This window comes from Dromiciops gliroides, chromosome 3 (assembly GCF_019393635.1).
Source record: "Dromiciops gliroides isolate mDroGli1 chromosome 3, mDroGli1.pri, whole genome shotgun sequence".
In the NCBI taxonomy this organism is placed as follows: Eukaryota; Metazoa; Chordata; class Mammalia; order Microbiotheria; family Microbiotheriidae; genus Dromiciops; species Dromiciops gliroides.
In genome coordinates this window covers 613727538-613871716 of record NC_057863.1, presented here as the reverse complement: position 1 = coordinate 613871716, position 144179 = coordinate 613727538, and the positions used below count along the sequence as shown (strand labels likewise).

Here is a 144179-nt window from a genome sequence, read left to right as displayed (position 1 = left end):
GATAAACAGTCACATTCTGCCTCTCCACTCTGACTTCTTCAGTTATCTAAAAGGACCACGTGGACCTCAGGAGAGCTGGGGTGGGGTGGGGCAGGGGCTGGGACCTAAGGGATCATCTACTCCAACTTTCTCATTTTACAGATAAGGAAACTGAGGACCTAAGAGGTTGAATGACTTCCTCAAGGTCATACAGACACTGGTCTTCTGGTTCTGAATCTAGTACCTTTAGAGGCAGTTGGTGGGACAGTTGATAGAGCACTGGCCTTGGTGTGGGCATTAAAACTGTCCAACCTACAATAAAAGAGACTAAGGCAGAGCTCTGAGCCAATGGTACCTTAGTAAAGGGTCTGTAGTCCCCTTTGATGAAGTGGACCTCGGATCTTCCTCATGATCTGAGATGCCTCCTTCTTCCAGGACCTTGTTTTTATAGGGGTTAATACCCCAATATGCAAAAGATCATGGTGAAATACAGAATCTCATTGGTTCATAGACTGTGCTCTTGAGGGCCAAGAATGACCTATCAGTAGGTGGGTCACAGTTGGTGGAAGCATGGGTCATCTCCAATGACTAAGAGGTAATAAGATGGTCACCTGCTCATCTTGGACAAGAGAGAATGGTCTGGAAGTACAGAAATAAGTTGGAGGACTGTCCATGTAATTGAGTCACCTCTGCCACACTGGGCTTGGTCACCATAAGGGCAGAGGGCCTTTGGTTAGTTTCCTATGATTAAGCAAGTGAACTCACAATTGGCAGTTCACAGCTCCGGGGCCTAATATACAGAACTTATAATCACTATTCCTATGGAAGCATATCAAACCGATTAATACAGATTGGAATGGAGTAGGGGTCCAGATGAATTATTTTTCACACTGGAGTCAGAATAGACCTTAGTACAAATCCAATCTCAGACACGTAATAGCTATGTGACCCTGGGTAAATCAAGTAACCTCTGCTGCCTCAGTTTCCTCAAATGCAGGATAGGAATCATAACATCACCTACCTCCTATGGCTGTTGTGAAGATCAAATGAAATAATATTTGTAAAGTGTTTAGCACAGTGCCTGGCACATAGTAAGCATTATATAAATGGTAGCTTCTATTATTAGCCTCTCCAGCTTGTATTGAATCCTCTCCTTGCCCTAGACTTTAAGATCACCAGTTACAATGTGGTCTTTTCTTGCCTCGGGAATTAAGCAGTCCTATTAGCCCAGTGTGAGGCAGACTCATACCATTTAATTCCATATTGGTTCTCAGTGTGCCTCACCCATTCACCCACTTTCTCCTTATACTCTTAACACAGCAGTTATTCCAACAGCCACAAGCATTTGTGAAGGACTTACTATATTCCAGACACTGTGCTAAATACAAAGAAAGCCCAAAATGTGTCTTATGCTCTCGCATACAGTCATATGGAGGAAGCAACATGCAAACAAATCGATTCATATATGCATGTTTATTTGTGTATGTTTGTGTATGTGCATGTAAATAGGCATGCACAGTGACATCTATATATCCAATGATACCAAAAAAAGCCCAAAACATGTTTTCTACCCTCAAGAAATTCTAATTTAAATTTAATTTAATTCAGCATTCCAATAGGGAAGATAATATGCAAACAACCATGTGTGTATACACACATATGTTTACATATGTATATTACACATTTAGCTATAGACCTATGTGGTGTAGTATAGATACTTGTATTTACACATGAGCATGGGTGTATGTATTGTATCTGTATCTATGAGGGGTTTATATATACATGTATTTGCATTTCCCTTTGGTACTAATCTCACAGGGAAGGTTCCAGGTGGGGAAAGATGACATTTTGCAGCACATGGAATTTGAGCTGACTCTTGGAGGCATCCAGGGATACCAAGAAGTGGTGGTGGGCAGGCAGGGCGTTCCAGACACGGCGAACAGTCAGAGAAGGGGCACAGAGTCCAGAGATGGAGTTATGGCGTGTGTGAGAGACAACAAAAAAAGCCAATGTTACTGCATCTTAGAATACATGGAAGGGAGTAAAATGAGAGAACACCAGTGTAACATATCTGGCTTGCTCTCTCAGAGCTAGGAAGGCTGGATCTGCCTCAGGGTTCCTTCCCCAGGGTTCCAGGGGGGTAAACCTGAGGTTCTGGGAGTGTTTTTCCTCTATGGCCATCAGCTTGAGCCCCCACTGGATGTGTTTCTCTCATTATCAGGGACCCTATTCATTTATCCATTTAACATGAAGTCTCTTTCACAAAGGGATCTTTACTTCAAAGATACATCAAGAACAAGAATATAAGTATTTCCCCCCAGTGCCTCCAGGATATGTTCTCCTTTTGGTCTCTGGGGAAGGATGCTGAGAACTTAGCTCACTTCCCACATGGCAATTGGTCTCACCAAGTTCGTGTCCCAGATTTGGCACAATTGCCACATAAATTCACAGATTGTTCTCTCAGTGTCTGCTGGCTTGGGATCAGAAGTTGCTTCTCACTCCTTGGAGATTTCATGGTGGCTTAGCTGCAAAAATACCTGATGCTGATGTCCCCTCCAGACCCCTGGAGGGAAGGGAGGGAGGAAAGAAGAGAGGGGGAAGGAGGGAGGGAGGGAAGGAAGGAAGGAAGGAAGGAAGGAAGGAAGGAAGGAAGGAAGGAAGGAAAGAAAGAAAGAAAGAAAGAAAGAAAGAAAGAAAGAAAGAAAGAAAGAAAGAAAGAAAGAAAGAAAGAAAGAAAGAAAGAAAGAAAGAAAGAAGGAAGGAAGGAAGGAAGGAAGGGGAGAGAGGGAGGAAGGACAGAATTTTATAAAGGAAGGAAGGAAGAAAGAAAGGAAGGGAGGGAGGGAAGGGAGGAAAGGAAGGAAGGAAGGAAGGAAGGGAGGAAGGAAGAGAATATGTATTAAGTATTTATTATGTCCCAGACCCTGTGCTAAATGCTAGGGATATAAATACAAGGAAAAAGACAATACCTGACCTCCAGGACCTTATATTCTGCAAGGAGAAGATAATACCCAAAAGGGAAATGAAAAGTAGAGGGTGGGGAGGTGAGGTCCAGATAAAGACACTGGGCATAAGCACTGTTCTGAAATCTAACAAGTTAGGAACCAGATTGGGAGGGAAGTGAAGGCAGCCCAGGATCAGAATCTCCATAAAATAGAGGCTCCATGAGGAATTCACCAATGAGAGAAGGGCGGTGGGAGTTGCCCAGGGATATTCCAGGTGGGGAAGGCCCCAGGGATGGTAAGCTATTCTAGGGAGAGAGGCTCCAGACTCCAAGAGAAGTACCAGCATGAGCCTGCAGTAGAACGGGCATGGTTTTGAAAATCAGGAACAAGGATAAGAGGGAACTCCAAGGGTTAAGAAAGCTTATTCCTTTCACAAACAAACTCAGAGGCCAAGGATCAAGGCTCTCCTTAGGCCATAGGGCCTCAGAGTGGTCAATGACCTCAAGGTCTTCCTTCCTACAGGATGGACTCTTGTTGTATACTATGAATGAAGGAGTCACTGAATGAGGAATGACAGATCTCTCTCTCACTCTCTCTCTCTCTCTCTCTCTCTCTCGACTAGGTTGCTCCATCTCTCCCAAATTGGAAGTACAGAAGCCACTCATGGGGCTGATTTGCACAAAAGACCTGACCAGCTCCATTCCTGACCTGGGCTGGTTAGCCCCTCCTTAGGCCACCTGGTGGTGCTCCTCCTGAGATCTCTTACTGAAGCTCAGAGCTCCCTAGCTCAAGGGATCCAGCAGCCCCAGCCTCGCCTACTTGGAAGCAGGGACTTCAGACATGTGCTGCCTTGCCCAGCTCCACAGGCTTTTGTGAATGCCTTTAAAGCCAGTCAAAGAGCTTCTTTCACCAACTGGTTAGCCAGCCAGATCGAGTTACAGCATGTTCTACAGGTTCTATGATCTCTCCAAGGCATTTCCCTTTCGTGTCGACTCGATTCTCTCAGAAGCAAACTCCCCAGCATCCTCCATGTAGAAAGGTTGAATCAGTGGAACAAACTGATGGGATCTGGCAATTGCGCGGAATGCCAACACACTAGAAATGTACGAAGGGACAGGTTATGAAAGGGTTCAAAAGCCAAATGGAACATTTTCCGTTTAATCCCAAGGCAGCCACTGGAGCTGATTGAGAAGGGGGAGGGGGGCATGATGTGGTCCAGCCTGCATCTTAGGAAGATCACTTTGGCAGCTGAATGGAGGCTGGACTAGAGTGGAGGGACCGGAGGCAAGGGAGGCCAATAGAGCAGGGGGTTCTAATAATCTAGATGTGAAGTGACAAGGGCATGCATCAGGCTGAGTGATTGCATGAGTGGAGAGAAGGAAGAAATATTGTAAAGACAGAAGTGACTAAATATTTCTTTTTTCCTTAAATCAAACCTCTACTTTTTCACAGTTCTCAGTGGATAACCTCACCTTCTGTTCTATGGAGAAGACTGAAACCCTCTGTTCAGCCTCATGACTCTCCTCCCCGCTTGGCCTCAAGACCATTCCTATTCCTGCCCCTACTGATAGGGGATGGTCATTTTTAATGTTAACACTTGTTTTAATATGTAATTGGGAAAAAAATAAAATATTATTCAAAAAAAGTTCATATAAGACACTCTTCCTGCTCTCATTGAGTTTCCTGTCTCACCTTGGAAACCACTTGTATAGCAAGAAGAAAGTAAGCCTTAGAATCACAGATGAACAGGACAGTTTTGAAAGTTGCAAATTGAATTTAGCAAATTTTACATAATAGAGTTTTTTCAGTTGCATATACAATCTTTTTTTGTTCTATGCATATGAAAATTCTTTTATTTAGTGTTTGTTAAGTTCAAAATAAAAACATTTTTAAGCTTTAAAAAAATAGGAATTTGGGGGAGAATCTAAGCATCACTCATTCCATCTTATTGTTTGTCAGCCACAATTCCTGGGTGACCATATCTTCTTCATTAGAACACACCTTGCTTCACTATTCATATACAAATAATCTGGCAAACGAATTCATTCTTCCACAGGTAGCAATCTAGAAAATCACAAAAAACAATCTAGGAACTTTCTTTAAGAAAACAATGAGAAGAGAAAAAGATCTCTACAATCCAGTCACTCATTGATACATTATTTATCTAGTCCACTGAGGATGCCTTAAATGATAACTTTTTAAAAATGAAAGGCCACGCATAATTTAAAATGGGGACGGTCATTTTTAAGTGCCTACTATGAACTATGTGTTGTGCTGAGTTCTTTACAAGTATTATCTACTTTGAGCTTCACAACAATGCTGGGAGGCAGGTGTTATTATCTCCATTTTACAATTGAGGAAATTGAGGCAGAGTGAAGTGACTTGCCCAGGGTCACACAGCTAGTATGTGTCTGAGGCCAGATTTGAACTCAGGTCTTCCTGACTCTGGGCCCAAGGCTCTATTCACTGTGCTACCTAGCTACCACTGGTTCTCCTTGTGAGGTTGGGAGAAAGGGGGGAAGGAACCAAAGAACCCGAGGTTCCAAGCAAGCCCCTTAGGTCCAGTCCCTAACATTCATTAGGGGAACAAAGATTCCCCTATTGGGATATGGGCTCACATTTTAAGCCCTTGCTCTCTAGGCATGCTAAGAGGAATCTTGGAAGCCAGCTCCTTAAGAGTTTTAGACCCCTCTTGTCCAGGATTTATCATTTCAGTGCCAAGACCCATTGTTCAAAGGCTGGGCATGAGGAATTCTCATGAGGACCTTAGGAAACTGCATGGGCTACAAATGTAAGAAGCGGGTAAAAAGCAAGCAGATTGAATCGGCAGATACTCATGACCAGAGATAGCTCTGGCAGGGGAAGTAACACCAGTGGCATGGGTCATCTTCAGGCAAAGACTGGCGCCAGAGATTTGGGGGTTTTGTATAAAGACTAAAACAGGCTCAGGGTTAGGGTCTTTTCCCCACCCTAGTGAAGGAAGGTTAGACCTGCTACCAAATCAACTCCATGGAGGCAGAGGTAGCGAGGGGCTCTGGGCATGGGTCCTGATGTGATAATTAGGCAACCCTTGGGTATTGGGGCTAAGCCCTTATGACCACCAGACTGGCCACCCAGAGTAGTGGGTGGGCCAAAGGTCACTTCAGTCTATATCTAGTTTCTCATTCTTCCCTTTAGGCTCAATGGGACTGGGCTTTTTTAAACCACTTGGCAGTTCTATTCTTCCAGCCTTCTCACCCTGGGAGATATCTCCCTCCCCCACCCCCAGGGTTCCTTGTCCCATTAGTGAGTTTCTCCCAGAACCTCCATTCTGATGCAATGTTCAGACCAGACATGTTCACTCTTATACTTTTTTTTCCCAGCTCTGCTCCTTATTCTTTACCCTCTCCACTGTGCCCTCTTGTGGTACACCCACAGCCACCCTCCTTGGCTTTTCAGCTCCATCTTGGGTGTTATCTCCCCCCATTAGAATGTTAGATCCTTGAGGGCAGGGTCTTTTTGTTTGTGTTTCCATCCCTAGAACTTTTACAGTGACTGACACATAGTAAGTGATTAATAAATGAATGCTTGTTGACTTGATTATTTGAATTAAATAGGACACAATTGTAGTATATGGGCAGCTAGGTGGCACAGTGAATAGAGTGTTGGGCCTGAAGTCAGGAAGACATTTTTCTCAGTTCAAATCTGGGCCCAGACACTTACTAGCTGTGTGACCCTGGGCAAGTCACTTTACCCTGTTTGCCTCAGTTTCCTCATCTGTAAAATGAGCTTCAGAAGGAAATGACAAATCAGTCCAGTATCATTGTCAATAAAACCACAAATGGGGTCATTAAGAGTTGGATAGGGCTGAAACGTTTCAACAAGGCATTTTGCTAAGAACTAGGGATACAAAAAGAGGCAAAAGATAGTTCCTGCCCTTTAGAAGTTTATCATTTAGTGGGGGAAGGGAAGATGCAAACAAAGATATACAATGCAAGCTATATACGGGATAAATGGAAAATAATTAATAGATGGAAGGCACTAGAATTGGGAGAAATTGTTGAATTGAATTGGTTCCTAATTTTTAATACAGTAGCAAACTATATTTGTCGACATGGATTTGACATTGAAAGTTCTCAATTTCAAACTGACATGGGAGCTCGTCATAAGAGATAATTACATTTACCCCAAATATCCCTGCATTGACTGACGTTAACTCTAGTGAAATCTAGAGTTAATCAGTCCATGATCTCCACATGGATGAAAGAGTAACATCTCCTCTAGAGCCACTTGCCAAGATTCCTAGAATTTTGTCTCTCACAACAAGCCCCCACTGGGGTATCTTCCAATCAGCTAGCCACTCTTGATTAGCTTTTATCAAAGGTTTTCACTAAGATGGCATAGTAAATTGGCATAAACTGCCAAAAGCCTGGAGCCCACTTACAGTTACACAGAGGTCCACAAGAAGAGTAGGCTAAAACTTAGGGGTACAGTAGTAGTGAGACATTCATTATGGTAAAAAGGTAACTTAAGGGGGCAGCTAGATGGCGCAGTGGATAGAGCACCGGCCCTGGAGTCAGGAGTACCTGAGTTCAAATCCAACCTCAGACACTTAACACTTACTAGCTGTGTGACCCTGGGCAAATCACTTAACCCCAATTGCCTCACTAAAAAAAAAAAAAAAAAAAGCTAACTTAAAACCCAGTCTTTTCTTTAGTCCACAACCAGCATTTTTCTCTGTTGCAAGAGGTCATGCTCTTTGAAGATTCCTCTCTTGTTGAGTGATTCTTCTGCCCTTTTTTTACCTCGGTGTAACACACTGCTCCTGGCTGAAGATGATGTCTCCTACTGGTGCTGGCCAATGCTGGCAAGGGGAGGAGGCATTGGAGAGGTGTGTGGCAGACATGGAGAAGAGAGATGAAGAGAACATTTCTCCACCCCTCAAAGGTAATTGCCTTTGAGAAGCCCGACTTCAGCTCTCACCTGGTGAATTTGGAGTTCTCCACCACTAGACTGGCCTATGATTTGAATGACTAGAGACCCAGAATCGTGTTGGATTCTTTATGTCAGACACAAGATATTTCCTATGTAGCATCATCTGCCTTTATCCAATGGTCCAAAGCCCTCCAATACTTTTCAGTTGACCATTGGTTTGTTTATGCATTGTGATGAGGTGGTAGCAAAATCCTTTTAATACCCAATAGATTCTATTGATTGACTCATCAATTCATTTGAGGTGTTTGAGTCTTCTGTGATTATATTAATTGGATGAGAACCCTCCCCCTCAACCCTTTCAAGAACACACATGACATATTTGAAGATGACACAAAGCTAGGAGAAATAGTTCACAGGTTGGGTGACAAAGATAGGATCTGAAAAAAATCTTTGGACTGATTCTAATAAGATAACATGTATAGTGTATAGTGTTGTTCATATATACAAAATACAGGAGGTATAGATAGACAAGAATTCTGAAAAATATCTGGAGGTTTTAGTGAATCTCCATTGGGCTCTGATCCCTCACTTATTGGGGCTCTAACAGATATAGCAAGTGTTTATCTAATGGATCAGCCATCCAGCCTCTGCAATAATTGGGTAGACTTGACTCAAGAGTCCTTTCATCAGTATCCAGCTCACAAAACTGGGGACTGTAATGATTGGAATGATGCCACCTACTGGAGACTTGCTGTGGGAAAGCTCCGCCATGAGGAAAATGCCTCAGAGGCATTGTGGCTTTTCCTTGGCGACAGGAAATGACGTTTACTCATGGGTGCTGTCTATCAAGGCTACCAGCCAACCAACTTGAGGAGCCTCCTATTTTGTGGGAGGAGACAGGAAGGAGGAAAGGGAGCCTGCGCAGAGAGCGGTGGCCTTTTGGCTTCCGGACTTGATGGTGGTGGCGGCGGCAGAGGACTTCACAGGAAATTTGAGGAAAGATAGGAATGCCAGGCTGTTGGAATTCTGTTCTCAATCTTTTTCTTTCTATTTTTCAATAAACCCTTAAAAACCTAAACTCATTTTATCAGTGATTTTAGTCAGTTTCCCCCAAAACTGGGGGAACAGATTAGAATCCACATTTAGAATCTTAAATTACACAGGGCTCTGGTTTATTTGGCCATTATATTGACTATGGCCAATTCACATAAGACCCCAACACCTTGGAGGTCTTGTTGGTATGCTTTTCCTTATATCATGCTGAAATCAACCATATCACAGCTTCCATCCATGGCTCCCAGTTCTGCCATCTGGGGATAAGAACAACAAACCTAATCCCACTGTTGTATGCCACTCCTTTAAACATGGGAGAGCAGTGATCATACTCTCCCTTCACATATATCCAGTATCTTTTGCTCATGGATCTCAAAGTACTTGCCTTATAATAAATTGTATCTATCCCCATCAAGTCACAGATCCTCTGAAGACTTTCAAACCTAAAACCAGCCCAGTCTAAAGTCTGCACTAAAGGAAACAAGAACAGAGTTGGGAAAATGACTAGTTCTGGAGTCCCATCTCTAGTGCTTCTTCCCTGTGTGACTTTGGGCAAGTCCCTTCCTTGGCCTCAGTTTCCTCAACTATAAAATGGGTTCAATCAATAGATTGAACTAGATTGTTTCTGGAGTCTCTTCTAGCTCTATATCTAAGATCCCATTATCTGTTCTTCTACCCTTAGACAGCAGCCCCTGCCTTTAGAGGTCAGTTGCTGCTTGGTTATAGCAGGTACAAACAATGTGCTGGCTATAGCTACCTGCCTGTCAGGATGAAGTAAATGCAGAGAAATGCCAAGGATCCTTCCCTCTATCCCCTTAATAAGGAAGGAACTGAGAATGACCACCATTCACTCTCTGTCTCCCAAGTCTGTAACCTTGGGGTGCCCTTTGACTCCTCCCTTCCCTTCATCTAACAATCAGTTACAATCCTATGGAGTCCAATAGGGTTTAAGCTCCTTGAGGGCAGGAACTATGAGATTTGGGTAGCACTTAGCACAGTACCTTGGACATAGTAAGAATTTAATATATGCTTTTTAGTTGACTGACTTCCACACCTCTTCCATCCATTTCCTAATCCTTATTCCCATGGCTACTACCCTGATATATTCAAGTCAACAAATATGTATTAAGTGTCTACTATGCGCAAGGTGGTATGCGTGGCACCGTGATTCAAAGGACAAAAATGAAATAATCCCTACCTTCAAGGAGTTTCCAGTCATTACTCCCTGGAGGTTCTGTTGTAATATATCAATAAAAAAGCATTTATTATATGCCTATTATGTTCCAGGTTGGGGCAGCTAGGTGGCCCAGTGGATAAAGCACTGGCCCTGGATTCAGGAGGACCTGAGTTCAAATCCAGCCTCAGACACTTGACATTTACTAGCTGTGTGACCCTGGGCAAGTCACTTAACCCCAATTGCCTCACCAAAAAAAAAAAAAAATGGTATTCAGGAGCTCATTATTGCCAGTCTTATTTCTTTATTCCCCTTTTCACTATGTCCAAACTGATTTACTTTCTGTCCCGCCCCCCAAACCTCCATGTCTTTTGCTCATGTCATCCCCTCTTTCTGGACTCTATTCTCTCTCCCTTTGCCTGTTGAATGTCTACAGTCGAATTCATCTCAAATACCTCCTACTGTAGGAAGGCTCCCATGATTCCTAGTCAGTAACAATCATCACTTTCAGATCTCACACATCTCCATGCAGTTTTGGGACCTCTAGCTACTTCTCAGGTTTGGTATATTGTTTGGAATAATCAGCTAATTCAAAAACCTTGTCCTGAGCTCCCACTGGTGCCATTTCTTTGACATATCATACAAAAGAGACATTAAGCCAAAAAGCAAAAGACATTGAGACAGAAGAGTAAGGTGAACAAAAAGGAATTGGATCAGGCAGCAAATGTTCTCTACATCCATACCCAAAATGGATGCCATTTCCCATCACTCCATGGAAGTGACATTAATATTTCTTTTTATCCCCTCTGCTTCCCTTACCATAGAAGAAGGATGCCATTAGTTCAGCTTCAGTTGCACCATGGTAAAACACAGGGTCTAATGTTGCACCATGGTAAAACACAGGGTCTTAAAATTCTTTCCTTCCAGGTTTAGGGAATTAGACCACAGCAACAATGATGCCCTAGAGTCAGTTTCCTTCTCAATGTGGCTCTGGAATCATAATCCCACAGCCAAGCTACCACACTATGATGCTCCTCCTGTGACTTTCCCTGCCCTCTAAATCTCCTGTCAGCTTCTCCTGTCCCCAACTGCCCACAGTTCTCATACTGTTCCACTCTGGGTCTCTCCTCTCTCTCAACATGCCTTCTCTCATCCAAGTTTGAATTAAGGGCAGGGGCCATCTCTGCCAATGTTATGTAATATTGGCTATTTCTACATTTTCTCTATTTGTATCTCACCACCCTCCCAGGTGATTAACTCTCTGAAAGCATTTGTAGCACAGCAGAGAGAGCACAGGATTCCAAGTCAGAATATTTGGTCAAGACTCTGTCATCAGGGTAACTTGGGGCAAGTCACCTGACTTTGGGGGCCTCTATTTCTTCTTCTGTAAAATGGGGGTGAATGGAATTGAGTGTTGAAGTCCCTTTAGGTCTAGAGCTATGAAGTAGGAAGAGCAGGGACCCTTAGAAATATGGGATTCTTCCTCTACCAGCACACAGTGCTCTGTACACATCTGTTCAATGGATGAATGCATGCATGCATGCATGATGGAGCTGCTTTATTGGCACAAAGGTGAGAGCAATAGAGAGGTGAACTGAGAATTACAAGTGGGCAAACCCACGATATACACTAGTGTGATGCCTGATTTCTTCCAACTCTAGCTTGGCAGCACAGCTCATTTAGGGGTCTTCTAACTGGATTGCTCTTGAGTGACATCACAGCTGGTACCATGGCAACACCCAGCTATGCCTTTGGGCAAGCCAGAAGTTCCCTCCCCCCTTCTTCCTCCCTCTCTTCCATCCCTCCCCACTAGCTAAAAGGTCAAAGAGACAGACAGGAAGGAAGGAAGCTCAGAAAGGAGAAGAGCACTTGTTCTGAATTTGTGGTCAAGAGAGAGCCAGGTGAGGTTGCTGCTATTACTGTGGGTATGATGGGGAGATTTGTCCTCATCTGCGGAGTACATGGCTTCTCTCTCCTGTCCGTCATCCCAGAATAATTCCCTGGGAGCAAGAAATGAAATAGGTAAAGGTCACTTTCAATGAATATAACTGGTCATATGGCTATAAACAGGAAAAGTAATTAGGAGTCCAGCCTCGGGACCCCAGATTCAGAGCATCTAAAGGAAAAGTGATTAGCTTGGAGGGGTATCTTATGTAAATTTATGCATGGAACCTCTTGAAGCTGTTAGCTCTAGAGAAGACCTCGGAAATCATTTACTTCAGGTATAGTGAAAGGAGATGTGGCTAAAGTCTAAAGGATCTGGGTTCATACCTTGCCTCTGAAGTTTACTACCTGCGTGACCAACAATGAGTCAGTCAGTTAGTCTCCATGGGCCTCCATTTCTTCATCTGTAAGGTGATGGTTCAGACGGCTTCTGAAGTTCCTTCCTACATGCAGACCCAGAGACAGTGACTCACCTCTTAGCACACACAGCAAGGTCAGGACAGGCCAAGACTTGGTTCTCCTGGCTCCCAAAGCCAGTTTTCTAACTTCTTTGCTTTGGTGCCTCTTATGAAACTAAAAAGAGAAGTCTTCTTTTATGCAAATGTAGAGAGAGTTGCCTTCTCTGATTCAGGTGTGGGAAGTGATTTCTCTTATGCAAATGCAGGCAGGTGTCTTTTCTTATGCAAATGTAGACAGGTTTCTTCCCTTATGCAAATGTAGGGAGGAGTCTTGGATAATCAGGTCTCTGACTTTCCTCACAACAACCCCGTGGGGTAGATAATCATAGTAATAATAGCTGACATTTATATAGCGATTTAAAGTTGGCAAAGCACTGTATATATTATCTCATTTGATCTTGGCAGCAACCATATGATGGAGGTGCTATTAATATCCCCACCTTAGAGATTAGAAGACTACAGGGAGAGGAAGCTACTTGCCCAAGGTCAAAGGGCTAATGGATGTCAAGGGTGGAATTTGAACCCACACTCTTGCCAGTACAACACTAAATGCAAATATAGACGCAATGCAACGCAATGCTACGAATGCAAAAGGCTCATCTCAAGCCCAATTAACTGCTCCATTAGCAACCTTTATTAAGGTCTAAGTACAAGAGCTAAAGAAGTGCTGTCACATAGTGGGGTGAAGAGTTGGCTTCAGAACTCAGGCAGATCTGGGTTCAAATCCCCCCCCCCCCTTCCAAATACTGGCTGTGACCCTGGGGAAGTCACTCAGACCCTCAGTGCTCCAGATTACTCTCAGACTATAAATGCTGACAGAGCAGATACTGATCTGTATTACTAAAGTGGGTTTTCTTACCCTATAGAAATGAAATCATAGGTATGACTTAAAAATATGCTGGGAGCTAAGAATGAACAGACAAAAATGAAACATCCCTTTGCAAGTTTCAAGGAGCTGGCATTCTATTCTGAGACAAATGTAAGGATATAATTTCTTAGGTAAATGTATGGAAATGAAAATAAAGTACTAATAAAGCATTGGCACTACTTGGGGGTAGTTGTTGTTCAGTCATGTCTGACTCTTCATGATCCCATGGTCCACAACATGGAGTTTTCTTGGCAAAGATACTAGAATGGTTTTCCATTTCCATATCCAGTGGATTTTAAGCAGAGGTTAAATGACTTGACCAGGGTCACACAGCTAGTAAGTATCTGAGGGACAGATTGAAACTCAGGTCTTCCTGACTCCAGGCCCAGTAGTCTATTGTGTAATTTAAGATTCTAAATGTGGATTCTAATGTGTTCCCCCAGTTTGGGGGAAACTGACTAAAAATCACTGATAAAACGAGTTTAGGTTTTTAAGGGTTTATTGGAAAATAGAAAGAAAAAGATTGAGAACAGAATTCTAACAGCCTGGCATTCCTATCTTTCCTCAAATTTCCTGTGAAGTCCTCTGCCGCCACCACCATCAAGTCCGGAAGCCAAAAGGCCACCGCTCTCTGAGCAGGCTCCCTTTCCTTCTTCCTGTCTCCTCCCAGACCATAGGAGGCTCCTCCAGTTGATTGGCTGGTAGACTTGATAGACAGCACCCATGAGCAAACGTCATTTCCTGACGCCAAGGAAAAACCACAATGCCTCTGAGGCATTTTCCTCATGGTGGAGCTCTCCACAGCAAGTCTCCAGTAGGTGGCGTCATTCCAATCATTACACTATCCACTGAGTCACCTAGCTGCCACCAACTAGGTCTCAATTATTCAAGTCAACAGGCATTTATTAAACACCTACTATTTGTATCTCTGGGAATACAAAGAAAGGCAAAAATCTTTCCCTGCTCTCAAGGAGCTCACAGTATAATGGTGGAGTCAACTTGCAAACAGCTATGTACAAACAAGATATCTTTTTATTAGGATAATTTGGAAAGAATCTTAGAGAGGAGGCATGAAAGGAAACCAGGAAAGACTTCTTGCAGGTGAAATTTTATCTGGGACCTGGAAGAAATCAGAGAAGTCAGGAAATAGATATGGAGATTCTCCAGGCAAGGGGAAATAGGGAAAACTGGAGTTGAATGGAGTTGGGGGGGGGGCAGGGGTTACATCATCAGAAAATGCAGAGTCAAAGTGTAGCTGAATGGGGGATGGGCTGAAGTTGGGAATGACTTGAGGCAAGGAGGCCAAACCATAGCCTATTGCAATAGTCCAGAAGTGAGGTGATGACAGTCTTCACTGGGGTAGGGGCAATGCCAAAGGAGGGAAAAGGGCTGAAGGAAGTTTATGAAGATAGAAACAAAGGGGCTTGATATCTGATAAGATATAGTGGGTGAGAGGTAGTGAGAATTACTATTGACATTGTATTTCTGGCACATCGTATTTGTTTGTATGAGTTTTGGTGGTCTAGTCTGAGAACCAAATAGATGAAAGTTATCTATCTAGGCTATGATAGACATTTAGGTAGACAGTCTTGGACTGGCACTCCAAATGGATGATGACTTGGGTCCAAAACTGAACAGGAGGAGGAGAGTAGGCTGGATTGCTTTCAAGAAATTGCAAAGTTTTTTTAAAGACCCCAAGTTTCTCCCTGAAAAGAAGGGCCATTTAAAAAATACCAATATCTTATTCATTTTGTTGTCTGGGCTGTGCCTTGTGGAAGATTCCAATCTCTGAAGAATTATCTCCTATTTAATTAGTTACCTTTTCAGTTCTCATGAACACTAATCCCACTACCACCTAACATACTCCCTTGTTTCTCAGAGTTGTCCCTTTAATCCAAGAGTTCTAAACATTCTTGTGTTTGCAGACCCTTCTGGTAAATTCTATGGCTCCATTGTCAGAATAATGTTTTCAAATGCATAAAATAAAATTTAAAAGCTTACACAGGAAACCAATTACATTGAAATAAAGATGTAATTTTTCCCCCAAGTTCATAAACAGTCTGAAATCAATCCAAGGTTAAGAACCACTGCTTTAGCCTTTTCAGATGTTTAGAAAATTAAATTCTAGTCTCACACTTCCCTCTCTTATTTCTCTGGCTATCCCATTAGCCCTTTGTAATTATCTTGAAAGTTCAGCCCTGGATCACTCAGTTCCTTTCCTTGATTCTCAGAGCTATGGTCCCTCAATTAAAGCCTTGGCTACTTGGAACTTTTATGTGCCCTGAAAACTGACCAATAATTAAAAATGAGATGAGGATCATGCAACAGGTAATAGAGAGGTACATTGTGGGAGAAAACAGACTGCCATGCAAAATAAATAAGGAACTGAGAAGAATGCCATTAATATAAAAATGTGTGAGGGAAAGAGATGATGGGTTGATCACATGGCAAGAGTGATGGTGGAAATGAATGACAGCCCATGGGACTTCTTCTTCTTCTTCTTTTTTTTTTAGTGAGGCAATTGGGGTTAAGTGACTTGCCCAGGGTCACACAGCTAGTAAATGTTAAGTGTCTGAGGCCCCATTCGAACTCAGGTACTCCTGACTCCAGGGCCAGTGCTCTATCCACTGCGCCACCTAGCTGCCCCACCATGGAACTTCTTGATAGAAAGAGAAATAAAGACAGAACCTCAATATATTGGGTACCACTTCCATTCCTCCCACCCTTAGATGAACAAGAATTACACAGGATGGAGAGGGAAGGATAAGTCACCATCTACATCACTTCACAGCTGTAAGAAAATCCTCCAGGCACTATTACCCCCATTTCCTTGATGAGGTTCAGAGAGAGTCAGCCTCTTCCATAACATAGCTAGTAAGCATCTGTTATGGGGTTGGGACATATCAAGGAATTTGGGACTATTAAAGTTTAAACTGAACAGCTAAACTAAAGGACAGACATACCTTGAGAAGTAAGGGAGATAAGCCTATTAGTCGTGGCTGCTGCCTGAATGGCACCAAGGAGACAGAGATAACTCCAGAAATCAGAACAACCCCTGCTTCACCTGACTTCTCCCAACCCACCCCCAATAAGGGACATTCCACTCTCAGGTGATCACCCCATTTACCAAGGATAAAAGCTTTTGCCTTTCTCCTGTTTGAGGAAATTGGTATCTCAGAGAATCATATCTCTATGCCATCTCCCCTTGAGAGAAATTTTTGACTTCTCTCTTGGTTCCTCTTCTCTGGTGCCTAAATAGAAGATTATTTTATTCTAATTGGATTTCGGTGGGAGAGGGTGTAATTCTTTAAAGAGGAATACCTAAGGACTCCACATCACCAATTTCCCCCATAATACATCAAAGGCAAGATTTCCCTTACCACAACTCTAGAACTCTCTCTACCATATTGTCTTTCAGATCCCTGAATGTGCAACCTATTGCTCTCAGGGAATGTTTGTCTTTTTTTTTTTTTGGTGGGGCAATGAGGGTTAAGTGACTTGCCCAAGGTCACACAGCTAGTGTGAATGTATGTCTTAACCATCCTTTCCCCCCACCCAATATCCTGCTGACAGCTAAGGGGACCAATCTATCCTGGCTACACTTAAGACCAAATGCATCAGAAACTCAGGGCCAAGGGGGAACCTCCATTCTCTTGGCAACATCTGTTTCTATTATCCAGGCATGAGCTGATGCTTGTCCAGCCAGTCTCTGAAAGGCCCAGGCTGTGGTAAAAAGGAATGATGACTACCATGGCAACAAGCCTTTCTCAGGAGGATTCATCCAATCTGGCATTTCTGGTGATGCCTGAACGATGGCCTTTCATTGGCTGTTGGGATGGAGCTCAGAGTCCAATCTCAGAAAGGCAAAAGTACCTGACAACCAATAGCCATGGTCGGCTTTCCCAAGCCACCACTGGAGGCTCTTCCTTCTGATCAATGGCTTCCCTCCACTCTGTGCTACCCATAGACCTGCTGATCCATGGCCATGCCACCAACAGCCATCACAGCACAGGAGGAACTGAGCACAAATACAGGATTGGGAGAATCTCACATCTGTCCCATTCTTTCCACTAATGAAGCCACCACTCTGATTCAGGCCTCTGGCCTGGACTATTGCAGTAGCCGCCTAATTGATCTCTCTGCTTCTAGTCTCTCACGTGACTAATTCATTCTCTCCACAGCTACCAGATTGATATCCCTAAAGCACAGGTCTGACGCTGTCACTTCTCCTTCCCCCTGCAAATCATTCAGTGTCTCTACCAACTTTAAGGTAAAAGTCAGAAGACCTAGGTTCAAATCCTGCCTCTGATGATCCATTTTGTACCCTTGGGAAAATAATTTTCCCTTCCTGGGCCCCAGTTCCTCATCAAATGATGGGGTTGGACTAGATGACCTCTAAGTCCCTTTCAAGTTTAAATCTATGATTCCACAACCCATTTTCCAGACCATTTTCACATTATTCCTTCTCACCTTTTTTTTTGTTCAATGGCTTACTTGCTGTTCTTTGTACTCAGCTATCTTTTTTTTTTTTTTTTGGTGAGGCAATTGGGGTTAAGTGACTTGCCCAGGGTCACACAGCTAGTAAGTGTTAAGTGTCTGAGGCCGGATTTGAACTCAGGTCCTCCTGAATCTAGGGCCAGTGCTCCTTCTACTGCGCCACCTAGCTGCCCCCTCAGCTATCTTTTATCTCCCACTGTTATGCTCAAGCTTGTGCAAATGCATGGAGGTAGGAACATGAAGCCATTTGGGAACATTGACTATGTGAAGGAGAAAAGTGGGAAATTGGTCTGGAAAGAAAAGTTGGAGCCAGGTTATAAAGATTTTGAAATGCCAACTTGTAGAGTTTTCATTTTCTCTTAGAGGCAATAGGGAGCCACTGAAAATTCTTGAGCAGGAGAGAGAGACACGGTCAGATTTGTACCATAAGACTCTTTGCCAAAATAAAATTATTTTGGCAGTTGTGTAGAGAATAGATTGGAGAGAACAGATACTGGGATCAGGGAAACCAATCAGAAGGCAGCTATTTCAGTAATATAGCTATGCAAGAGGTGATGGATGAAGGCCTGAATTAGAGAGGTGACTTTGTGAGGGAAGATGAGGAGCAGATGCAAAAGCTATTGTGGAGGGAGAGATGAGCAGCAAGACTTGGCAATGGGTTGACTAGGGAGTGGGAGAGAGGGGGAAGGGAAAGGGAAGGGTTGAGAACAACTCCAAAATTTCTAACTTTGTAGACTAGAGGGATGGTGATACCCTAAAAAATAGGGAAGTGTGTAGGAGGGATAGATTTAGATGGGGGGAGCTGAGGGGGATGAGTTTTATTAGGGAGATGCTGAATTGGAGATGCCCAAAGGGCATCAAGGTGGTATTAACTTGCCTGTATTTCTACTCTGTTCCTTCTTGCCAAGCTCACTTGAGATCAGTCCCCAGATCACCTCAGCACAGTGGTCTAGGCTGGAATCCCCATTAGGCTAAGATAAGGAAGTGCTCACCACTAGTCCAGGGGAGCAGGCATGGAGATTCATCTCCCATGGGTATAGTAGAGAAAGAGGAGACTCTGAATCATTCTATTCAGGGCAGAGCCATTCTGAACAATGGACAGGAACCTTTGCTAGCCTTACTGTTGGACTGAGCCTGAGCTTCAAGGAGCAGAGAGACCCCTGTACTTAGCCCTTCTCCATTTCTGAACAAATTAAATTATGGAAGTTTACTCAGTCACCTTGGGCAAGTCACTCCCCTTCTGGGGACTCCAGTTCCCAGATAATAGGGGTTTGACTACATGATTTCCAAGGCCCCTTCCAGCTCTGGCAATCTGTATTCTAAGGGCCCTCCCAGCTCCAACATTCTCTGTTCTAAGAGCCCTTCCAGCTCTGATATTCTGTGTTCTAAGGGGTCTCCCAGGTCTAACATTCTCTGTTCTAAGAGCCCTTCTGGCTCTGATATTCTGTGTTCTAAGGGGTCTCCCAGGTCTAACATTCTGGAACTGTGTAGAGTAGTTGGGGCATGGAACTTGAATCAGAAAAACCTGATTTCAAATGCTGACATATCTGTGTGATCCTGAGTGAATCATTTAACCTCTCTGTGCCTCAGTTTCCTCACCTGTAAGATGAGAAAGTAAGCTCAATGGTCTCTAACATCCCTTCCGGCTCTAAATCTATGATCCTCTGTTTTAAGTTCTCTCCCAGCTCTGAAGTTCTAGGTTCTCAGATCCTATCCATAGCTAACATTCTGTGTTCTAATATCATTTTAGTGTTGATATTCTATGTTCTAAGATCCCTTCCAGTTCAAACCATCTGCGTTCTAGTGTTCCTTCCAGTTTTGACATCAGACACTCTAGGATCTTTCCCATCTCTGATGTTCTACGCTTTAAGGTTCCTCCCAGCTCTGACATTCTGTGTTCTAATGTAATATTCCATACACTAATAAGCATCATATGAGTCTGTTACCTACAGGGGGGAGAGACACAAAAGGAATTGCCTTCAAAAGGATTTGAATAGTTACTTTCATTCTTCTTTTTTTCTTTTTCTTTTTGATGTATCTATTTTTAAAGCTTTGAAGGAGAGTCAGGTGCAAGATGGATGCCTCCAGTGCCTGGGACTTTCTTTGTCCCTGGAACAACCCCCTCCCTTTCCTTCTTCAAGTTGCTCCTGAAAAGCCACCTGTTTCTGGCACCAGCACCTGCCCTGAGACCCCTCCCCCTCCTGGCTGGGCTGGGGGCTTGGCAGGTCCTGGGCTGAGGGTTCCAAAAGATGTACTTCTGAGCTCAGGAGAGAGTCCTGAAGCTGAGATGCTGCCCTTGCCTATTGATTTGTATGGAAGGTGTGAGCTTGGCAGATCCAGCATGAGAAACAGGGAAGTGTCCACACCAAAGGGCCTCTTCTTATCTGCCTCAGTCCCTGCCAAGGGCTTGCTATTCAAATGAGGTGAGATCATCAGATTTAGATCTGGAAGAGACCTTAAGGATGACCTAGTATAACCCTCCCCGCCCCCTTCATTTTACAGAGAAGGAAACTAGGGGCAGTGGGGTGTCACAGAAAAGGATTTTCAGGGATCAAAAGACCCCCCCCCAGCTTCCAGGTCCAGCTCTGATATTCTGGAACTCATTCTTAGATGCATGTGTATGTGTTTACACACATACATGTATGCATATATGTATACACACAAATGCCTATACATATATGTACATATCTACTTTGATACTTTGAATAGAGTGCCAGGCCTGGAGACAGGAGGAACTGAGTTTAAATGCAGCCTCAGACACTTACTTGCTGGGTGACCCTGGGCAAGTCACTTAACCCTGTTTGCCTCAGTTTCCTCAACTGTAAAATGACCTGGAGAAGGAAATGGAAAACCACTCCAGTATCTTTACCAAGAAAGCCCCATATGGGGTCATGGAGAGTCAAACACTGCTGAGATGACTCAACAACAAAGCATATGTACTATATGTATATGAATATACATACATGTGTGTGCATTTGTGGACTGGTTTGATCCTCATAGAAGTCTCCTTCCCCACAATTGGTTTTTTAAGTAACCCCTCCCCCTCTCCTCCTTCATACAATTATGCCATGTTCACAGAATCCTGAAGGCCAAAGAAACTAGCAATCATTTGGTTCAATTCAATGCAAATCAATTTTTTTTAAATGCAGAAAGCCTAAATAATCAATTGCCACTTGATTTACCCATTTGATTCAGCAAATATTTATTAAGACTATACTATGAACCAGGCACCAGGAATACAAAGCCAAAAATGGAATAAACCCTCAAAGGCCTTATGTTTATAAAATGGGGGAGCGTGAAGAGAAGGGGTTGCAGGGGATCAGAGACATTCCCCTAATCAATCTGGTGAGCTGACAGAGCATGAGCCTTTGTGTGGAAGAGTGGGCAGGGCAGTGGACTTGCAGTCTAGAAGACCTTGGTTCCAATCCTGCTGTGTGACCCTGGGCAAGTCACCCAACCTCCCTAAACCTCAGTTTCCTTGTCTATAAAAAGGGTCAATGGCCTTTAAGTTTCTTTCCATTGCTCTAGAGCAATGATCCTATGAGTATCCATACCCCTCCTAAAGAGGCAGGGCCATGGCCATCACCATTGACACTTTGACAAAGGGATGAAAGAAACCTGATTAAGTCTCAAGGCAGCTCAGGTGAACTGATGGGTTTGGAGCTACTCCTTGGTATTTCCTAGGGAAGAGGTTTCCATGTTAGAGGTTGTCTACAAGATGGTTTGTTTGGCCGGGACTCCTAAAAGAAAGAACTCTTGGGAGAGGTATCCCCTATTTGCCTTTGGTTGTTCTATGAAAGAGAGATTCAACAGACTTGTCTGGCCCTTTTGGATTCTTTCTCCATTTTTGTCCCTCCTTAAAGCAGATCAGAGCTAAGAGAACCCATAGGTCCTTGGGGATGGGGGGGGGGCGGGATTCTTTCCAGGAGCTACTAATAGCTGCCTTGGGAAAGAAGCCCCTAGGAGCTTTGTGTGCTCAATCATGAAACCAGAGAGGAGGGTTTGTGTCTGACTTTTGACTTTCTGCTTTTCTGAGCATAGTTCAGAGACCCAGTGACTTCAGAGTTGACTACCTGGCCCAAGAGATGACAGTGGTTGGGTCGATGGTAGAATATCCTGGAGAAGTACAAAAGAATACCATGTGCCCACCCACATGGCCCCATAGAGGAGTCCACAGACCATAACTACCCAGTTAAAGGAATGGGATTTCTAGGCAGATGTGCTAGTTTTCTAGCAGAAGGAAGATTTCTTGCACAGGACCAGCCTTCAAGATCATCTTGAGAATGAGCCCTAGTTCACGAATTTGACCTGGTCTCCTATGTAGCATTCCTCTTGGACAGAGAAAAGACTCACATTGCCCTGACACTGGAGGTGCTAAAAGGGACTAAAGACATGATATGGGGAAGTACAGCACCTGTATATTATCCTCTATTACCATGAGTTATTTGGACAACATAAGGAAGAGAGTTGCTTGCACATCAGCCCCAAAGAGCGTTTACTTTTTGGAGGAGTCCAAACCAAGGAGTAGTAATGCAAGTCTTGGAGACCAGGCATGAGCTAGGGATGTTAGCCCATTGGCAAACCAAGTTCAGCTCCCTTCCGAGGAAAATGTCGACCATGGGGGTGGTGCTCAAACAGTAGGACTTTAGGACCATGGAAGAGAAATGGGATTTGCTGGAGTTCTAGAGCCAGAGAATCGTGTTGATTGTTTATGGGAAATTGTGAATCCTTTATGGGTTATCTGCATTTCTTTATGGGCTCCTTGTGTCTTCTGCTTTTGCTGAGTGTGAAATAAAAACAGCCTTGTATTTAGTATGCATTTTTAAACTTTGTATGGCAACTGGGGACCTTGTTATATCTGTGGCAATCTAGACACAAACTATGCAAAACTTACACTTGGGGGCAATACATTGGACTGATTCTAAGTGAGCCAAGAGCTTGGCAAGCCCTGGGTTGCAGGTTACACATTTTAATGGTAGGCATATTTGATATGCACATAAGTACATAGGAGGTAATAGGAGGAGAAAGAATGTGGGAACAAATCTGGGGACCAGGGAGGCTTCACAGAGGAAGTACCATCTAAACTAAGTCACTGAAGGATGATGAGAATTCTGAGAAGATGAGACTGGATAACATTTCAGGAATGGGGGAATGGTTTATGACACTCCATCCCCTGCACTTCCACTAATCATGATGTCCTGTTTTATCCTATACTATTTACCATACCAATATTTGAGATCCCATTTTTGCCAGGGTGGGGGGAGGAGCCGTAGGTTATCAATAAACAACCAGCATTTATTAAGTACCTACTATGTGCTAAGCACCGTACAAAGATAAAGACAACTTCTCTATTTCATTATATTTAAGCAAACATTTAAATGCAACAACTAGTCTCCCCAGTCCCTGTCCACCTTGCCCTGGTGAGAAGGTAGTAGCCTCAGAAGAAATTACCTTATAGTCAGTATAGTTTGCTGACTGTGAGACACAAAATCATCACCAACTGACTTCTTAATGGTGCTATATGTGTCTGGGCCTCAGAACATCTGGACAAGCACAGCAAAATTGGCTTGGAAGCCACATATGGGACATACCTTGCTAGCTGCCTTCTCAAAGAATTCCTGACACATGCAGGAGGCCCTAAGCCAGAACTATGTTGCTTTCCTACAGTGATGGTTATGCCTGATTCTTCTATCCATTCAGACTCAATGACCATGTCCACAGAACCCTGAGGACTGATTTAAGAGTACTGGCAGTTGTTGAATTTAATTCAAATTGATGCAACATTTATTAAGCACTTGCTGTATGCGGAGCACTATGCAAGGCTCTGAAGGGTACACAGAATTTAGAACAGCCCAAATGTAAAACCTCCAACCCTCTTCTAGCAGAATGACTTCACAGATTATTTTCTTTCTCCTGTGAGTCAGCTCCATAGTTGCCCCTGTTGTGTTAATAACTGCTATGTGAAAAAAACGTCAGAATAAAAAGGTAAAATAGGTATGGTGCTTACCTTTCTTATATTTCCCTCCAATGTGTCTCCCCTTCCTAATTTCCCTATTTCTGTCAAGGACACCACTAGTTCCAGATACCTAGGTTTACAACCTCAGAGTCATCCCTGACTCCTTCACTCCCCTGTATCTAATCAGTTGTAAATCTTGTCATTTTTACCTCTGCAACATCCCTCCAATCAGTCCCCCCTTTTCCACTCACAGTCACCAGTCTAGCTCAGCTCCTCCTCACTTCTCTCCTGGATAAATTCAATAGTTTCCTAATGACTCTCCCTGATTCCAGTCTCACTCATCTCCAAGTCATCTTCCACAGATGTTCCAAAATCATCGTCCTAAGACATAGGTCTAACCATGTCACTACCCTACTCAAGAATCTTCAGTGGTTTCCTATCATCAGGAGGAAATTTATATATGAAGAAACTGAGTCTCAGAGAAGTGAAGTGCCTTTTATACTATTTATATTTTTCATTTACTTATCTGTGTCCACGTTGCAACTTCTTAACAAAATGTTATCTCTTTGAGCTAAAGGGTAGAAGTTCTTTATTTGATGGTCTTTTTGTTCCAGCACCCAACATGATTCCTCACACAAAAATGACACTTAATAGCTAGGTGGTGCAGTAGATACAGTTCAAGCTCTGGACTCAGGAAGACTCATCTTCCTGAGTTCAAATCTGACCTCAGACACTTACTAGCTTTGTGGTCTTGGGCAAGAAACTAAGTCACTTAAGCCTGTTTTCTCAATTTCTTCAGCTGTTTTTTTTTTTTAAACTAGGGGCAGCTAGGTGGCGCAGTGGACAGAGCACCGGCCCTGGAGTCAGGAGTACCTGAGTTCAAATCCGACCTCAGACACTTAACACTTACTAGCTGTGTGACCCTGGGCAAGTCACTTAACCCCAATTGCCTCGCTAAAAAAAAAAAAAAAGCTAGAGAAGGAAATGGCAAATCATTCGAGTATCTTTACCAAACAAATAAACAAACAAACAAAAACCAACCCAATTGGGGTGACAAAGAATTGGACACAACTGAAACAATTGAACAACGAATGTGTGAGATCAGTGAGTTAAGAAAATAAATCTTTTGTTCTGTTTCTGAGGACAGAAGTCTCTAATTGCTCTCTGATTCCGCACACCCCCCCCCCCAACCCGTAACAGGAAAAAGAATCCTCAAAAAAATCCCCCTAAAAGCTCTCAAGGTTTACAATGTGCTTTCCTCAGAACAAGTCCATGAAGCTGGGTCATGTAAATGTTTATTTTACTGAAGAGGAGACTTGCTGTTTAGGTTAAGTGACTTGCCCATTATTCCCCACAACTCCTGAGTATATTTTACAGATCCCAACTTAGCTTTCCTGGGCCATTTGCTACCCAGCACTCCAGTCCCTACTACATGCTAGTTCCTCTTAAACCCAACCTCAAGTCTTAAGTCTCACTCAAGGCAGCCACTCTTGATTGGGAGACTTCACACCAGGAATTTCCTCATAGGGATGAAATCACAGATCTAAATCAAAGGAAGAGGAAGGGAGTGGGGGAAGACAAGCCTTAAAGGCAATGTCTGATGCATTCATTCTATAGATACAGGATCTTGGGACCCCAATAGAGGGTGTGACTTACCTACAGTCACATAGGTACTAATGTGGCAAAAATGGCCCTAGTTTCTTGGTATCCTGACTCCAAATTCAGGGTTCTTTGATATGGGATATAACTGTTAGAGGTTTCTTTCCTTCCTCCTCCTAGTGTCCTAACCACCTGTAACTTTGGACTATGCCTTTGAAGCATAACTATTCCCCCCTCCGCTATCCCCCCTCTGTACCCCCTCAATGGAGAGTTTGCATGTAAGCCATAATAAGGGGTTACTGGGAAGCAGCATGTGATTGCTCCCCTACCCACCCTGAGATGATTTCTCTGGAGGAAGCAAAAAGGTAGAAGACATCATCTGCCACCTGGTGAGGACCAAGGGGGTTATAGCTCCCTACTGTCACTTTTTTTTGTGGCCAGAAGGAGACTGAGTTGGGAGTCCTTGTATGATCGGATATAAAGCTCAGAAGGAACCAGAGAAACCGGCTTGTCTAACCCCCTTATTTTACAAATGAAGACACTCAGGTCTAGGGCAGGGGTGTTGAAGTGACTTGTCCAACATAACACACATACTAAGTGTCTGAGCTGGGATTTGAGGCCAGATCCTCTGACTTTGGAGTCAGGTTCTTTCAGAGAATCTGCATTTCATTACTTTCTCTTTTGGAGAACTTGCATCTATTACTCCATGTGCCATCTTGGGCAAGACACCGTATGCTCTTAGCCTCAGTTTCCTTATCTGCAAAATGAAAGTGATGGAGTAGTTGATCTCCCAAATTTAGCTTTCCATCTTTTGCTCCTCTCCTCTCTTTTGTTCTCCTGGGCCGTGCTCACTTTGCCATCTGGGAATTCATGACTACCACCACTATCCCACTACTCCCTCTTCTCTCCTCTCTGTCTCCACCAAGTTCCTAGATTCTAGGCCTTCATCAAATCTTTGAACGTGATAACGTACTGGTTTGGCTCCCAGACCTTCACCAGGTATCAAGCTTGCCCTTGGGCTGGTTTACTCTTTTCCCACTCCATCCACAGGCTCCCTAGCTGCCCGTGTGACAGGAATCTTGTCACTCCAAGCCAGTCTAGCTTGAGACTGAGGACGGCAAGACAAGGCTTGTGAAACTCTCCAATCAGGCAGATGTCCTCCCCTGCAGCGGCCCACCAATGACTTCAGCAGAGGACCCTCCAATGACATAGCAATTGCCACAGCATCTTGGGTTCTACAGGGAGATGGCCAGGCAGCTTTGTGATACTTTAGAATCACAGGAGGAAAAGATCATGAGGGGAGAAGGGAGAAACCCAGAGGATAAGGAGGAGGGAGCTAGTGGGAGCTAGTGGGAGCTAGCATGGACCCTGGGAGACAGACCCAACCAGGGCTGGGCCAGGGGCCCGGGGCAGAGGGAGCTAGACTGCCTGATGGCTATGTCCACTCATGTGAACAGCTGACATGTATGTGTGCCAAGCTCCTTGTGGGTACCCAGAGGAAGGGTTACAGGTGAAGGACCCCCTTGGGGCCTGTGTGACAAGCCCCAGTGTCCTCTCCTCTCCCACACTGATCCAGCCTGAAGGCTTTCCATCAGAGCCAGGGGGAAATAGTGGTGTGGGAATCCCTGATTCAAGTGGCTAATGGAAGGAGAGGGGAAAGGCAGTAGGTTAGGGAAGGGAAGCAGGGTGGGGGTTGGGGAAGAGGGAGGGGGAGGGTGATTGCTATGGTTACATCTCTGACAAAACAAATGGCCCTGCTCCACATCGGTCACCCAAACAGCTCCCGAAATGTGTGCATTCATCGGCAGGTTGGATGCCAGTGGGGCAAGGGATGGGCAGAGACCTTGCAGCAGGCGGGGCTCACTCACAGCTGCAGGGAGCTAGGGGGAGGGGGGAGGGACAGAGGCACAGCCGCCACCAAGAACACTCTAGCAGGGACACATGTTGCTGCTGCTCGGGCCAAGGTAAGGCAAACTCCCTCCTGGCGCCACCAGCCCCCGGCAGTGGCAGTGGCTGCGAGAGGGGGTCCAGCCTTGCTGCTGGGCATGCTAAGAGTCGGGGCTGTATGCGGCTGAGTCTCTGCCCCTTTGCCCTTCCCCACCTTTCTCTCTCTCTCTCTCTCTCTCTCTCTCTCTCTCTCTCTCTCTCTCTCTCTCTCTCTCTCTCTCTCTCTCTCTCCTTCTCTCTGCCTATTTATCCTCTCTTTTTTCTCATTCCCCCCTCCCTGTGCCTTTCTCTCTCTTCCTGAGTCTCTTCTTCTTTCTATTTTGTTTTTTCTTTCTCTACCTCTGATTCTCCCTGTATCTCATTCTGTCTGTTTTTTGATTGTCTCTCTTTCTGTACCTTCTCTATCCCTTTGTTTCTCTATCTGAGTTTCTTTCCTTTTCTGAATCACTGTCTTTATCTCTTTGTTTCTGTCTCTCTCCCCTCTGTCTTGCTGTTTCTAATTCCCTGTACCACCCTGGGTTATCTGTTTCTCTGTAGCTGTCTCTTTATCTCTTTGTGTCTCTGTCTCAATCTCCCTATCTCTTCTATCTCTCTCCCTTTTCATCACTTTCTCTCTCTCTCTCTCTCTCTCTCTCTCTCTCTCTCTCTCTCTCTCTCTCTCTCTCTCTCTCTCTCTTCTCTCTCCCCCTTTTTCTCTCTCCCTTTCTCTTTCCTACTTCATCTCTCTCTCCATTCTTTCTTTCTTTTTCCCTCATCCCTCTTTCCCATCTGTCCCCCCTCCCCTCTCTATCTGCCCCTTCAGGGCCCAAGGCAATTGGCAGTTTGGAAAACTCCCCTCCCCTGGATTGACAGCTCGTTCTGTCCTACTCGGCCAGCCTCCGTGGACAGATTTTGACGCTTTCAGAAGCTAGCCAGCTGGGTGCCATTGACAAGATCCTGTCTGACCCCTCCTATCCAAGGTAAGCTAAGAGGCTCTTGAACAGCAAGGTATGGGGGGAGGAGGGAGGGAGGAATGAGTGTGAGTGTGTGTGTGTGTGTGTGTGTGTGTGTGTGTGTGTGTGTGTGTGTGTGAGAGAGAGAGAGAGAGATGGGGGGAGGGGGTGCACACACTGGGACTTGTCTTCTCAGTCTGTATGCAGTGTGTCTAGTTGCCACACAAAACCCCACCAAGTGTTACAATCCCGTCATAATATTTTTGAATCTCCCAGCCCCAACTGTTCAGTACAGCTAAGTCTCCTCGTCGACGCTAAAGCAGACAAGTGGTTTTTCGAGGCAGGGAAATCATAGAAGAGAGAATGTCAGAGCTGGGAGGAAAGGCTTAGACTATACAATGTCAGAGCTGGGAGGGATTTTAGAACGCAGAATGTCAGAATTCAAAGGACTTTAGGGCATAGGCTGAACAAAAAGAGAGAGAATTTAGGACATCAGATGTTAGACCTGGAAACCACCTTAGAAAACAATGTTGTTAGACCAGTGTCAAAGCTAGAAGGGATCTTAGATGATAGAATGTTACAATCCAAAATGCCAGAGCTAGGAGCAATTGTAGACATCATTTAGTGTAATCTTGTCATTTGACAGATAAGGAAACTGAGGTACAAAAAAGCTGTGACTCATCCAAGGTTACAAGGCTAATAAGTAAGGATCAGTCAGTCTCTCCTAATTCTCCTCTCTTTCCACCACCAACAAAGGGGTTATTCTTGCAGTCTCTGAAAATAAAATGGAAAAAAAAATGAGATAAATAATGCCATTAACTTACTGGATGATTTTTAATGAAGTCCACCTCTCTTCTTTGAACCTTAGTTTCCTCCTCTGAATTAGGGCAAATGGATCACTGAGGTTTCTTCTGGGTGTCAATAGGCTGTGATCCTATGATGCCATGTATGGTCATAGCATGAGACTTCACTGCTAAGACTTTGGAGTTCCTTCTCCCCCTCCCCACTCTACCTCCCACCCTCACCCCCACTCCCACCCCATCCCAGGTCTGGCTCTCCATTCTGGAAATCTTGAAACACTAAAAGATTGTGGTGAACTCCTTGGGGAGGATAAACATTGGAAGTAACTTCTTTGCCTTTATTTTTTTTTGGATTTTACGCTAGGCTATATCGCTAGCTGGCCCCACTCCCTGACTCCCCCAAACACACACGCATACCTGCTGGACATAAGAGTGAGCAAGGTGTTATGGAAGTAGTCTTGGAGTTAGAAGGACTGGCTCTGACACTTAGACTACTAGCCCTGTGATTCTGGTCAAATAACTTAACCTCTGAATCAGTTTCCTCATCTGCAAAATGGGACTACTTCATTTTGTGCTACCTATCTCATCAGGTGATTGTGAAAAAAGCACTTTTCAGACCTCAAAGTGTTAAAGAAATGTGAGATGTTATAATTGTTCCACTTGCCAGCTCTCTATTTAGTGTCTTGCTGACAAACCCTGTTTATAACCCCTCCCCCCCAACTGCTATGGCTAATAAATAATGATAATAAGAGCTAGAATTTTGGTAGGCACCTACTATGTGCCAGATACTACTAAGCACTCACAACTATTATCTCATTTGATCCTCACAACAATTCTAAGAAGTAGATACTATTATTGTCCTCAATTTACAGTTGAGAAAATGAAAGCAAACAGAGGTTAGGAGATTTGTCTAATGTCCTACAACCTATAAGTGACAAAGAATGAATTTGAATTCAGGTCTTCATGACTCCAGGCTTAGCACTGAGCCACCTAGCTGCCTCAATGCCTCCTCCTTTTAGCTAACCTTCATTTTCTTTTGCATGTACCTAGATATTTGCATGTCATCTTCACCTTTAGAATGTAAGTTCCTTGAGGACAGGTGCTATATTTGTTTGTTTTCCCCCGCCCCCCCCCTTCATTGTGTCCACAGTGTTAAGCAGAGTTCCTGGCACATAATAATCATTTAAGAAATGCTATCTGGGGGACAGCTAGGTGAGTTCAAATCCAGCCTCAGACACTTGACACTAGTTGTGTGATCCTGGGCAAGTCACTTAACCCTCATTGCCCTCCAAAAAAAAAAAAAGTCCTATCTGACTGACTGACTGACTCTGGGCCCTAGGATTGTGGCTAGGTTGGAGATGAGGCTAATTGCATTTCATCACCTTGGCAAAGGTGCTGTCAGGGCAACTGGATCAACAGAGATGATAATTTGACACCCCATGACTAGCTCTAAGAGCAAATAGTCTCATGAGGGTCTCAACTGAGGAGGACAGTGGCAGAGAATGTAGGAAAGGGTTTTTCTCTGTACGTGCCATATCACCCAGTTAGACTCCATGAGGTCAGGGACCAGCTTTTACACTTTGTGTGTGTGTGTGTGTGTGTGAGTGTGAGTGTGTGTGTGTGTGTGTGTGTGTGTGTGTGTGTGGCAATGAATCCAGGGTTGGTACTTTATTCACTGCGCCACCTAGCTGCCCCTATTAATTCATTCTTACATAAAGTAGTTCATTAAGTTGAAATGTAATCTTGGACATTACTATAGAAAGGGAAATGACTGTCCCACTGTCTTTTGTCCTAGTCAGATCACATCTGGAATATTATATTCAGTTCTGGGTCCCATATTTTAGGAAAGGTGTTGATAAAATTAATCATACCCCCAAAATGGTGAGGGGGACTGGAGAGGAGTCCATAAAGAAACAACTGGCTAAAGGAACCAAGGATATTTAGCTTGGAAAGAAGAGAAGGCTTAGAGGGGACAGGACGGCAGTCTTCAAGTCTTTGAAGGGATGCCTTGGGGAAGACTGATTGCATAGCTCTGCTTGGCACTCAGTGTAGAGGTGGATTTCGATGATGAGAAAATGTCCTGACAATTGTAGGTATCCCAAAGTGGAATGAGCTGACTCAGGAGGTTCCCTACCCCTACCCTCCACCAAATGGAGTCCTTCAAGCAAAGACCAAATGACTATTTATGGTCCTTTGGGCATACTGATTAAGAACTAGAGGGTCTAGAAGATGTCTTCCAACTTTGATTTTATGTGATTCTTCTCCAGACCTCAGTTTCCTCTTCTGTAAAATGAAGAGGGTGGAATCAATGGGCCTCAGTACAAAGCCTGCCTCTGAAGTGAACAATTTGGGTGACTTTTGGCAAGGCAGTTAATGTCCCCGGATCTCAGTTTCCTCATCTGTTAAATGAGAAAGTTGGACTAGCTGACTTTCCTTCCCACTTCCAGTGAGGAAAATGGACTTAATGGCCGCCATGTCCCTCGATCTTTTGATTCTACATGATTTCCAATGTCTGTTCCACCTCTAGGTCCTGCGATCCCCTGGAGTCAATCACTTTGGGGTAGTAAAATCCATCCAAAGGGGAGGAAATCTGATCTCCACCTCTCTCAATTTCTTGGGGATAGGAGTGTTGTGGTAGCCTTGGGGTCAGAACTTCATCTCACTTCTCTCTCCAGCTGCCCTCTGGGATTACTGCTGGTGGCCTATTCACTTTCTTACTGCTCAGGAATTGGGTTCTGACCTTCTGCTGCTCTATCAGCAGACGTCTTTATTGCTCAGTTGGCCTTTCATTAGAGACAGCTGAGCTAATTGCATATACAGAGGAGGAAACGGAGAAATGGAGAGCCTGGTCTGTAGTTGGGGGAAGGAAGAGGTTTGCTGGGAATTGGGGGGATGGTGGTCTCCGCAGATCTGCCTCTTTAGGGAAGGTGGTTGAGGTAAGGGGTTTAGCTGCTGGGAAATTGCCAGGTTCTTGATCACCGGTCTTGCCAGGTGACTCATCCTCTCTTTGGAAATGGAGTTTCCCTACAGGATTCAGTCTCCTAAAAGGTGTAACATAGGGTTGGGAGAGCCAGTTTTGTATATAGTGGACCATGTATTGTTGTATCAAAAAACATTAGATTTGGGGGCAGCTGGATGGCGCAGTGGTTAAAGCACCGGCCCTGGATTCAGGAGGACCTGAGTTCAAATCCGGCCTCAGACACTTGACACTTGCTAGTTGTGTGACTCTGGGCAAGTCACTTAACCCCCATTGCCTGAAAACAACAACAACAACAACAACAATAAGAAAAACATTAGATTTTGAGCCAGGACTCTCCAACAGAGTTAAAATCCTAGCTCTGTCACTTGCTTGCTATGTGACTTTGGACCAGTCATCTAATCCCTTTGCGCCTCAGCCAAGGCATTTGGACCAGACGATCTCTGAAATATATTCTCAGTCCAAATCCAAAAATCACGGGAATCGGGAGACCTGGGTTTTAGTAGTGATTACCACTGAATAGCAGTATGTGCTTGGACAGGTCCAAGGACAGGTCAGTTTCATCTTGGGCTGGATGAGTGACCTTCCTGATGATAGTTCTTTAGGATGGCCCAAGTTGGTTCCAATCCTTGAATTCTAAGAGTAGGTGCCCAAATGGAGTCCAATCGCTATGAATGAATGAATTTAAAATGAACTATGGTAGGCACTTAATGTGCAGTGTCAGGATAAGCTAAAAATAGAAAACGGAGTCAATTCCTGCTTTCAGTGAGCTCACCTTCTAAAATGGAGACACAACAGCAGTGTGAGGACTCAGCTACAAGCTGGATGGCAATGCCCAGGGGCCTGGAGGCATATCAATGGGCACGCCTCTTTTCTTTTTTCTTTTCTTCTCTTTTCTTTTTTTCGAGAGGCAATGGGGGTTAAGTGACTTGCACAGGGTCACACAGCTAGTAAGTGTCTGAGGCCGGATTTGAACTCAGGTCCTCCTGAATCCAGGGCCGGTGCTTAGCCACTGCGCCATCTAGCTGCCTCACGCCTCTTTTCTAAGTCGACATCAAATCATTAATGACTAATTTGTTTACATCGTGTTTTCTCTTTTCCTTCTTCCAGTAGAACAAAGCCACCTTCAGGGAAGAATTGTTTTTCTCTGTCTTAATGTCCTCATCACAGAACACAGAGTTTTAGCATTAGCAGGTTTTAAACCAGTGTTTGTTGGACTAGATTGAATTGGCTTGAGTCTGGATATTCAATTAGTTCTGAATTGGGGCCCTATTCTCATAGAGCTCAGGTTTTCTCCTCTTCTCAACATGAAAAACAAGAGACACTTTGTCATATGTTTGGTGGAAATGGATGTAAACTATACCTACAGCTATGTCCTGTTAGATGGGTCTAGTAATCTGGTCAAAAAGGGAACTCTATTTAATCTGGAATAACCTGTTCTTGCTGAAGCTATCCTAAGCTTTTTGTGATCACTGCCTCTTTTTCCAGATTCACAAAGCATCCATTTAATAATATACTCAAGGATTTTCCCTGGAATTCAATTCAGTTCGACAAACCTCTATTAAGATTCTACTCTGGCGGTGGCTAGGTGGTGCAGTGGATAAAGCACCGGCCCTGGAGTCAGGAGGACCTGAGTTCAAATCCGGCCTCAGACACTAGACACTTACTAGCTGTGTGACCCTGGGCAAGTCACTTAACCCCCATTGCCCTGCAAACAAACAAACAAACAAACAAAACAAAACAAAACAAAAAAAGATTCTACTCCTTGGGAGCAGCTAGGTGGAGCAGTGGATAAAGCACCAACCCTGGATTCAGGAGGACCTGAGTTCAAATCCAGCCTCAGACACTTAACACTTACTAGCTGTGTGACCCTGGGCAAGTCACTTAACCCCCATTGCTCCGGAAAAAAAAAAAAAAAGATTCTACTCCTTGAAAGAGGTTGTGCTGGATTCTGAAAACCCAAAGATAAAAAAGGAAATAGCCACTGCCCTCAGGGAGCTTACAATCTACCGGGAGACACAGCATGTATACAGATGAGCAAATGCAAGGTTATTTGAGGACAAAAGGGATGAGGAAAGATTTCAAGGAGGAAGTGGCAACTGGGCTGAATCCTGAAAGAGAAGCTTAATGTTCTTTTTTTTTATTATTATTTTTGCAGGCAACGGGGGTAAAGTGACTTGCCCACGGTCACACAGCCAGTAAGAGTCAAGTGTCTGAGGCCGGATTTGAACTCAGGTCCTCCTGAATCCAGGGCCGGTGCTTAACCACTGCGCCATCTAGCTGCCCCCTGAAGCTTAATGTTCTAAGAGGCAAAGGGGATGAGGGAGTGAGTTCTAAATATGAAGCCTGTTCCATGAAAAGGCACAAAGGTGAGACACAGAATGTTGAATTCAGGGAACACCAGAATAGGCCATTTTGACTGGAATGTAGAGTTTATAAAAGATTTATTATTTATAATTAATGGAATAAATTTAAAAAACAACAACTTGGAGTCAGACTATGAGGGGCTTGAAACTCGTTGGTGAAGAGTTTGAGTTTTATCCTAGAAGTAACAATGAGTCAAGCCCAAAGGCCCACTCTCTTTCCTTTTTTGTAAACTGGGGTATTTGTCCTGCTCCAATCTCATGGCATTTCTCCCATGTTCCATGAGCTCTGAATGATGACAACAATTCAGTTATATCCCATTCACCAATATGTTTAGTTTATCCAGGCATGGTCACTTGAACTCATCAAGGGCAGTCGGGTGCTCTCTTACCACCTCCCTACTTAATTAGCCACTACACTTCCTAGTTGTGGCCCGGTGGATAGAGTACTGGGCCTGGAATCAGGAAGACCTGAGGTTCAAATCCAGCCTCAGACATTTACTAGCTATCTGACCTTATGCAAATAATTTCTGTCTACCTCAGTTTCCTCAACTGTAAAATGGGAGATAATAACAGAACCTACCTCACAGAGTTCTTGTCAGGATCAAATGAGATATTTGTAAAACACTTAGCACAGTACTTGGCACATAGTAGGTAATATAGAAATTATTATTCCCTTGCCCTTTTCTCCCCCAATTCTTCAGAATTAAATTTCTGAGAGCTTCCCATCTCTCCCAGTCTGAATTACCTTCAAAATTTGAGTTTGTGGAATTCTCCCTATCCTTCCAAAGCTAGGGTGAATGACAGACCATGGCCAATTGTCCTCTTCTCCACCACAGATTTTAAGATGGAATATTCAGCACAGAAGTGATTGGAGAATCAAGTCCAGAATAGACGTTTTCTTCATCACTTCCTCTATTTTGAAGGATGAAGTTATTCCCGAGACAAATACAAAATATTTTAGCAGCTCCAGGCATGTCTGGACAATTGAATCCCTGCCCCTCCCATCATTAGTATATCATGGCTGTTTGAGTGTGTGTTCTATTTCCTGAACTTTTTATCTAGTTCTTTCTGTCCAAATGCTCTGTAAATACCTCAGTGACAAGATGGCTTCTGTTTCTGCTTCCACTGATCTTCACCCAAATGCTCTCCACCAAGCTTATCTCTCTGGTTTCTAGAGTTCCTCGTTTTTCTCACATGATAGTGTGACATTTAAAATCTAATGTGTGGTTGCCTTATTCCTGTCCCAAGTGTAGGGAAACCTAGCTAGGGTTTACTTATAAATTAGAAACTCTAGCACCAGTTTTGGGCATTAAGCATTTATTAGTGAAAAAGAGAACACCTGGGTCATAAAGCCAAGAAAAAGCCTATCTAGCCTAGTGTCCTCAATTCCTCTACCACCTGCCTGTTCTAGCCACGAACTGACAGAAGAAGCTCCCTTTCCATCCCAAGGAGAGGTGGTCCTTCCACCTTGCTTCAAGATAATTGGCTAATATCACCCAAATCCATTGGTTCACTGGACTTGAGGGTGGTCCCATGTTGAGGTCTGAGTCCACAGCTTCTGAGAACAATACCCTCTTGAGGGCCAGGCTGGTGTGGGTTCAACTGAATTAACTTTAAGTAAGTTAATCAGTGAAATCAGTCAATCTCAGTCAATCCAATCAATTTGGGGCCTTTGGGCATTGGCAAAGCCCATTATTTTCTTACAGTAGTATACTTTCTTAATATACAACAACACTCTGCTCTTCACCCCCTTTTTAGTTGACTTCCCTTTTAAACAAAGTAAATCCATGCGGAGCCAATATTTCTATCATGGGTTTCATCTTGCCACGTATCAGTAATACCTACAAGGTCAATTTTACCCTCTTTCATGAGGAGCTATCTTTTACTTGAATTTTCACCTGTGCTTTGTGCATTTGTATACAGGGTGCTCTCAAAGTCTTAGTTCAATTGATCAAAGATTAAAACTGCTCAAAGATTTTTGGGATATCCTATATAGCCATCAGAAACTATGAGTTTTATTCCTTTCTTAGATTTTGTTTCCCATGAATTTCTGGGCATCTTGACTGCAATTCCACCTATATTATAACTCTTACTTAACATGGTGAACACATGTTATTACATGACAATACCCCCTTCATTTAAAAAAAAAAGTCCTATTGTTTAGATTTTCAGGCAAATACTTTTAAAAAGCCCAGCCCTTGTTAGGTAATATTTTGTTGTTGTTGTTGTTTTGTGGGGTTTTTTTTGGGGGGGGGCAATTGGGGTTAAGTGACTTTCCCAGGGTTACACAGCTAGTAAGTGTCAAGTGTCTGAGGCCGGATTTGAACTCAGTTCCTCCTGACTCCAAAGCTGCTGCTCTTTCCATTGCGCCACCTAGCTGCCCTGTTAGGTAATATTTTGATGCACTCCATCCCTGTCCAGGGTCTTGGCATTCCTAGCTTTTGAACTGTAGTTCAGAAATGCAAAACCCTTTTAAAGAGATTTTTAAACCAGATTATTTGGTCTAACCCTCTGGTTTTTTGCAGGGCAATGAGGGTTAAGTGACTTGCCCAGGGTTACACAGCTAGTGTCAAGGGTCTGAGGCTGGATTTGAATGCAGGTCCAGTGCTTTATCCACTGCACCATCTAGTTGCCCCTTAACCCTCTTATTTTAAAGATGAGACTGAAAACCATCGAGACTCATTGCCTCAATGCCCTGTCCTTTTTATTCTTTCTCAACTCCTGGCAATTTGGTTTCTAACTATATTATCATTGAACTGAAACTGCTCTCCCCAAGGTTACCAAAGTCCCATTGGAAATTGGCAATCCAGTGATTTTTTTTGGTCCTTCTTCTTAACCTAATCTGTAACATTTGATACTACCTATCCTCATTAATGCCCTCTTCTGGAGTTTTCAGGAATCTGCTTTTTCAATTCCACCAATTGGGTGGTGTAGAGCATTTGAGTGCTATACTAGAGTCAGGAAGACCTGAATTCAAATTCAGCCTGAGATGCTTGCTGGCTATTTGACCCTGGGCAAGTCACTTTCTGTTTCCATTTTCCTCATTAGTAAAATGAAGACAATAATAGCTCCTACCTCCCAATATTGTTGTCAGAATCAGATGAAATAATATCTGTAAATTTACTTTGCAAATGTTAAACTCCTATAAATACTAGCTAGTAGCGTTATTATTACCTGTCTGACTGCTACTCTCAGTTCCTTTGCTGGATCACCATCCATGTTCAATTCTCTAACTGTGTGTGTTCCCCTAAGCCCTTCTGGGTCCTTTTTTCATCTTTCTATGCTCTTTCTAGGTGATTTAATCAGCTCCTGTTCAACTATTATCTCTAAGCAGATGAGTCCCAAACCTATATATCTATCTCTAATCTCTTTCCTGAGCTCCAGTCCCTGAAGTCTCTACTGACTGCTTACTGGGTATTTCCAACTAAATATTTGGCATCTAGAATTCAACTTCTCCAAAACTGAACTCTTTACCTTTTATTCAAAACCCACCCTTTTCCCAAATTCCCTATTTCTGTTGAGGCCACTACTGTACTTATGATCACCCTGATTCACAACCTCAAGAGTCAACGTTCCTCTCCCATATCCAATTACTTGTCAAATCTTTTTTTTTTTTCAAGTGAGGCAATTGGGGTTGTGACTTGCCCAGGGTCACACAGCTAGTAAGTGTTAAGTGTCTGAGGTCAGATTTGAACTCCGGTACTCCTGACTCCAGGGCTGGTGCTCTATCCACTGAGCCACCTAGATGCCCCTTACTTGTCAAATCTTAATTGAGGCACCCCATTCCACTCGAAGCCTGTTTTCCTTGTTAGGAAATTTTCCCTGACCTTAACACACTTTGGATGTCCACTCACTGTGTTCGGTTCTGCCCTCGAAACAGAATTCATCTAAATTCTAAACAGAATAAATGCACTCCTTCTTTCCTATGACAGCCCTTCAGATACTTACAAAGAGCTGTTCTGCTCCTCCTGATACTTGTCCAGAATTGTATTAGCAATCACCTCTCTTTTAAAGTTTCTCTTCTCAAAGCTAAACACCCCTGGTTCTTTCCACCAACTCTCTTAAGATGCTAACTGAAGGCCCTTATGATTCTTCTCCAGTCGCTCTCCTATTTCTCAATATCATTCCTAAACAGTGGTACCAGAACTGAGCAGTTAGTCAACAAGAGTTTTTTAAGCCCTTACTATGGGCCCATCACTGAGCTAAGTACTAAGGATGGAAAAAAGGGCAAAAACATGGCCCGGGAAGATAAGCATGTACACACAAGATGTGATAGTATGTAAAGGGGAGGTAAGCTCCGAAAGAAGGTGCTGGTCATGGGGGAGATGATGGGAAAGGCTTCTTTCATAGAGAAGTTGGGATTTGGGCTAAGACTTGAAAGAGGCCAGGGAAGGGAAGAGGCAGAGAGGGGAGGAGGGAGAACATTCCAGACTTGGGGGATGGCCAGGAAAAAAGACTGCAATGGAATCCTGAGATGGAGTGTTGTGTTCAAGGCACAGCATGAAGGCCAGTAATGATGGATTATGGGAACAGAGTGTGAGAGGGCTGGAAGGTGGGAAGACGCCCTGGCTGGGAAGGGTTTTAAAAGGCAAATACAGGGGCAGCTAGGTGGCACAGTGGACATAGCACCGGCCCTGGATTCAGGAGTACCTGAGTTCAAATCCAGCCTCAGACACTTAACACTTACTAGCTGTGTGACCCTGGGCAAGTCACTTAACCCCAATTGCCTCACTTAAAAAAAAAGCCAAATTCAGGATTTTATATTTGATCCTAGAAGTCATGGGGATCCCCTGGACCTAAGCAAGTTGGGAGGTGACGTGGTCAGGCCTGCTTTTTAGGAAAATTGCCTTGGCAGCTAGCTGAGTGAAGGACGGATTAGAGTGGGGAGAGATTTGAGGGCCCACATCAGGCCGATGGCTGTGTGAGGGGAGAGGGGAAGATATATACAAGAGATGTTGGAAGGAAAGAGACAAAATGACAACGGCATTTTGGATGTGTGGGGTGTGAGTGAGGGGTCAAGGATGACACCTAGGTTACAAGCTTGGGTGACTGGGAGAATGAAAGTGCCCTCAACACTAATGATAAAGAAGCATGGAAGAAAGAAGGGTCTGGGGGTGAGGAAGACAGAAAAGGGAAGAAAATGAGTCTTTTTTTGGATATGTTGAGTTTGAAATGCCTACAAGGCAATCGGGGTATGCAAGACAAGGGTGCAGAAGAGAGAAACTATGGTGCGATACACAGATTTGGGGATTCTTTTGCCTAAAGAGTATAAGTGAAAGAATGAGGGCTGAGGAGATTGCCAGCCAAGAGTATGGAGGGGGGCAGCTAGGTGGAGCAGTGGATAGAGCACTAGTCCTGGAGTCAAGAGTTCAAATCTCACTTCAGACACTTACTAGCTGTGTGATCCTGGACAAGTCACTTAACTCCAATTGCCTCACTTCAAAAAAAAAAAGAGTATGGAGGAAGAAGAGTCCAGGATAGACCCTTGGAGAGATATTTATGGTTAATGGGTGGGACCTAGAGGATGATCCAGCAAAGGAGACTAAGAGCACCTAGATAGGTAAGGAAGAGAACCAGGAGAGAGCAGTGTCACAAAAACCTAGGAGAGAGGGTTTCCAGAAGGAGGAAAGTGCTACAGGGTGTCAAAAGCTTCAGAGAGGTCAAGAAGGATGAGGATTGAGAAAAGGTCATTGGATCTGCTGGTTGAAAGATCACTGGCAACTTTGGAGGGAGGAGTTTCAGGTGAAGGATAAGTTGCAAGAGGGTTTAGAAGCAAGAGAGAGGGGAGGAGTTTGAGGCACCTAGAATAGAAAGCTTTGTCAAAGAAGTTTAGCAGAAAAGAGGAGAGTTATAGGAAAAGTAACTAGAAGGATTGGTAGGATCCAGTGAATTTTTAAAAGATGGGAGAAGGGGCAGCTAGGTAGCGCAGTGGATAGAGCACTGGCCCTGGATTCAGGAGGACCTGAGTTCAAATCCGGCCTCAGACACTTAATACTTACTAGCTGTGTGACCCTGGGCAAGTCACTTAACCCCAATTGCCTCACTAAAAAAAAAAAAAGATGGGAGAAGCATGATTATAGAACACATTATTCTTGATATTCAACTACAGAGGGACTGTGTTATATTAGCTCCTCCTATATATATCAACTCCTAATTCCTGAAATCTATGCCTTTCTTAATGTACTTCAAAACCATATCAGTTTCCTTGGTTGCCACATCACATTGCTGACTCCTGTTAAGCATGTAGTCCCCTGAGACCTGCAGATAGTTTTTAGACACAATGCTATCTAGCCATGTTTCTACCATCTTTACTTATGAAGATGATGTTTTGAACCCAATTGGGGGATTATACTTGAAAGCATTTTCTGTGTATATGGTTGTTTTGGGGTTTTCTCAACAGACAGTTGTTAAACATTTACAAGCAGACCACTGCTTTCACATTTTACTTACGATGGCTCTGTAGTCATACCTGCCAGTTCTTTTCAGACCCAAACATGTAATTTCCCTGAGCCAGGTGTACTCAGTAAAAGCACTCTTATGTGACATCCCAAGATATTTTTGAGTAGGGGACTGACAAAGTCAGGCTTGGGCTTTAGGAATATCAGTTTGGCAGCTACATAGGGAAAGATTGGAGAGGGGAGACACATGGGGCAGGGAGACCAATTTGGAAGCTATTGTAAAAGGTAGTCCAAGTGAGAAATGATGATAGCCTGACATAGGGTAGAAGCTGTGTGAGTGGAGAGAAGTGGGTAAAGCTGAGCAATATGGTTGAAGAAATAACCACCAGATTTTGCAGCTACTTGGATATGGAAATATAAGGGAGAAGGAAGAATAGAGGCTGAATTCAAGGTTGCAAACTTAGGGGATTGGGAGAGAGTATGGATCATAAATTTGAACTATAAGGAACCTTAGAGACCACCAAAAAGTCCAGTGACTTTCCTCATTTTACAGATAAGGAAACCGAGGCACAGAAAGACTCACTGACTTGCCAAGGATCACATAGCTATTGAGTAACTGAAGTAGGATTTGAACCCAGGTCTTTCTGACTCAAAGTCCATTGCCTATAACACATGTCCTCTAAGGAGAAGGGTAGATTGGGGAGGAAATAGAGTGAGATCTTTTTTTTTTTTGTATGTGTTTATCTTGAGATGCTTATGAGTCATCCAGATGGTGATGATATATAGCCAGACAACTGATAATTCAAGACTGGAACTCGTGAAACACATTAGGAATGGACACAGGGATTTTTATGTTATCTTCACAGAGATAACAATTGAGCTTGTGGTTGCTGATGAGGTCACCAAAGCAGCGAGAGAGATGGGCTCAGCACAGAACCTTGAAAGGAGGACTGGAGAAGCATGGTTGGTGATCTAGCAGAGGAGATTGGGAAAGGGCAGCCAGAGACATAGGTAAGAGTGCTAAGAGAGAACAGTGTCATGGAAGCCAAGGGAGGATAAGCAGAACACGTAGCAGAGGGTGGCCTGTAGCATCAAAAGTTGTGGAGAGGGGCAGCTAGGTGGTGCAGTGGATAGAGCACCGGCCCTGGATTCTGGAGGACCTGAGTTTAAATCCGGCCTCAGACACTTGATACTTACTAGCTGTGTGACCCTGGGCAAGTCACTTAACTCCCATTGCCCCACAAAACAAACAAACAAACAAACAAAAGTTGTGGAGAAGGCAGATAGAACAAAAACTGAAAAAAGGCCATTGAGTTCTCAACAAATCATTGGCAATCTTGGAAGGAAACACATTAATTAAACACCTCCTAAGTACCAGATACTGTGCCAAGCACTTTACACAGAATATCTTTTTTTTTTTTAAGTGAGGTAATTGGGGTTAAGTGACTTGCCCAGGGTGACACAGCTAATAAGTGTTAAGTGTCTGAGGCCAGATTTGAACTCAGGTCCTCCTGAATCCAAGGCCAGTGCTCTATCCGCTGCGCCACCTAGCTGCCCCTACACATAATATCTTATTTGATCTTCACAACTACCCTAGGAGGTAGGTGCTATTATCATCCTCATTCTATAGCTAAGGAAACTGAGGCAGACAAAGGTTAAGTGACTTGCCCAGGAATCTGAGGTTGACTCCAGGCCCAGTGGTCCATCCCCTGGTCCACCAAACTACTTCAACTTTAATGAGGCAAGGAAGCTCTTTCTGAGAGCAATCATGGCAATATGCATAGAGAGCCTACCTGAGAGTTAGGAAGACCTGGTTTTGGGTCCTGCCTCTGCCAGGATATGCAATCCTGGGCAAATGACTTAACCCTTCAGTGCCCCCTTCAGTGCTCTCTAAGACTATAAATTGTATATAGCAGGTACTGATCTGCTTTGATAGTGGGAATTTCCTCAATATGAATAATATCACAAGCAGAGTAAAAATGAAATAACATTTTGGAGAGAGCCATTTCATTCCAGTGGTAGAGTCAGACTCCACATTGCAAGAGATGGAAAAGTGAGTGGAGGTAAGGCAATAATGGAGGCAACAAATGTAGACTGCCCTTTCTGGACAGGCAGTAAAGGAAGAAGAAATAGAGGGTAAGGTTGAGAATGATGGCAAAGCCAACCAGGTTTGTCTGGTGTGGTTTTTTGTTTGTTGTGCAGGGCAATGAGGGTTAAGTGACTTGCCCAGGGTCACACAGCTAGTAAGTGTCAAGTATCTGAGGACATATTTGAACTCAGGTCCTCCTGAATCCAGGGCCAGTGCTTTATCCACTGTGCTATCTAGCTGCCTCTGGTCTATTTGTTTTTTGGCTAATATGGGAATGTTTTGCATGAGTCTACATGTATAATTATCTGTTTGATTGCCTTCTCAAGGGATACGGAAGGAGCAGGAAGAAAGGAAAGAATTTGGAACTCAATTTTTAAAAATAAATGTTAATTTTTTAAAAATGTTATTGAAAAATATTTAATAAAATAAATAATATTTTAAAGCCTAAATATAACCACTAATCAATATCCCCTAATCAATAAATCCCCCTAATCAATAAATTTCAGCAACTCCCAATTATTTCCAAGGTCTTTATTTGGCTTTTAAAGCTTTTCATATCTCTTCATAAAGCTTTGAAAGCTCCTTTATGTCACCTTCCTATCTTTCCAGTCTTCTTACACTATAATCTTTGGGTACACTGAGACCCAGTGATAATAGCCTCCTTATTGTTCTTCTCACAAGAAACTATCTCCAGTCGTAGGAGTTTGCACTGGCTGTCCCCATACCTTTTCCTCTTAGCATCTCTGGCTTGCATCAAGCCTCAGCTCAAATGCTACTGTAGGAGGTTTTCCTGATCTTTCTCCCACTACCTCCACCACTGTTGGTAACTTTCCCTTTGAGATTACCCTGCATCTTCTCTGTAGATATCTTGTATGTACCTCATTACTTACATGCTTGCCTCTCCTATTAGAATGAGCTTCTAGGGTCTGTTTTTGCTTCTCTTTGAGTCACCAGCACTTAGCACAGTGTCTGGTACAAAGTAAGGCTTGATAAATGCTCATTAACTTGCTGATTCTCCTCATGCCTTGCAGGAATCTTTCCTCTCAATTCTTCCTTTCTCTCATTTTCCATCACTCTTGAACAATTGATTTCCTCCCCACCAGCTACAAGCATAACTATGTCTTCTGCCTCCTTTAGTATTGCGTACCTGATCTATTCCACTGATCCACCACTGTATTTCTTAGCCAGTACTAGATGGTTTTGATGAATACTGCTTTGTAATATAGTTTGAAATGTGGCCTTTACATTTTTTCCTATTTATTCCCTTGATATTCTTACCTTTTGTTCTTCCAGATAAATTGTTACTATTTTTTCTAGCTCTATAAAGTAATTCTTTGGTAGTTTGATTGGTATGGCACTGAATAAGTCATTTAACTTAGGTAGAATTGTCATTTTATTATATTTGTTCTGCCTACTCATGTATAATTAATATTTCTCCTATTGTTTAAATTTGTCTGTCTCCGTGTGAACAGTTTTTGTGATAGTGTTCATATAGTTCCTAGGTTTGTCTTGGCAGGTAATCTCCCAAATATTTTATGTTGTCTGCAGTTATTTTAAATGGAGTTTCTATTTCTATCTCTTCCTGCTGGATTTTGTTGGTAGTATTTAGAAATGCTGATGATTTATATGAGTTTATTTTATATCCGACAACTTTGCTAAAATTGTTAATTGTTTCAACCAGTTTTTAGTTTACTCTCTACGGTTCTCCAAGTATACCATCATATCATCTGTAAAAAGTGATAGTTTTGTTTCTTCATTGCCGATTTTTATTTAATTTCTTTTTTCTTGTCTCATTGCTAAACCTAGAATTTCTAATACAACATTGAATAATAGTGGTGATAATAGACATCCATGATTCACACCTGATCTTATTGGGAAGAAAGTTTATTCCTATTACAGATAATTCTTGTTCCTGGTTTTAGATAGACTATTGCTACGCTTTCCAGTATTTTAATAGGAATGAATATTGTATTTTGTCAAAAAGCTTTTTCTGCATCTATTGATACAATCATATGACTTTTGCTGTTTTTGTTATTGATATAGTCAATTATGCTTATAGTTTTCTTTTTATTTTATTTTTTTTTTGCGGGGCAATGGGGGTTAAGTGACTTGCCCAGGGTCACACAGCTAGTAAGTGTTAAGTGTCTGAGGCCAGATTTGAACTCAGGTACTCCTGAATCCAGGGCCGGTGCTTTAACCACTGTGCCATCTAGCTGCCCCTATAGTTTTCTAATATTGAACAAGCTCTGCATTTCTGGTATAAATTTCACCTAGTTGTAGTGTATGATTTTTGTTGTATATTGCTATAATCTCTTTGCTAGTATCTTAAAAAAATGTATTGAAATTCATTAAGGATATTGGTCTCTGGTTTTCTTTCTCTATTTTTGCTCTCCCTGATTCTTCAGTCAGATTTTGTACCTCTTTTTCCATTTGGCCAGTTCTGCTTTTTAAGGAGTTATTTTCATCACTGAAACTTCATACCTCTTTTGCCATTTGGCCAAATGCATTTTTAAGGTGTTATTTGGTTTTGTTTTTGTTTTTTTAGTTCCCTATATATTTTTTTATTGAATAGAATTTTATTTTCCCAAATATATGTAAAAACAAATTTTAACATCAATTTTTTTTAAATTTGTGTTCCAACTTCTCTTCCTCCTCCATTCCCACCCCCCACCCAGAACGCAAGCATTTCAAAATAAGTTATACATGAGTAGTCATGGAAAACATTCCCACATTAGCTAGGTTGTGAGAGAAAACAGTAAAAAAAAAAAAAAACCCAAAACTTCAGATTGAGGAATTGTCAGAGAAAAAAAATTTTTTTAAATGTGTTTCCAGGGGCAGCTAGGTGGTGCAGTGGACAGAGCACCAGCCCTGGAACCAGGAGTGCCCGATCTCAAATCCAGCCTCAGATACTCAACACCCACCAGCTGTGTGACCCTGGGCAAGCCACTCAACCCCAACTGCCTCAATAAAAAGTAAAAATTAAAATTAAAAAAAATGTGTTTCCATCAATTTTCAGATACTATCAGTTCTTTCTCTGTAGATGGGTTGCCATTTTCATAAGTCCTTCAGGGTTATATTGGATCATTGCCTTGCTGAAAATAACCACATGCTTCCCAGCAGATCATCTTACACTATTGCTATTATTTTGTATACAGTACATTTCACTCTGCTTCAGTTCATGTAGATCTTTCCAGGTTTTTCTGATAGTATCTTGTTCATCATAACCTAAATAAAGTACCTTAAACTTGACAAAGAATTTTCTTCATATTAGCCCAGCAAAGTAGGTACCATACGTTTTGCCATTATATTCAATTATCATAACTATTTCCCTCCATCCTATTCCCTTCCCATGGTATTTACTCTATTTTCTATCTTCTTTTAATCTATTCCTCCTCAAAAGTGTTTTACTTCTGACTGTCCCCTCCCCTATTCTGCACTCCCTTTTTTTTTCACCCTTCCTTCCTCATACTTTCCTGTAGGGTTAAATAGATTACTCCTTCCAACTGGGTGTGAATGTTATTCCCTCCATGAGCCAACTCTGATGAGTTTAAGGTCTTTGAGCTAATTCTGTGTTCCAAATTTTCTTCCTCCTTCTCTTCTCAACCCTCCCTATGAAATCAAGCAATTTGATATGTCATACTTGTGCAGTTATGCAGAACATCTTTACCTTCCTCAAAAGTATTTTCCTTTTTATTGCTCTCTCCCCCAATCTTCCCTTCCCTCCTTCCCCTCTCCCTCCCCCCCCCCATTTCCCTCCCGTCCCTCAGGGCAAAAATATATTACTATACCCACTTGAGTATGTATGTTAGTCCTTCTTTAAGTCATTTCTGATGATGTTAAGGTTCACTTACTCCCCAATTCCTTCCCCCTCTTCCCCTCCCCTCCATAAGCTTTTTTCTTGTTTCCTTCATATGAACAACCTCTCCCCAGACCATCTCTCCCCTTCCCCCTCCCCCAGTCTATTTCTCCTACACCTCAACCCTATTTTAAAGATGTCATTGTGGGTTAGTTAAGTGGCACAGTGGACAATGCACCAGCCCTAGACCCAGGAAGTCCCAAGCCCAAATACGGCCCCAGACATAAGACACCCTACAAAGAACAAAACATAAATGCTTTACAGATATCATCCCTTCATATTCAGTTCAGATCTGTGTCCTCTGTTAATTCCTTACTGAGATAGTTCTTATGAGTTCGGAGTATTATCTTCCCATGCAGGAATATAAACAGTTTGATCTTTTAATAACCCTCATGAAATCTTTTTCCTGTTTATCTTTTTATGCTTCTCCAGGGTCTTGTATTTGAAAGTCAAATTTTCTATTCAATTCAGGTCTTTTCATAACAAATGCCTGAAAGTCTTCTTTCTCATTGAAATTCCATGTTTTCCTCTGAAAGATGATGCTTAGTTTTGCTGGGTACGTGATTTTTGGCTGTAGTCCCAGTTCCTTTGTCCTCTGGAATATCATATTCCATGCCCTCTGGTCCTTTAATGTAGAAGCTGCTAGATCTTGCTTTATCCTTATTGGAGCACCACAGTATTTAAATTCCTTTTTTCTAGCTGCTTGCAATATTTTCTCCTTGACCTGGGAGTTCTGGAATTTGGCTACAATATTCCTGGAGGTTTTCCTTTTGGGATCTCTTTCAGGAGGTGATTAGTGGATTCTTTCAATTTCTATTTTAACTTCTGCTTCTAGAATATCAGGGCAATTTTCCCTCACAGTCTCTTGGAGGATGGTGTCTAAGCTCTTGTTTTGGTCATGGTTTTCAGGTAGTCCAATGATTTTCAAATTATCTCTCCTAGATTTATTTTCCAGGTCAACTGTTTGTCCAAGGAGATATTTCACATTGCCCTCTATTTTTTCATTCAATTGGATTTGCTTTACTGTGTCTTGGTTTCTCATAAGGTCACTAGCTTCCATTTGTTCAATCCTAATTCTTAGGCAATTATTTTCAGCAGACAGTTTTTTAATGTCCTTTTCCATTTGGCTTTTCAAACTGTTGACTTTTTTTCTCATGATTCTCCTGCATTGCTCTCAATGCTCTTTCCATTCCTTCCTCTCTTTCTGTACATTGTCATTCTATCTCTCCTACTTTCTCTTCAAAGTCCCTTTTGAGAGCTTCCATGGCCTGAGACCAGTTCATATTTTTCTTGGAAGCTTTGGATGTTGGAGCTTTGACCCTGTTATTATCTTCTTCTTCTGAGGATGTATTGTGGTCTACCTTTCCCCCAAAGAAGTTTTTGATGGTCTTCTGCTTTCTCTCATCCTGGCTTACTATTTCTTGGCTTTTTACTCCTTAAAGTGTAGCACTGCTTCCAGGACACATTGTTCATGCTACAGTGTGGCTCAGGGGGTGATTGGGCTTCTTCTCAGCCTGCCTGGCTTGTGAGTAATCAAAGCTGCTTTCTCTTTGACCCAGAAACAGAAGTCTGATTGAACTCTCATTCTCTATGGTCGGAAGCTTGGCGTGCTTTTGCCCCTCCCCCCCCCACTGGGCCACCACCACTTGATTCAGCCCACTGGTTCAGACCCAGGGCGCTTTGCCCCAACTCCAGTAGATACTGCCTCCACTTCACCCCGGCCTACCGCCGAACCCCCTCACCAGTCCGTGGTCAGAGCCTCAGAAGCTGCTGGTGCTGAAGACTCTGACATACACTGGAAGCAGTGTCCCTGGCTGGGTCTGGACTGTGCACTGAGCTGTTCAGTCTGATCAGTAGGTGATCAGAATTGCCCTCTTTTGTGGAGAAATAGTCTCACTCTGTTTTTATGTGCATTAGGCTGTTCTGGGTTTTGATTTGTTACCGCATTATTTGGGCATGAATGGACCGGTTTATCTGGAGCTTGTGGGAGTCACAGCCTCTCCTCTGCCATCTTGGCTCCGCCCCCACCAAGGTGTTATTTGTAACCCCTTTTACCATGCTGTTAATTGTCTTTTTTTTTTTTTTTTGTGAAGCAATTGGGGTTAATTGACTTGCCTGGGGTCACACAGCTAGTAAGTGTTAAATGTCTGAAGCCGGATTTGAACTCAGCTACTCCTGACTCCAGGGCTGGTGCTCTATGCACTGTGCCACCTAGCTGCCCCTCTGTTAATTGTCTTTTCATAATTTTCTTTCACTCTCATTTCCTTAGCCATTTTTCCCTCTACCACTCTTATTTGATTTTTTTCTCTTTTTTTTCTTATTTAATTTTAATAATAATTTTAGTCTTCCTAGGAATTCTTGTTGGGCTCATGCCCAAGTCACATTTTTCCCCCTTTGAGGCTTTCCTTATTGCTATTTTGACATCATGTTGCCTGAATCTGTCCTGATCTTCCCTGTCATCAGATAGCTTTTTATGACCAGCTTCTTTTTAAATTTTCTCACTTTTCCAACCTATTTCTTGAATTTGAATTTTATGTTAAAGTTGAACTATTTTAGAAAAACCTAGAAAGACCTAAGTAAACTGATGCTAAGTGCAGTGAGCAGAATTTGTCCAGGAAGGGCTCCTGATCCCTTGCAGTCTCAAGCAACACCGCTTATCAGGGTCCCTCTCCCTCATGATCAAAAGTTCTCTTCTCTGCCCTTGAACTGTGACCAAAAAGTTGGTAAAGACAATGGAGTTACCAAACAGCATCCAGTTCTGTACCCATTGCCAGCATGGGGATCACCTGTAATTTCTTTCTTACAAGTTTCCCAATATCTCCTTCCTGTCTCTGGTTTACGAGCTCCCAAAGCTGCTGCTGCTGCTGGTATCAATTAGAAAGCTCATTATAGGGGTAGCTAGGTGGCTCAGTGGATAAAGTACTGGCCCTGGATTCAGGAGGACCTGAGTTCAAATCCGGACTCAGACACTTGACCCTTACTAGTTGTGTGACCCTGGGCAAGTCACTTAGCCCCCAATGCCCCACAAAAAAAAGAAAGCTCATTATAATAGTATACCTCATAGCTGTACAAAATCCTTTCCCCTTCCTCTTCAGTAGTGGACCATACCTTCTATTTTAGAGAATAAGCTTACACTTCTCTTTTCCTCTGTGCCTCAAAAGTCATCTTCATCATCCCCTGTTCTCTCTCCTCCTTGGCTTCAAGTCTCTTATGAAGAGATGACCCTTTTACTTGCTAAAGCCAAACTGTGCTCATATCCCTCCTGAGCTGCAGTCACACATCACCAATTGCCTTTTAGACATTTAAAACTGTATTCTTGTAGGTATCTCAAGTTCAACATGTCCAAAACAGAGCCCATAATCTCTCCCCTCAAACTTTCCTCTCTCTCTGTTTCCCTGTGTCTGTCTAGGGTACCACCATCCTCCTAGGCTTGAAACTTCAGCGTCATCCTTGACTCCTTCCTTTCTCCCCAGATTTCCAGTCCATTACCAAATCTTGTGATTTCTACTTTTTACAACATTGTGTTTCAGTCCCAATCCCTCCACTCACACAGTCTGCATCCTAGTTCAGATCAACTATGACAGACTTAGCTCTTCTTAGCAATACAATGATACAAGACAATTCCAAAAGACCCATTATAGAAAATGCTCTCCACATCTAGAGAAAGAACTATGGAGTCTAGATGCACATCAAAGCACACTATTTCCCCTTTTCTGTTCGTTCTTTCTTATGTTTTTCTCTTTTGTTCTGATTCTTTCACAACATGACTAATGCAAAAATATTTTTAGTATTATTGTACATATATAACCTATATTAGATTGCTTTCTGTCTTGGGGAGGGGGGAGAGAGGGGAAGAAGGGAGAAAAATTTGGAACTCAAGATCTTACAAAAATGGATGTTGAAAATCAGTTTTACATGTAATTGGAAAAATACTATTAAATGAAAAAAAATTTGAGTTCTAAATTTTATCCTTCCTTTCCCCCTCCCTTGAATGGCAAGCAATTTGATACAGGTTGTACATGTGCAATCATGTAAAACACTTCCATATTCATCATTTTGTGCAAGAAAACTTGAACAAAAAAGAAAGAAAGTGAAAATGGTATCCTTTGGTATGTATTCAGATGACATGAATTCTTTCTCTTGAGATAGCATTTTTTATCATGAGTATTTGGAATTGTCATGGTTCATTGTACAGTATTTCTGTTACTATATACCATGTTCTCCTGTTTCTGCTCACTTCACTTTCTATTAGTTCAGGGTAAGTCTTTCCAGGTTTTTCTGAATCACCCTGCATTTCTTATAGCACAATAATATTCCATTACAAGCATATTCCACAACTTTTTCATTCATTCCCCAATTGCTGGGCATCCCCTCAATTTCCAGTGCTTATCTGCCACAAAAAGAGCTGTTATAAATATTTTTTACAAATAGTTCCTTTTTTCTTTTCTTTGATCTGTTTAGGATACAGACCTAACAGTGGTATTGCTGGATCAAAGTATATGCACAATTTTATAGCCCTTTGGTCATCATTCCAAATTGCTCTCCAGAATGGTTAGATCAGTTCACAATTCCACCAAAAATGCATTAGTGTACCTGTTTTCCCACATCCCCTATGATATTGTCATTTTCCTTTTCTGTCACATTAGCCAATCTGGTGGGAGTGAGGTGGTACCTCAGAGTTGTTTTAATTTGCATTTCTCTAATAAATAGTGTTTTAGAACATCTGTTCATATGACTATAGATAGAAACTTTCAGTAACATATGAATAGGATTGAATATGATGGACAGTCGGGATTGGAAGTCTGAAAAAGTACAAATGGTGATATGACAAGGGGACAAGAGATTCCCAGATGGTTTAACACACTTTTAAATTGAATCTGGATTATTAAGATTTTCTCTATCACTTTCTTAAGTCTAGATTTTTAAAATGCAAAAGTGATTCTTAGCTCCCAGGCTCGATGAAAAAAGGTAGCAGGCTAGATTTGGCTCATAGGACCAAGAACAATATATGTAGTCTGACCAAAGCAAAATACAGAAGGACTATCCCCTCCTTATTCCCGAAGTCTATGCCTCTCAATCCATCCCAAAACTAAATTAGCATTTTTGGCTGCTACATAACACTGCTCATTCATATTGAGCTTGTGACCCACTAAATCTCCTAGATCTTTTTTTTTTTCAGATAAACCGCTGTCCAACCTCTCTGCCTGACACCATCTTGTACTTGTGAAACTGATTGTTTGAACCCAAGTGGAAAACTTTACATTTGTTTTTATTGAATGTCATCTTATTAGATTCAGTCCAATATAATAACCTGTCAAGAAATTTTTGGATGCTAATGGTTGATCGATATTGTATTTATTCTCCCACCTCCAGCTTTGTGTCATCTACCAGTTTGATGATTTTGCCATCTATGTCTTTATCCAAGTCATTGATAAAAATGTTAAAAAGCCCAGAGCCAAGCACGGATCCGTGGAATTTTCCACTAGATATTTCCTGCAAATTTGCCACCAAATCACTAATGACTAGTCTCTGAGTCTAGTATTCAAACCAGCTCTAAATCCATTTTGTGGCTTCAAGAAGCTTTAGCATGTGCAGCAGTCACACCCTAATAAAACCATCTCTACAGACAGTATAAACCAAGCTGAGGATAACCAACAGGCCTCAAAGATATCCATGAGTTAGGAGAATGTATACTACAAGCATATGAAAACTTCCTCTGGTAGAATGGGCAGATGAGAACAGTCTGTTCCAGTGGCCATGTAGGAATCTAAAGCAGACAATACGGAGTGCTTTGAGCTTGGTTAGACCTTGAAGACACCAAGGAGATCCACTGTGCCCCAAGTCATCATCAGCTGTCTTGATTTTTGTTTTGCCACTTGGATTTTGATGACTCTGAAAAAGAGAGCAAGGCTGATGACTTTGTGCAACTCTGCCTCAATTCAATCCACTTCAATTGCAAGTCAAGACATCACCCCATGATGTCATTAGTCCTCTAAGAAAACCAAGGATAAACAACTATAAATCCATTTAATTTTATGATCAGCTAGTCTTCATTTGCTCCATCTTTCCCATAAGAATCATAGGAGATACTTTATCAAAGGTTTGCTAAGTAAATTTTATGTACAACATTCTCTTGACAGGCTAAGTTTAGTTAGCTTATCAAAAAAGGAAATAAAATCACCTTGTCAGTGACCTGGTCTGGAAGTCATGTTGGCTTTTTGCAGTCACCACTTCTTTCTACACTCCCTCCATTTCTTCTTCAAGTAGCTAGACATTCAATAACTGTCTCTTCAATGATTCATCCTATAATTTCCCCTAAGAATCAAAATCATACTCATTGGCTTGTGAATTTCAGACTATTTCTCTCTCATCATCACTATGTCATCACTATGTGCCAAATTTTTAAAAATTTGTTCTAATAATGGATTTACCAGAGCAACTAGGTGGTGCAGTGAATAAAGCACTGGTCCTGGATTCAGGAGGACCTGAGTTCAAATCCAGCCTCAGACACTTGACACTTACTAGCTGTGTGACCCTGGGCAAATTACTTAACCCTCATTGCCCTGGGAAAAAAAACCCACACACAAAACAAACAAAAATAGATTTACCACTATCTATATCCTCTTTCTCTCCAGGTGGTTTATTGTATACTCTGGTGAAAAAAAAATTGTTTCTGTTTTTCCCTTCTCTGATCTTTACCTAAATGATCCCTGACCATGAATTAACTAGCTACCTTCTTCCTGTGCCTTATACCCCTGTGTTCCAATTTCTCCCTATGGTGAGATTTTCCTGAAAGATCCATTTTGAGGAAGAGCTCAGGACAGCCATCCTTCATTTCCCTGATTCCACCACCTACTCAGCTGCCTTCTATCTCTTCCTGTAGTCCCTTCTCCCACTGGTGAGTTCTTTCCAGAACCTTCATTTTTTGAGGAAGGACTCAGGACGTTCACCCTTCACTTTCTAGATTTCATCATTATTCTCATCCCTCTCACTCTCTCCAGCTTTTTAGCTCTGTTTTGTTTTGTTTTGTTTTGTTTTTGGTGGGGCGATGAGGGTTAAGTGACTTTCCAAGGGTCACACAACTAGTAAGTGTCAAATGTCTGAGGCCAGATTTGAACTCAGGTCCTCCTGAATCCAGCGCTGGTGCTCTGCCCCCATTTAGTTCTCTTTTAATGTGCTGTCTTCCCCCATTATATTTACATATATATGATGCCATATATGTATGTGTACACTTACATGTGTGTATGCCATCTCTCCAGATAGAATGTAACCTCCTAGAAGGCAGGAGCTGTCTTTCTTTTTGTTTGTTTTTGTATTGCCAAAGCTTAGCACAGGAATTGGCATGCAGCAGGTGCCTTATAAATGTTTGTTGATTTTATTTGATAGTGCTCTGCCCCTATCCCTGGATATTCTCACATGAATGTACCTTAATAATACCTCAGATTTCTATAGTGCCTTGAGTACTTGAAAAATACTTTACCTATGTGATCTTATTTGGTCCTCTTGATAGTCCTGGGAGGTAGGTGATATTATTATCGCCATTTTACAGGTGAGGCTTGAAGGAGATTAAGTGATATGCCCAGGAGTCACATAGCTAGTAGGTATTCGAGACAGATTTTGAACCCAGATCTTTGTAATTCCCAGTCCCTTAATGCATTCACTATACCAACTAGTTACCTTTGTGGTGTACAGGGCTCACTCCCCTACCTCACTTCACTTACTTGCTGCTCTCTCAGGCAAATCTAGTTCATCTTGCACTGTGTCTCAGCCCATAAGCTGCTAATTGTTCTTGTTAGCACCTTGTAGTTGGGCCTTAATTAATCCAATTAAGGAGAAGGGCCCATCTCTCTAGTAAACAGTCACTTGGTTGGTCACTAATGAAAGGTTTTTCTCCTAGAATAACTACAGGAGAAGATTGCAGGATTTTGCCATTTATCAATAACAACTGATATTTATATGGTGTTTTCTATATATTATCTCTTTGATGTCTCACAAAGACAACTTTCATTATCCCATTGCCCCTGCAAGATATACATCGGGATGACTAAAAATGTCCCCAGATGTTTAAGGCAATTGGAAATTGGAAACAAAAGAAGAGTGGGCTAGTGGCTCACAGACCCTAGGTTCAAGTCCCATCTATGAGGGTCATATCTTAACAATTTGGGGCTCAGTTTCTTCATTTGTAAAATGAGGAGATTGGATGAGCACTTCTGAAGTCTCTTCTGCTCTTTGGTCCGATGAGCCTATAGATCAGGAAAGGAAATCAGGAAAGGCTTTATGGAGGAGGCAGTACCAGAGCTGAGCCTTGAAGAAAGATAAGGATCATGACAGGCAGAGATGAGGAGTCTCCCTTTCAAAGATACTAGAGTGGTTTGCCATTTCCTTCATCAGCTCAGATGAGGAAACTGAGGCAAACAGGATAAAGTGACTTGCCCAGGGTCACTCAGCTAGTAAGTATATGAGACCAGATTTGAACTCAGGAGGACTTGTCTTCCCGACTCCAGGCATGGTGCTTTATGCACTTTCTAGAAGCCCAAGGAGCTTATATACTTCCCCAGAAATAATAATAATGATAATAAACTTTAAGGTTTGTGAAATGTTTTATGTACATTGTTTCATTTGAACTTCACAACAGCCCTGTTGGGATATTACCATTTTATAGATAAGGAAACTGAGGCTGCATTAAAATACAGAGTTTAAAGGAGGTGAAAGACCCACTATTTGTGCTCTGCTCTGTTCAGGCATCTGTAATATTAGATTTATTTTTGTGTACCACATTTGAGAAAAGATGGGGGTTGAGAAAAGGCCATTAGATTTGGCAGTTAACTTTAGAGAAGGTGGTTTCAGTTGAATGATAAGGTCAGAAGTTAGACTGCAGAGGGTTTAGAATTGAGTGAGAAGAAAGTGAAGACCCTTAGTATACATGGCTTTCTCCTTCAGCTACAAAAGGGAGAAGAGATATAGATAGGATGACAGCTCCCAGGGACGGGCAGATCAAGTTAAGAATTTTTAGAGATGGGGAAGACATGGGTTTGTCTGGAGGCAGTAGGGAAGAAATCAGTAGATAGATATTGAATATTGGTAGAAAACTGGAGATGATAGAGAGGGCAATATATTGGAGAATGCAAGAAAGAATGGGGTACAGGGTGAATGTAGAATAGGTTTGGCAGAAAAGGGCCACCACGGTGGTAGAAAGCATGTGGGTGATGTGAGATGAAGAGGGAGTTTTTAGCAAATGGTCTCCATTTTTTTCAATGAATTGAGGCAGGATTCTCAGTAAAGAGGGTGGGGATAAGAGAAAGCATAGGAGGTTTGAGAAGGAATTAAAAGGGGGCAGCTAGGTGGCGCAGTGGATAGAGCACCAGCCCTGGAATCAGGAGGACCTGAGTTAAAATCCAGCCTCAGACACTTAACAGTTACTAGCTGTGTGACCCTGGGCAAGTCACTTAACCCCAATTGCCTCACTTAAAAAAAAAAAAGAGAGAGAGAAGGAATTAAAAGGTTTGTAAAGGCTGCTGTAGTGAGTGGGATTGTGAATTCATTAAACATTATATATAATATAATGCTTATATAAAAGCATTTCCTTGTTGTAGTGAGAGCCCATTCAAGATTAAATGACTTAAATTTGTACTACCTTCAGCGAGTGTGGTTTTTGTGATTCTCTTTAGCTCCATTCAACAGCATGTAAATAGGTGCAATGGAAGGAGATGGTGGGAGTAATCCAAGGCAAGGTATGATCAGGATTAAGACAGTGAGGAACTCGAGAGAAGTTGAACTGTTTCACTAAGGGATCAAGATAGGGAGGACAGTGTAGATGGTGTCTGAGGTGATGGTCAGGGAAAGAATTGAGGGATGGAGGGATTGGGGGTCACATAACAAAGAACAGGGTTATGGGGGTCATAAAGAAGAAGGAAAGATGAGTTACTGAAAGGTCATGATCAGATACAAGAATTTCAGGTATGTTATAGGGGAGATTCATGGGAGGGGGAGGGGCAAAGATTTGACTAGATGACCTCTGAGGTCCTTTCCAGCTCTAAGATTCTGTGATTATATGATTCCTCCACACTTACTGCCTTTTTCAAACTCGGTCTCTATTGCTGCTCCACTCTTTAGCCTCGATCTTTACCTCTGAATACCTGGACTCTGCCAGAGATGCCCGCCCTTTCATTTCCTGCTTTCCTGAGTTGAGTTCCTAATCCCTGCCTCAGCTATTATTCCTGGACTTTACCCTTTTCTTGCTAACAAGTATGGTCTTTACTAATCCCTCTACACTCCCCACCCATCTCTCCACCCTCCCTCCCTGTATAGCTGAGGTTATTGGTTCTGATCTCACCATGGTCTGTTTAATCCTGTTGCCATCCCAGTCCTGGTTTGCCTTGGTTCCCTTTCCATCTTCAAGTTCTCTTTCTGCTACTTACTGTTCATGTGGCCTTGGGCCACACTTCTCCCTCGATGGGCCTCGGTTTCTTTTTCTGTAAAATGAAGAGGTAGACCTAGATGGTATCTGAGATCTCTGGGATATAGGATTTAGAGCCAAAAGGGACCCTAGCAGCCATCAACTACAACCACCTTCTTCATCAACAAGGCCCAGGGATAGGGGCAGCTAGATGGCGCAGTGGATAGAGCACCAGCCCTGGATTCAGGAGTACCTGAGTTCAAATCCGGCCTCAGACACTTGACACTTATTAGCTGTGTGACCCTGGGCAAGTCACTTAACCCCCATTGCCCTGCCCCCCCCCCAAAAAAGTAAAATTAACACCAAAAAACAAAAAACAAAAACAAGGCCCAGGGAACCCAAGGGACTTACTTAGAGTCACACTGCTATTAAGTATCTGATACAGAATCTGACTCAGTCCTTTTTTTACCCTAAAGCTCTATCTGCTGGGACATCTGGCTTAATCCCTTTAGTCTTTCCATCCATAAACTTTTCTTACGACCGACCGCAAAATGATCTTAAGTCCCATTTCTTCCACTTACTCACTGTGTGGGATTGGGACAAGTCTCTCTCTACATGTGCCTCCTCACCTAGTTTTGAGAGGTGTGGATGTTCTGAGCTCTTAGGATCCTTCCAACTCTAGCTACCTATAGTGCTGTGAGTTGGCCTTTGAGGCTCTCACCCCCTCTTTTTTGTGCCTCTTTCCCCATCCCTCTCTCACTGCCCTATTTCCATTTACTCACAGAATCATAGAATTTTAGAACTGGGAGAGACCTCAGTAGCTGCTGTCTACTCCAACCCATACCTGAAAAAGAAACCACTCTACAAGACACCAAAGTAGCCATCCTGCCTTTGCTTGAAAACTTCTGGTGAGGGCGAACCCACTAGCTTCCAAGGTATCTCACTCTACTGCTTGGTAAGAAACTTAACCTTACTTTAAGCTGAACTTCACCTCTTTGCAGATGGGTATAAAACACTGTATATACTGTCAGACATTGCTGCGGGGTTGATTGATTTGGTTAGACTGGTTTTCCCTCTCTTTTATTCTTTGTTAAAAGGGTTCATTTGATGCATAGTAGAAGAGGGAAGGACATATTTGGAAATTAAGGTAATATGAAAACAAGAGGTCAAAATAACTTTAAAAGAAAAACAAACTAAAAAGAATATGCACACAAGGAAATATGCCCTTTTTGCAACATCCACCTCATTGCTCCAAGTTCTGCTCTCTGTGGTCAAGCAGAATAAGTCTAATCTCTTTTCTTTCTTTCTTTCTTTCTTTCTTTCTTTCTTTCTTTCTTTCTTTCTTTCTTTCTTTCTTTCTTTCTTTCTTTCTTCCTTAGAGGCAATCAGGGTTAAGTGACTTGTCCAGGGTCACCCAGCTAGTAAGTGTCTGAGGCCAGATCTGAATTCATGAAAATGAGTCTTCCTGATTCCAAGCCCAGTGCTCTATCCACTGCACCTCCTAGCTTGCCCCTTCTAATCTCTTCTAAGTGAAATCTTTCTAGTCTTGTGTCAAAAACAGCCAATGGCACATTTGGAACTAGCTGTCTCAGGGGCTTCTCAAACTCAGCATAAACAAAACATTATCTTTTCCCTCAAGTCTACTCCGCTTTCAAAACTCTAGGGCATCACCATCCTTCTAGTCAGAGTGTAGAGATGAATTTGTTTACCAAGAAGCTAAGATGGAAAGAAGAGGAGAAATGGCAAGTGCAGGGGAGATGGTCTGGAGAGAATTGAGGGGTCAAGGGATTAGAGGTCACATTGCAAATGAAGAGTAGGGTTGTGGTTGGATACGGGGATTTCAGAATTCTAGAACAAGGAGGTGGTACATTTGTGGGTGATGGTAAGATCCAAGGGATGAACATCTTTGTGAGTGGCTGAGGTAGGGTAGAGAAATAGCTCATGGGAAGTGAAATTACTTAAGGAATTAAGTTTGGATATTTGAGGGAAAGTCGATATGTATGTTGAGATCCTCTAATATGAGGGTAGTAATCCCTTAGGTATTTAATTCATTGAAGAAGGAAAGAGTGACCTGGGGGGTAGGGGGAATGTCTGTAGACAACAGCTATCAGGATTTTGATTGGGTGATAGATAAGAACAGCATGAACCTCAAAGTAAGAAGGGTTACAGAATGATGAAGGAAGGGGGAGAACCTGGAAGTGGCAATGGGGAGCAAAGAGTATTCCTATTCCCCAACCACTACATTACTCCCTTTTACACACATTACAATCCAGCCATATTTTCTTAGGGTTCCTCAGAATTGAAACCCAATTTCCCACCTCCGTACCTTTGTGTTGTCTGTCCCTTATGTCTAGAAAGCACTCTCTCCTCATTCCTGACTCTGATAATCCCTGGCTTCAAGGCTCAGTTCATTTTTGTCCTCGTATCCCCAACAATCTAGCACAATGCCTAGAACATAGTAGGTGTTTTAAAAATGCTTTCTATATGAAGCCCTTCCTGATTTTCTCAAGAACTAATGTCTCTCCCTACCCCAATTAGACTTCATATGTTCATCCATCCATCCATCCATCTATCTATCTATCTATCTATCTATCTATCTATCTATCTATCTATCTATCTATCTATCTAATCTATCTTTCTACCTACCTACTATCGATTTACTCTCTCTATATATCTATATCTATACCTATAACTATACCTATATCTATATCTATATCCATATCCATATCCATATCTGTCTCCATCTCCATCTCTATCTCTATCTCTATATCCATATCCATATTCATATCCATATCTATCAACATCAAGGTACATATTAAGTTAGACAGCCTCAGCATCCTTCCCATTTTTTTTCTTTTTTTTTTCATTCTTCCCAATTTAGATTACATTAAAATGTCCTCTTTGAGTCACAACTGAAACTTAGTTGCCAGTGTGGCCAGTGTGGCCAGCGTGGACTGATTTCTCCAACTGAAAGATGAGAGCAGAACCCTGTTTTACATTCCAGGCAAGAATGAGCCAGGTTGGTGGGGGATGAGGAAGACTTGGGGAACAAAGCGAAGGTGTGCCAGGAAATTAATGGCTCCTTCTTGTTCTGTCTAGGATGACCAGCCTGTGGGCCACAGCGGGGAAAACTATAGTGGGGAAGGCAGCTGTGAATGCAGCCAGTCTCCTTATCTGCCTCCCCACTGTCCATCAGCCTGACAGGAGATAAGGCAGAGAGAATTGCTGCAAAGAAAAACATAATTAAAGAGTCTCCAATGACAGGGCACCAAGGTGGAGGTGGCAGGAGAGGGTCTTGGCCAAGCTGGTAAAGGACACCTGGCTTGGAGACTTACTGAGTGGCTAAATAGGGGGTGGATTCCCACTCCCCACTCCCATTCCCACCCTTAAGACAGCCCTGAAAATAAAATCCAGCAGGCTACAAGCCCACAAAGCATTTGTCTAATTCACCTAAGCCATAGGGTGGAACTCAGATGACAATGTTCAGTCAAGGGCTCAACTGGATTAAGTTTCTATCTGCCCATAAAATGTCTCTTGGTTAGGTTATGCCTGGCACATAGTAAGTGCTGAATAAATGTCTATTGATTAATCAATTGTAATAAAAGAGAGGCTTGTCCTTTGTGAGCTTTGCAATTCAACTGCTATTGAGTTCATCAGCTTTTTGAGGGAACAAGAATCCTATCCCAGGGGCAGCTAGGTGGCATAGTGGATAAGCACTGGCCTTGGATTCAGGAGGACCTGAGTTCAAATCCAGTCTCAGATACTTGACACTTACGAGCTGTGTGACCTTGGGCAAGTCACTTAACCCTCATTGCCCCCCCCCACAAAAAAACCCATTAAAAAACCCTCAAGAATCCTATCTTTTCTGGATGCAGCCCCTTGATCAAAAGGAGGGAAATATAGCTAGTCAGCCCAAGCATCATTAGATCATAGGTCTAGAAATGAGATCTTGGAAGTCATCTGGTCCAACACCCTCAATTTACAGAAAATGAAATTGAGTCCCAGAGAGATTAAGTTACTTACCCAAGGTCAATGCATAGGTGACACAGTGCATAGAGTGCTGGGCCTGGAGTCAAGAAGACTCATCTTTCTGAGTTCAAAACTGGCCTCAGAAACTTGCTAGCTATGTGACCCTGGGAAAGTCACTTCACCCTGTTTGCTTCAGTTTCCTCATCTGTAAATTGAGCTGGAGAAGGAAATGGCAAACCACTCTAGTATCTTTTCTAAGAAAACCTCCAAAAGGGATCACAAACAGTCATACATGACTGAAAACGACTGAACAACAACAAAGTAATATTGAGAGCCCATTCACAATGTAGCATTCAATCATGAGGTTCCCTGATTGGCTAAGAATTCTCTTGAGATGGTAGAATGTTCACATCAAGGAGGATGAGTCTCCAAATTGGAAGACATAAGTGCCATTCTCCTCTGGGATCACAAGAACACTGGGTAATCAAGGATTGGGGCTCATGGTACGTGCTAGGTCTGTGGAACTTAAGGAAAAGATTAAGATCTAAGCTGGGCAGATGTCTAACTATGGAAACCCTGTTTTTTCTTCTAAATAAGCCCCAGTCAAATGTATTTTTATGGTCTGAAGTATATGGAGACAAGGGAATGAGAAGAGAGCTGGTGCGGCTGCTGCACTTCCAAGGCAGTTATAATGGCAGTAATGAAAGAAGGGGGTAAAGGAAATTTAGAAATTGGAAGCAGTAGCTGTCTGAGGCCAAGGAGCCAATCAGACTCAGACAATTTACACATTTTTGAGTGCTATACAAATACTAACTATTAATATTCTGTACTAGTATTCTCTGCTATTATGTATTCTCCTACTAGCCTATAAGGCCCAAGAAGGTGAGGGCTAAATCTTACCTAATTTTGTCTATTCCCCAGAGTCAAGAGTAGTGCTCTGTATGTGGTAGATACTTAATCACAAGGTATATTGAATGAATAAATAAGTAAATAAATTTCCCTTTTAAGTACTTCCACCTTTCATTACAGGTGAGCACCAGAGAGTAGGTGACAATCCCACCCCATGATAGCACTGTCCAAAAGGAAGACTTGATTTGCCAGTGGGATATAGAATCCTAGAATGTTGGAACTCAAAGAGACCATAGCTCATAGAATGTTTGGGGTGAATGGGATCTTAGAAACCAGTTGAGGTTCATTACAGCAAAGACTGGATGACCATTTGCTAGGAATGTTGTAGAGAAGATTCATACTTCAGGTAAGGAAGTGACCTTGAATGTCTCTTTTAATTTTTCCATTCATTCATTTCACTCATTCAACTCTAAGATTTGTGTAATCCTATAATTGAATGGTTTTTGTTCAACTTCCTCATTTTACAGATGAGGCAATTTAGAAACAGTAGGTAAGTAACTCATCCATATGGCCTCTCATGGAGAAAATAAAGCCCAAAGAGACTGAATGACTTACCTTCCAAGGAAGGAGACAGAAGTAGGACTAGAATAGCTTAACTTGGCCAAGAGTCAGGAGATATGGGTTCTAGTCCCAACTCTGATCCTTGGGTTGCTGGGTGACATTGGGCAAGTCACTTAACTTTTCTTCATCTGTGACAATGAGAAGAAAATTGGTGCCCTCCATTTTTGGCTTAGATTGAGTGCCAACAGAATGGGCTAGGTGATGTGATAGTATTTTTGACAACTGTGCCTGCCATCCTGCTAAGTTACTCAGGTTTGGGACCTCAGTATTATTTTTGGCTCTTTTTTTCCTCTCTCATTCCCTAAATCTAAATCTAATCACTTGCCAAGTCTTGTCAATTCTGCCTCCATAAATTTCTTTCTTTCTTTCTTTCTTTCTTTCTTTCTTTCTTTCTTTCTTTTTTTTTGTGAGGCAATTGGGGTTAAGTGACTTGCCCAGGGTCACACAGCCAGCAAGTGTCAAGTGTCTGAGGCTGGATCTGAACCCAAATACTTCTGACTCCAGGGCTGGTGCTCCATCCACTGCGCCATCTAGCTGCCCCCATAAATATCTTACAAAAAATTATTTACTAAATACTTATTTTGCTCAGTATTGAGGATGCAGATATAATGAAGGAAAAAATCTCTACTCTTAAGGAGTTTGAATGAGACAGACAACAGAATGTATGTGATATGTGTAATGTACATATAAACACATGTATGTATATATACATATATGTACATACTGAATAAGTAGTATAATAATACATTCAAAGGAGTTTGACACAATTACAAAACACTTCACACAAAGACAGATCTAAACAATATAATAAAAATAACAATTCTATCTAAATTAATTTTCTTAGTGCCACAGCAATCAAACTACCAAAGGATTATTTTATAGAGGTAGAAAAAAAATAACAAAATTCATCTGGAAGAACAAAAGGTCAAGAAGTTCAAGGGAATCAATGAAAAAATGTGAAGGAATATGACCTAGCAGTACAAGATTTCAAACTATATTACAAAATGGCAATCATCAAAACAATCTGGTACTGGCTAAGTAATAGAGAGGTTTATCAGTGGAATAGATTAAGTATACAATATACAGAGGTAAATGACCATGGTGATCTAGTGTTTGATAAACCCAAATATCCAAGCTTTGGAGGCAAAAAAATCACTATTTGACAAAAATTGCTGGGAAAACTGGAAAGCAGTTTGGCAGAAACTAGGTAAGGACCCATATCTCATGCCATATACTGAGATAAAATCAAAATGGGGACATAATTTTAGATATAAAGGGTGATACCATAAGCAAATTAGGGGAGCATAGAATATTTTACCTGTCTAATTTATGGATAAAGAAAGAATATTTGACAAGAAATAGAGAACATTATGGGATTTAAAATGGATAGTTTTGATTACATCAAGTTAAAAAGTATTTGCACAAATAAAGCCAATGCAGCCAAGATTAGAAGGAAAGTAGGAAACTGGGGGGAAGGGATTTATAACTTCATTTCTCAAATATATAGAATATATAGAAAATCAAATCAAATTTCTAAAAATATGAATCATTTCCCAATTGATAAATGATCAATGGAGATGAATAGGCAGGTTTCAAACAAAGAAATCAAAGCTATCTGTAGTCATATGAAAAAATGCTCTAAATCACTATTGATTAGAGAAATGTACAGTAAAACTACTCTGAAGTACCACTTAATACCTATCCAATTGGCTAATATGACAAAAAAGAAAATGACAAATGTTGGAGAGGATGTGGAAAAATAGAGGCAATAACGTATCATTGGTGTAATTGTGAACTGACTCAACCATTCTGGAGGGCAATCTGGAACTATACCCAAAGGGTTATAAAATTGGGCATACCCTTTGAACCCAGCAATGCTACTACTGGGTTTGTATCACCTAAAATTGAAAAAAAGGGGGGGGGAAGTAAGGATTTATTTGTACAGAAATATTTATAGCAACTCTTTTTTTTTGTGGTGGCAAAGAATTAGAAATTGAGGGGATGTCTACCAGTTGGGGAATGGCTGAATAAGTGATATTTGATTGTGATGTAATACTATCGTTCTATAAGAAATGACAAGCAAGATGCTTTCAGAAAACCCTAGAAAGACATATGAACTGATGCAAAGTGAAATGAACAGAACCAAGATAACATTGTACACACTAACAGCAATATTGTGTGATGATCAACTGTGAATGACAGCTTTTTTCAGCAATACAACATTCCAGAAAAATCTCAAAAGACTTATGATGAAGCATACTATCTGCCTCCAGAGAAATAACTGATGAAGTCCAAATACAAATCAAAGCATAGTTGTTTGTTTGTTTTTTCCTTTTTAATTCTTGGTTCTTTTTGGCCTGTGTTTTCTTTCTCAACATGGCTAACATAGAAATATGTTTCACATGAATACACAGTATAATCTATATCAAATTGCTTGCCTTTTTGAGAAGGAGGGAGGGAATCGGATGGAAAAAAAGAATAAGGAACTCAAACTTTTAGAAAATGAATGTTAAATTGTTTTCATGTCGTTGAAAAAAGATTAAAAAACTTCAAAATGAGTACGTTATTTAGACATAAAGAGTGATATAAGCAAATTAGAGGAGAATGGGAAAATATACCTGTCAGGTGTATGGGTAAAGGAAGAGTTCGTGACCAAATAAGAAATATAGAAGATCACAGGAAATAAAATGGATATTTTTGATTATATGAAATTTAAAAGGTTTGTACAAACAAAACAAATGTAACAAAAATTAGAAGAAAAAAGGAAACTAGGGGAAAATTTTACAGCGTTTCTCCAATAAAGGTCTTATTTCTCAACTGTATAGGGAAATGAGCCAAATTTATAAAAATAAGAGTCGTTCTCCAGTTGATAAATGGTCAAGGGATAGATGAATAAACAGTTTTCAGAAGAAATCAAAGCTACCAATAGTCACATGAAAAAATACTCTAAACCATTAATAATTAGAGAAATGCAAATTAAAATAACTCTGAGGTACCACCTCAGATTGGCTAACATGATAGAAAAGGGAAATGGTTAATGCTGGAGGAGGTGTAAAAAATTAATATACTAATTCACTGTCAGTGGGGTTGTGAACTGGTTCAATCATTCTGAAGAATAATTTGGTATTATGCCCAAAGAGCTACAAAGCTGGGCATACCCTTGGACCCAGCAATACCACTACTAGGTCTGTTTCTCAAAGAGATAAAAAAGGCTGAAAAGAACCTATTTGTACAAAATATTTATAGCAGATCTTTCTGTGGTGGCAAAGAATTGGAAATTGAAGGATTCCCATCAACTGGGGAGTGGCTGAACAACTTGTGGTACATAATTATGATGGGATGTGATTGTGCTATAAGAAATGACTATGAGGGGGCAGCTAGGTGGCACAGTGGATAAAGCACCGGCCCTGGATTCAGGAGGACCTGAGTTCAAATCCGGCCTCAGACACTTGACGCTTACTAGCTGTGTGACCCTGGCAAGTCACTTAACCCTCATTACCCTGCAAAAAAAAAGGAACTGTGAGGATGGGTTCAAAAAAGCTGGAAAGACTTAAATGAACTAATGCAAAATGAAGTGAGCAGAACCAGGAGAACATTATACACAGTAACTGCAATATTATAAAGACAATCAACCATGAAAGACTTAGCTACTCTGATCAATACAATAAACTATGACAATTCCAAAGGCCTCATGATGAAAAATGCTATCCATTTCCAGAGAGAAAACTAATGAACTTTGTGTGCAGATTGAAGCTTTTTTTTCTCAAAAAAAATTCAAAGGAATTTGTGGAGAGAATTATTGGGAGTAGATGGGAAAGGCTTCATGGAGACAGGGTACTTGAGTTGCATCCTAAAGGAAGAGAGGGATTCCATGGTGTGGCATTGGGGAGGAAATGCATTCGATGCATTGGAGATAGTACAGAAACACAAAGATGGGAAATTGGGCATCTCAACAGAGAGAAAGTCAGTGTAGCTGGACCATTACTATAAGATGTCGGAGGAAAATGGGAATGGGAAAAGGACTGAGCATTTATAAAGTACCTGCAGTGAGTTAGGCACTCTGCTAAGTACTACACATATCTCATTTGATGGAAGGGGGAATGATGTCCAAGGAAGCTGGAAAGATACTTTGGGGTCGGGCTGTGAAAAGTTTTCAAAGCACAACAGGAGTTTATATTTGTTTCTAGAGGAAATAGAAAGCCTTTGCTGCTTATTAATTATGGGAGTCACATTGTTAGATCTATACTTTGGCAACCATGTGGAAAATAGACTCGATTGGGCAAAGACTTGAGGCAAGAAGACCCATTAGGAAAATGTTCCAATAATCTAGTAAAGAGGGAATGGGGTTCTGCACCATTGGGTAAGTAGAGAGAAGGGTTCAGATGCAATTTTGGAGGAAGAAAGCAGGATTTGGGGCTATTGATTGGCTATGTGTGATGAAGGGGAGACGGTAGATTTGAGATTAATGTCAAGGTTTCAAACTGGGAGACGAGAAGAATGATGGTGCCTTCCACAGCTTGGAAGTTTGGAAGAGGGGTGAATTTGGAGGGGAAAGACAATGAGTTCTGCTTTCAACATGTTGAATTTGAGATGTCTTTGCAATGTCCAGTTTGAAATATCCAAAAGGCAATTGGTGATGTGAGATCAAAGCTCAGGGGAGAGAATGGGACTGGATATATAAGTATGAGTCATTAGAATAGAGATGATAATTAAACCCATGACCTCTGATGAAGACACTAAGAGAAATCAATCAGCAAGCATCTATTATGCACTTTCACCTCCTATCTGTCTAAAGGTTCCTTCTCTGTCTCTCTTGCAGGATCTTCCAAATCATACACACTAACTGTGGGTATCCCCCAAAGGCTCTGTCCTGGGTCCCCTTTGTTTCTTCCTCTATACTATTTTACTTGGTGATCTCATCTCAGATCTATTTATCAAGCCCTAACCTCTCTCCTGACCTCCAGTCCTTCATGACCAACTGCCTTTGAGACACTTTGAACTAGATTTCCCATAGGCACCTCCTATTCAGCATGTCCAAAAGAGAACTCATTATCTTTCCCTCCAAAAGCCTCTTTTCCCAACTTCCCTCTTAGTGTCAAGGGCATCACTATCCTTCCAGCCACCCAAGTTACCAATTTAGGTGTCATCCTTGACTCCTCAACTCTCACTCATCCCATATGTTCAACTCATTACCAAACCTTGTCACTTCTGCCTTCACAACATTGATCCTCTTCTCTCCATCCACAAAACCTCAACCCTAGTTGAGGCAAACAACCTGGCTCTTTCCCATCCTTCCAACCCCTCCTTTCCATGCCTTCACACAAGCTGTCCCTCAAGGCTAGAAACCCTTTGTGCCCTCCCCTCTGCCTTATAGTTTTCTGACTTCTTTCAGTACTCAGCTCACAACCATATCTGTGAGGCCTTTCTCCACAATCCCCCAGGCTGCTATTACCTTCCCCTCTTAGAGTGACCTGTACTCACTCTGTAGATATTGTATTATCTGTGTTCATAGTTGTTTGCATATTGTCTCCCTCCTTAGAATGTGAACTCCCTGAAGGCATGGGCTGTGCTTTTTGCCTCTTGAATTCCCAACGTTTAGCACTGGGGCATAGTAAGTGCCTAATAAATGCTTGTTGACATGACATGACTGAACCTACTGTGTACCAGGTGCTGTGCTAGGTCCCATAGGGGTACAGTCAGTAATGAAATAGTCCTTCCCTCGGGGACCTTATATTGTGTTGAAGAATAAGGCACATTCAGATACCTTCTGTATCCCCAATAGTGGATTATAAGTACCTTGAGGGTGGAGCCTATCACTTTTGGTCTTTATTTCCCCAAACAGTAGGAGCATAATAAATGTGTACTCAATCATATTGAATTAAACTGGAGAATCCTATGGTACTAAAGGTTTTAGCACTTGTTTGCTGTGTGATCTTGAACTTTCCCTTTCTGAACCTCAGTTTCCTCATCTTCCAAATGGGGATAATCAGATCTGCGCTCTCCCCTTGCAGGGTTTCTATGAGAAAAGCCCCACAGAAATGAGTGGGGGGGGGGATGGAACTCGGGATGGCAATGAGGGGGGATGGTGAAGAGACAGGAACCAAGAAAGCCTTCCCTACTTCCATGTCTCCTGCAGATCAAAGAGGCCCAAGCCAGTAACAGTGGCATCAAAGGCGGCGGTGGCAGCAGCAGGAGCAGGATGCCTGGGCTGCTCAATTCGACCACCTGGGAACCACTTCCTCTCACCTCCTCTGAGATCACCTCCTGTGTCCAGGGCTATGCCTTTGGCCTCATGGCCTCTCTCACCTATGGCAATGTGGAAGTTCAGCCTTTCCAAGGTAAAGATTCCCCCACCCCCCACTATACACACTTTGCCCCTCCTCTCTCTGCATGGTCCCCCCACCCAGCCCAGCCTAGCTTGGACTCTGGATGTCCAGGGCAGGTGAACAGTCTTGGTCTCGGTTTCAGCCCTGGGATGTCACCACTAAACAGTTGGTTGGGTCAGGATAAGGAGGTAGGAGGGTGAATCCATTCAGATAGGATGAATCCCAACCAGAAAGTCTCATGTCCCCTTTGTAGCACAGGCCCATCTCAGGGACCTTTTATTTCATGGGATGCATCCTCAACTGTTCTGTGATGGACAGAACCCTGTACTTGAAGTCAGAGGACCTGGGTTTGAAACCCCAGCACTGCTGCCAATCATTGCTTCCTTTCTCCTTTTGTTTTGTTTGGACCTGGCCAGAGTAACTTAAGTTTTCATCTCTGGAGTTTCCTCATGTGGAAAAATGGTGTTGATGACACCAGTGGACTGTTGTGTGGGTCAAAAGAGATACCGTCTGGGTGTAAAAAGTGCTTTGCAAATTTGAAGGGGCTTATTATATAGCACCAGATGCTTAAATGTCAGGTGTTCTAAGGAAGAAATTCATATGATCATAGCACTAGAAGGAACATTTAGCCCTTTTGTTACAGATAAGGCCTAGAGATAGGAAGCCCAAAATCATAGAGCTGGTACATAGAATTCTGATCCCCTGACTCCAAATATAGCATTCTAGGGGCTTTATTCTGGTGGTTTCCTTATACCACAATGGTGACCTTCATTTTGGGGAACCTATGGGATGTAAGGGTGAGGGGAAGCTCAGGTGGATGTCATTCAATCATTCAATGTCCATGGTGGGGTGGGGTGCCTTTCCCTGGCAGGACTCTTCGTGTACCCCCTGGATGAGTACACCACAGTGGTGGGGTTCGAAGCCATCATCTCTGAGAGAGCCGTGACAGTACAGATAAAGGACAAAGCCAAACTGAACAGTGGCTATTCTGACATGCACCGACCTCATAATGGTATGGGTAAGAAGACTAGAATAGGGAAGGAGGAAGTTTCATCTGGGGTCTGGACTGGGTCTAGGGCTGGGATATAGACTGGGGCTGGGGGTATAATTGGGACTTTTACTGGACCTGAGGTTGGGACTGGGACTAAGAACCTTAACCATAATTAGGGTAGAATGACTAGGACTTTATCCCAGGGAGCCAAGTTTAGAAGGTACTAACCATACTTGCAATCTTTAAATAACTAGAAATTGCAGTGCTTTGGACCTACTTTATAAGAATAATTAGTTAGAATAGGTAAGTTGGGATGGGTTCTGCAATGCCCTGCCTTGCCCAGCCCTGCTATCTCCACCTTCTTGGGTCTCTGAGTCTCTTCCATCTTCCCCTCAACCTAGGGTTTGTTTTGAGCTGCTTTCCAAAGGAGCAGTCTGGTATTACTTGCCCCAGACACATAAATTTCTACTTATGACTCTGCCAGGAACCTCATAAGTGAGTTTCATTTTTTAAAAATTATTATTTAACCTTTTTTTTTCAATGTTGACTTCCAAATTCTCTCCTTTCCTCCTACTGCCTCCCTCACCAACTGAGAAGCAAGAAATCTATCAATTATATATATGAAACCATATAGAACACATTTCCATATTAGCCATATTGCTAAAATAAATAAATAAAGCAAAAAATAACAAAATGAGAAAATTGTACTTCATTTTGTACTCTCTCTATGGAGGTGGACAACATTTTTTTCATCATGAGTCTTTTGGATCAGAGTAGCTGAGTCTTTCATAGTTGATCATTGCTACAACATGGCTATTACTATGCGTGATGATCTCTGGGTTCTGCTCACTTCATTTTGTATCAGTTCATATATGTCTTGCCATATTTTTCTGAAACCACTCCCTCATCATTTCTTATAGCATAATACTCAATCACATTGGGGTGGCTAGGTGGCACAGTGGATAAAGCACACCGGCCCTGGATTCAGGAGTACCTGAGTTCAAATCTGACCTCAGACACTTGACACTTACCAGATGTGTGACCCTGGGCAAGTCACTTAACCCCCATTGCCCCGCAAAAAAAAAAAAAAACCACCAAAACAAAATAATACGCAATCACAATCATATGCTGCAATTTATTCAACCATTCCCCACTTGAGGAGCATCCTCTCAGTTTCCAATCTTTGCCACCACAAAAGAGCTGCTATAAATATTATAGAGGTGTATATACAGGTCCTTGTGCTTTTTCTTTGATCTCTTTGGGATATAGACATAGTGATGGTATTTCTGGGTCAAAGGGTATGCCTAATTTTATAGCCCTTTGGGCATTGTTCCAAGTTGTTCTCCAGAAGGGTTGGATCAACTTGCTACTCCACCAATAGTTCATTAGCATACCTGTTTCCCCTTATCCCTTCCAGCACCTGTCATTTCTGATAGGTGTGAGGTGGTACCTCAGAGTTGTTTTAATTTGTATTTCTCTAAAAAAATAGTCATTTAGAGCACTTTTGTATGACTATAGATAGCTTTGATTTCTTTTTCTGAACACTGCCTCTTCATATCCATTGACCATTTATCAATTAAGGCATAGCTCTAATTTTTATAAATTTGACTCAATTCTCTCTATATGTTTGAGAAATGAGGGCTTTATCAGAGAAACTTGATATAATTTTTTATATTACTTCATTGTCTATGGTACCCATTAGGAAAATGTAGTTTCCCTGATTATCTCTTTTAATTGTGTCTATTTTTGCTTTTGCTTTTGCTTTTTCTGGAATCATGATTATTACCCCTTCCTTTTTCTACTTCAGCTAGAGCATGTTAGATTCTGCTCTACCCCATTATGTTCACTCCCTGTGTGTCTATTTCAAGTGTGTCTCTTGTAAACAACATAGCAAGAGATTCTTGTTTCTAATCCATTCTGCTATCTGCCTCCATTTTATAAGTGAACTCATTCCATTCACATTCACAGTTATGACTACTGTGTTTTCCAATTCCTTCTGTTTATTCTTTGCTCTCTTTTTATCCAATCCCTCCTCAAAAATCTATTTTTCTTCTAACCACTACCTCCCTTAATCTGCCTTCTCTTTTTATCATTTCCCCCTTTCTCTTCTCTCCTTCCCCCCTCCTATTTCCCTAATGGGTAAAATAGATTTTTTTATACACAATCAAATGTGTGTATATATTCTTCCCTCTGTGAACCAATTTTAATGAGAGCGAGGTTAAAGCATTGCCCACTACTCCACCCCACCCACCCAATTTTCCCCTCCACTATAAAAACTCTTCCTTGAATACTTATAAAAGAGACACTTGTCTCTTTTATAAGAGAAAACTTTCTCCTTTCTTTTTTTTTTTTTTTTTTTTTTTAGTGAGGCAATTGGGATTAAGTGACTTGCCTAGGGTCACACAGCTACTAAGTGTTAAGTGTCTGAGGCCGGATTTGAACTCAGGTACTCCTGACTCCAGGGCCGGTGCTCTATCCACTGCACCATCTAGCTGCCCCAAAGTTTCTCCTTTCTACCCCTTCTTTCCCCTTCTCCCAGTTCATCCTTCTTTCTCACCTCATCATTTTTTTGCAGATAATTCCAACATAATTGATACATATACATGCCTTCTGTGCATATAGAATCCTTCTAATTGCAAAAGAATGATAAAGTTCTTAGGAGTTAAATTAATCATCTTCCCATATAGGAATGTAAACTGTTTAACCATATTAATTCTCTTATGGTTTCTCTTGCATGTTTAACTTTTTATGCTTTCTTTGAGTCTTGAATGTTAAATTTTCTATTCGGCTCTGACCTTTTTTTCAGAAATGTTTTAAAGTCCTCTATTTCATTAAATATCCATTCTCTCCCCCCCCCCCCACCCCCGATCCCGGATTATACTCAGTTTTGTTAGGTAGGTTGTAATCCTAATTTCTTTGTCATATTCCAAGCCCTCTGTTCCTTTAATGCAGAAGCCACTAAATCTTGTGTGATCCTGACTGTGGCTCCATGATATTTGAAATATCATGGCTGCTTGAAATATTTTCTCCTTGACATGGGAGCTCTGAAATTTGGCTATAATATTCTTGGGGAATTTTCTTTTGGGGGATTTCTTTCAGGAAGTGATTGGTAGATTTTTTTTCAATGTCTATTTTACCTGCTGGTTCTAGAATATCTGGGAAGTTCTCTTTGACAATTTCTTGAAAGATGATGTCTAAGCTCTTTTTTTGATCATGGATTTCTGGTAGTTTAAAAATCCTTAAATTATCTCTCCTCAACCTATTTTCTAGGTCAGTTTGTTTCTTCCAGTAAAATATTTTCTATTTTTTTCCATTCTTTTGACTTTGTTTTATTACTTCTTGATGTCTGATGGAGTTATTAGCTTTTACTTGCCCAATTCTAATTTTTAAGGAATTCTAAATGCATGATCTGGTGATGCCTGGGTTCTAGTCCCAGCCTTCTTGCTACTTAGCTGTGTGACCTTGGGCGAATCCCTTTACTTTTCTGTTTCCTCATCTGTCAAAACTAAAATACTTGGATGGATCTTGGATGTCCTTGATACAAGTCCTCTTTCCACAGGTGCAGAATTCAACCCATCCACACTTTGCTATCCTTGTCAATGTCTTTCAAAAAATCTTAAACAAGTTATTTCTCCCCCACATACACACCCTTAATGAATTCTCTGTGTTTCACTTTCTTCATCTGTAAAATGAAGCCTAGGTGATCTATACCAGTCTACACCAGCTACCTGCTGTTCATCTCTGTATACAATGTCTCACCCATAGGAAGTACTTAAAATGCCTTTTCATTCATTAATTTATTCACAATGAGTCATTCCTCTGCTCTTGGATAATCTTTCAGCATCTCAAACTCAACACATCTAAATGGAGCCAATGGGTTTCCTCCAAATGCCACCACTTCCCAGTTTCCCTATTACTGCCAAGAATACTAACAACTTCCAGTCACCTCAGCCATGTCTCATCTTCAACTCTTCCCTCTCCTTCACTCCACCATCACCCCATGATCAATCAGTTACCAAGTCTTATTGATTCTACCTACACATCTCTGGTCTCTGTCTCCCTCTCTCTACTTACATAGCCAAACATCCCAATTCTGGCTCTTATCACCTCTCCTCTGGGCTAGTGAAATAGCCTCTTAACTTGTCTCTCTGCCTCTGTCCTCTCCAATCCTTCCTCCATGTAATGATCAAATTGTTCTTCCTAAAATACAAGACTGACCATGTCACTCCACTCCTTAAACAACTTCAGTATCTCTCTTTTGCCTCAAGGATAAAATCAAAACTCCTCCACCTGGCATTTAAATCACTGTAGAGTCTGTCTCCAACCTATCTTTCTGGGTTGTTTTCACATTACTCTAGCAAAATTAGTCAACTTGCTGCTTCCTTTATTTGACAGTTCATATTCCACCTCCATGCCTTTGTACAGATTCTTCCCCATGACTGAAATTCTCAGTCCTCAGCTCCAATGGCTTCATAGAAGAAGGTAGTACCTGAATTGGGTCTTCAAAGATGGACGGAATGTTCACAAATGGTGAGGGAGGTGGCATCTAAGGCACAGGGAAACAGCTAGAGCACAAACACAAGGAAAGATCTGGGTTTCCAGTTTGGTTGGAATGTAGCAAACATGAAGTAGTGTGAGATAAAGCTAGACAGGTAAGTTGGAACAAGACTGTGGAGGGCCTTGAATGATAGGAGATTTGTTTATTTTTATTTAGTGAACAGTGGTAGTCACTGAAGACATTACAATCTAGGATTCTCTCCTTTTCCTCTTCCTCTTTTCTATTTACTCTCTTACTCTTTCCCTTTGTCTCTGTTCTGTCTCTCTCCCTTCTTTCCTTCCTTTCTTCCTTCCTCCTTTCCTTCCTTCCTCCCTCCTTTCTTTCTCCTTCAAAAAGCTTTTATTGATTTTTTTTTGTTTTTATATCACCTTTAATTCCCAAAAGAGAACCTCCCTTAAACCAAAGGAAAAAAGACAAGAAAAAGAAGCCAGTTTAGCAAAACTAGCCAACATCCTGACCAAGTCCAACATTATAGGCAGGAAATACTTTTCTTATAATCTTCCTTCCAACCATTCTAGAATCATAGGAGGCACTCAGTAGAAACTAATGAATTGAAATGGACTAGACTGAATTGAATTCAATTAAATTGCTTTGAATAAATTAAATAATTGCCCTGAATTGAATTGAATTTTACAACTTGGCCTGAAATTAATGGAATTCAATTCACTTCACTTCAATTCAGTCGAACTCATCTGAGTCCCATCTCCAGGAAAGTTGTTGTTTCCTGGGTTACTCTTTCCATCCTCTATGCTCCTCCTCAGGCAAGATCACTCTGGATGAAGACCTGGAACGCATCGTGTTTGTGGCCAATGTGGGCATTATTGGTCCCCTGGAAAGCGTGTCCATCTTCATCAGCACCTCCTCGGAGTTACAGACTCTACCCAGTGGAGCCATGAGGGTTCTTCTGCCAGCCGTGTGTGTCCCACCTGTCCCTCACTCAGATAACAGCATCTCTGTCCAACAACCCCGAGGGTGAGAGCCCCTTGTCCTAATGCTAGGGGGAGGCCTTTTCACAGTTTGGAGGAACAATAGTAGGATCTGCCTCATTGCTTTCATAGTGTGTATGTTTGGGGGATGGAGTAGGTAGTCCCTCCAGACCCTCTTCTGAAAGAGAGAAGGTCCCTGAAAGCAGCTAATGCCCTGTGGAGGCCAGGTGAAGGCAGGCTACTTGAGAAAGGGAAGTGATCCCTCTGGACCAACTCTGGGGCTTGCATACCTGAGGGCTTATGCTCATGGGACTTCTGGGTCCAAACAAGCTGTAAGTAGGGAGCAGGGGGGCCCTTTTTATCCTGTGCTGAAGTTCTGTCCCATTTGTATGTGCCTTGCCTGCCAAAGACTTTGTGGGGTAAAGAATAGGGATAAAGGGGATGCCCATGAGGCTGCTGCTAACTGCTCTATTGGGGCTGGAGGTGCTAGTGGACTCTGACTGCCAGGGCAGATAGACTTTCAAAGGAGGGTGTGAGGGTGTCTGCTTTAATATCAGTAAGCATCAGCCTTCTCTGATACCTGGTGTGGAGCACCGATGGGGCTGGGCACTAGAGCACCTCGGGGCACGATCTGCCCCTAGCAGACTAGCCAAGGCAGTTACTCTTCAAGCCTTTTGCCTTCCACTCCCATCTCAATTACTGATGCATAGAGCTGGATTTTCAGAAACAATGATCTTGACTTACCAAAAGGGTGGAGCAGGAGGTTCATTACCAGAAGTGGAGAATAGATCATTTAGGGTGTTGTGGGAGATATAATCTCCTCTCTGACTTTAAGTGGTGGGTAACTGCTGCCAAATATAGATTTACCACAATGTAGAAATCGTGGAGACAAAACCCTGGGTTTTATTACTATGCTCAAGCATCGGTTCAGGCCTCAGAGAAAACTGATACATTATGAGGATACCGACATAGCTTCTTCTAGCAAAATTACATCAGAGTGACAGAGAAGTCTTTCATTTACATATTGCAAACTTTTGTACAGTCCTCTGAGGCCATAAAAGTTAAAAAGATAGATCTACAATCCCAATTTCCTTCAATGTCATAAAAGATGAAAAAGACTCATAATCTCATACAGCCCCTAAGGAAACAAACTTCATCAAACAAACTCTATATGTAAACTGAGGCAGGTTACAGATTAATCTACATTTAAAGTATTTGCAAATGGGCTGATTGAGGAGGAAGATTCACATGATGCCTCAGAGTCTGGGACATCTGAGATTCTTCCTCTGGCTTACTATCTAAAGAACGTTTAAAGCTCTAAGCAAATTTTCATATCCCATAGGACAGGTTATGGTCAAAGGAGGTTAATATTAACCGGAATTTGTGGGAGCAACGGCACTGTGTCCTGAATAATAAAAGGAAAATTTAAATTCCCATGTAAGGCAACAAAGAATCAAAGATTTTTTAGTTGGAAGGAACCTCAGAGGTTGATTAATTTCAACCCCATCGTTTTACAAATGAAGAAAATGTGACCTAGAAAGATGGAGATTACGTGAATTGCCTACAATCATAGGGGATAGAGACCAGACACTGTGATTTCATTCATCGAGGGAAGTCCCAGATGAGGAAATGCTTTTTGCCAATGCAGTGCAACAACTTCTCTGCAATGTATAGTCTCAGAGACTTACCTAGGTACTCACCGAGAGGTGAAGTGACTTGCCCTGGGTCACACAGTCAGTATATGGAACATGAGTCTAGGTTTCCCAAGCCCCAAGGACAGCTCCCTATTATTCGCAACTCCTCAGCTGTCTCTGTGCCTACAATCACAGAAATAGTAATTGGTAGACTTGAACCTGGGTCTCCTGGCACCAAATTCAGCATTCTTCCAGGCAGACTAGGATGCCTCCCTGATCCTTGATATAGACAGTGCATCAATCAATGGCATCATCGGCAAATCTCAAAGCCCAATACCTTGGAAACTATTATGGATATTAAATGTGGAAGGGCCCTTAGAACACAGGATATCAGCACTGGGAGGCCCTTAGAACACAGGATGTCAGAGTTGAGAGAGGCCTTAGAACACAGGATGTCAGAGCTGGTAGGAGCCTTAGAACACAGAATATCAGAGCTGGGAGGCCCTTAGAACAAAGGATATCAGAGTTGAGAAAGGCCTTAGAACACAGTGTCAGAGTTGAGAGAGGCCCTAGAACACAGGATATCAGCACTGGGAGGGCCTTTAAAACACAGAATGTCAGATCTGGGAGAACACAGAATGTTAGAACTAGGAGGCCCTTAGAACATAGGATGTCAGAGTTGAGAGAGGCCTTAGAACACGGGATATCAGAGCTGGGAGAGACCTTAGAACAGAGGATATCAGGGCTGGAAGGGTCCTTAGAGACTTTCTGGTCCCACTCCTTGCTTTGCAGAGAAGTTCCCTGAGGCCTGGAGAGAGGGGAAGTGCCCTGCCCGAGATGACACTGTTAGCCACTGGAGCTCAGTACAGGACTTTTCCTGCTTCATCCCAGTGGTCATGAACCACCCCATGTCCCTCTCCTCTGAGCTTCTCTACCTTTGAATGAAACCCAGCAGGGACCATCGAACCATCTCCCTAGCTTTCTTCCCAATCCTATTCTCTCCTGCCTCAAGTCTGGTCTCTGGCTTTTTAGTTCTACTCCAAAGCTGGGCCTCTTTTTGTTCAGAATTTCTCTAATCCATTCTTGGTAACCAACCCTTTTGAAGAACAACGAGCCAAATCTCCCCCTATCCCAGAGCTGCACCAGAGCTGCAGCTTGGAGTGGGAAGCAAGAAGCAGCACAGAGAACCCCTGCTAGCCCTTTGGCTGGTTCCCTATGCCTCTAACCCACTGGCCCAGTCCCCCTGCCAACTACAAATGTCTCCCCTGCGGACAATTGCCCTGTTGCTACTGTCTCCCTCCCTGCCCCCGACCAAGCCTCTGGATTACGTTCAAACTGCTTGCTCTTTATTTACAGAAACAGGCATATTTGTATGCCCAAGAACTTTGAACAATCCAGCAAGCCCCTGTGTATAGCCCAGCTGTTGGACAATGAAATCGCCAACCCCATGGAGTATGAGTTTAGCTTCCAACTAGAGATTCGTGGACCTTGTCTCCTTGCAGGTGAGTGGCCACCATGGCTTTTCTTGTCTTCCACTGCCCTTCTCCAATGATCTCCATCTGCTGGAGGGAAGGGTTAAGGGAGGAGGGGATTTGAACTCATGCACAAGACTATGAGAAGGAAAGAAAGAAGGAAGGATTTATTAAGTGCCATGCCCACTCTGTGCCAGGCACTGTGCCAAGTGCTTTACAAATATTATCTCATTTAATTCTTACAACAACTTTGGGAAGTAGGTATTATTATTATCCTCCTTTTACAGTTGAGGAAACTGAGGGATATAGAGGTTAAGTGACTTGCCCAGGGTCACACAGCTAGTATGAGTCTGAGGCTGGATTTGAACTCAAATCATCCCAACTCTAAGCCTAGCACTTTGCCACCTAGCACATTGTTCCTTGTCCTCAAAACTTAAAAGCATGGCTACCAGCCCTGCAGGCTCCCAAGTGGGCACTCAGTGAAGGGGCACATTAGTCAGTTGCCTCCACTGGAAAGTCTCATGTCTCCCTACCATGGTCACACAACAGGTTAATGTCAAAGCAAAGACTTGAACTCAGGTCACTAGGTTCCCAGCCCAGACCTCTTTCCACTCCATCATGTAGTCTCTCCTCTGGTTGTGGATTGCTCTGTGTCCTTATCTCTCTGCTTTCCTCCCTCAATCCCTCCTGAACCCATCATATGCCACCATATGTATCTCACTGTCTGTCTTCCTTTCTGTCTCATTCAGGAGTTGAAAGTCCCACCCATGAGATCCGAGCTGATGCCGCCCCGTCTGCCTGCTCTGCCAAGAGCATCATCATCACATTGGCCAACAAGCATACCTTTGACAGGCCTGTGGAGATTCTTATCCATCCCACTGGTAGGGCAGCCTTGAATTTCCCAAGTCTTCTCCCATAGCCTTGGCGTAGCCCTGAAATGGGCCATTTGCCAAAATTGAGTTGAGTGATGTTGAGTGGCCATTGACAGCACCCACACTGGGGCAGTATAAAAACAGCCAAACTTAGTGCCATATTAGTGAGAATCAGTAATTGAATAAGAAGCTATGAAGTGGCACATACTTTCCTCCAAGCTCTTACACCCCAAGTGAACTTCTCCTTGACCTATCTTTAGACATTTTAAGAAATGTAGCACCATAGATTTTGAGCTAGGAGAATTACAGCCATTTAGTCCAATCTTCTCATTTTATATATAGGAAAACTGAGGCAGACAAAGATTAAGTGACTTGCCCAAGATCACACAGCCACTTAAGTGTCTGAGGCTGGGTTTGAACCCAGGTCTTCCTGAATCCATGCCAAGCACTCTATCCACTGTGCAACCTCTCTGTTGCTTTGATCATTGGCTCTAGGGTGGAAAGACCCCTCAGATCAGAATAGTTCTCCCTTCACACTCTTAAAAATTATTGAGGACCCCAAAGAGCTTCTATTTATGTAGGTTATACCTAGCAATATTTATTATACTAGAAATTAAAATGGATAAATTAAATTAAAACATTTATTAACTCATTTTAAAATGACAATGCTAAAACTGTTCATCTTAACATAAATAATATATTTTAATGAAAATGATATCTCTGGAAACAAAAATTTGAAAATTGTGGTATTGTTTTGCATATTCTTGCAAACCTTCTTTAATGTCTGACTTAATAGAAGCCAGATATATTCTCCTGTCTGCTCCTGCATTTAATCTCTTGTGATATGTTTTTTTTTTTTCAGTTGAAGTGTATGAAGAAAATTCGGCCTCCCACAGATATGTAGTTGGAAAAGGGAGGAGCATTTTAGTAGGCAAATAACATCATTGTATGATTGTGAAAATAGTTTTGCTCTCACAGACCCCCTGAAGGGGTCTCAGGGACCCCTAAGGGTCTTCAGACCATACTAAAAGAACCTCTGATCTAGACCAACCCCCTTGTTTTCAGAAGGGGAAACTGAGGCCCTGAGTGACTTACTCATGGTAACATAATTCAGAAGGGCAAAATCTGGATTTGAACCTCAGGTCCTCTAACTCCCGGTCATTGGGCCATAATGCTCTTGTCTGTGAGTGGCTCATCAGCAGGCCCTCCAGGCCAGAGTGAGCAAAAAATGATCTCCATATTTTCAGAAATATTTATCCCCCTCCCCTAATTTCTGCTCCCTGAGCTTCCTCCCAGTCTCCTTCAGCTCCAGGATTCAGCTTAGCTATGTTTGTGCTCCTGACGCTTTTCTTCCTCCTTCCCTCCTCCCCACCTAGAGCCTCACATACCACACATCCTGATGGAGCAGGGGGACATGACCCAAGGACAGTTTGAGCAGCACTTGAAGGGGAGAAGTGACTTCGCCAAGGGAACCAAGAAAATTATCAGCGCTCAGAGAAAGGTGAGGCAGGTGACTGGCAGAAACCTGAGGGGAGGAGGAAGGGGAAATGCTATCCTGGTCTTTGGGGAAGTAAGGTACAAAATCATAGAACTACTCAACTTTGGAGTGGAGAGGGTCCCCAGTGATCATCTATGTCAACCCTCTTATTTTTCAGAAAAGGAAACTGAGGCACAGAGCACAGTATATAATAGAAAATCATTCCTTCACTCAACATGTGTAATGTGTCAGGCACTGTCCAAGGCACTAGAAATATGAAGACAAAGATGAAATAGTGCTTGCATTCTACTAGGAAAACATATACCCAGAAAAGTATATGTGTGTATATGTATATATTTGCATGTATGTGTATATACACACATGTAATGTTTTTTTGGTTTTGGTTGGTTTTGGTTTTGGTGAGGCAATTGGGGTTAAGTGACTTGCCCAGGGTCACACAGCTAATAAGTGTCAAGCATCTGAGGCTGGATTTGAACTCAGGTCCTCCTGACACCAGAGACAGTACTTTATCCACTGCGTCACATAGCTGCCCCCCATGTAATGTATTTTTGCAGCCAGGACATGAGCAATTGAGGGTGGGAGGAGGGAATAGAAGATGGAACCTGAGCTGAACATAGAAAAAAGCTAGGGGCAGCTAGGTGGCACAGTGGATAGAGTACTGGCTCTGGTGTCAGGAGGACCCGAGTTCAAATCCAGCCTCAGATGCTTGACACTTACTGGCTGTGTGACCTTGGGCAAGTAACTTAACCCTGATTGCCTCACCACCACCACCACCACCACCACCACTCCCCCAAAAAAGAAAAGAAAAAATCTAGAGATTCTCTTAGATAGACATGAGCAGGGAGTCCATAGCTTGTGTGGAAGCCCAGGGGCAGGAGACAGGATATTATGCACAGGAAACAGCAAGCACAAGCTAGTTTGCCTGGGACATAGGGAGCCCCAACGTTTGGCTGGAGCCATATTGGAGAGGGCTGGAAACGCCAGCCTGAGGACTTTGTATTTTACCCTCAAAGCAAGAGGGAACCAATGAATCTTCTTGAGCAGGGAAGTAATGAGGTCAGATATGTACTTTAGGAAAATCGCTTCAGCAGCTGTGTGGAAGATGGATTGGAATGGGGAGAGAGTGGAGACAGCAAGTCCAAGTAAGTGGTTCCTGTATTAGTCCAAGAGGGAGATGATGTGAGAAAGCTGGACTATAGTATCTCTACAATCCTTTCCAGTTCTAACATTCATTTGCTGAGTGGAACAGTAGACAGGTGACGGGATTTGCCCAAGATCACACACTGAGTGGGTGGAAGAGCAGCAACTGCAGCCCAGGGCTCTTAAACTTTTCACTGTACACACAAGCTTCCTACATAACAAGGGTTAGGCAGATGGGCTGTAGACCAAGGGATACTACATTAGTCCCACCTCCAATTTCCTGCCCTGCTCTTTTTGCTTCTGATCCTTATCAAATCACCAAACATCCTGGGATCTCCATAGAGAGCAGGGGTCACAAGGCAGCAAGGACCAGTCAGTGCTTTCTCTTCTTGGGAAAACAGCGGATGAGAAGAGCCGCAGGCACTCGTGCCTGATGGACTCTGGACTCCATTTTTTTTTTACCCTTAGATCTAATTTTCAAAGTGTGGTAATAGTTCCTGCTCACTAGCTTACTCACTGACTGGGAAAGAGAATTGCATATGGAGTGGGAGGACCTGGGTTCATATTCAGTCTTTTCTTTTTTTCTATGTAGCCTGGATTTCAGTTGCCTCATCTATAACATGAGGAGGTGGGTCTCTGAGGGTCCATCTAGCTCTAGATATGCGATATTATGACCATTCTAATAGTACATTTGGGGGAACCAGATTTGTAGCTGTTTTACAGCAGGGAGCTCCCATGAGGTAGGAACTACTTCTACCAGCTCACTACTTTGTAAATTTGCCATCTTGGAGATTTGCCACAGGTGCTGAGAGCTTAAATGACTGGTCAGTAAATATCAGGTGAAGGAGTTGAACCTGTGTCTTTCTGACTCTGACACTAGTTGTTTTCTTTTTTGTGTATTCAATACTGCCTCTATATAATGACAACAAGAGTAAAAAATTGAAAGTAATAAGGGGGGGCACTTACTAGCTGTGTGACCCTGGGCAAGTCACTTAACCCCAATTGCCTCACCAAAAAAGAAAGAAAGAAAAGAAAGGAAGGAAGGAAGGAAGGAAGGAAGGAAGGAAGGAAGGAAGGAAGGAAGGAAGGAAGGAAGGAAGGAAGGAAGGAAGGAAGGAAGGAAGGAAGGAAGGAAGGAAGGAAGGAAGGAAGGAAGGAAGGAAGAAAGAAAGAAAGAAAGAAAGAAAGAAAGAAAGAAAGAAAGAAAGAAAGAAAGAAAGAAAGAAAGAAAGAAAGAAAGAAAGAAAGTAATAAGACCTGTGAGATCAAGGGGGCCCACTGGATGGAGTGCTGGACCCAGATTTAGGAATACCTCAGTTCACAGCTGCCCTCAGATACTTGCCAGCTGTGTGACCCTGGGCCAGTCACTTAACACTCTCTCCAACTGAGTTTCCTCATCTGTTAAATGGGAATAATAATAGCACCTACCTTCCAGGGTGGTTGTGAGGATCAAAGGGGTTAACATTTGTAAAGCGCTTTACAAACCTTAAAACACTATGTAATGACTAGCTTTTTTTTTTTTTGGTGGGACAATGAGGGTCAAGTGACTTGCCCAGGGTCACACAGCTAGTAAGTGTCAAGTGTCTGAGGCCAGATATGAACTCAGGTCCTCCTGAATCCAGGGCCGGTGCTCTATCCACTTTGCCACCTAACTGCCCCCGATTTTTAATATTAGAACCTGCTGTAGGGTTGCTATGAGGGTCAGATAAGAACAAGTCTGGCCATAATTTTTAAAACCTGAGAGAGAAAGAGAGACAGAGACAGAGACAGAGACAGAGACAGACAGAGACAGACAGAGAAAGACAGATTGAGAGACAGAGACACAGAGAGATTATTTTTATGAATGGACTTATACATATATAAAATATGCATATAGATATATACCATATACAAGCATTGAGGAAGTCAAGGTCAGGGGTTTAATTTCCCTTATGGGCCTAGGTACAGGGCTTAGATATCGAGCATGACCACCACCCACCCCACCCCACCCCACCCCACCCCACCCTCACTATCTTACAAACTCCCACTCTGAGGGTAACAGACCAGCAGTTTCAAATGACATTAGTAGATCTCATTCTCTCTGTGGGAGACACATCTCAGAGTGTTCTGCCTGGATGAAGCCTAGCCTTATTTGTACTCTCTAGCTGCCCCAGCTGGAAAAGCCCCAGGCAAGGCTCCCTTGGATCAGTGGATGGGCAGAGCCAGGCCTATCAAGCTGCCCCATAAAAAAGCTCCCACCCTCTGGGCACAAGCAGAGCTGTCTGGGTCACCAGAAGATGCCTGGCCCATGGGTAGGGGAAGCACCCCATGGGTCTCCTGAACTGCTGTTTGAATGAGTTAGCTCAGGAAATTCCACAGCCAAAGGGAATTAATTTGTCACCTTTGGTTGGTTATGCAAATGCCCTGAATTCTCATTAGCTCCAGGACTGACAGAGATCAACCAGCACTGGGGGATGTGATGAGTTTATTGTAATTGGATAATGGCAGAAAGAGGAGTGATGACAAAGAGACACTAAAGAATCTTTTCTTTGGTCTATTCTGCTGGGCCTGCTGGGAAACTAACCTTTACCTCTCCTGCTTCAGAAAGAAATCTTCCTTGGGACAGGACCTGTTGCCACCAGATGTAACTGCAGCAATCTAGGGCTTTTATTGGCATCGTAGAGTGTTAGAGCTGGAATGCAAAAACATACAATGTCAGAACTGGCAAGGCCCTTGGAAGGTCAGTTGTTCAATGTGGAGAAACCTGAGAACAGAGAATGTCAGAGCTAAGAGGGAACTTAGAACATGCAGAGTGAAGAGGGTTCTTAGAGCACAGAATGGCAGAACCTGGAGGATCCTTAGAACACAGGATGTCAGAGCTGGGAGGGCCCTTAGAAAGAATATAAGGGGGCAGCTAGGTGGTGCAGTGGATAAAGCACAGGCCTTGGATTCAGGAGGACCTGAGTTCAAATCCAGCCTCAGACACTTGACACTTAACTAACTATGTGACCCTGGGCAAGTCACAACCCTTATTGCCCCACAAAAAATAGATAGATAGATAGATAGATAGATAGATAGATAGATAGATAGATAGATAGATGATAGATAGATAGATAGATAGATGATAGATAGATAGATAGATAGATAGATAGATGATAGATAGATAGATAGATAGATAGATAGATAGATAGATAGATAGATAGATAGATAGATAGATAGATAGATAGATAGATAGGCTAAGGGACCCTTAGAATATAAAATGGCAAAATTGGAAGATATCTTAGGACACAGAATGTTAGAAAAGCAGAACTCTGAGGGCCTTAGAACATTCAACGACCCAAGAGCCATAATGGATAGGGGACTGGATTTGAAATGGGCAGGTCTATGTCCAAAGCCCACCTGAGATACTTACTAGCTGTGTGACTCTGGGCAAGTTGTAGAAACTCTCTGAGCCTCATTTTTTCTCCCTGTAAATATGGTAATAGAAGTAGCACCTAAGTCCTCAGAATTGTCAGACTTGAATGTGATAATAGATAAAATACTTTGGAGAAATACAGCATTGAAATAACAGTGCTGGTGAGAATAAATGAAGACTATCATAAAATGATAGAGCCAAAAGGAACTGGAGGGAGGCTCTTGCCCAATCCTACTATTTTACAGAAAAGGCCATTGAAAGCCATTGAGGGGAATTGACTTTTCCCTAGATCCTCCGGGGAGTTGATAGCAGAATCAGGATTCAGATCTTGTTCCTCTGACTCCAAACCCAGCATTCTTTTCACTATACCTCCCTGTAGCCTTACCCTGCAGAAAGACGATCTGTCATTCTCCTGGAATGGGTGGGAATTGTAAGAGAGCAGAGATTATCAAACCCAGAGAATCCATAGTCTTTAAGGTTATCAATCCATAGGGTGATTTACTATTTCCCAGGTAGGCAAATGATTTCATTTCTCTGACCCTTAATGTCCTCGACTATAAAAAGATGATAATTAAATGTGCACTACCTTCCTTCCTGATGGGGTTGTTGTAAGAATCTAATGAGACAATTATGTAAAGTACAAAAACCATTATGCAAATATGAGTCCTTTTTTTGGTTTGGACTTATGATTTCATCAGTGTGGGAAACTATAGGTTTGGAAACTCTCCTAATGAGAACTGAAAATTGTGTAACTTAGAATCTTACTGAGTTGCTTGGGGACACTATGAGATTAAATGCCTTGCTCATCATCACACAAGTCAAGATGTGCCAGAGACTAGGTTTCCTGACTCCAGAACCAGTCCCCAACTGACCATGTCATACTCTTTACTACTACTACTACTACTACTACTACTACTACTACTACTACTACTACTACTACTACTACTACTACTACTACTGCTAGTACTTGATAAGCCTCATTCTTTAGTCAAGTCTCCTCTCATGATGGTCTGGCATGATATGGAGTTGACCCTTTATTCTCAAAATCATAGAATCCCCCCAAAAACATAGAATTTCAGAGCTAAAGAGCTTCAGAAGCCATCTGAGCAGGGATCCCTGCCAAGTGGTCACCCAGACTTTACTTGATGGTCTCCATCAAGGTCTTTAACATTGGGCCAAATTGACAAGATGAAATTTAACAGGAATCAATGTAAAATCTTGTCCTTAGGTTCAAAAAGCTAATGTTACAACAGCAAGATAAAGGAAGGTATATCTTGATATTAGAGAGTTTTAGTGAGCTGAAAGTTCAAAAGATGAGTTAATAATATGATATGGCAGCCAGGAAACAATTACAACCTCAGGATGTAGTAAGAAAGATGGAATGTTAAGGACTAGGAAAATGACAGTCCTGTTGTCAGACCATATCAAGAATATTAGATTCATTTCTGGGCTTAGGCTCAATTTTACGAATGACATTAAGAAGCTGGAAAGTATCCAAAAAGATGACAACCAACACGGAGAGGAAAAACTCAAGTTCTTGCCATGAGGATCGTTGGAAGGAAGTTAGTTTAGGGAGACTTGACGGCTGGGGCAAGAAATGATACCTGTATTCAGGTATTCAAATGACAGTCCAATAGAAAGAGATTATTAGTCTGGTTCTGCTTGGCCCCAGTGGTAAAACCAGGAAGCAACAGGTGGAAGTTTCAGAGGCCAGTTCAAACTTCATATCAGGAAAACCTTCCTAATGATGAAAGCTAAACTGGGCTGTCCCAGGAGGTATAGATTTTCTCGGGGGCAGCTAGGAATACCTGAGTTCAAATCCGGCCTCAGACACTTGACACTTACTAGCTGTGTGACCCTGGGCAAGTCACTTAACCCTCATTGCCCCACAATTCCATAAACCATCCTTTATAGTTCAAATCAAACATTATCTTCTTCAGGAATTCTTTCCTCATCCCATCTATTAGTAATGTTCTCTGCATAATAAAAAAATTTTTTAAATGGGGCAGCTAGGTGGCACAGTGGATAAAGCACCGGCCCTGGATTCAGGAGTACCTGAGTTCAAATCCAGCCTCAGACACTTAACACTTACTAGCTGTGTGACCCAGGGCAAGTCACTTAACCCCAATTGCCTCACTAAAAAATAATAAAAAATAAAATAAAATAAAAGTAATGTTCTCTGCATCTACCCAAACCTCACAGGGCATTTTACCCTGTACCTCTGTGATTTCTTGATCAGGTAATACTGTATATGGGAGTCATAATCTCCCCCTCCTGCTAAACTGTAAGCAACGATTGCCCCACATCTAAATTCTCTATCTCCTCCAGCACTAAGCACTATGGGTGCTTGATCAGTGTCTGTTGACCGCCAGGCAGCAGGATAGATAGTATGCGGCTCCAGAGGGCTCACCCCAGCCCTCAATTAGTTTAGTTTTGTTTTGTTTTAGTGAGGCAATTGGGGTTAAGTGACTTGCCTAGGGTCACACAGCTAGTAAGTGTTAAGTGTCTGAGGTCGGATTTGAACTCAGGTACTCCTGACTCCAGGGCCGGTGCTCTATCTACTGCACCACCTAGATGCCCCTCAATTAGTTTTTAGTAAACCAGCTATTCTCTTTGTCCTCCAGATGGAAATAATCAGGAAACGTCTCCACAAGGATATCCCCCATCACTCAGTGCTCATGCTCAACTTCTGCCCTGACCTCCAGCCGGCCCAGTCAAGCCTTCGGAAGACCCATGGAGAGTTCATTTTCCTCATCGACCGAAGCGGAAGCATGAGTGGAATCAACATCAACCGAGTCAAGGTATCCATGGGCTTAGGGGTGGATTTTGATAGAATATCAAATCAAATTTACCGTATTATTCAATTACATGAACACATCATCATTTATTATCAGGCTTTGTTATAAACTTTCACATTCTTTGCTATTATAAATAAAACAGTTCTGGATACTTTTAAAAATCACCAAAAAACCCATAGCACTTTACAAAGGAGAATCACAGGGATTCAGAGACAATTAAAAATGATTACAGGGGCAGCTAAGTGGCACAGCGGATAGAACACCGGCCTTGGAGTCAGCAGTACCTGAGTTCAAATCCAGCCTCAGACACTTAACACTTATTAGCTATGTGACCCTGGGCAAGTCACTTAACCCCAATTGCCTCACTAAAAAAAAAAAATTACAAATTTTTTTCTCATTAAAGGGAGTATGCATCCAGTCATTCTGTTGATCTCTTTGAGTAATAGCCCTTCATATCTTGTCACACTTTCTATTATGATATAATTGCATATTTATAGGAATATTCAATTACATGAACATCATAATTTATTGTCATACTTTGCTAGAAATTTTCTGGTTTTTTGCTATTGTTAATAAAACAGCTATTGATATATTCTTTTAATTTAATTTAATTTTTGAGGCAATTGGGGTTAAGTGACTTGCCCAGGGTCACACAGCTAGTTAAGTGTCTGACGTCGGATTTGAACTCAGGTCCTCCTGAATCCAGGGCCGGTGCTCTATCCACTGCGCCACCTAGCTGCCCCTTATTGATATATTCTTAAAAACACTGAGACTAGGATGCTTAAAATCCATTAGGACTTTATGATAAGCAGCAACTCACTTCACTTCACTTCACTTCACTTCCAAACACAATAGTGTTAGAAAGGCCAGCGCACTGATGGGGAGAACCATGACATTTCAAAGCTGGAAGGGACTTCAAATGACTTATAGTCAGGTCCTTTCATGAAACAGGACCCCACTTCCATAATCCTGTTTACAACTGGTCATCTAATCCATGCTGGAACACTTCCAGGGAAGAGGAGCTCATGTCTTTTGAGGCATTCCATTGTCAGTCTACAAAGTTGTATTACATGCTTACTATGTGCCAGGAATCATGCTTAGCACTGGAGATACAAAGGAAGGCAAAAAAAAACCATGGTCCCTGCCTTCAAGGAACTTACATTCAAATGGGATATTTGTGAATAAATAGGTACATATAAGGTGCATAATAATAAGATACATATGATGCAATAATAATATTTATATTGTTCTTGAAGGTTTACAAAGCATTTTATGCATAACAACCCTGTAAGTACTATAATTATACCCATTTTACAGAATAGGAAACCGAGGCATAAAGAGTGGCTTGTCTAGGATCACTTAACTAGTAAGTATCTGAGGCAAGATTCAAACTCAGGTCTTCCTAGCTCCAAGTCTTCTACTCTATCCACTGTGCCACAAAGTTGCTACAGAGCAGATGGAAGACAACTCTGGAGGGGAGGGCTATAGAGCCATTTAAGATGAATCTTGAAGGAGTCCAGGGACACTAGGAGGAGAAAGAGAGAGCATTACAAGCATGAGAAACAGCAAGTGCAGCTCTGCTTCTTGGGAAGATATTCCTTCTCCTGAGCTGAAATTTCCCTCCTTGTTAAATACCAACCAACACCCCTCATTCTGCCTGACTCCATTTCTCAAACATAGGATTTAGAGCTGAGATAATTACAATAATAGCATTTATATAGCACTTTAAGACTTGCAACAGGTTTTACAAATATTATCTCATTTGGGGCAGCTAGATGGTGCAGTGGATAAAGCACCGGCCCTGGATTCAGGAGGACCTGAGTTCAAATCCAGCCTCAAACACTTGACACTTACCCTGGGCAAGTCACTTAACCCTCATTGCCCCAGAAAAAAAGATATCAATATCAAGAAAGTGTCACAGAAACCATGACCAAATGTCACTATGACTAGTAGCTTACTTAACACATTTACAGATGTGGGGACCCCTGAGAGGCCTGGTGGTCTCTCCTGCCAGGACTCCCAGGTGGGACTGCATGGGAGTAGGGAAAGGAGGGAAGCCTATCCAGATTGAGTTCAGCCAGTTTGATTGCCAGCAGCTGGTCCTATTCTTCATCTGCTGTCTCCTGGGGGGGAAACATTCTGGGGGACAGGGGAGGGGAAGCTCTAATAGCTATGAGCAGAAGCAATCTGTATGAATCAGCAGAAGCTGCTGTTAAATTAGTGTCTAATGGAAAAATGAAGTGATATTGACTTATTTGGTGGAGAAGCAGAATATATTGACCCAAGCTAGGAAGAGAGATGAAGAGAAAACTTAGGCTAATATTGACAGTGGGGAACGGGGGCGGGGATTGATGCTGCTCCCTGAAACCAGGGAAACTATGTGAACTGAATGTTGTCCTGATGCTTCCTTTCTGGCTCCTCCTCTCTAGATTACTAGATTACGTGTAACTCTTTCTTCCCTTGAGGCCATTGATGGCCCACTTTTTCTCTGAAGCAAGACAGAAGATTGAATTAGTATTTGCATGTCTAGGAGGTTCCATTGTAGGAGGCAGATATTTGTCCCTACCTTTGTTATTCACAGTTCAAACGAAGTAAGGAACCCTCTCCCTCCATTTCACTCAAAATATAGGATCATAGACTATTAGGGACCTTAGAATTCAGAAGGTCAGAGCTGTTATGGATCTTAGACTATGGAATGTTAAAGTACAGAAGGTTAGAGCTCAAAGAATGTTAGAATATAGAATATTAGAAGGGACCATAGAACATAGAATGTCAGATTTGTAAAGAATCGTAGAGATTTTCTAGTCCAATTCCCCTTCCCCCATTTTCTAGATTTCAAAACGGAGGCTCAGAGAAATTAAGTGACTTGCCCAAGGTAACGCAATATATTGATCACAGGCACTGTAACTCAAGTCTCCTTATTTCCATACTAGTGTTTTGTTTTGTTTAACCACAGCATATTGCTGATATAAAATTAGTACAGTAGTCATTCCCTCCTACCAAATATCACACATCCCAGATAGGGGCTAAGAGGGCTAAAAGGATTATGTTCCTAGTGGGTGATGAAAGAAATACTGGTGATCTAGTGACAAGCCATTGAATGACTATTATTGTTTGTCCTTCATTTTTGTTCTTTTCTTTTCCTTTTTTTTTTTGCTGGGCAATGAGGGTTAAGTGACTTGCCCAGGGTCACACAGCTGGTAAGTGTCAAGTGTCTGAGGCCAGATTTCAACTCAGGTCCTCCTGAATCCATGGCCAGTACTTTATTCACTGCACCACCTAGCTGCCCCTTGTCCTTCATTTTTGAAGAGGACCAATGACATCACATGTAATGTCTTGACTTGCACATGAAGTGTGCATTAAGTGAGGCAGAGTTGGGGTAGCTAGATGGCGCAGTGGATAGAGCACCGGCCCTGGAATCAGGAGTACCTGAGTTCAAATCCGGCCTCAGACACTTAATACTTAACTAGCTGTGTGACCCTGGGCAAGTCACTTAACCCCAATTGCCTCACTAAAAAAAATAAATAAAAATTTTAAAAGTGAGGCAGAGTTGCTCAAAGTCATCTCACTTGCTTTTCCTGAATGATCAATGTTAGCGGCAGGACAAAAGTCAAGACCACCGGAAATGGCCTGGGAAGCAAGCAGTGGATGGATGACTTTGCCTGACCAAGCTCTAAGTGTTCCACAATGCCTGCTTTAGCTACCTTTGTGGCTGTTGGAACAGATTGTTCCCATCCACCCATTTCACCAGGAAAATCTTCAGATGCTTGTGGTAGGCATCTCCACAGCTCACCAATGGATTTGAGGCCCACTGGCTGTCCTTAGCCTAGTTTAGCCCAACTGCCTAGATTATTTCACAGGGTGTGGCTGCTATGCATGTCAGTTTCTTGGAGGCACAGGTAAGAGGTGTATGGATCAAGTGGACATCAAAGGTGAATAAGCAGGGGGCAGCTAGGTGGTGCAGTGGATAAAGCACTGGCCCTGGATTCAGGAGGACCTGAGTTCAAATCCAGCCTCAGACACTTGACACTTACTAGCTGTGTGACCCTGGGCAAGTCGCCTAACCCACATTGCCCTGCAAAAAAAAAAAAGGTGAATATGCAGCCCTGAAAAGGGCTTAGCAAGCCCTCACGTCATAGGTGCTAGTTTTCTCTGATCATCCTCAGACACCCCAGTGACTATCATATACTTGTGGTGATTCAAGTGGTCCAAATAACATTGCTAGGAGAAATCTAGAAAGCAGCACTGAAAACCATGAAGTCTTAGGCAAGGAACTGAAGGTGTTAATGGCACTGGTGATGTTTTCATCACCACCACAGATCAAAGACCCAGACTTCAGAAGGGAAAGGTGGATGTGAAAAATGGACATATGGTTGAGAAGGTGGTATTTGAGAATAGGATTTTGGTTTCTGGATAATAGCCTAAAATATAATTATGATAAGCTCCAGGAATGGAGCACATTACCCAGAGCTGGTAAAATGCATTTGTTTAGAGCCTTGGAAATCTAATTAAAAAGACTTTCATTTGAAAAGGAAGTTTGGGAGAGAACTGCCTATGTATATTCACCAAATTAGCCACCCTAGAGAACAGTTATAATTTTAAAAGAATAATAGCACACCCACAGGAGACAACCTCTAAATAAGGACACAGCCATAAAAAAAAAAACCTGGCCTTGGGGGCAGCTTGGTGGCACAGTGGATAGAGCACTGACCCTGGATTCAGGAGGATCTGAGTTCGAATCTGGCCTCAGACACTTGACACTTCCTAGCTGTGTGACCCTGAGCAAGTCACTTAACCCTTATTGCCCCGCAAAAACAAACAAACAAACCCTGGCCTTAGATGTCTACACACAAATACACAAAGTAAATGTAATTAACAAAGATGAACGAGAGATTCTAAAGTACAGAGACATCTTTGCCCTCACTGGTATCACTGATAAATCAGGAGATGAAACCTATGCCTGAAACATGGTACTATGTGATATATGTAATTCAAAAGGGCCAAGACAGAGAAAGGGAGGGAGGGGGCAGAGTAGTGTTCTACCTTAAGAGAATGTTCTCCTGTGAAGAAAACCAGAGAGGAGAAGCACAGTGAAATTGAGGATAAACAGGGAGGAAAATGATAAGAGAATCTTCTAGCTGCACTTTGTGAGTCCCACTGGCCAGGCCATGGTGAACCATATTACAGGATTTGAGAGGACTGTCTATCGTAAACAGGTCAAACAAAACTCATGTTATTTAAAGAGGCAGTCTGGGGTAACAAAGCACTGAACCTGGACTCGGTAAAACCTGGGCCTCAATCCTAATTTAAAGTAAGTATGGATGGGGGCAGCTAGGTGTGCAGTAGATAAAGCACTGGCCTTGGATTCAAGGGCCTGAGTTCAAATCCAGCCTCAGACACTTGACACTTACTAGCTGTGTGACCCTGGGCAAGTCACTTAACCCTCATTGCCTTGCAAAAAAATAAAATAAAAAAATTAAGTAAGTATGGATGCCAGCTGTTCTAACAAGTCACAGTTGCTCTGATCCTCAGTTTCCTCAACTGTAAAGTGGGATTAAGTACCTTCTTCACAGATTGTTGTGAGGATCACATGAGAACACATATGTAAAGTGTTCTGCAAACTTCAAAGCTCTAGTTAAATCATTGTTTTAGTTATTACTGTTTACTTTTTTGACAGGGTTATTAGACTCATTGATCAGGGAAGGCTATAATTATAGTTTATCTAGATTTTAGTAACACATCGGATAGTCTCTTGTGCTAAACTGGAAAGAAGAGATGCAGGCTTGATATAGTTTAATTGAATTGGAATCAGTTGAATGGCTGAACCCAAAGTATTGTCAGGAAGGTCTAGATGTTACCTTGGAAGGAGGTCCCTGGAGACCCACACTGGGCCTTGTGTTGATTACCATTTTTAATGTGACTTGAATAAACAAATGGGTGGCTTGCTTACCAAATTTGTAAATCACACAAAGCTAAAAGATATAGCTAACACTTTCGATGATAGAGTCCAGATTCAAAAAATATCTCACTGGGCTAGAGCATTGGCTCATATATGTGTATATATGTATATACATATATATTTATAAAATAACATGAACTTTAATAAGGATAAATGTAGTCTTATACATAGGTTCACAAAATCAAGCATCAGGAGGCCTGGCTAAGCAGCAGTTTGTATGAAAAAGATCCTACAGCCATAGGGGACTCCAAGTTCAATGTGAGTCAATTAAATTGACATGATATGGCAGGTAAAAGAGTTAATGTTTTTTAGGTTGTATTAAAATAAGTATATTGTTCCGGAAGAAAGAGGAAGATGATAGTTCTACTCTGTCCTTGGCGGATCAGATGTGAAGGATTGTGTTCAATTATGGATATCAAATGATAGTAGGAAATGATAAATTGAAGAGCATCCAGAGGAGGATGACCGAGATGGTGGAGAGCCTTGGGATCATACCAAATGAGCATCCGCTGAAAGAACTAGTAAAGTTTTGTCTACAGAAGGTGCAAGAGGGACACAATAGCTATGTCCAAGTCTTTGAAGGACTAGAGAGGAGTCATTAATATCTTATGCTCTTTGAACCTTATTATTTCAGCACCAAAGGTTCTTAGAAGCTGAGAATTGCAGTCTCCTGAACACTAGAATTATAGAATATCATAACATTAAAATCATAGACTCCTAGAACCAAGGAATCCTAGGACACTAGCACTTTAGAGCCTTAAAATAATTAGATTTGAAGATGTCTTTTTGTCTAGCTTTTCCTCAAAGCCTGCAGTCTTATTATCTGCTTGAATATAGTGATAGGGCACTCACTATCATGCCAAGGCAAGAGTACTCCATTCCATGGTTGGAAAATTGGAATTGCTAGTAACCGTTTCCTCTATTGAGTTGAGGAAAGGAAATGAACTGTTGGCAATGAAAGGACAGGAGGATGGCTAAGCTGTGTCAAACTATGCCAACCAGACATTGACACCCCCACCTCAGCACTCTAATAATCCTTTTCTTCTTCACCCAGGATGCCTTGATACTCATTCTCAAGAGTCTCATGCCAACATGTCTGTTCAACATCATTGGATTTGGTTCTACCTTTAAGACCTTATTCCCTTCCAGTCAGGTCTACAATGAGGTAAGAGACAATATGGCTGACCCCCACCAGACTGAGTAGTAAGGAAGAGAGGGGAAGAGCTGACTGTTAAGGACTCTGTAAATTATTTGTGAACAAGGATCATTTTTCAGGCTTGATTTTTTTTTGGTTCTCTCCAGTGCTTAGCACAGTCCCTTACATATAGTAGGCACTAAATAAATGCTTCTTGACTTGATTTGACCTGAACTGTCTTAGCTAGGTAACACAATGAATAGATGGAGTCAGAAAGAACTGACTTCAAATCCTGCCTTAGACACCAGCTGTGTGACCCTGGGCAAATAGATTAACCTTTCTGAACTTTGGTTTCCCCATCTGTAAAATGAGATGGTGAGACGTGATGAATGGTCTGTAAGGTTGCTTCCGGGTCTAAATCTATGATCAATCATCCTAATGCAGTGGCAACCCAACTAGAAAACAAGGCAAGTGCAAGGGGAACATTTTCGAGGAAACTGTTAAAAGCTATATGGTCCTCGAATTCACAACCCTACTGGCTCTGTCCATTTTAAATGAGATCCATCAAAAATTCTAGGTCCCATGAGGCAACTGGGATGTCAAGGACAGAATATGGGGTTTGAACCTCGATTTCAGTCCCAGCTGCACCACTAACTCGCCATGTGACCTTGGGCAATTCACTGAACTTCTCTGTGCCTGAACTTCCTCCCTTATATGACAGACATTAATCCTTGCCTGCCAAACTCATGGGGTCTATGTTGTCATGATATAATAAGATAAGACGATGACATGTATAAAATACTTTCTCAACTATAAAACAATACATCAATGTGAGCTGTGTGGAGCCTGACAAGTGGTGTAACTTGGGGAGGGGGTGGGAGGGAGGCAATCAGTGGAGCTCCTTCAAGGCACAGCATGGAAGGGTCACAGGGCCAAAGGACCACGGGAAGGAATATAGAATGTTTGAACTGGAAAAGGTCTTGAAATAGAATTTCAGAGCTGGCAAGGGACTTTAAAATCACCTGGACCAATCACCCCATTTTACAGATGAGGAAACACAACTGAGAGAGTTAAAGTGACTTGTTCAGTGTCACCCAGGTTGTAAGACTAAGAATAGTGTGGAAAGGAAGGCAGATGGCGGGGGGGGGGGGGGGGGGGGGAGCAGGAGAATTCTTTGGAGAGGAGGGAACACTGGCCTCCATACCCAGAAACTAACTTGCCTCCTGGAGGTTTGTTTTTGTTTTTGTTTTTGTTTTTTTTCGGGGGGGGGGGCAGGGCAATAAGGGTTAAGTGACTTGCCCAGGGTCACACAGTAAGTGTCAAGTGTCTGAGATCAGATTTGAACTCAGGTCCTCCTGAATCCAGGGCCAGGGCTTTATCTTCTATGCCACCTAGCTGTCCCTGCCTCCTGGAGTCTTAAAGGTCCCAGAGATTTTGATGATAGCTGTTGGCTCCACCTTTTCCATTTCTCTCCTTTTATGTATGCAGCTCAGGGACCTGATCCTCTTGACCTTGGTCTGGACCAGTTCCTGGCTCCTAAGCTTCTTCCATATCATAGGTGGAAGAGGAATCCTGGAAGAAAGAGGAAACCTATCTGACATTCCTCATCCCCCAAGTTTTCTGAGTTAGCTTGTCAAAGCTTGTCAGCCTGCCCACTGGGGGCATATGATACCCTGTGAGCATGAAGCAGTGGAGTTTCTGATTGGAAGAGGCAGGATTTTCTTTTTTTTTTTTTCCTTTTTTTAAAAAATAAAAGTATTTTTTATTATTTTCTAGCTACATGTAAAGATAGCCTTCAACACCTGTCTACATAAGATTTCCAATTTCAAATCCTTCTCCCTCTCTCCCCTCTTTCCCCCCTGCCCCCAGACAGCAGGCAAGAGGCAGGATTTTCTAGGCTCCTCTTAGCTCGGCAGATGAAGGAACTTTATTGCTGTCGGGAATCTACTCCTCCTTTGTCCTTGTCTTGCAGCTAAGATCTGACCACTCCCCATAAGGAAGGGACACTGGCCTGAGAGTCAAAGGATATGGGTTCAAATCCTGATTCTCTCTCTAGGCCATTCGCTTCTTGTGGCCTCCATCTCATCTGTAAAATGAAATTGTTGGGCTGTGCCCTTCCTAAGGTGCCTCTCGTGGGGAACAGTCTGTGTTCTAACGTTCTTTGTTCTAATGTCCCATTTTAACATTCTAACATGGGAGAGGTGGCACAGCATGGTGAAAAGGATGTGGTACTCAGAGGCTGAATACCATCTCTCCTATAAATTATCTGAGTGACCTTGGACATGGTGATTAATTTCCCTGGGTCTTAGTTTCTTCATCTGTAAATTGTGAGGGAGGCTAGATGGTCTTTGAGGTCCTTTCCTACTGTAAATCTATGATCCAATGATGCAATGAAAAAGTCTTGGAAGGGGGCAGCTAGGTGGCACAGTGGATAAAGCACCGGCCCTGGATTCAGGAGGACCTGAGTTCAAATCCAGCCTCAGACACTTGACACTTAGTAGTTGTGTGACCCTGGGCAAGTCACTTAACCCCAACTGTGTGTGTGTGTGTGTGTGTGTCTCTCTCTCATACACACACACACACACACACACACACACACACACACACACACACACACAGAGTCTTGGAATCCAGGCAGAATTAGTCTTAGGAGTCTTAGGAAATGATCAACTTTGGGTGACTCCTAAGGTCTTTCTGCCTTTCCCTCTGTCTCTTTCTCTGTCTCTGTGTCTCTGTCTCTCCCTGGCTCTGTCTCTGTCTGTCTTCCTCTTCTTCCTGCCTTTCAGGAGAGTTTGGCTACCGCATGTGACAACATCCAGCATCTTCGGGCTGACATGGGTGGCACCAACATCCTGTCCCCTCTGAAGTGGATCACCCGGCAGCCCATACATGTAGGCCACCCACGCCTACTCTTTCTTCTCACTGATGGCTCAGTCAACAACACAGGGAAAGTGCTGGAGTTGGTACGAAACCATGCTTTCACCACCAGGTTAGTTGGGAGGAGGGGACTGGGGACTAAGAACCAGCCTTATTTAGGAAGACAACTCTGGGAAGCCCACACAGACAAGTCCTGAAAGTGCACAGGGAGGGTCGAGATTTTTTGTGGTCTTCTGATCATTTTGTAAATTCATTGTATATTAAATTGTGGAATACAAGCTCCTTGGGATCAGAGACTGTTTGGCTCTTGCATTTGTATATAGCGGATGCTAGATAAATGAATGAATCCTTTAATTAATTTAAAAATATTAGCTAAGTGCTTACTATATACTAACCACTGTACTAAGAACTGATGATACAAATACAAAATCGAAGACAGCCTTGCCCTTAAGAAGCTTACCTTCTTTTTTAAAAAATAAAAGTATTTTATTATTTTCCAGTTACACGTAGAGATCCTTTTCAACATTTGTTCATATAAGATTTCCAATTTCAAATTTTTCTCCCTCCTCCCTTCCCTCCTCCCTCCCCTAGATAGCAGGTAATCTGATATAGGTTATATATATACTGTAACATCAAACACATTTCTGCATTAGTCATTTTATACAAGAAGAATCAGAGCAAAAAAGGAAAAACCTCAAAAAAGAAAAACAACAGCATCAAAAACAAAAGAAATAGTATGATCCAATCAGCATCCATATTCTCTTTTTTTCTTTTTTTTTCCTGGATTTGGAGAGCCTTTTCCATCATGAGTCCTTTGGAACTTCCTTGTACCATTGTATTAGTGAGAAGAATCTAGTCTATCACAGTTGATCAACACATAATGTTGATGATACTGTGTACAATGTTCTTCTGGTTCTGCTCATCTCACTCATCATCAGTTCATGCAAGTACTACCAGGTTTCTCTGAACTCCTCCTGCTCATAATTTTTTACAGCACAATAGAATTCCATTACATTAATATACCACATCTTGTTCAGCCATTCCCCAATTGATGGGCAACCCCTCAATTTCCAGTTCCTTGCCACCACAAAAAGAGCAGCTATAAATGTTTTTGTACATGTGGGTCCTTTTCCCTTTTTTATGATCTCTTTGGGAAAAAGACCCAAGAGTGGTATTGCTGGGTCAAAGGGTATGCACAGCTTTATAGCCCTTTGGGCATAATTCCAAATTGCTCTCCAGAATGGTTGAATCAGTTCACAGCTCCACCAACAATGCATTAGTGTTCCAATTTTTCCACAGCTTCTCCAACATTTATTATTTTCCTTTTTGTCATTTTAGCCAATCTGATAGGTGTCAGGTGGTACCTCAGAGTTGTTTTAATTTGCATCTCTCTAATCAATAGTGATTTAGAGCATTTTTTCACATGGGAATAGATAGCTTGATTTCTTCATCAGAAAACTGCCTGTTCATATCCTTTGACCATTTCTCAATTGGGGAATGACTTGGATTCTTATAAATTTGATTTAGTTCCCAATATATTTTAGAAATGAGGCCTTTATCAGAAGTACTGGTCATAAAAATTGTTTCCCAGCTTTCTGCATCCCTTCTGCATTGTTTCTGTTTGTACAAAAACTTTTTAATTTAATGTAATCAAAATCATCCATTTTGCACTTCATAATATTCCCTATCTCTTGTTTGGTCATAAGCTATTCTCCTTTCCAAAGATCTGAAAGGTAGACTATTCCTTCCTCTCCTAATTTACCTATGGTATCACCTCTTATGTCTAAATCATGTACCCATTTTGACCTTATTTTAGTATAAGGTGTAAGATGTTGGTCTATGCCTAATTTCTGCCATACTATCTTCCAGTTTTCCCAGCAGTTTTTGTCAAATACTGAATTCCTATCCTAGAAGCTGAGTCTTTGGTTTTATCAAACAGTATATTACTAATGTCATTTACTACTGTGTCTCCTGTGCCTAGCCTATTCCATTGATCCTCCACTCTATTTCTTAGCCAGTACCAGATAGTTTTGATGACTGCCACTTTATTACTATAAATCACTATAGAGCTTCAGATTTGGTACAGCTAACCCACCTTCCTGTGCATTTTTTTTCATTATTTCCCTTGATGTTCTTGACTTTTTGTTTTTCCAGATTAATTTTGTTATTATTTTTTCTAGCTCTATAAAATAATTTTAGGTAGTCTGATTGTTATGGCACTGAATAAGTCAATTAATTTAGGTAGAATTGTTGTTTTTATTATATTAGCTCGGCCTATCCAAGAGCAATTGATATTTTTCCAATTATTTAGATCTGATTTGATTTGTGTGAAAAGTATTTTATAATTGTGTTCATGGAATTCCTGGGTTTGTTTTGGTCAGTAGATTCCCAAGTATTTTTTATTGTCTACCATTACTTTAAATGGAATTTCTCTTTCTATGTCTTGCTGCTGGGCTTTGTTGGTCATGTATAGAAATGCTGATGATTTATGTGGATTTATTTCAGATCCTGCTACTTTGCTAAAGTTTTTAATTGTTTCAAGTAATTTTTGAGTTGATTCTCTAGGATTTTCTAAGTATACCATCATATCATCTGCAAAGAGTGATAGTTTTGTTTCCTCCTTGCCTGTTCTAATTCCTTTAATTCTTTTTTTCTTCTCTGATTGCCAAAGCTAACATTTCTAGTACAATATTAAATAAAAGAGGTGATAATGGACATCCCTGTTTCACCCCTGATCTTATTGGGAAGGCCTCTAACTTATCTCCATTACATATAATGCTTCCTGGTGGTTTTAGGTAGATATTGCTTACTATTTTAAGGAAAGCTCCACCTATTCCTAAGGAGCTTACATTCTAATTTGAGGGACAATACACCACGGAAGAGTGAGCAGGTAGGGATATTTCCATTTGAAAAATTAGATGTATCTCTGGTGCTGAGAAGTTTTTTTAATCTTACACATGCTAAAGTAAAAATTCTTGCAGCCAGGGCCTGCCTACAGTTCCCTTCCATGGAGGTTTTCGTTTGATTCTCACTGAGTGGTAGGGAGAAAGGGGAAGAGGTGGAAATTACAGCCTCCCTTCCTATCTCCAAAAGGTGTTATACCTTTGGGATTGGTCCAAAGGCCTGTCCAAGGCTGGTGCAGGGACTGGCATCTGTGTCTAAAGGCAGTGCAGAATTCCTGGTGCAAGGAGAGAGACTCCAGCCCAAGGTAAGTTGGAGGGCCACTATGACCCCAGCTCCCTTACCTCCCTCATCTCCCTTATCGTCTCCACCCTGTCCCTTCTAAGAATAACCCTAAGTTGTTGTGACTCTTAAATGCTCATTCATGAATCCATATAATGTACGCTCCTCCAATATCAGTCAGTCAGTTGATACCTATTAGCCTTCACACAAGACAATTTACTGAGAATGCATAAGAGAATGAAACATGTTATGAAACTTCCCCCAAACTGAGGGTGTATTCTCTCCTGTGTACAATCTTAATCCCTGGGGGGAATAGGCTCAAACATATGGCACAAATGTAGCCTTTATGTGGGGTCAAAGGGCACTTAGCAACACTTAATCCTGGGAGTCCTTTTCACTCATCAAAGAGTACCCACCAATTTCACCTTAGGCAGTGATTCCCCGTGGATGAGTTGCTTCTTCGGTCAATTGATCTGGTCCTTTATAGAACACAGATACTACTGTTATTTATTCTGAAGGTCTCTGGATGGACCTTCTAACACCAGGTGAAAATTTGGTCAATTCTATCTCCTCCCTCATTTATCTAAGAAAAGGAAAGAATAGATGCAAAAGAAACAAACGGAACTGAGACATCAAGCATTCATAAATATGTGATAGCCAGGTGGGAGAATCCAGCTCACTGGTGCCCCAACTCCAATCCAACAGTTTGCTCCTTCCCTTCAAGGAAAAGAGGGTTGAGAGCTGAGAGATCACCCCTTATTGTATTCAGGTAGTTCTGCCTCAGTAGCTATGAAAAAGACTCCATCACAGTAGGAACTTCTGAGTCATTTTGACTAACAGGAAGCAATTAGAGAATACCTATGCCTAATCTGAAGTAGGGGTAAGGACCTCTCTAACATCCATGACTGGAATGACCCTACCTCATGTTTCTATGTACTTGCCTGGAGTTCCACCTGTTAAGGCTAAAATTCTAGCTAGTCTGTGTAAAATATCTAATGAGTGGTCACCCATAAATTATAAGCTTTAGCAAGAGTTAAGCTTTTAAGCATTTATTAAGGAGAATAAGAATTTGGTAAAGAGAGAGAGAAAGGCCTACATTCATCTATCTATTAAAGGGAAAGCACATTTCTAGCTCCCCTCTCCACCAGAGTCCACAGGAAAAGAGAGTGAGACAAAGCGCCAGGCTCCCCCTTCTTCCTCCCACCAGCAAACGTCACTTCCTGATGCCAAAGAAAAGAAGCATGGTCTTGCCCTCAGAGATGTTCACCTCATAGCGGAGCTTTTCTACAGTAAGTCTCTAGCAGGTGGCGTCATTCCAATCGTTACACACCTGAGCATGCCCCAAGGTAGAGAGGTCAAAGGAACCACTACACATGCCATTAGTTGATAAACAGGTGCAGTCCTGGATAAAGTCCCATGGTAACAGACTAGTAGGTAAAGACTTTTCAGATATTGGTAACATTCTTAGAGGAACTTAAGTCTGTGTGATATCATGGGGAAAAACCAGGACTGATAATTAGAACATCTCAGTTCTAGTTCTAGCACTGCCCCTACCTGATTTTAAACAAATCATTTCATTTCTCTTGGCTTCAGTATCTTCCTCAGTAAAAAGGAGGGTGTTGTGGGCAGCTAGGTGGCGCAGTGGATAAAGCACCAGCCCTGGATTCAGGAGGACCTGAGTTCAAATCTGGCCTCAGACACAACACTTACTAGCTGTGTGACCCTGGGCAAGTCACTTAACCCCAATTGCCTCACCAAAAAAAAAACCACCAAAAAAAGGAGGGTGTTGTGTTAGATGGTCTCCAGTATCCCTCAAGGTTCTAACATTCTATATTCTTTTTTTTTAATTTATTTTTTTCCAGTTACATGTAAAGATACTTTTCAACATTTGTTTATACAAGCTTTCCAATTTAAGATTTTTCTCCCTCCCTCCCCTCCCTCCCCCCTCCCCTAGACAGCATGTAATATGATATAGGTTTTGTGTGTATATATATATATATACACACATACATATATAACATTAAACATATTTCTGCATTAGTCATAACATTCTATATTCTAAGGTCCATTTTAGCTCTAATGTTCTATGGTGTCTTCCACCTCTGACATTCCATGTTCTGTGTTCTAGGTTCTAAGGTCTACTCCTGCTGATATTCTGTGTTCTAGGGTCTCTCTCACTTCTGACATTCTATATTCTACAATCTCCCCCAGTACTGACATTCTATGCCTTGAGGCCCATTCCTGCTCTGATAGTCAATGTTCTAAAGTCTTTTCCGACTCAGACTGTCCTGACTCTGAGAAGTTAAGAGAAAGATATATTTACACATAAAGATTCTCAAGGCCACTTCCATCATCACCCCGCCCCATATTTCCATGTATTCTGTTCCCCAAACCATGCCTTCTTTTTTCCTGTGCAGATCCCCTGCCAGTTTCTATGCTTATGCATGTCTTTGACTATGATTTCTGCTCCCTACCTCCTACAGATGATCAAGTCTCTGAAGAAGGCCATGGCCCCTGTCCTCAGTGATGTCACTGTGGAGTGGAATTTTCCAGAGAATGCTGAAGTCTTAATCTCACCTATCAGTTCCAGCTCCCTCTTCCCTGGAGATCGGTTGGTGGGCTATGGCATCGTGTGCAACTGTACTTATCCACCCAACTCCAGAATTGTAAGTAGTCAGAGGTAGAGATGAGAGCCTGTTATGACTTGACAACTCCTCTTTGACCTGGATGCATGGCTCCTTCTGCCTAGGTTCTTACTACAACTGTTATCATCCAACACAGAATTGAGCATGGAGAAGTCAGACCAATTAATATACTTAGGAGAGATATATAGATGCCATTGGAAGACATAGAGACATGGACTAGGAATTGGGTGAATGGGGTAAATTGGGTGAATAGATCTTTGCTCTATGTTGCAATCTTGAACAATTCACTTATTCTCTCTGGGTCTGGATTTTTTATCTTTTAAAAGATAGAGCTAGACTGGATTACTGCTAAGATTCTTCTGAAGTTCTATATACTAAGGCTTGGAAAACCATGACCATTCCTGACTCCCTATATTTCCCCAAATCAAGATTTGTCTTCAAATATTTAATCAGAGAATTTTAGAGTTAGAACCTCAGAAGTCCTTTAATAAAACTCATCTATGTCAGTGGAATAGAATAGGTACAAATTACACTATAGTAAATGACTAAAGTAGTTTAGTATATGATAAACCCAAAGATCTAAGCTTTTGGAACAAAAACTCATTATTTAACAAAAACTTCTGGGAAAACTGGAAAACAGTATGGCAGAAACTAAGTATAAACCATCATCTCACACCATATATTAAAATAAGGTCAAAATGGGTACATGATTTATATATAAAGGATGATACCATAAGCAAATTAAGAGTTCATGGAATTGTTTATCTGTCAGATTTGTGGGCAGAGGAAGAATTTAGGACCAAAGAAGATATAGAGAGTAAAACAAAATGTATGAACAAAACTAATGTGATCAAGATTATAAGGGAAACAGAAAACTGGGAAAGAATTTTTGAAACAATTATCTCTGATAAAGGCCTCATTTCACAATCATATAAAGAACTGAGTCAAATTTATAAAAGTACAAGTCCTCCCCAATTGATAAATGGTCAAAGGATATGAACAGGCAGTTTTCAGACAAAGAAATCAAAGTTATCTATAATCATATGAAAAAATACTCTAGATCACTATTGATCAGAGAAATGCAAATTAAAACAACTCTGAGGTATGCCTCATACCTATCAGAGTGGCAAATATAACAAAAATGGAAAATGTTGGATGTTGGAGGGGATGTGGTAAAGCTAAGACGCTAGTCCACTATTTAGTGGAGTTGTGAAAAGATCCAACCATTCTGGAAAGCAATTTGGAACTATGCCCAAAGGGCTATAGAATTGAGCATACCCCTGTAATCCAGCAATACCACTGCTAGATTTACATCCCAAAGACATCCCCCAAAAGAGAAAAAGATCTATTTGTACAAAAATATTCATAGCAGCTCTTTTTGTGGTGGCTAAGAATTAAAAATCAAAGGAATGCCCATCGATTGGGGAATGACTAAACAAGCTGTGGTATATAATAGTGATGGAATATTATTGGGCTATAAGAAATGACAAACATAGGGGCAGCTAGGTGGCGCAGTGGATAAAGCACCGGCCCTGGATTCAGGAGGACCTGAGTTCAAATCCAACCTCAGACACTTGACACAACTAGCTGTGTGACCTTGAGCAAGTCATTAACCCCCACTGCCCCACAAAAACAAAAACAAAAACAAACAAACAAAAAAGAAATGACAAACAGGATGATTTCAGAAAGTCCTGGAAAGACTTCTATGAACTGATGTATAGTGAAGTGAGCAGAACCAGGAGAACATTGTGCACAGAGACAGCAATAATGTTTGAAGAAGAACTGTGGATGACTTAACTATTCTCAACAATACAATGATTCAAGGCAGTCCCAAAGGACTATTGATGAAACATAATATCCACCTCCAAAGAAAGAACTAATATTGATTGGACACAGATTGAAGCATGCTATTTTTCACTTTCTTTCATTTTTTTCTTTTATTCAAGTTTTCTTATACAAAATGACTACTATGGCAATGTTTTACATAATCACACATGTATAACTTATAACTGATTGCTTACTGCCTCGGGGAGTAAAGAAGGGAGGGAGCAAAGGAGGGATAAAAATTGGAACTCAAAACTATAAATAAAAATGTTTTATTGTTATAAAAAAGAATATAATAAAATCCATCCATGAACAAGAACTCCCCCTACATCCTACCCAATGAGTATCTAGCCTTTTCTTTATTGATAGGAAACCCATTATCTCCTGAGACCATCCATTCCACTTTTGAATGGCTAGAATTGTTAGAAATTTTTTTCTTCTACCAGGTCTAAATATGTGCAACTTCTATCAAATGCTTCCAGCTCTGGGGCCAAATAGAACACAATGAATCCTTCTTGCTTATGAAAGTCCTTCAAGCACTTGGTAGCTACATGTCCCCTCTAGGTCTTCTCTGCTCCAGGCTAAACAATTCCTTTGCATATCATATGACATAATATTTTTAAAAAATAATAAACATATATATACATACATACATATATAGATAGATATAGATATATAGATAAATAGATATAGAGAGATATAGATATAGATATATAGATGCAATTGGGGTTAAGTGACTTGCCCAGGGTCACACAGCTAGTAAGTGTTAAGTGTCTGGGGTCGGATTTGAACTCAGGTCCTCCTGATTCCAGGGCCGGTGCTCTATCCACTGCGCCACCTAGCTGCCCCTACTTTATTTATATTGTTGAGTTTCAATTTTTATCCATCCTTCTCTCCCTTCCCTTCCCCCCCCACAAGGTGGTAATCAATCAGATATGGGTTATACATATGAGATTATGTAAAACATTACCATAGTAGTCATTTTGTATAAGAAGGCTTGAATAAAAGAAAAATTGAAAGAAAGTGAAAAATAGCCTGCTTCAATCTGTGTTCAATCAATATCAGTTCTCTCTTTGGATGTTAATAGTCTGCTTCATCATTGGTCCTTTGGGATTGTCTTGGATCATTGTATTGCTAATAATAGTTAAGTCACTCACAGCTCTTCATCAAACAACATTGCTGTCCTTGTGCACAATGTTCTCCTGGTTCTTCTCACTTCACTATATATCAGTTCATACAAGTCTTTCCAGGATGTCCTGAAATCATCCTGCTTGTCATTTCTTATGGAACAACAATATTCCATCACCACCATATACCACAGCTTGTTTAGCCATTCCCCAATTGATGGGCATTTTTTTATTTCCAATTCTTAGCCAACACAAAAAGAGCTTCTATAAATATCTTTGTACTAATATGTCCTTTTTCTCTTTTGGGGGATGTCTTGGGGATATAAACCTGGCAGTGGCTTTCTGTCTTGGGGGAGGGGGGAGGGAAGAGAGGATTGGAGAAAAATTTGGAACTAAAAATCCTATGAAAACAAATATTGAAAACTATCCTTACATGTAACTGCAAAATAATTCTTTTATGATTTAAAAAAATAAAAAATAAACCAACAGTGGTATTGCTGAATCAAAGGGTATGCACAATTCTATAGCCTTTTGGACATAGTTCCAAATTTCTCTCCAGAATGTTTGGATCTTTTCACAACTCCACCAACGGTGTATGAATGGTATGACATGTTCTTTTTTTTCCTTTTTTTGCAAGGCAATGGGGGTTAAGTGACTTGCTCAGGGTCACACAGCTAGTAAGTGTCAAGTGTCTGAGGCCGGATTTGAACTCAGGTCCTCCTGACTCCAGGGCCAGTGCTTTATCTACTGCTCCACCTAGCTGCCCTAGTATGACATGATCTTAATGAAGACTTTGCTTCCTCTTAACTGTCCTCTTCTGGATACTATGCAACTATGTCTTTCCTTAACTCTGGCACCCAAAACTGAATACAGACCAGATATGGTCTTAACAAATCAAACATGAATGAGAAGATCACCTCCTTTGAACACCAGCTTTCTTCCCCTCTTTCACAAATAGTAAACTTTGTCTCAAGGTTCCCATTAAATTGATCCCAGCAACCAATTACTCTTTTTTTGGTACAAACCAAACTTGGATTAGAAGGGCCCATCCTTGGTTCTTCAACGTTTTGAATAGTGAAATTCTAATTCAGTCAAGAAAACATTATCTGTTCCGCTTAAACCAGACAGAAAACTCCAGCAGCTAGGTATCCAGATGAAGTTCCCCATCACCACTGTATCATGCTACTTTGGCTAGCTTGTTATCATTTCCCAAACTTCTCATCTATTTCTTTTCCCCATCCCAATGATCTCATTGTATACCCCAATAATAATATTTTTATTTCTTCAATTGATCATTACTTGATTAATTTCTACCATATTCCCCGCCTCTGGTTCCTGTATTTCTTCACTGGAAAATTTATTCTTAATATTCAGTATCCCTCCTTTTTTATGTATTCTGTTCCTTTTGAATAAGGTATGTCCTTCCATCCATAATTCACTCAGAGGTCACATCCCACCAAGATGTCTTAGAGATATCAATGAAGTCTATTTTTCCCCAATGCATTACTAGCTCTCATTTCTTTTGCTTGTTACTCACACTTTATGCATTTGTGTAAAGGCATCTGAATATTGTTGGTTAATTCCTTGGATCTTATATCTTGCAAATTTGTGGATATCTCTACTTCCATTTTTCTTTCATCCCACTCTGTTGTGTCTATTTTGGTGAATATTTTCAGGGAGTTTTCTTCCTCTCCATCATATTCAATTGAAATCTCTTTTGATTATAATTGCAAGATTCTCCAGATAAATATATACTTTTATCAACCTTTTAAAAATATACTCCACCCCTGATCATGAGCCTGTCATTCCTATATTTTTATGCTGGGATTCAGAAATCCAACTCCATTCTCAGTCATCATTTTTGTAACCACTCGTTCACCTCCCAAATCTGCTTTTCTCTTCTAAAGCCCTTGCCTTCGATAGTCGGCAATGAGGAAACTACCATTTATATACCTAAAGTGTCCAGCTACATGCCCAAGACTTCATAATCTTCAGTAATTCTTTCTAGATGTCTTCTATCATTATCATTTCCCCCACATGAATCACTATAATTGGTTACTATTCATTTTGTCTGATTAACCTTGGGAGATTCTCTGCAATACCTTAGAGGCATGCCCCAGGAAGATAGCAGATCTCTCTACCTCAGGAACCATCATGGGAGGAGCCATTAACCCCCACTTACTGTTCCTTCTTCCTCTGCCCTTTCCTAGGTCTCCCATGTGAAAATACTTGTAGGTCCATGGCACCATTCCTTAAAGAATAGATAGCTTGTTTCTGTTTGTTAATCTCAAATGTTCAAACATCTTTCTTGAATCTCTCCTTAGCATCATGTTCTTCTACTCTACAAATTCCTGGCATACATAAAGATTTTCCTTCTTCCTCTCAAGCATCCTTTTCTTCTTTGTTTTTGTACTGATCCTCTTTGAGTTTTGTTTTGTCTTATTTTTCATTTTTTTTAAAGTATTCCTTCTCTTCTAGGAGGGAGCCTAGCCTGTACTTTGATCATGGATAGAGGTCACTTAGCCATGACAGAAGCACAAGCATTGCACAGTTTTGCAGTAGGTCACTGCAAGAAAGGCTGTCATGGGGAAGAGGAGAAGCTAGAGTCATTGTGGAGTAGTGGGAAGATCACTGGTCTAGCAATCAGATGGACCCAGGTTCAAATCCATGCTCTGCCCCTTACTAGCTCTGCAACTATGGGACAGCTAAATGGTACAGCAGATAGAGCAAAGGCTTACACTGAGGAAGACCTGAGTTCAAATACAGCCTCAGACACTTATTATCTGTGTAACTCTGGACAAGTCACTTAACCTTTGTTTGCCTCATTTTTCTCATCTGTAAAATGGGGGTTGTTGTGAGGATCAAATGATTCAAATCAGTCATCCAATATTAATACCTACTATGTGCCAGGAATAGTAGTATGCTATGAGGATCCAAATATAAAGGATGAGGCAATGTGTATTAGAAATGGGGATTATAACAAATATAGGCATAAATATAAACTTTACACATATACTTATATTAATATATACACACATACACAAAGTAGTTCAATTATTTAAGGTCCTTTGGGAATAAGAGCTATAGGAAAGTGTTCATGCTGAAGGGGGTGCCTGAGCTTTATCTTAAAGGAAGTGGGGGACTCTTTGAGGTGGAGGCAAGGAAGGAGAAGGGCATCCCAGGCATGGGGGATGGCCAGTGCAAAGATATGGAACATGGAGGTGGAATATCATGAGTGAGAAACAAAGAAAAACCCAGTTTGGCTGAGTTACTGAGAACAGACAGGGAAATAAAGTCCAATGAGGATGAAAAAGTTTGGGGATCAGATTTTTTTTAGGGTTTTAAAAGTTAGACTGAGGATTTTATATTTTTATTCTAGAGGTGATAGAAAGCCCCTGAAGTTGGTTAAATACAGAAGGCATACAGTCAGGTTTTCACTTAAGGAAAATTATTTTGGCAGAACTGACATATATAGACTAGAAAGGGAATCTAGGCAAGAGGTAATGAGGATTTGAACTGAGATGGTAGCTGGGGGAGTAGGGAATGTGACTATGTAAGCCTGCTCATCATTACTTATAGCACAATAGTATTCCATTACATTCAAATACCTACCACAACTTGTTCAGCCATTCCCCGATTGATGGGTGTCTCCTCAATTTCCAATTCTTTGCCACCACAAAGAGAACTGCAATAAATATTTTTGTACATGTGGGTCCTTTTCCATTTTTATGATCCCTTTGAGGATTTCCAATTTCAAATTTTTCTTCTTTCCTCCCTCCCCCAGACAGCAGGCAATCCAATATAGGTATACATATATATATACATAACAACATTAAACATATTTCTGCATCAGTCATGCCATAAGAGAAGGATCAGAGCAATAAGGAACAACCTCAAAATAGAAAAACAACAGCACTAAGAACAAAAGAAATAGTATGGTTCAATCAGCATCCATATTCCACGGTTCTTTTTTTTTTTCTGGATTTGGAGAGCCTTTTCCATCATGAGTCCCCTGGAACTCTTTTGTACCATTGTATTGGTGAGAAGAATCCAGTCTATCACAGTTCATCAACACACAATGTTGATGATACTGGGCACAATGTTCATATGGCTTTAATTGTTTCATCTGAAAACTTTCATATCCTTTGACCATTTCTCAATTGGGGAATGATAAAGACATTATTTTGATTACATAGAATTAGAAAGATTTTGCACAAACAAATCAGAATACATAAGATAAGAAGGAATGCAGACAAGTAAGGGTTGGACTAGTAAGCTTTGAAGTTCCTTTCAGCTCCAAGATTATAGGAGTCCAATTTGAAAGTCAAGACTAAAGGCCCACGGAAGGAGATTGTTCCATCTTGTATGTATAGTTATAAACATTATTCCATGCTTATCACACAAGAGGGAACCGCAAACAAATTTCTATGTGAGGTCTAAAAGGAAAAGTTGTAACCAACAGCTGGAATCAAGTAAAACTTCATGGAGGAGATGGAATTTAAGTTGGAGTTTAAAGGGTGGATTCCTTAGGAGAGAAGAAGAAAGGCATAAGAAATGGCAGAAGCAAAGGCATGGAGATCTAGAGGGAGTAGGAGGTGGGAAGGGTAGGGCAGCGGATTTTTGCTCCATTTAACTGGAGTACTGAATGAAGTAGGAGGTGATATTGGTGACGCAGTAACAAAGTTGGTGCTGGCAAATGGCACCAGACTCACTCTGCAGATACTTTGCTGGCTCTAAGCTCTTTGGCCAACACAGAGTCCCAGAACATGACCCATTAGGGCTAATGTAGTGCTGGTCTCTTGCCTTTAGGCAGGATTTTTTTTTTTTTGGAGGGCAATGAGGGTTAAGTGACTTGCCCAAGGTCACACAGCTAGTAAGTGTCAAGTGTCTGAGGCCAGATTCGAACTCAGGTACTCCTGAATCCAGGGCTGGTGCTTTATCTACTGTGCCACCTAGCTGCCCACTAGGCAGAATTTTAGCTAAACCACCTTAGCCTGATCACTAACAATTTTTCCTTTATTCTCTCTCAATTCCTGGACCTTTGTTTTCTCTTCTGCTGTTCCCTATGGCCAGATTCAGCCTCACAGTGCACCACGCTCCCAGAAATCTGTGTTCTACCATTACCAGGATGAGGTATCTGCTCCAGAGAGTGGGGACTGTACCCAAGAGGCCCTGGCATGCAGCGCATCCCAGCAGGGCCAGGATACACCAGCATTCATCAGAGATGCCAACCTGGTCCGAGGTCAGTCCTTTAAATGTTTGTAGAATTCACTTGTAAAGCCATCTGGCCCTGGAGATTTTTTCTTAGGGAGTTCATTGATGACTTGTTCAATTTCTTTTTCTGAAATGGGCCTATTTAAGGATTTTATTTCCTCTTCAGTTAACTTGGTCAAATTGTAATTTTGTAAATATTTATCCATTTCATTTAGATTGTCAAATTTATTGGCATACATTTGGGCAAAATAGCGAGGTCAGTCCTAAAGACGCATCCTCCTCTTAGGCATCTTGACCCTGAGCAAGAGGGTTGATTTAATAAGCGATAAGCAGAGCTGACAAAAAGTGTATTTAAAAGAATTTAGGGAGGAGGGTAAGAGGTCTTAGAACCTGGGAGTATCTCTGGGAAGACACCAGGAAGCAGTCAGCAGGAAAAACTCCTTCCAGCTATGTCACTAACTTGTTCTGTGAATTTGGCTGAGATGTTTTCTTTCTTTGGGCCTCATTGTCCTAATCTGTACACTGACAGGTTCGGACTAGACAATCTCTTAAGTGGTTTTGAGCTCTAAAATTCTGTCTTCCAGCTCAGATAGAACATTCTATGTCCTGTTTCTTAGCATTCTTTGTTCTAATATTTTATGTTCTAAAGGACTTTCCAGTTCTCACAGTCTATGTTCCAAAGACTCCTTCCAGAAGTACCATTCCATATTCTGAGTTCCCTTCCTGGTCTGACATTCTAAAGTCTAATGTCCTTTCCATTCTGTGTTCTAAGATCTCTTCCAGCTCTTGATATTCTAAGGTATGAGGGGGTCCTCTCCAGCTCTAATATTATATATTCTAAGGGCCCATCTCTCTCTGATATTCTATGTGCTAAAGTCCATCAATTTACACCGTGTCTGGCACATAGTAGGTCCTTAATAAATGCTAGCTGGCTGACGAAAGTCTCTCCCAGCCATAGCCTTGCCCACTCCATTCTGGACCTGGAAAGGGTATTCCTATAGTAACCACTGTCCCGTTGGATGATCTGTTCAGTTGGGGCTGCCCCAAGCACTAAAGGCATTCAACCCACCCATTTTGTAAGCAGAGATGACTACATCAGCTTTGGAATGTTATTGTAATTTATTGCCTTTCATTCAATTAGCACATTCAACTTGGTTGGAGGGTTTTCACAGCCATTATCCCCTTGAGTCCTTGCAATGATTCCATGAGGTAGTCAGGGCTAGGATTATCATTCCAATATGGCAGATGAGCAAAACGGAGGCCCAGAGAGTTGGTGAAATGATTTGCCCAAGGTCACACAGCAAGTGAGTTTGCAGACAACCAGGACTAAAATCCAAGTCTTAGAGGCCCCCATATTCCCTCCATAGCCCCCCACTGTGGTATCTCTCAATTGTCGTTAGCAGAAACATCCCAGAGAAGCAGCTCTGTGAGATGAGAAAGGAAAGTTGGTGAACCTAATACCTCCCAATAATCATGGCCCACATTTCCTTGGTGCTTTGAGATTTATGAAGCACTTTCTTCATTGTACCCTGGGATATATGTAGGCAGTATTTTATAGATGGGGGAAACGGAAGTTCAGACTTACCCAGGGTAAAACCGGGAGAAAGTTTTTGAGTCAGGATTCGAATCCAGGTCTCCTGACTCCATAGACAGTACTCTTGCCACCATGGCAGCCTAGCTTCTCTGAGGCCCTGTTTTCTCGTGTGTAAAACGAGGAGGGAGGGGATTGGGGCATGGACCTAGGATGGTAGCCAAGGCTTCTTCCAGTTCCAAATCGCTTGCAGACTCTAACCTTCCGTCCTACAGCTTGGCAACGGGACAGACTCAGCCCTCGGATTTCACCTCCCCTATCCCCTGGGTCTCTAACGCCATTCTCCTCCTCTCCAGGCTTAGATCGCTCTGTGCGCCGGCGAGCGTATAGCACCAACCAGATTCCCGAACTCAAATCATGCCTCAGGAACCCTGCCACCAGTGACTCTGCCATCATAGCAGGGAAACATCTACTGCGGAAAGCCCAAGGGCAGGACCTGCTAGATCACATCACCCCAGAGTCCTGCCTGTGGCAGGCCGAGTCCCAGGTACTGGGGAAACAACTTCCCCAAAAAAAGGGATTTTTTGACTCACTAAGAAAGCAGCACTAAAAAAAAAAAAAAAAAAAGGGCAGCACAGCGGGGCAGCTAGGTGGTGCAGTGGATAAAACACCAGCCCGGGTGTCAGGAGGACCTGAGTTCAAATTCGGCCTCAGACACTTATTAGCTGTGTGACCCTGGGGAAGTCACTTAACCCTCATTGCCCTGCAAAAAAAAAGGGGGGGGGGGAAAGGAAGGAAGGAACGAAGAAAGAAAGAAAAAGAAAGAAAGAAGGAAGGAAAGAAGGAAAGAAAGAAGCATGATGCTGAGATTAGAACCAAAGGTCCTGAGTTCAGATCCTACATCTGATAATCACTACTCTGTGATTATGAACAGACAAGTCACTGAACCTTGTCCTCAATGTCCTCATCTGTAAAATGAGGGGATTGGCCAAGGTGATTTCTAAGGTCCCTTCCTGCTCTAAAATCTGTCATCTTTGATGATCCTATGATCTCTGAGGCCCCGCCCACCTCTGAAATTCATACATCTTTGTGATTCCATGAGAAGACCAAACAAAGAGCTGTGAGTTATTCAGAGACAGAAAGAAGGCCCCCAGTTGTGGGGGGCAAGGGGGCAGGGAATCGAGGGAAACTATGGAGGAAATGGCACCTAAGCTGGGAGGGAGACAGATAGAAAGAGCCCGTGGGGAATCCATTTCAGAGGATGTGATAAGCAAAGACCCAGAGGGGAGAAACATCCCGCCCACCTGCTAATGGCAGCATCCCAACCTGCCTGAAACAAAAATCCTGTGAAAGGAGAGCAGTGTGGGAGGAAAGCCCAAGAGGCTTCATGTCATCTCCCAACCCTGAGTACAAAGCTGTTAAAGACAACAAGTGCTGAGGACATCCTGAGGAGAAACTCCCTGTGTATGCCAGCTACCCGAGTTCTCCCTTCCTTATTCCTCATTTCCCCTCCTCTACCCATCTCTCCTCTCTTACTCCCCTCCCCAAACTCCCTCTTCATCCCTCCCTTTCCCCCAGCCATCATCAGGCAAGCACTGGCAGAATGCTAGACTAAATTCTGGGATGATGTTTCAATGGTCAGCTTCAGCAGGAAGGCATATTTGGCCTGTTTTGTGAGGAGTTTGACCCAAAGCTGGGAGGTCTAGCTAACATTCTGAAGAACTGGATTGAGTGAAGAGCCAAAGAGATATTGACAGGCAAGAACACTGGGCAAAATTGAATAATTTGAAATTTCAGAGGAATTAAATGTATGTCGTCTTACCCTTTGAATGGAAAACAAATCAACTTTCTGAGTAAAAGAGGAGAGGGGAAAAAAAGATAGAGGAGGGGCAGCTAGGTGGCACAGTGGATGAAGCACTAGCTCTGGATTCAGAAGGACCTGAGTTCAGACCTCAGACACTTGACACTGTGTGACCCTGGGCAAGTCACTTAACTCTCATTGCCCTGCCCCCCCCAAAGACAGAGGAAATGTTGCTAGCAATTCTTTTTTTTTTTCAATCTTAAAAGTATTTTTTCCAGTTACATGTAAAGATAGTTTTCAACATTTATTTTTATAAGATTTTGAGTTCCAAATTTTTCTTCCTCCCACCCTTCCTTCCCTCCCCAAGACCCAAAGCAATCTGATACAGGTTATATATGAACAATCACATTAAACATATTTCTGCATTAGTCATAGAAATTCTTCTTTTAAAAGATCTGGAGGTTTTAGTGGACCACAAGCTCAACAGGATTCACTAGTATGATGTGGTAGCCCCCAAAACTAATGTGATCTTGGACTGCATTGAGAGTCAGAGAGCCTAGGAATGAGGAGATAAGAGTCTTTGTATACTCCGGTGCTGGCAAGACCGTTCAGGCAACCAGGATGGGGAAGGGTCTAGATTCCATGCCCGATGAGGATTAGTTAAAGGGAATGGAGATATTAGTCTAGAGAAGAGAAAACTTGAGGGGAAACAACAAGTATCTGCAAGGGTTTGAAGGCTTAAAACATGGAAAAGTGGATAAAACATCACTTCGGCTCCACAGGGCAGAACATGGTGCAGTGGGTGGGAGTCAAGAAGTGGGAAATTTACCAGGAAAACCTTCCCAACAATCAGGGTTGTCAGAAAGTGGAATGGGCCGCCTGGAGAGGCGGTGGCTTTCCCTTCCTTGGAGGTCTTGAAGCAGAGGCTGAGGGACCTTTTGTCGGAAATGTGATAGCCAGGAAAGAGGCTCCTTTCTGCTAGGGCTTGGGCTAGCTGGCTGCCTCTGAGATCTTTCCGTCTCTAGACCCTGAGACAGGCTATATTCCGGTCTATTACCCCAACACATGTGAAATCCAGTCAATAATCCGTGATTATTCATAGGAGGTAACCCGGTTCATTTTCATATTAGTCTCAGCCCAACAGAGTAAGGAGGACAAGTTTGCTATAGAAACCGTGAGGTCCTCTGGAGCCAAGGAGATCGCGTTATGGATCTCCCCTAGTTTGGGGTTATCTGTGGCCTCGTTTCTTCCAGGGTAGGCAAGGGGTGCCTAAGGGTGGAGCAGGAGCAGGGCACTGGGAAGCATGGGAATGTGACTGGGGAAGGAGGAGGTGATTCGCAGTAGAGAGTCCCTCTGCATCAACTCCCCCAACCTGGGCTCATAGTCTCACTTTCCTGCCCCCTTCACAGATCTCCAGAAGTACCAGCCCAGAACTCCAGCCCCTTAGGATCACGGGGAGTCCTCGCAAGTCCTTGCCACGCCCGGGCTGCTTGTCCTTCCCCCGCTGGCCTGAGGGCCAGTCTCGGGGCCCAATGAGAGACCAGAAAGACCAGGACCAGGGGGACACAGCGCTCTCCTTGAAATCCTCCTCCTCCGACAGCCACAGCCTCGGGGACCAGGGTGAGAAGGGTGAGGTGGTGGGAAAGTGACTGGTAGGGGAAGCTGTGAAAGGGCTTAATAAACTTGGGGTGGAATAAGGGAAGCTACTGACCCCAGTAGGGTTGGAGACTACCGGGGCTGGGCGGGTCCCAGCTAGGGAGAGTGGGTAGGGCCACAGGGCCAATGGGTGTGGTCAACTAAGGAGCACCAATCAGCGAGAGGAGATGGAACCAAATACAAAATCCCACCTTTGTTTTACATCCCAACACGGTTTCAGACTGTTATGGGTAATTAAGTTGGCACAGTCAATAGAGTTCTGGACCTGGAGTCAGGAAGATTCATCCGGCCTCAGACACTTACTAGCTATGTGACCCTGGGCAAGTTCTGTAACCCTGCTTGCCTCAGTTTCCTCATCTGTCAAATGAGTTGAAGAAGGAAGTGGCAAATCACTCCCAGTAGCTTTGCAGAGAAAACCGCAAATGGGGTCATGAAGAAAACTGGAAAAACAAAGCAGAAAACAAACCTTCCTCTGTGAATGTCTTCAGTGGGTTGGATCGTAATACCTTTCCTTTGGATTCTGTCTATTCCTCATCCATAGCACCAGGTCAGGACCCCTCCTGTCCCTTTGATCCCGAGCTGGACCCAGAGCAGGAGTCCCCCTCCAAGGGGGATGCATCATCTCAGGCCATACAGAAGGTGCCTCTCCACTGCTCCCTGCCCCCCCGAAATACCTGCAAGGCTGTGGTCAAAGGCATAAGGAATAACAAGCCTGTGAAGTGGGAGGTAGTCTTCGACCTGGGAGCCCTGGGCCAGGAGTTGCAGATTCCTGACAACATCGACAGCAATGGCGAATACGATGGTGATCTTTGGAGAAGGACCTTCCACCACTTGGCTGCCAAGGCCATCATCAGAGACTTTGAACAGTTGGCTGAGATGGAGTGTGAGATTGAACCCGGTAAGCACTGCCACCTGCCCATTCTTTCCCTTTCCTCACCTAGTATGCCTTCTCACCCCACCTTCCTTCCTCTGTGCAGTTCTCCATCCTTCAAGGCACCATCACCATCATCCCTCACCCATCCCTTCTCCTTCCCCGCAGACCTTCTCTTCTTCCCATACCTTCTCTCTCTGTCTCTGTCTGTCTGTCTGTCTCTCTGTCTCTCTCTCTCTCTCTCTGTGTCTCTCTCTTATTTTTTTGGTGAGGCAATTGGGGTTAAATGACTTGCCCAGGGTCACACAGCTAGTAAGTGTCAAGTGTCTGAGGCCAGATTTGAACTCAGGTTCTCCTGACTCCAGGGCCGGTGCTTTATCCACTGTGCCACCTAGCTGCCCCATACCTTCTCTTCCTCTACCATAGTTCCATATTTTCCCGGGCTTCTCTTTCTTATCTGTCATCCCATACCTCCCACTCCAAGTACTTCTCCTTGGGTCCTCTATTCCCAGTAGCTCCTCTTCCTACAAGGCTTCTCCTCCTATGTAATTGCCCCCACTATCCTGCCCTTCCTGTCTTCTGGCCTTCTCTCCCTATGGTGTTGGTATAGTGGAAAGAGGACTAAAGGATCTGAGTTCACATTTCACTGTTGGCATTTACTCAATATGACATTCATTCATTTGACTTCCCTGGGACACAATTTTAATTAATCGACAAATCAGTCAATAAACATTTCAGTGCCTACTATGTGCCAGGCACCATGCCTGGAAGTAAAAAAAAAAGTTCTGGGGATACAAAAAGAGGCAAAAGATAGTCCCTGCTCTCAAACAGCTTACAGACTAATGGAGGAGACAACATACAAGCAAATTTATACAAAGCAAGCTACATAAAGGATAAATAGGAAATAATCAACAGAGGGAAGATTCTGTGATTAAGAGGGGCTAGAGAAGCCTTCCTGTAGAAGGTGGGATTTTAGTTGGGACTTAAAGGAAGCCAGGGAGGTCAGGAGTCAGAATGGAGGAGGAGAATATCCCAGGCATGAGGAAAAATCAGAGAAAATGTGCAGAGCTGAGAGATGGAATGTCTTGTTCTCAGAACAGCCAAGAGGCAAATGTCATTGGATTGAAGAGTACTTGTCAGAGAGTAAGGTGTAAGACTGGAAAGGTAGGAAGGGACTAGGTTATGAAGGGCTTTGAATGCCAAACAGAGCATTTTGTATTTGAACCTGAAGACAATAGGGAGCCAGTGGAGTTTATAGAGTGGGGAGAGTGACATGATCAGATATTTGCTTTAGGAAATTCATTTTAGTGACTGAATAAAGGATGACTTGAAATGGGGAGAGATGAGGGAAGACAGAGCCATCAGTGGTTATTGCAATGTCTCTGGGTGAGGTCTTAAGGGTCTGCACTAGAGTAGTGGCAGTGTCAGAGGAGAGAAGGGGCATATTTGGGAGATATTGCAAAGGGGAAATCAAAGTGAAGAGTCCAGGATGACATTTAGGCTGTAAGCCTGAGGACCTGGGAAGACAGTATTACCCTCTAGACTGACGGGGAAGGTAGGAGAAGGGGAGGCTTTGGGAGAAAGGTAAGGAGTTGTGTTTTAGACATATTGAATTTAAGATGTTTATTCCAAACATCTGAATGGTGGTTGGAGATGTGAGACAGGTAGGTTTGAGAGTCATCAGTATAGAAATGGTCATTAAGTCCATGGGAGATGATGAGATCCCCAAATGAAGTAGTAAAAAGGAAGAAGAGAAGAGGGGCCAGGGCAGATCCCTGAAGGACACCTATGTACATTTGGGGGTGCACAGGAAGGAGCAAGCACAGTCTCAAACATCACTGAGATGTCTTGAATCACTGCGAAGACAACCTATGGCATCCTAGGATTTGAGAGCAGGGAAAGGGTCATGGGTCCCAATCATTAGAGGTCATTTAGTCCAACATACCCATATTACAGATGAGGAAATCAAGGCCCAAAGAGATCAAAGGACTTGTCCAATGTCATTCAGGTAGTAAGCATAAAAGGCAGGATTTGAACTCCAATTCTTTAACTCCACACATACTAAGTCCTGTCTAAACCCTTGATTCCTCTCTGAGCCTTAGCTTCATCCTCTGTAAAGTGAGGGGTTGTAGTTGAACTAAAGGATCTCTGAAGGCCCTCCCAGCTCTGACATCCTGGGTTCTAAGGCTCCTCCCAGCTCTGACATTCTACTCCCAATGACTCTTCTGGAGTCAATAATCTCTGTTCTAACATTCTATTTTCTGGCCCTCCCAGCTCCAAAGTTCTATGAGTCTATAACTATGAATCCAGGTTCTCTGGGAGTCCAGAGGAGAAAGTAATGACCATGGACCCCAATAGCAAAGAAAGGCTTCCTGGAGGGAGCATCCCTTGAGCTGGTTCTTGGTGGACATAGACAGAGAGGAGAGAATTGGGTGCTAGTAGCCCAGGGAAAGGCTCAGAGAGAAGACAAGTAAAGAAGATGTTTTCAAAGTAACCAAAAGTTGGCGTATTATGAGTCTATGAATGCTAGAATTCTGAGGGGGCCCAGAGAGAGGGAATGATTGAAGATAGCCAGGGTGGATGGCATAACAGGGGAAAGTATAACCAGAGCTTCTCCTGCCCTTAATCACCCACTCCTACCCTTTGCCAGGCTCAGGCCATCGATACCAGGCAAATGCTGTGCACACCAGCAGGGCCTGCAATGTCATCAGCAAGTATACAGCCTTTGTGCCCATGGACCTCAGGAGCCGGGGGTACCTGCCCACCATGGTGGAATACACCAACACAGGTAAGGGGACTGGATGGGGCCACCTACACCCAGGGGTAGGCCATGGGGATGGGCTTGGGGACCCAGAGAAGGAGCACAATACAGGAGGAGAGCCCTGGAGACTTTGGGCTCATCCCCATCCAATCCATGATGTCACCTGAAGGGCACTAGATTTCAAATCACAAGACCTGGGTTGAAATCTCACTTTCTAACTCTACGGCCCCAGGCAAATCACGCACCTTTTTACACCTTCATTTCTACATCTTCATAATAACCCTCACTTCCCTTCACCATAAAACTGTTGGGAGGAGCGTCTTTGAAAATAGTAAAATGGGATTGATAACAATAAAGACTTTGACTATTTATCACACAAAGGTTGTTGCAGTATGAGGAAAGTGCTCTGTGACTGCAAAATATCTTAGAAATGTGACCTCTTATCATCGGTCCCAGCTCTGCCATTGCCTCATGGCTGCGTGACTTTGGCTAAGTCCCTTCCCCTCTCTGGGTTCCATTTTCCTCTGATGTAAAATAAAGGAGCCTGGGCTAAGTAATCTCCAAAGACCCCTTCCAGTGCTAACATTCTCCATTTGAAGTCTTCTAACACTAATGTTCTCTGTTCTGAATCTTCTCGTTCTAGCACTAACATTCTAGGTTCTAACATTTTCTGTTCCTTTTAGCTCTGACCTTCTATGTTCTAACAAGGACTGTTCTAGGCCATCTTCATGTCTGGTATTTTATCTTCTAATGGTTCGCCCTTCCCAGCTCTGAACTCTGCCATGCTTCCTTCTAAAGTCACTTTAAGCTCTGATATACTGTGTTCTAAGGTCCTTTCATCTCTGATATTCTGTACTCTAAAGTTTCTTTGATCTCTGACACATTCTCTTCTAAGGTTCCTTCTAAATCCAATTCTCTGTTCTAAGGCCTCTGCAAGCTCTGATATTCTGTGTTCCAAGGTCCTTTTTAGTGCTAACATTCTATGTTCTAAGGTCCCTCCCAGCTCTGACATTCTGTGTTCTAGGGTTCCTCCAGCTCTAATATTTTACGTTCTAAGGGCCTTCCCAGTTCTGACATTCTGTGCCCTAAGTTCCCTCTCAGCTCCGACATTCTATGTTCTAAGGACCCTTCCAGCTCTGACATCCTGTGATCTAAGGCCCCTTTTAGCTCTAACCTTAGAGATGCTAACATTCTGTTCTATTATCTCCCTTCCCCAACACACATGCAAGGCTTTAAAAGTCCACGATTCTTTGAAATAAGAAGGTGGGATGGCTGGCCGGTGCCTTTGTGCCTCTCTCCATTTGGCCTCTTCTCTCCCACCACGAGACACGTGGATACCAACCGTCTTCATTGATCTTGTCAAGGCGGTTTATCCAGGGCCAGCAGCTCAAGGAGCTCAGTCATGGGGAACCGGAAGCAGAAGGGGTTAGCCATCAACCTCAAGCAAGCGAAGTTCATCTTCAGGCAGGACCTAGTGGCGGACAGCGGACTCTTCAGCCTAAGTAAGCCCTTCACCTTGTCTCTTCTTGGTTTCCTGGGCAAACTGCTCGAGAGAGCTCCTCTAGGAAAGGTGGGTGAGTAAGCGTGTGGGTGGGGGCAGGGGCTTCTCTTCCTTTTATGCTCTGAGAGTCAGCCTAGATCGGGAACCTGCTCCAGCAGCAAAGGAAGGACCTCTAGGGCTACCCACCTCTAATGAGAATGCATAACACAAAGAATTCTGGACTTGGAGACCTGAGTTCGAATCTGGTTTGAGTTGAGAGTACCACCATCCTTAGAGTCATCCTTAACTCCATCCCTGTCTTCATCCTCCCCACCCCCATCCAATTTCTAATCAACATCTAATTCATTGTCAGGTTTTTATCAGTCCTACTACAACATCTCTCCCACCTATCACCTTCTTGTCTCTCCTAGCCTGGCCACCAAGGTTCAGCTTTTTATTATCTTTGACCCGGACTATGGCAATGACTTCCTAATTGGTCTTCTCTGGTGGGGAGGGCCAAAAAATTTTACATGGATTCTCCAGATCACAGGAGTACTGAGCCCCTAATTAACCCCCATGATGTGGAAGGGATAAGTGTATCTTTGGTGCCTACCATATACCAAATGGAACAATAGAATATATCCGACAAAGGGGAATCTATCAAAGACAAATGAAAAGAAAATCTCAAATACTCCACAAAAGGGGACCAAGAAAATACCAATAACTTCTGTCCTGCACACCTGTTTTCCTATCTGTGCAAAAGCTTTACGAAGAGCATTTTAACACAAAGTGAGGACATCCTCAGTGATGATGCTCATGGGGAGCAAGCAGGCTTTTGAAAGCAGTAGTTAGTACACAATGGACCACATCTTTACCACCTCCCAACTTACTGAAATATGCAGAGAATGTAAGATCCCGCCATGCTTATTGTTTGTGGATTACACAATTCTGTATTAATCAAATCGGAAAATATGTAAATTGTTTTGAAAACCTTAAAAAAGTCATATAAAGGGGGCAGCTAGGTGGCAAAGTGGATAGAGCACCGGCCCTGGAGTCAGGAGGACCTGAGTTCAAGTCCGGCCTCACACACTTAACACTTACTAGCTGTGTGACCCTGGGCAAGTCACTTAACCCCAATTGCCTCACCAAAAAAAAAAAAGTCATATAAAGGCTACTTATTACTTGTTGTTGTTGTTGTTGTTAAAAACAAACAAAAACATTGAACTCAGCAGAATAAAATGCCACCTCACAGGCTCTTTCCCACAGGCTGTCGCTCATCCATGTAACAAGATATCCCAGAATTCTTTGGAAGATGTAACAGCAGAAATAACCCTGTTTTAATAATCCTCTGATGACAAACATCAGGCAAGGCATAAAATAGGAAGATATATTCATTTAATACTATGATGAGAGAGATCCAGTGTAGCAGTCTGGGTGGAGGACAGAATCTTGTGGATGGTGAGGTCACCCAGATGTTCCTGTTTATGGATGACATTGTGTTGGGTGCATCAAGTCCCAAGAGCCTAGGAGAATACAGAACCTCCTAGGAAATATCTATAATTACTCAGAGGATTTCAGCCTATCGATCCATACAGGAAAAATTAAGTGAATACATAATGTTTATTGCCCAGATTTCAACATGTGTCTGAACAAATACCCTGTAGAGCTTTTCCCATAGTGGGTTGGTGAATGAACCAGGTCCAGAATTGAGGAAGAAAGTGATCTAAATTGCTTTCAGAAAAATGCAGAGCTTGTTTACAGAATCCAAGTTTCCCATATCAGCAAATGCCCCTACTTTCAATACATAGCAGCAAGACCTAGTATATATCACTGCCTCTGAAGAATCAGAGATTGAGCATTACCCAGAGGGCAAAAGAGAGGTGACATGGTAGGTATTAGCAGGCTCCAATATATAACCGAGGAGGAGCTGCCAAGAAGAATAGGAATAAAGGATATCATCGAGGCATTTTATGACAGAAAGAGTGGATGGGTGGGATGGTCACATGGCAAGGGTGGACAGCCAAATGTCAGGTGGGCAAGATGAAAGGTGGATGGCCACAGTGTATCGGGGGTACCCCATGGTACTGGGGAAATTTTTAAATTGTTTTTTGTTTTGTTTTGTTTTACTTCCCCAGCACATTGGTCAGTATCTCATGAGAAGTTTTGGGGAGGCTATGGATGAGTCACAGGCAGGCATGGAACGATTTCGATCTGCCTAATTGAAAGGATCTCTCAAATCACTAAGATCACAGATCCTTTTGAATAGCTGATCTCGTGGGTTTTTTTGTGAGCATACAATGAGTGCCTTGTGTCAAGTGCTTTGTACGTCTTAAATGTCTAGATTAATGTCAGATATAAAGAAGGAAGAAGAGAAAGAGGAAGGGGAGAAGGAGGGGGGAAGAAGAGAAGAAATAGGTGGAGGAGAAAGGAGGAAAACGAAAAAGTTAGAAGAGGAGGAAGAAGAAAGGAGAGAAGGAGAAGAAAGAGGAGGGGAGGAAGAGAAGGCAGAAAAGGAGGAGAGGTAGAAGAAAAAGAAGGAGGAGAAGAGGAGGAAGAGATGTAGGAGGAGGAAGAGAGAAGAAGAAGAAGAAGAAGAAGAAGAAGAAGAAGAAGAAGAAGAAGAAGAAGAAGAAGAAGAAGAAGAAGAAGAAAAGGAGGAGGAGGTGGTGGAGGAGGAGGAGGAAGAGGAGGAGGAGGAGAAGAAGAAGAAAAAGAAGAAAAGAAGGAAGAGGAGGAGAAGAAGAAGAAAAGAAGGAAGAGGAGGAGGAGAAGAAGAAGAAAAGAAGGAAGAGGAGGAGAAGAAGAAGAAGAAAAGAAGGAAGAGGAGGAGAAGAAGGAGAAGAAAAGAAGGAAAAGGAGGAGAAGAAGGAAAAGAAGGAGGAGGAGGAGAAGAAACAATAATGATAATGGCCGTGGAGCCTGAAGACTCAGGTTTAGATACTTAGATACTGCCTTAGACACTTAGTTCTCATGTGACCTTGGGTAATTGTACTCTCTGAGCCTCAGTCTTCTAACATATAAAAGACTATGATAATATTCTTACCACCTACTTCATCAGGGTTTTGTGAGGAAATTCCTTTGCCAATCTTAAATGCTATAGAAATAGAATTTGTAATTATTACCATGAAAGGGACCATTCTTTATCTGTGATTAGGCAAACACCTGAGCTGGGGCAAAGTGAAAAGCTCCTGGTGAAAAGGAACAGGATCCAAAGAGGTCAAGGAAGACTAAGACGACAGGCCCTGATGGGTCAGTAACAGCGTTTCTTCAGAGGCTGAAATCTTAAGGGGACATGATAGTAGAATGACTGTTTGCAGGTGAAAATAAGACCAGGAAAACAACAAATGAACGATGCCCAAGTAAACACAGAAATAGAAATTTGATGTGAAAAAGTTTTTTAAAAAAAAGAAAACAGAACAAAAATAACTATTAAGGTGCTAAATAAAATTTACAAACCATCGTTAATTAATTTTATTTATTCTGAAAGGAGAGAGGGAGGGAGGGAAGGAGGGAGAGAGAGAGAGAGATAGAGATAGATTGGCTTCAGGAGTAGAGACTCAGGCAGAGGTGAGGTCAATGCTGGATCAATCATCAAGATGTAAGGTATAGGGGCAGCTAGGTAGTGCAGTGGATAAAACACTGGCCCTGGATTCAAAAGGACCTGCGTTCAAATATGGCCTCAGACACTTGACACTTACTAGCTGTGTGACTCTGGGCAAGTCACTTAACCCCAACTGCCTCACCAAAAAAAAAAAAAAAGATATAAGGTATACTTGAGGAAATTACCCTTTGTTTGATTCAACTTTACCTACATTTTGGCCTTTTTTGCAGCTGTGTGCTAATGCGATCCCAGGGCTATATGCACAGACTAAACTATTCTAGTAAAGATATGAGCAATGGACTGTAAGTTAGAATACAGTGAGGATATAGGGCTGGGGTCACCCAGTAGGTGCAGGGACAAAAAAAAAAAAAGCCAGACAATGGCCAATGGTCAGAAAAGGCAGAAGATCAAGGATCCTAATAGGTAGAGGAGTCTGAAGTAATCCCTAACTAAGCATGTCATTAGCTGGAAGAAAAAAAAGGCTGATCAACATTGAGAATACCTTGAGATGAACAGAGAAGTTAGCCAGAGAGAGAATCAGGGGCTCATAGAATATGGAACTAGAATGGACCTTAGAAATTATCAGACCACCTTCCCCATTTTATAGATAAAGAAACAGAAGCCCAACTTCTTGTATACTCTTTGGAAGGCATCATGATCTAAAAGAAAGAATAAGCTGGGGGGGGCACAGCTAGGTGGTACAATGGATAGAGCACCAGCCTTGGAGTCAGGAGGACCTAAGTTCAAATCTGGCCTCAGACACTTAACACTTACTAGCTGTGTGACCCTGGGCAAGTCACTTAACCCTTATTGCCCCACAAAAAAAAAAAGGAAAAAAAGAAACTAGAGCCAAGGGAGGTATAATGACTTTCCCCAGGGTCACACAGATAGTAGGCATCAGAGGTGGGATTTGAACCCAGGTCCTCTAACTCCAGAGACAGTGTTCTCTCCACTATACCACACTGCCTAAATTCAGTCATTGGAGTCCAGCCATTAGGGTAGTTAGGTGGCACAGTGAATAGAACCCTATGTCTTGAGTCAGGAAGGCTCATCTTTGTGAATTCAAATCTAGCCTCAGACACTTACTAGCTGTGTGACCCTGGGCAAGTCACTTAACCCTGTTTGCCTCAGTTTCCTCATCTATAAAATGATCAGGAGAAGGAAATGGCCAATCACTCCAGTATCTTTACCAAGAAAACCCCAAAATGGGGTCACAGAGAGTCAGACGTGACTGAAACAACCCAACAACAACAAAAAATCCTTCCCTCTTTGGCTCCCTCTGGTTCCACCCATTTCTCCATTCCCCCATCCAAGGACCCAGAGGAAACAATAACTCTATTTGCATCCCCAGTTCTTTCTAGCCCAGGCCCCTAGACTAAGTATACACAGGATTGCTGTATCATAAGAAATACAGTTTTGTTTGTTTGTTTTTTGTGTGAGGCAACTGGGGTTAAGTGACTTGCCCAGGGTCACACAGCTAGTAATTGTTAAGTGTCTGAGGCTGGATTTGAACTCAGGTCCTCCTGAATCCAGGGCCAGTGCTCTATTCACTGTGCCACCTAGCTGCCCCAGAAATACAGTTTTGAAGACATCAATGATTAAGTTTGAAGGTATCTGAAGGCGGGGGGAATATACCAGTCATGCCAAAAACAAACAAACAAACAAACAAAAAACACCTTGGGTTTTATCATTTAAAAAAAAATAAAAGAAGGGAACCAAGAAAATACCAGTAACTAAAGACTAATACATCTACTGTCCCATCTGTATGAAATCCTTATGTTAAAAAGTTATATACACATGAAGAGCATCCTTAACAGATGGCACAAGAAAGGAACAGACTTCCACGGAAGATATTCCATGCTTGGCCACAGTTGGCTGAAAAACATAGGGATGAAGGATCCTACTGTACTTGTTGTTTGTTGACTATTTTTTTTTAAACAATTGGTTTAGTAAAACAAAACCCGACTTCAAAGGTTCTACTCTGACAAAAGCACCTTTTACACGTTTCAAAAAAATATATTTTTGAAAGATTTAATAGCAGAGAAAACTTTGTTTGATGAACATCTAATTATTAATATCAAGCAAGGAGACCCACGTTCACCAAAAGTGTTTGTAATTATCATGGAGAAGGTCTGATATAGAGTCTAATTTCAAGAGGAGTTCCCTCTCCAAGGTGAGGTGCTCCAAATGTTCCTGCTTAAGGACAGCACTGTGTTGATTGTATCAAGCCTCAGAACTTTGCAGAACTTTCTAAGTAACATCCGTACTCCATCTAAAGAGTTCAGCCTATCTATCCACACAGGAAACACCAAGTCAATGAAGAATGTCTAATACGTAAGTGTATGGACAATCCATGGGCACTTTCATCTAGGACAGATACTACAAGGGGATAATGACCTAGCCTCATAGTCAAACAGGAGGAAGAAAATGGGAATGGATTGTATTTGGAAAGTGGTGCAGTACCTTTATTTTAGTGACCTTAATCTTGAGATGAAGGCCGTGAGTATTCTCCAAGTGATGTGATATAGCTTCAAGTCAAAGAATGCCACACTGACTCCAGAATTAAATCAGCAGGTTACTCCCATACATAATAACTATGAGCAGGCTACAGCTCATTTTATCAATCATGAACTATGCCTGAGAATTGCTGTAAAGAACTGTATGATTGGAAAAGAAGTGGGCTCATTATCAGGTGGGAGGAAATTCTGTGGAAGTACGGATTCGAATCCTGGCTCTACAACTTGTTTCACATGTCATGTTGAGCAAATCTTTTTATTTATTTATTATTTTTTTTTTAGTGAGGCAATTGGGGTTAAGTGACTTTCCCAGGGTCACACAGCTAGTAAGTGTTAAGTGTCTGAGGCCAGATTTGAACTCAGGTCCTCCTGACTCCAGGGCTGGTGCTCTATCCATTGTGCCACCTAGCTGCCCCAAGCAAGTCATTTTAATATCTCTTGAGTTTCCATTTCTCAAATGGTAAAATGGAGGCGTTGGGGTAAATGGTCTCTAAGGAAAGAGAGAGGGAGAACCAATGGACCACCCATATGCACTACTGGTTATCTATATAGAATGTCCAGAGACCTTGCTGGAGATCCTCAGCACCTTGGGTGGACTCTCTGTGCTCCATTTTCTTTTTTGTTTTGCTTGGTTGGTTTTGCAGGACAACGAGGGTTAAGTGACTTGCCCAGGGTCACACAGCTAGTAAGTGTCAAGTGTCTGAGGCTGAATTTGAATTCAGGTCCTCTTGAATCCAGGGCCGGTGCTTTATCCACTGTGCCACCTAGCTGCCCCATGCTCCATTTTCAGGAGGACATAGACAAGAAGCATGCATGAATTATGATTGGCATTATTGGAAGAGGAATGCCCATCAAAGCATCAAAGCAACGCACAGTCTACCCCCACAAGTTTGTTGTCAAGAAAGTGATTCGTCAGCCTTAATTCACCTTAAAAATGTTTTTGTTCTTATGGTCGCAGCCCTGGAAACATAGAATTAGGTCTTTTGATTACTGTCAGCCACTAGATGGCAGGACTGCCATCAACATGCCTATGAGTTTGTGATGACCTATATGTTGGCATAAACACACTTAATTTTTCATTTGATTCCACTAGAAATAACCAATGGGATCTTGCTTTCTCCCCTGCCCTCTTTTGCCAAATGGACAAATCGGGAGGATGGGAGACATTGATGTCTTAGGGCTTTGTAAGTAATGTTTCTCTAAAGACGAATGACCCTAACCCTAACCCTAATTCCCAGTGCTGACTCTCCACACCTAGAGCTGGGCAGCTTCTTTCCAAAAGGCTGAGAAAATTCTCAGGATGCCTCACTAGGGAGTGGCTAGCAAAAGAAATTCTAGGCATTACCAGGGAGATACATGGGATATCAGTAGTAATAAGTTTGGAAGTTGGATAGGGGCTTAATAAATCAAGGAATCAGAACTGGAAGGGGCCTTAAAATAGAATGTTAGAACATGTAACAGTAGAACCTAGAATGTTAGAACTAAAAGGAACCATAAAACAAAATGTTGGCCCTCGAAGGGACTTTGGAACTCATGATTGTCAGAACTGGTAGGACCCTTAGGGAAGGAAAAAATATCAGAGCTGGTAGGTACCTTAGAACAGAGAATGTCCAAGCTTGAGAAGGACTTAGAACATAGAATGTCAGAGCTAGAAGGAACATTAGAGCGTGCAATGTTATAGCAGGGAGAATCATAGAGTTAGGGCTGGAAGGAGCCTCATCACATCCAACCCCCTCGATTTGCCAATAATGAAGCCGAGGCCTAGAGAAGGGCAGCCATTTGCCGTGTGATCCCATGAGCGCTAAGTGGCAGATCTGACATTTGAACTGAGATTTTGTGACCCACATTCCACTCTTCCCAATTCACCACTCTTTCCATTGGACCTTAGGAAGACAGAAGGTAAAGGCCAGGAGGGATGGAAAATGTTTGAACCCAGAGGCTCAGAGACTGCAGAGATCATCTAAGCCAACTTGTCTTCCATTTTGGGAAATCGGGAGAGGGTAAATTGACTTTCTAGCTAGGTAGGGCAGAGCTGGGACCTTCTAGTCCCACCAAGCCTCAGGACTTCTCGTCTAAAGGGCTTGACTCTGAATCAGACAGGAGGGAGAAACCTACATTCTCCTTCCTCCTGTGGAAAGTCCCATTGCCCAAGGCCAATCCCATCCACCAAGCTCTCTAAATAAATAGTCCAACAGACCCCGCCCCCCGTTTTTAACCTGCTCTAAATGGGTGTCTCCCAAACATACCCCCACACACACACACACACCATACATGCATACACAGCCTGGAAGCTAGACACAAAGACAGGCTGGCAGCTAATGGGACTAGATATGGAAGGAAGGCCAAGCCAGATCCTGGGATGATGGAGTCTCTCCAGCTCTCAGGCCTTTTTCTGGAAGTCTTCCATCATTAGGGATACCTGCCCACTGCTTCTCACCTTCCAGTTGGCAGCCAGAAGGCAGGGAGAAGAGAAGGGGCCCAATTGGCCCATCAATAAACCATCAAGGGATGTTTGGCACCAGTGTGCAATCTGTCTCCCTCCCCCTCCCCCCCCCCTCTCTCTCTCTCTCTCTCTCTCTCTCACACACACACACATTCTCACTCCTTTCTAGTCACTATACCAACTGCTTCCGAATCTCAAACTAGCCTTCTTCCAGTTACCTTAGAGCCAAGTGCAACTGTGCTGGAGAAATTTTTAAATGGTTGGGGGCAGCTAGGTGGTGCAGTGGATAGAGCACCGGCCCTGGAGTCAGGAGTACCTGAGTTCAAATCCGGCCTCAGACACTTTACTAGCTGTGTGACCCTGGGCAAGTCACTTAACCCCAATTGCCTCACTAAAAAGAAAAAAAAAAAAAGAAAAAAATGGTTGGTTGGTCCCAAGACTAGAGGTCAGGACCCTCATGGTGAGTGGCTGGAGCGAAGAGTTCAGCCAATAAAGGGTTTTCAGTTCCTGGCAAGTCTCAGGGTGATGCCCTGCAGAAAGTCAGGGCTACCTAAAGGAGCCAAGATCGGGCTGAGTGTCACGGCAGAGAGAAGTGTAGATCGGGCTACCAGGGAGAAGGTATCAAGTCAGTCTCTAAGGTCCTTCCATACAATTCCAAGGGACCATAAAATGGGTTTGACCATACCCCTGCAGGGGGTTCAGGGATATTAAATGGGCTTCCAGGCTTGCTTCTACGCCTTAAGGGGGCAGTGCTTGGCATTCACCGGCTGCCGTGGAGGTAAATTTCCAGGGGATTAGGGAAGTAGATTTATGACATGTTAGACATCACCACCTCAGTTCCCCTAATCATGGGAGAAATGCTTCCTCCCACATCCTGCTCCACTCCACAGTCCTGTGGGTTGTGGTTTCTCCTGAGTTGGACATCATTAGTGTAAGGGCCTGGGGGCGGGACACCTGAGGTTTATAAAGTATACAGTATTTTGTTTGTGGTAAGTAATGCCACACTAGGCAATAATAAGAGTTGACACTTGGATATCACTTTCCAATAACAACTGATGAAACATTTCCCAAACACAGATCATAGAATGTCAGAGCTGGGAGGACCCTTAGAACACAGGATGTCAGAGCTGGGAGGGCCCTTAGAACACAGGATGTCAGAGCTGGGAGGGCCCTTAGAACACAGGATGTCAGAGCTGGGAGGGCCCTTAGAACACAGGATGTCAGAGCTGGGAGGGCCCTTAGAACACAGGATGTCAGAGCTGGGAGGGGCCTTAGAACAAAGGATGTCAGAGCTGGGAGGGGCCTTAGAACACAGAATGTCAGAGCTGGGAGGGGGCTTAGAACATAGGATGTCAGAACTGGGAGGGCCCTTAGAACACAGAATGTCAGAGTTGGGAGGGGGCTTAGAACAGAGCATGTCAGGGCTGGGAGGGGGCTTAGAGGAAAGACTATCAGAATGGGAAGGAACTTTAGAACATGAAATGTTATGTACCTTAGAGTTTATCTACCACACTTCAACTCATTGTAAAAACCTTGAGGGAAGATGCAAAGGGGGAAGGGGAAGTGACATTGTATATGGATGTTTTGAAATCCCCAGGAATGCAATCAATATCCTTCCTCTCCAGAGAAACATTGCTTCTAATCCACCACCACTAGAACATGAACTTTGAGTTTTGTCATCTGTATAGTGGAAATAGGCAGTAGAGTCACCCAGATTTTCTATTACCCGGAGGTTGGTCAACTGAGCCAAGTGCCGGAAAAGCAGAGAGATCATCCCTTGCCCTCATTTTTTTGCCTTACAATCTTTTTTATTTTGTTTTGTTTTGTTTTGTTTTGTTTTGTTTTAGTGAGGCAATTGGGGTTAAGTGACTTGCCCAGGGTCACACAGCTAGTAAGCGTTAAGTGTCTGAGGCTGGATTTGAACTCAGGTACTCCTGACTCCAGGGCTGGTGCTCTATCCACTGCGCCACCTAGCTGCCCCAAGAAGCTTACATTCTAATGGAAAAAGACAACACATAAAAAGGGGTCAGGGGGTGGAGAGGGTGAAAGGGGTGGAAGAGTTGAACCCGGCAAGGGCCTGGTAGAGAAAATGCTGTGGAGATGAGCCAGTGGAGCAGCCTGGAGAGGGATGAAGGCATCTGTGGCCTGGACGGCCTCCTTCCAGTGGAGGTTCTGGGAGGATCCAGCCAATCAAAGGCAGAGGTCACAAGGCTGAAGAGGACATCAATATGAGAAGTAGCCCAGGGCTGGAGTGAGCGGCCACGGGAAAGAGAGAAAGTCCTGTGGAGGTGGAGCAAAGCAGCCTGATTCATCTGCAGTGACACATTTCTAGCTCATGCATCCCTGTATGAGACCACAGGCAGACCAGACCCGGGCTCCGGCCATCTCCAGTGAACAAGGATCCCTTCATGTAATGCTGACGGGTCCCCATCACCTTCCTTCCACCCGAGAGCTTGCTTATAGACCTCCCGCCTCTCCAATCCATCCTCCACCCGGCTGCCAGAGGGACCGTGCCAGGTTCCGGTTCAGCAGACTCTAGTGACTGACTCTACCAGGTCTAGGACTGAGCCTCTGCTTTTCAGGGGGCATTAAAAACCTTTCCTGATCTGACAGCCTCAGTCTACCTTTTCAGCTTTATCATGTCTGTCTCTTCCCTTCACCATTGCACTCTAAAGTCAAAATGGCCTTCTAGCTGTTCGTCACACACAACTGACTCTGCCGTGGATTTGTATTGTTGTTTTTGTTGTTGTTGTAGCTGGCATTTATGTAACACTTTAAGATTCGCAAAATACTTTACAAATATTATCTCATTTGATCCTCACAGCAGCCCTGAAAGGTAGGCACTGGTATTATCCCCATTTTATAGGTGAGGAAACTGACGCAAGCAGAGGTTAAGTGATTTGCCCAGGGTCACACAACTAGTGAGTGAGGCTAAGTTTGAACTCAAGCCTTCCTGGCTCTATTCACTCCAGTACCACCTGGCTACCTACAATACATTCCCTCCTTACCACTGCCTCTTAAAATCCCTTTTTGCTTCAAGATGCAAATCAAATATCATCTTCTACTTGAAACTTTTCATGACTTCCCTCAGCTACTTGTGCCTCAGCTAGATGGCACAGAGGGTAGAACACTGGGCCCAGAGTCAGGAAGACCTGAGTTCAAATTTGACCTATTAGCAGTGTGACCCTGAGCAAGTCAACTTAATCTCTGTCTGCCTCAGTTTTCCTCAACTATAAAATGGGGATAATAGCACCTAACTCCTGGGTCTGTTAGGAAGACCAAATGAGATGATATTTGTAAAGAGCTTAAAATAGTACTGGTACACAGAAGTCACTTAAGTGCTTCTTCTGTTATACTAATTACCTTTTATTTATTGGGAGGGGGGGGTGTAGAATGCAATCTCCTTGAGAGCAGGGATTATCTTTTATGTGTGTGTCTGTATTTCCAGTGCCTGGCACTTAGTAGGCAATTAAATGTTTATCAATCAACTGACCTCATAATTGTTTGTTCTTTCCATTTTGGGGGGGGGGGGCAATTGGGGTTAAGTGACTTGCCCAGAGTCGCACAGCTAGTAAGTGCTAAGTGTCCAAGGTCAGATTTGAACTCAGGTACTCCTGACTCCAGGGCCGGTGCTCTATCCACTGCGCCACCTAGCTGCCCCTTTCATAATTCCTTGTTGATTGTTTGAAGCGATTCCAGTCGAAGTGGTACCTTTGGCTTTGGCCTCGGCCTAAAGATCCCCATGAGCTCTAACGTCAGTTTTGCTTGTGGAGTAATCTCTTCCATTCTTATCTAGTAACATGAGAAGAATAAATATTGTTTGGAATAAATTGGAATGAATGACATGAAGCAGCAGTCGAGTTCGAATTGGAATTAAATTTAATTGAAAGAGAGGGGAGGGGGCAGCTAGGTGGCACAGTGAATAGAGCACCTGCCCTGGAGACAGGAGGACCTGAGTTCAAATCTGGCCTCAGATACTTACTAGTTGTGTGACCCTGGGCAAGTCACTTAACCCTGTTCATCTCCACACACAAAAAGAAAAGGAAAAAAGGAAGGGAGGGGGGCACCTGGAAAAGTGAGATATCAAGATTCACTTGGCTTTCTCTCTTGCAGATCTGGATGAGACCAATGTGTCTTGCAGCCCACCTTCCAATGTCAGAACGGAAAGAAACAGCCTTCGGGACCGTGAGTGAATGGTCACCTCCATCTACTTGTCTCCCCTTCCATTACCCCATGGCCCCCTATGACCAAGACCACATTTCCCCTGCCTGGGGTCCAAATCTGAGGCCAGAGTCCAAGGTTCCTTCTGTTCTCCTCCTGCTCCCCCCAGGCATAGCAGAACACGGGCTGCCCAGTTCATAGGGTTCCAATAGAAAGAACATTCCCCATGTTAGAAGTCTTGACTTCTAGTCTCACCCATTTGCTCTTCGACCTGAGATGTCCTTTCTTTCTAACTTCATTTTCTGGAAGGCAACATAGTCTGGTGGTCTAAGAGAAGTTGGATTTGAATCCTAGTCCTGCCATTCACTACCTGTATGTTCTTGGTCAAGTCCTTTAACCTCAATGGCCTCATCTGTAAAATCAAAGAGTTGGGCTACATGATCCCTATTAGCTCACAATCTATAAGCCTAAGTGCAACCAACTGCAGGTCCCTCAGCTTTCAGAGGAAGGGGAGGGAGTGACATAAGGGCCCAGGAGTGCTGCTTTTATAATACAGGGTCTAGCTGGGCAACTGAGGGCACCCAGATAGCATATGTAAGGGGCAGTGTGTTCTGCCTCACCATGGAAAACTAGCCTCAGAGTTTCCTTTAGACAATGAAAAACCACAGTGTGCTTTGGGGTCAAAGACTGTAATAAATAGCTTTCTCCACATCCATCCCTGGCCTGGAGCCCTTCAGGGCCCTTGGGGGAAGGGGACAAGGAGGAAGGTTTGAAATGGGACCTTTCCCTCTCCTCAACACTCGCCCTGAAAAAGTTGAAGTAGGAATATGGGGAGATTGGAGTATAATAAGGAAATCCCTGTGCAGCAAAAGAGAGGCATCTTAATGCTACTCTCCCATAGGTTCTGCTGCTGATTCACACTGACTAGACAGGTTGCTCTCTCTTTCTGGGCCTCAGTTTACCCACGAGGAAAATGGAAAGAATACCCGCCCTATAGAGCTAAGAGGAATTTACTTATAGAAGAGGTAGAAAAGTGATGGACACATTGGTAGATTTGTTGTTGTTCAATTGTTTCAGTTGTGTCCAACTCTGTGTGACCCTTTTTGGGGTTTTCTTGGCAAAGATGCTTGGAATGGCTTACCATCTCCTCCTCCAGATCATTTTACAGATGGGAAAATTGAGGCAAACATGATTAAGTGACTCACCCAGGATCATGCAGCTAGTAAGTGTCTGAGTCCAGATTTGAACTCCAGGAGTCTTCCTGACTCCAAGCCTGGTGCTCTGTGCACCAAAGCGCCACCCATCAGCCCAGACTTATTACTATGGGAATGAGTAGACTTCTCTCTGCCCACCTATACTATAAAGTCCTTCCCAGTTCTAACATTCTAGGATTCTGCATTCTTCCTCAGGTTCTTTCTACAAAACATTGTTCGGTCCTGTCCCGAGCCTTAAGGCCTCAGAGACCCTCTTTGGTACCAGGTAAGAGCCCACTGCCTGCATTTCTCCAGTCCATTGAGCTGGGGAGGGGCAGAGTTCGGAGTGGTCAGTATAGTTGAAATAGGTGGCTGCCTACTATAAATGTGAATAAAGGGCCCTGAGATATACACATGCTGTTAACTATCTCCTCCATGCACTTGCCACAGTGCTTGCAGCTCTGCCATCAAGAATTAGTTCATTGGATCGAAGAGTACCTTCTCTGGCCTTCCCTTTCAAATGTACCTTCTTACTTTCCTTGGGGAGGTGGGGGACTCCATGTAGAGAATGCCCAATACACCATCAGGTCTAGTAGATACAGCAGGGGGAGGGGGGTTAATCTATTTTTCTTTGCAACAGTGAAGAATCCCTGGAGGAAGAGGAGAAAAGGGAGGGGGACATAGCTGAGAATAACTGAGATACTGGGATTAAAACCAACAGTCATCAATAAAACATCCTTTTAAGAGGGAAGAAAAACAAGCAACAAATTCTTGATTGAAAGAATAAGTATAATGCAGTCCTCCACCCTCTTGGAGACTGAGCCTCCTCAGGTCCCTCCCCGCCCCATGTGGATGCGTTTTTCAGACCCTTTCTTTCTGACAGGAGGAACTGAGCAAGTGGAACATGGGGATTCTGGGGATGGAGATGGGGCTGCAGAGGTGGAGGGGACACTCAGGACAAACGTGGCCCCTTTCTCCATCCTGTCTCTGGCCAGGCCCAGGGCATAATCCTCCTAGGAGCAGGGGTGACTGCAGTATGGGCAGGGAACTCGGGCAGGGCTCTGTCAGGGACAGGGATCACCCAGGACAGGAGGTTGGGTCTGGGGTCACCATCAGCATGTGTAAAGGGAAAGGAGTTCTTTGGTGGTCATTCAGGTTTTCACAGACTCACTGTGTCCTCTTGGACCAATCCGTTCCCTTCTCTAGGATAAATTTTCCTTATAAAATGAAGAGTAATTCAGCACCCATATTCTGTGGCTGAAGAAACTCCCAGCTCTGACATTGTGTTCTAAGAGCCCTTCCAGCTCGGACATCCCATATTCTACTATCCTTTCCGGCTCTAACATTCTGACCTCTCTACTGATACCTTATCCCTAACTGAGAAATAACAGGAGGTTGAGGCCTTGGAGCAGAGGCCAGAGGCCGGAAAGGATGAGTGGCCGGGGAGAAGGGGGTGGGGGATGAATCTCTCTCCGTGGCAGGGAATGATAATGGATTAGGAGTCATAGGGTCCAGTCTCCTAAGTAAGTGGCTTCTGGGAAAGGCAGAGAGGCCCCAGAGGAGGCTCCTGAAACACAGGGGAGAGAGACTTGCAGGAGGGAGAGCTGGCCGTACCAGCTTTGCCCCCTTGCCTCGATGTGTTTGGACAGGCTAAACCTGAATAAGAGCAGATTCTTGACTCGAGCAACCAAGGGGTTGGTGTTCAGAACCCCAGCACCACCCTCCAAGTCACAGGAGCTTCCCCCTGATACTGAGAACATGGATTATTTACCTCTGGTGAGTTCCCTGACACATGTGCATGTTACTACCTGCCCTGGGAGACGGTATCTGAAGGGTGGGAGGGGAGAGGCATCACTGGACATGTTGCCCATTGACTCCAGTCCATAACAATGATAAGGCTTCACTGAAAACCATCAATGATCTCCTCCCCCCAAAAGAAAACCCTTGCGGTAGCATGGGATGGAAAGGGCTGAACTTTGGAACCTTGAAGAGTTCAAATCCCAGTTCTGCCATTTCCAACCTTGAGCAAGTCATTTCCCCTCGAGGGGGCCTCAGTTTTTTAATCTGTAAAATGGGTTGGACTAGAGGATCTATAAAGCCTTTTCCAGCCCTAGCTTAGGATTTCTTCCATATCCAAAACAACACTAAATGATCTAAAGATCATAGACTAGTAAGGAATTAGTCTAGAATATTAGTAGAGTACAGCCAGTCTAGAATTAAGTGCTAAAAACTTTTTTGGAGTGGAAATAGCGCTAAATTTGACAGGAGAGTACCCCACCTCCATCACCCACTCCCTTGGTGACTTAGGGCAAATCATTTCCCCTTTCTCTGTTCTCTCATCCATAAAATGAAGGGGGTTGAGATGATCTTAGATCATTTCCGAATCTAACTCTATCCCCCCATGACTCCTTTCAGCTTTGGATCTATGACATTAATTCCATGTGCTACCCAAGCCATGGACTTGAGCTACCCACAAGGAACACAATTGACTGTTTTGAGAGCCCACTTCTCTTTTTGCCCCTATTTATCCTTTGATGTATCATTCTGGGAAAGTACCTTAGACAGTATAAAGCCCCAATATCTGATTTTGCCATTGTCACCAAAATGCCAACATTCACCAAAGGAGAAGGGGAAAGGAAGCAGCATTTCTTCAATTTCCAACCACATCTCCTATCTCTCCATTTGGGGAGACTTCTCTTCCCTCCCCTCCTCTCTCCTCAACTCCTCCTTTCACAATTTACTCTCTTGGCCATTTTCCCCTCCCATTTCCTTCCCCTCCTCGCCATTTCATTTCTCTCCTCTCTCTTCCTTTCTTCCCCTTCCCTTCTATCTTCTCTTTTTCTCTCCCTTCTATCTCTCTCTTCCCCATCTTTTTCCTCTTTCCAAAGCCAACCATCTCCCCACTTCCCCAGGTTAGTAAGGCTTCCTCTTCCTTCCCTCACCAGCCTGACCTCCCCTCCCCCACTAGCACAACAGCCACTTTCAAGAAATTCTGGTCTCCCAAGATTGAGAAATGTCCGTATAGTCCAGTGGTTCTCCAAATATTTTCCAGGAGCCTCTAGATAGCTAAAGGATGGCCCATCATCTCAGATTCAATCCACAATTCTGGCCTTGTGAGATCATTCTGGATCTTAATTCAGGTGTCTAACATCTCTACCAGCTATGTGTCATTTGTGAATTTAATAAGCATGGTATCTATACCTTTCTCCTGGTCATTGATAAAAAAAATATTCAATAGCACAAAGCCCTGGGTCACTCCACTGGAGACCTTCTTTCCTGCTGATATTGAACCATTCAATAATGACTCTTTGGGTCTGATGATTCAACCAGTGCTGAAACTGTACTGTCTAGCCCATGGCACGGAGGCTTCATTTAGAGGGGACAAGGGAGGTTATTGTCTAGACATTCACTAAAACTCTCTCCCTGTCCAAAGCAGAGAGCTAATAATATCTCAACTTGTACACATTATCATTTCATCCTTCAAAAAGTGATCGTTGTGTCCAATGTTGGGGTTTTCTTGACAAAGATACTGGAGGGGTTTGCCATTTCCTTCTCCAGCTCATTTTACAGATAAGGAAACTGAGGCAAACAAGGTGAAGTGACTTGCCCAGGGTCACACAGCTAGTAAGTGTCTGGGGCCAGATTTGAACTTGGGAAGATGAGTCTTCCTCAGTCTTGGCCCGGTATTCTACCCACTGTACCACCTAGCTGACCCTTCAAAAAGTAGAGAAACCAACAAGTAGAAAGTCTATTTATTCTTGATCTGTTCTCACCAACAAGGAAGGTTTCTGAGGATAAAAATGATGGGAATTTTCAGGAAAATTAACTATTCCATCCTAGAACTTATGATAGAGGAGAGGAAGGCCAGGAAAGGTTTAACATATACCCCAGATTTAGGCTGGTCAAATCTCAAAGGTTTCACAGAAAAGATAAGTAGCATCTTATGAACTAAAATTCAGCCAAGGAAGTCATCTCAAACAGGATGGGAAGTTCCCAAGAACTAAAGTTCAAAGACACAAAGGAAAACCATTCTGATAAGGAAGAAAAAGTATGGGGAATATCCAGTGAAAATATCTGGACTTGGGAGAATAGAGTGTCATCTCATTGGCCTTTGAGTATATGTGGGGAGTGAGATGAGAAGACTGGAAAAATAGGAAGGAGCCTGGTTATGAAAGACTTTGAAAACCAAACAGAGGACTTTATATTTGATCCTAGAAAGAATGGAGAACTACTGCAGTTTATGGAATGAGGTGGTACCATGATCATACTTGTGCTTGACGAATATACATTTGACTACAGAGTGGAGAATGGACTGGCTATTGCAATATTCCACATAAGAAAGGACCAAACCAGGATAGTGACAGTGTGGGAGGAGAGAAGGGAGCATATTCTAGAGATGTCACACAGGTAAAATTCATAGGCCCTGGCAGGAGACTGGATATGGAGAGGAGATGTATGAGAGAGAGTGAGAATTTTAGCTTTTGAGTCTAAGTGATTGGGAGCATATTAGTACTCTTTTGGGGGCGGGTGGGAATGAAGGTTAAGTGACTTGCCCAGGGTCACAAGCTGGTAAGTGTCAAGTGTCTGAGGTTGAATTTGAACTCAGGTCCTCCTGAATCCAGGGCCAGTGCTTTATCCACTGCACCACCTAGCTTCCTCCTGTACTCGTGGGGGGGGGGCAATTGGGGTTAAGTGACTTGCCCAGGGTCACACAGCTAGTAAGTGTCAAGTGTCTGAGGCCAAATTTGAACTCAGGTCCTCCTGAATCCAGGGCCGGTGCTTTATCCACTGCACCACCTAGCTTCCCCCTGTACTCTGTGTGTGTGTGTGTGTGTGTGTGTGGCAATTGGGGTCAAGTGACTTGCCCAGGGTCACACAGCTAGTACGTGTCAAGTGTCTGAGGCCAGATTTGAACTCAGGTCCTCCTGAATCCAGGGCTGGTGCTCTGTCCACTGCACCACCTAGCTGTCCCTCCCCCATACTCTTAATATTAATAGAGAAGTTAGGCAGAGGGGAGGGTTTGAGGAAAAAGACAACTAGTTCTGTACACTGAGTTTTAGATGTCCCTAAGACATTCAATTGGAGATTTCCACTAAATAGTTGGAGTCTGTAAGATGTTCAGCTTGATATTTCTGATAGCTGGAGTATATACAACATTCAGGTTGATATTTCTAATAGATAGTTGGAGTCTATAAGACATTCAGTTGGGGATTTCCATAGATAATTGGAGTCTATAAGACATTCAGGTTGATATTTCCAATAGATAGTTGGAGTCTATAAGACATTCAGTTGGGGATTTCCATAGATAGTTGGAGATGTGAGATTTGAGTTCAGCATAGGGATGATGGTTGGATCCATAGGAGCTAACGAAATCATCACGTGAAAGAATATAAAGAAAGGAGAAGAAGGCCTATGACAGGGCCCTGTAGGACACCCACAGATAGTGGACGTGATCTGGATAAAGATAGAGCAAAGAATAATGAAAATGAATGGCCATGCAGGTAGGCAGAAAACCAGGAGAGAGCAGTATCATGAAACCTAGAGAAGAGAGTATCCAGGAGAAGAGACTGATCAATGGTATTGACAGCTGCAGAGAACAAGAAGAAAAAGGAATGAGAAAAGGTCATTAGATTTGGTCATTAAGAGACCACTGGTAACTTTGAAGAGTGAAGCTTCAGTGAAATGATGAGGTCAGAAGACAGACTACAGAGAGGTAAGAGAGTGAGGGGAAAGAGAGTGGAGGTGCCCATTATAGGCAGACTTCTCAATGAGTTTAGCCAGGAAGGGAAGGAGAGAAAATAAATGGTGGCTCTCCAGGGTGGACAGATCAAGTGAAGGGGGAGGATGGGGGAGACACAGGTATGTTTGCAGGCAGTAAGGAAACAGTCCATAGACAGGGAGAGATTGATGAGAGAATAGAGATGATGGGGGGAAATCTCCTGGAGAAGACAGGATGGAATGGCATATCTTGTGTATGTAGAGGAGTTGGCCTTGGCAAGGAAGAGGGACACTCTTCATGTGAAATGGATGAAGAAGAAATACTAGCAGAAGACATCTGAGTGATGTGAGATGAGGAGGAGGAGGGAACAAGAAGGAACTCTGCTATTGGCCCCAGTTGTTTTTATATTTATTGAAAAAATCAACTAAAATCCTCAGCTGAGAGGATTGGGGGTGGGAGAGCCATTTAAGGCTTAAGGAGGAATAAAAAGGTTTAGAAGAGGGGCAGCTAGGTGGCGCAGTGGATAAAGCAGTGACCCTGGATTCAAGAGGAGCTGAGTTCAAATTTGGCCTCAGACACTTGACACTTACTAGCTCTGTGACCCTGGGCAAGTCACTTAACCCTCATTGCCCTAAAAAAAAAAAAAAGGTTTGGAAGAACCACTGTGTTTAGCAGAATAGTAAGTTAATTAAAGAAGCCCTGCTTCAGTGAGGGCCCAATTGCAATTATGGAACCTAAATTTGTAGTGGACTCAGCAAGTTTGTGATTCCCTCCATCTTTGTTCAGTGGCACAAGAATGGGAGCATGGGTGGAGGGTGGGAGTAAGGCTAGGGTTTGGCAGGACAATACCTGTGATAGGACACAGAGTCAAGAAGTCCAACCCAAGTGTTGGAATCCCACCTCAGACACTCATTTGCTGTATGACCCTGGGTCAGTCACTTTATTCTCTGTGTCTCATTTTCCTAATCAACTCCTAATGGATTTTATGGCCCTGAAGGTCCCATCCATCTCCCAACCCATAATCCTTTGATTAGACACTCTCATTACCTCTGCCTTTTAGTATCTTCCATTTCCTTCATGTCAGATGCCACCTCCTTCAGGAAACCTTTCCTGATCTCCCCACAGTTGTTAGTGCCACCCTTCCCCCATTCTCTTATATTTACTTTTCCATAAACATGGTGTTTTCCCCAATGGAATATAAGCTCCTTGGGGGCTCCTTTTTCTCTTGGTGTTTCCAGAATCTAGCACTGTGCCTGGTCCATGGGCACTTGGTAACTGATGAGTTTAATTGAAGTGCATGAGCAAAGTGAGATTTGAAGAGACTTGTCCAGGGTCACGCAAATGGTAAATGTCTAGGCCTGGCCTCTAAGCCAGGTCTTCCCGACTCCAGGTCCCGCTGCCTTTCTACAATGGGACGCCGGATACCTAACCCTTTTCTTTCTCTTTGACCCTCCAGGTCTCTCTCCAGCTGGCCTCAGGTGCCTTCATACTCAACCAGGCCTTCTGCGGGGCCACGGGCATCCCCATGGAAAAGCTCAAGTGGACCTCGCCATTCACCTGCCACCGTGTGACACTGACCTCCTGTTCTCACAATTCCTCCCACAACCAAGACAGCCAGGCCCTGGAGCCCAAGAGTCCAGGCCTCAAAAGGTCCAACGGCCCCTTCCAGATTTTGGCCCAGAGCCAGCCCTTGCCAAACAGCTCAGAGACCTTCTGCCGCATACCCTGCACCGAGGCTCTCCTGTCCCCAACCAACAACACCCCAAGCCATTCTCCCAACCCGACCCTAGAGCCTGATGGACCCGAACAGGCTGGCAGGGTGTGGGCCACTGCAGTGGCCTTGGGGTGGCTGGAAAACAGCTCAGCCTCCTACTTCGTGGAGTGGGAATTGGTGGCGGCGAAAGCCAGCGCCTGGCTGGTAGAGCAGAGCGTCCCTGAGGGCCGCACCCTGGCCACGGTGAAGACTGCGGCCCAGCAGCTCTTTGTCCTCCTTCGGCACTGGGACGAGAACCTTGAGTTCAACCTGCTTTGCTACAACCCCAATAGCGTATAGGGTTATTTGGGGGGTGGGAAATTTGGGGTGGGGGTGGGGGTAAAGGAACAAGGGGGGCCTGGGAGAAACCCTTGAGGCTGCGGCCAATATATTTGAAAAAAAAAAAAACATTAAGAGGACTGAACTGGGAGTCAGGAGGCCTGGGTTCTAGTCCTGGCTCAGGCACTAACTCACTGTGTGACCTTAGCCAAATCCCTTCCCCTCTCTGGGTCTGTTTCCCCCTCTGTAAAATG

General features: G+C 42.8%; 1 protein-coding gene across 1 annotated transcript; it reads left to right on the top strand.

Annotated features, from left to right (window-relative positions):
* Positions 1-27305: 27305 nt before the first annotated feature.
* On the top strand, positions 27306-143946 carry VWA5B1 (von Willebrand factor A domain containing 5B1). The gene is made up of 22 exons (XM_043990817.1): positions 27306-27351; positions 28137-28293; positions 68724-68925; positions 69785-69925; positions 75224-75434; positions 78379-78524; positions 79244-79375; positions 80743-80867; positions 88023-88199; positions 95210-95320; positions 98077-98279; positions 101261-101375; positions 103834-104016; positions 112020-112188; positions 114048-114238; positions 116902-117112; positions 117690-118046; positions 120670-120807; positions 134934-135005; positions 136391-136460; positions 137824-137950; positions 143350-143946. Exons 3-22 carry the CDS (start codon positions 68787-68789, stop codon positions 143944-143946), a joined length of 3615 nt encoding a protein of 1204 aa, XP_043846752.1. The 5' UTR covers positions 27306-27351; positions 28137-28293; positions 68724-68786.
* The last annotated feature ends 233 nt before the right edge of the window (positions 143947-144179 follow it).

Bases quoted from the DNA above. Each gene is read 5' to 3' on its own strand.
- VWA5B1 (XM_043990817.1), top strand. From the start codon at position 68,787: ATGCCTGGGCTGCTCAATTCGACCACCTGGGAACCACTTCCTCTCACC. The intron at 78,525-79,243 runs GTGAGTGGCCAC...TGTCTCATTCAG, and splicing joins TGGACCTTGTCTCCTTGCAG to GAGTTGAAAGTCCCACCCAT. The intron at 114,239-116,901 runs GTACTGGGGAAA...CCCCCTTCACAG, and splicing joins TGTGGCAGGCCGAGTCCCAG to ATCTCCAGAAGTACCAGCCC.